The sequence below is a fragment of the Callospermophilus lateralis genome, chromosome 6, assembly GCF_048772815.1.
Source record: "Callospermophilus lateralis isolate mCalLat2 chromosome 6, mCalLat2.hap1, whole genome shotgun sequence".
Lineage (NCBI taxonomy): Eukaryota > Metazoa > Chordata > Mammalia > Rodentia > Sciuridae > Callospermophilus > Callospermophilus lateralis.
In genome coordinates, this window is record NC_135310.1 from 120,434,145 (window position 1) to 120,576,117 (window position 141,973).

Below are 141,973 nucleotides of genomic sequence, written 5' to 3' on the forward strand. Positions count from 1 at the left end.
AGACAGAGGACTAAGGCTGGTTTGGGTCCCTTATCCTCCCTTTTCTACCTTCAGTGATATGAACAGAATTTCATTGTTTGCCATCCTCATCTGTTCATCGGCCACAACTAGGGTGCCAGATCTGTAGGTCGCTGAGGACAGAAGTCTTCACATGCGCTGGTAAGCAAAGGGGAGGTCAAGGGAAGCCCATCCTACTGCAACTCCTTCCACATAAAATGAGGAGTTCGAGGCAAAAGACAGGTTTAAATGGCCCTTGTTTCTCTCTTGGCCTGTAAGATACCAGCTAGAAATATGAAACCTCCACTAAACCTCTAAAGGGGGTAGATTCCCCTCCTCTGAGGTAGCCATCTGCTCAGATGAGGCCAGTGGCCTGCACTGGTGGCCTCCACCTGGTCTGTCTGCCTGTGATGGAGCAGCTGGGACCTCAGCATCCACAGCTGTTCCTTTAACTCTTTTTGGTTGCCTTGCCCCTTTGCTTCTGGGGTTTGTCCTTGTTCCCTCCCACTCACTCTCCTTCTCGTATTAGCAGCACACTCAATCTGCTGGCCCTTGGCAGTGGCCATTCCTGGTGCCATCCCTACTCTACTGTTAAGGTGCCACACAGCACCTTCCGCTTGTTTTTCTTGATTATTTTGTTCTTTTTTTAATTTATATATAATAGCAAAATGCATTACAATTCTTATTACACACATAGAGCACCGTTTTTCATCTCTCTGATTGTATACACAGTATATTCACACCAATTCGTGTCTTCATACCTGTACTTGGGATAATAATGATCATCACATTCCACCATCATTAATTACCCCCTGCCCCCTCCCTTCCCTCCCACCCCTCCCACCCCTCTGCCCTATCTAGAGTTCGTCTATTCCTCCTATGCTCCCACTCCCTATCCCACTATGAATAAGCCTCCTTATATCAAAGAAAACATTTGGCATTTGGTTTTTCTTTTCAAGTTGGTCTTGGCTGTGACTGGGGATCGGGTCCTGTGGCGTTTTGGCTGCCAGATGGCAAGAGCAGAACTGAGACGGTGCTGAAGCAGGGCCTGGCTGCCCACACCAGGGGCCATGGGAAAGCACAGGAGACCTCCAGACACCCAAGTCTGTCAATCTTTTGTGGATAAACACTAATCACTGCCTAGGAAAGCTTGTGGTGAGATAAGGACTCTATAAAGAGTGTGATAATGAAGGAAATGGTTGGGGCGGGGGAGCTGGCCATATCCTTCACCTCCAATCTTTAGGTGGGAATCAAAGCAGAGTAAAAATAAAAAGAAAGTACATACAGAACATCTGAAGAAATCCATCTGCCCAATCTAGGAACTGCACGCTCTCCATTGTGTCCCAGCCTGCGACTGCTGAGGACTGTGTGAGTAATAAAATGTCCAGAACTCTCCACTGAGTCCTCCAGGTTTCTTTGGAGTTGGCAAACAGTCCACCAGTGCATTTGCAGACATGGAACTGAACACTCCCGAATCCCAAGAAACCATCAGAGGTCTGAGAAGAAAGGGATTCCTCATTCCTCAAGCACAGTGAGTGCAGGAGGATCCACTAGGAAGGCACACCTCACTGCTCTGAGAAAGTCCACACTGGAGAGAGGCGTTCCTGCTCACTCTCCCCTGCAGCCTGGGGAACTTGCACTGGAGAGGAGTCTTGCGGTGTGAGAAAGCGCTGAGAAAGACAGCTCCTGCACATGGGGGTCTCACACCAGGAAGAAGCCCCACCCCTGTAGTGAGCATGGGAGGGGCCATCACAGCAGAGAAGGCCTCAGAGCGTGAGCAAGGTGGCACAGCCTCCAGCTCTGCCTCCTGGCTGGCAGCACTAGGGATCAGCACTCCTCTGCATTCAGGAGCACCGCTGGTGTGGAAGAACCTTCAGAACTGAGAGCACACAGGAGTGCAGGGAGGTCTTCTCTCTGAAGGCTACTTTCATTGGTGATCAGTGGTCCATGCTGAAGAAGAGTCACATGGGATGTAAAGAATGCATGAACAGGGCTGGGGTTATGGCTCAGTTGGTAGAATACTTGCCTCTCATGCACAAGGCCCTGGGTTCAATCCCCAGCACCACAAGAAAAAGAACAGTTGGGCACAGTGGCACATACCCATAATCTCAGTGGTTTGGGAGGCTAAAGCAGAAGGACGGCAAGTTCAAGGCCTTGCACTCAGCAATTTAGTGAGACTCTGTCTTAAATAAAATGGGCTGGGAATGTGGCTCAGTCTTTAAGTGCCCCCTGGGTTCAATCCCTGGTACCTTCCTCCTTTAAAAAAAAAAAAAAAAAAAAAACACATGAACAAGGGACTGGGAGCTGGGAGGTAGCTCAGTGGTAGAGCACTTGCCAAGCATGCAAGGCCCTGGGTTCAATCCCAGCACACACAGAAAAAGAATGCAGAAAGGGTTTCAGACAAATCATACCCCATGACATAAGGTGCACAGCTCTCATTCCACAACATCCAGACCTCAATAAGCTGCATACGCCTGGCAAGTGTTGAAGAGGTTTTTTGGGTTTGTTTTTTTTTTTTTTTTTTTTTACTATACTACCTCACTCTCATCCACTGCAGACACACTGGAGAGAAGCCACGAGAGTACTGAACATGGCAGTCTTTGGGGCAAGCTCCCAACTCTTGCTTTACCACCACACTCACTGGGGGAAAACCTTCTTAGGTGGTAAGTGTGGGAAGCCAGGGCTCAGTGTCTTTTCATGCCCATCAGTATTCATCCTGGGAAGAGGTCTTCAGGAGACCAGAGGAGTGGAAACCTTCAGCCATATCTGGAATCTCAGGGCCCATCAAAGAATTGGCTCAGCAGAGAAACCCTAGACCATCACCCAGATAGGAAAGTTGCTAGGAAAAATAGCGCCCTTAGTAATCATCAATGCTGTTCTCTGGGAGAAGCCCTGGGAGGAGGGAAGACAGGTTAAGGACACGAAGACCTTCCTTAACATGGTAGAATTGGGCTGGGGATGTGGCTCAAGTGGTAGTGCGCTCACCTGGCATGCATGCGGCCCGGGTTCGATTCTCAGCACCACATACCAACAAAGATGTTGTGTCCGCCGAGAACTAAAAAAAAGAAATAAATATTAAAAAAAAATTCTCTCTTTCTCTCTCTCCTCTCTCACTCTCTCTTTAAAAAAAAAAAACAAAAAAAAAAACATGGTAGAATTCACACAATTTCAAACCCCATGAGGGTAATGAATGGGAAAGCAGAAAAAGTTCAGCCTTCCTCAGAACTCATGTAGAAAAGAGATTGTACAAGCACACCAAGGAGCCAGGCAGATGGCACATGCCTGTAATTCCAGCAACTCTGAAGGCCAAGGCAGGAGGATCCCAAATTCAAGGCCAGCCTGGGAAACTGAGGGAGACCCTGTCTCGAGATTCTTAGTGACAAATAAAAAATGAAAAAGGCCGGGAATAGTGGCGCAGACCTATAATCCCAGCGACTCGGAAGGCTGAGGTAGGATGATACCAAATTCAAAATCAGCCTTGGCAATTTAGTGAGACCCTGCCTCAAAAATAAAGAATAAAAATAAAAAGGGCTGGGATTTAGCTCAGAGTGCCTGAGTTTAACCCAATACCCCCCAAAAAGTAAATAATAAATCCAACCAAGATGAGAAAAGCATCCCTTGTATTCCGTTTACTCCAAGCAGTGACTGCAAACTCTTTAGGCACAAGGCCAGGGAAGAAACACGTTAGGCTGTGTAGGCCATACAGCTGGTTGCAGCTGCTCAACTCTGCCTATGAGATACAAAAGCAGCCACAGGCAACGTGGACAGGAAGGAGCATGGCTGGGTTCCAGTAGTGCCTTCCTTACTAAAGCAGGTGGCCGGCCAGATTTGGCCCATGGGTCTTCCTTTGCCAACCCGTGTGCTAGTGGTTTGAGGCAGGGAGTCAGACTAGGGTGGACTTGCACGCAGAAGTCAGGGTCAGCAGAGCAGCACCTTCCAGGCTCCCCAGCCTCAAGAGGGGGTCCAGTAGAAGATGTGGGGAAGGTTCAGAGGCCTAAGTTCTGCCTTCAAGTAGCCTGAGGACTAATTCAGTTACTCAAAGGCCATAAGCTTCTATGAAAAGAGCAAGCAAATGTACTGGCTTGCGCTTGGTAAGCATATTTCAAATGGTGATTTATGTGAAAAGATTCACTTTCTTCCAATAGCTGCTGCTGAACTCTGGGCCCACCTCCTGCCAGAGGTGAGCTCATGAGTGTCGGCCTGTGACTGCTGGTTAGAGTCATGAGACTACATGGTTTCACCAAAGGGATTCATGAAAGTTGAATGAGGTCTCCCTTTATTTATTTCAAATCCTTGAAATATTTAATTTTATTAACAAAATATTTATATTTGTGAAGACATTATTTAACCATAGTGAATATTCCAAGTTTAAAAAGCATTAGGCAAGGCCAGGTGTGGTGATGTGCACCTGTAATCCCAGCAGCTGGGGCTGAAGCAGGAGGATCATAAATTCAAAGCCAGCCTCAGCAGTTTAGCAAGGCCCTAAGCAAATTATCAAGACCCTGTCTCAAAAATAAAAAATAAAATGGGCTGGGGATGTGGCTCACTGGTTAAGTACCCCTGGGTTCAATCTTTGGTACCAAAAAAAAAAAAAAAAAGAGCTTTTAAAGCTGGACATGGTGTCACAGACCTGTAATCCCAGTAGCTCTGGAGGCTGAGACAGGAGGATGGAGAGTTCAAAGCCAGCTTCAGTAATGGCAAGGTGCTTAGCAACTCAGTAAGACCCTGCCTCTGAATAAAATACAAAATAGGGCTGGGGATATGGCTCAGTGGTTGAATGCCCCTGCATTCAATCCCTAGGTACAAAAAAAAAAAAAAAAAGAATCAGCTTTTAAAATTTGCTAATATTTTATAAGTAGGGAGAATGAGGATTCTAGCATGGAAGATTGTGAAGATGCCTGTGAGACAGGAAAACAATAGCTCTGGAGTCCAGAAGTTCAAAATCAGGGTGCCGGCAGGCCACGCTCTCAGGGCTCAAGGAGAGCCCTTAGAGGTTTTTCCAGCTTCGGCAGCTCCGGTGTTCCTGGTCTGTGGCTATGGAAGTCTGTGCTCTGCTTCCATCTTCACGTGGCCTTCTGGGTTTTTCTTCCGTGTGTCTGACACTGTTGGATTTGGGGCTCATTCAGATAATCCAGAATGATCTCATCTTGAGATTCTTAGTGACATCTGCAAACACCCTTTCTCCAGGTCAGTTCATGTTCATAGGTTGCAGAGGTTAGGATGTGGACATGCCTTGGCAGGGCACTAGTCATCCCACTCCAGTTGGTCACTCATGGAGGCAGCATGTGGAGGGGCTTCTGGAGAGAATGGGGACAGAGGACGTGCAGACAGCACACATGTCTAGAGCTAGAGGGAAAGACTGAGCATGTGAGGAAAGCCAGGATCCTGTCTGCCCACCTCAGCACCCCTCACACCTGCATACTCAGGGGCAGAGGTGGAGGAAGTGGGGACTTGTATTACAAGACTCCTCTTATATAGCTTTTGTAATGATCTTTCTGGAATCCACAATTGCAGTTGCTCCAGGGTCTTTAGGTATTTAAAGGCTACAGGAACTTGATTGTCAGTAGCGTGGGGATGGCATGGCCAAGGCCAGTGGGCGGGAGGTAGAAGGGAACAAACTTGCCATGCCAAGCTGCTCTCTGCTTGGCCCCCTCCCATGCCTAGGAGGCCTCTGGCTGCTCTGCACTGCCGGCTTCCTGTTCCTGAGGCCTTGACAGAAGCAGGGCTACTTCCCCTGCTAAGGCAGCCCTCCATAAAACATTAGTTACAGCCCTCCCTCTAGCACCCTCACGTTTTCCACATGAAGCTTGTCCAAAGGCAGCGGAACCCAAACCATCCCCAGGCTTCCAGGAGAAAGCAGAGGCTCTTCCTTTTGAATGCAGGGCAACCACATTAGGCTTGGCATCAAGCCCAGATCCCTGATGGCAAAAGCCCACTCCAGCTCTTGTCTGCAAAGAATTTCTTAAACAGGGACACAGATAGGTTGTGTGCTTTGGGGAACAGTGTTGAGTTCATCTCATCCCTTGAACAAATAGTAATGGAAGGAAGATCTTAGGAAGGAGGCCTTGGCCAGAGTAGGCCGGGTTTCCATATGCCCTTTCTGTATGTAGCCCGAGTCTGTGATGCCAGAAGAAGGACAGCACCCGAGGGGAGACGTTCAAGGGAATGTCTTTTAAGGCTTAATTTAGGCCTGGTGCCATGGTGCTTGCTTGGAATCCCAGCAACTCAGGAAGATGAAGCAGGAGGATCGCAAGTGCAAAGCTAGCCTCAGCCAATTAGTGAGGCGCTAAGCAACTCAGTGAGACCTTGTCTCTAAAAAGACTGGGGTTGTAGCTCAGTGGTTAAGTGCTCCTGGCTTCAATCCCCTCCGCACCAAAAATAAATAAATAAATAAAATTAATTTACACCTGGCTTTTTCAAAAAGGCTCTCCTTGATATACACACTCCCAAATGACTTGGGCCCCCTACTTTTCCATCACACTGTGACTATCACCACCCTCCGAGGGCAGCTCCATGATAGGGTCACAGGAAGCAGACAGCTGAAACTCCAGACCTTATTTCTTGTGTTCTGACGAAAGATTCAAAGTCAGACACCAAAATTCATGCAGAGGACTTTATTATAAGTGAAAGTGAGGTGACACTAAAATAAAAGTGAGGCTTAAACAAATAGCACTCTCAAGGGAGAAAGTGGGCCGTCTCCAGGCAGAGAATGACAAAAGGAGACAGTGCTGTCCCCAGTTGATGTTTACCAGGAGAATTGGGGACCACCTTCAGTACTCTTTGCCAGTCAGGCATTCAACCCCTCCTTCACGTCGGGCTGTTGAGGTTTTGACCTTAGTTGGTCTTCTCTAGAACTGTCATGGTGGCCGTCCTGTTTAGGGGGGCTTCATCTACAAGTCAATCCCATGTTTGTGTGGGCCCTGGGGTCAGTAGCTGGTCAGAAGTTACCTTAGTGTGCCTGTGCCATAAAGGAACCTTCCTCCCAGCCATAGTTCCTAGCTTCACACCAACGTCAAAGGACCCTGTCAAAAGTTAGTGCCCACCTCGAGTCCCAGGAGGAGGCAGTAAATGCCACATTTCCTCCCTATGATTATTTCTCCATTGGTTTGCCTCCTGGGCCTCTTTTGTCACACAGCAGTCACTGGCCACTTCCCAGTTCCTCCCCTTCCCTTTTCCTTCCCTCTTTTGGCCAAACCCTAGCTGAAAAGCTACAGGGGCTGGCAGGGAGCCCAACGCCAGCATAAGCCGGTCCCTCCCACTCTGTCCTCCCACCAGTAGGAGAACTTGAAACCATCTGATGGAAGCAGACATTTCCACTCACCCTGTAACCAGCTGTTCCTTGGGAAGTGCTTGTGCACATGCATTGTTCTGTGGATAAGATGGACCAGGCTGTTTCTCAGGTTTTGTTGGAGATAGGATTACTATCCATCTCCAAATAGGAGATGGCCCCCTTTCTATGTTATTACCTCTCCAGTTTGACATTTCTTTTTTTCTTTTTTTCTTTTTTTTGTTGGGGGGGGCGTAGCGGGGATTGAACTCAGGGGCACTTGACCACAGAGCCAGATCCCCAGCCCTATTTTGTATTTTATTAGAGACAGGGTCTCACTGAGTTGCTTAGCGCCTCAAGGTTGCTGAGGCTGGCTTTGAACTCTCAATCCTCGAGCCTCAGGGATTACAGGTGTGTGCCACAGTGCCCAGTGACCCTTCTAAATAAACATTTTGTAATTGGAAAAAAAAAATATTGAAAAATACATGAGGGGCTGGGGTTGTGGCTCAGTGGTAAAGTGCTTGCCTAGCATGTGTGAGCACTGGGTTCAATTCTCAGCACTGCATATAAATAAATAAAATAAAGGTCCAATGACAACTAAAAAATACAAAAAAATCATGAGCTTTGTTTGCTAATCATTAATTAGCAGTGTTTTTTGTAAGTAGAGTTTTCAGGATAAGGGCTTTGCTCAGCTGATCTTTCCATGGTCTATTTCCTTTGAAATTTGAGTTTGACACATTAAAAACAAAAGTCCACCTGGGCCAGACATGGTGGCACATGTCTGTAATCCTAGCCACTCTGGAGGTTGAGGCAGGAAGATCACAAATTCAAGGCTAGCTTGGGCAATTCAGTGAAACCCTGTCTCAAAACAAAAAATTAAAAGGACTGGGAATGTTACTGAAAACTTGGTCCTTGTCCCTTGTTATTGCTAATCCAATAACAAGGACACGGTTTTGAGAAAAAGGAAAAACAAGTTTTATTGCTTTGCTAGCAAAGTAGAAATATAGGGGATTTCTGTCCCAGAGGCTGTGATTCTGCCCATCAAGGGGAGCAAGGGCTTTTTATTTTATTTACTTATTTATGGTACCAGGGATTGAATCGAGGGGTGCTTAACCACCAAGCCACATCCCCAGCCCTATTTTATATTTTATTTAGAGACAAGGTCTCACTGAATTGCTTAGGGCCTTGCTAAATTGCCGAGGATGATTTTCAACTGGTGATCTGCCTGTCTCAGCCAGTTTAGCAGTGTTTTTTTAAAAGAGGTGATTCAAATGCTGCATTCCACATGTTGTGTTTGGAGTTGCAATTAGCTCATTAATTTGGGAGGTAGTCATTTCTGAGATTTTCTGGTGCCACCTCCAAAATCTGAATTACTTTGTTCCAGTGGTGGGTGTGTGCTCAAGGACAGATAACTCTGCTCAGGATGAGGAAGAAAGTTAATCCTGCTTCCCCAGAGATTAGGGAACAGGAGAGATTAGGGAGAAGGAGGGAGAGAGGAAGAGAAAGAAACATGTCTTTTTTAAAAATAAGTTGTAGTGGCAGAGCAGCCAGGGCTATATTCAAGGCCTAATGTGGACCACTGTTATAGGGATGCAGTTCAATGGAAAACACTTCTGAGTTCAATCCCCAATATGGGGGTTGGGGTGGGGGTGGGGGTGGGAGTGGAGGGTAGAGGGATGTCCATATTGTTTTGTAAAGCACAGATTTAAGGGCTGGGGATGTGGCTCAAGTGGTAGCGCTCACCTGGCATACGTGCGGCCCGGGTTCGATTCTCAGTTATTGTGTCTGCCAATAACTAAAAAATAAATATTAAAAAAAAAAAAGCACAGATTTAAAACATTTTTTCTTTCTTTTTTTCTTTTCCTTGCCAGGCACAATGTGCACATCTGTAATCCTGGGGACTGGGGAGGCTGAGGCAGGAGGATGGCAAATTTGAAGCCAGCCTCAACAATTTTTTTTTAATATTTATTTTTTAGTTGTAGTTGGACACAATACCTTTATTTTATTTATTTATTTTTATGTGGTGCTGAGGATCGAAACCAGGGCCTCGCACATGCTAGGTGAGTGCTCTAGCTGCACCACAACCCCAGCCCCAGCCTCAGCAATTTAGCAAGGCCTAAATAACTTAATGAGACCCTGTCTCAAAATAAAAAATAATAAGTGCTGGGAATGTGTCTTGGTGGTTAAGCGTCCCTGGGTTCAATTCCTAGTACCAAGAAAAAAGAAAAGTAATTTCTTTCTAATCAGCTTTTTTTTTTTTCTTTTATATGATACTAGGGATTGAACCCAGGGCCTCACTCATGCTAAACAATCACTGAGCTACACACCGGCTCTCAGGTAGGCTTTTAAAAATTAAAGCCTAGTTGGGATGGAAATGCTGAAAGGGTATGTATCCTTAGAGTATTTGAGAAGTATCCACCTTATTTTCTTTTCTTCCTTTTTTTTTTTTTTTAATATTTTGTTTTAGTTGGACACAATACCTTTTTTTTATTTTTATGCGGTGCTGAGGATGGAACCCAGTGCCCCGTGCATGCTAGGCGAGCGCTCTATCGCTGAGGCCCAGCCCCAGCCCCTCCACCTTATTTTCAAGGGTGTAGCAATTGCAAATGTTGCTGAAAACTTGGTCCTTGTGTCTGATGCCAATCCATAAGCAAAGACAAGGTTTTGAGGAAAAAGACAGTTTATTGCTTTGTTAGCAAAGGAGAAACATGGGGGACTCGCGTCCTAAAAGCTGTGATTCTGTTCATCCGCAGGAAGGGGGGGAGGGGGGCTTTTAAAGAGGTGATTCAGAGAAAATGAGATTAGGGAACAGAGATGCAGAAGAAGCTTAGGGAAAAGAAGATCAGGGGGAAGTTTAGAAAGAAAAAGATCAGGAAGGAGAAGTTTAGGGAAAAGAAGATTTGGGGAAAAGAAAAAGTGTAAGTTTCAGCGCCTCCAGGGACGTACTCAAAGCCATCAAGTGACCCCTGTTACACAATGGTTTTTCCCCTCAGGGATGTGTATTTGCTATTTCCGACGGGAGGGTGTGTCCCACAGCCAGTCACTTGGGGACTTGTTTCCAGAAGTGGAGTTTGGAGATGACCGGGTCTGTAAAGAGACCAACCTCTTCGATGTGATGCGACCTTTTGGGGACCTGGCAGTTTAATGCTTCAGTACCCTGTCACCCTCCACACAGAACACTAAGTATGTACCAGAAAATAAAAAGGAACGGTACCCTGTATTTGTAGGCATTTTAAAAGAAGGGAAATTCTTGAAATGAGAACAGACTTTCTGTAAGAAAACTTTGTTTCATCTTTTTTTTTTTTTTTTTTTTTTTTTTGGAGCTGGAGGTTGAACCCAGGGCCTTGTGCACGCAAAGCAAGCACTCTACCAACTGAGCTCTATCCCCATATCCCCACCCCTCCTTCAAATTCTTTGATCCTGTTTTTAATCCCCCACTTTTTAAACTCTTTTACATATTTGAATTTCAATTGTATTGTTAAGGTAGATAACTTCCGCTGTTTGTTGCCTGAGGCTTGAGAGGGACATTTTGGGATTCAGGACATCTTTGGACCTGGAGTAGTCTGGTTGGAGACTGCGCTGGCTGTGAATGAATGATTGGCTGAGGACGACTGGCCGACGTCTGCTGTCTGCACGTGGCCATAACGCAGCCCCTTCGGGTCGGCCCTGGTGCAGGGAGTGATCCCGAGGGCTCATTCAGCCCGGGGACCCGAAACACCGGAGAACTCACGGTCTGAGCGCCCCCTGCGGGACATCGTGGGGGCGACATGCGGGCACCCCAGTACCCTTCCGCCGATGAGCTACTGTCAAGGAGCAGCGCAGGGAGGAAGCGAAGGAGAGGCCGGGCTGGGGCGAGGGAAAGCAAGTAAGAAGTTTGTCACGTTGGAGGACAGGCCGGAAGGTCTTAAGAAATAGAAGGGAAGCCTCCGATTTGTACTGGAAATCGAACCCAGGGGCGCTTTACCACCGAGCCACAGCCCCAGTCCTTTTTATGTTCTGAGACAGGGTCTCACTAAATTGCTCAGGGCTTCGCTAATTTTGCTGAGGCTGGCTTTGAACTTTCAACCCTCCTGTCAGCCTCCCGCATCGCGGGGATTACAGGTGCGTGTTACCGCGCCTGGCTGGGAAGCCCGATTTAAAAAACAAAACCCTCCCCGCATCCTCCAATAACCAGAGGACCCGGGGGACTAGGGGTGGGGGGTCGGGGAGCGATCCCCGAAGGCGGAGGGCGGGCTGGGCGGCGCAGAGCGGTTCCTCCACCCGCAAACTACAGGAAAGAGGCTTTAAGACTCAGGTGAAGCAGGTTGATGTGCTTTGAAACCCGCTGGGTTGTGAGAGATAATATCCATAAAATCCAGAATTGCTAGAAAGCCATAGACAGACGTGCTTCTCCAAATTGCTGAAAATAGAAAATAGGGAGTGAAATTAATAGTGCTGGGGATGAGAGAAATAGGGCCCTGTGAGCATGTCTTCAAAACTAGAAAATAAGAACCACATCTGAACACCTCACACTGCAGGTGCTGAACTAAGCGATTTGTACTTATTATTTCATTTCATGCTCATAAAAACCTACAGAGGTGGGTATTATAGTATTACAGAGTATTACAATCTTGCCTTATTAGTGAGGAATCGTTTTTTTCTGGTGCTGGAAATTGAACCGAGGGGCTGACAAGGTGCTCTATCTACCACTGAGACACATCCTCAGCCCTTTATCTTTGATTTTGAGACAGGGGCTCACTAAATTGCTGAGACTGGCCTGGAACTTGTGATCCTCATGCTTCAGAGCTGCTGGGATTCGGGATGGGCACCACTGTCCTCTGTTAGCTGAGGAAATCCCCTTAATGGCTTTGTAACAGTGTCCACTTTATGCTTTGATTTTATTTTATTTATGCTTCAATTTATTTTTTTTAATCTTTTTTTTTTTTTGGTGGTTTTTTTTTTTTTTTTTTTTTGGTTTTTTTGGAACTGGGGGTCGAACCTAGGGCTTTGCGAATGCAAGGCAGACACTTTGCCACTGAGCTACATCCCAGCCCATCCAATTTATTTTTAAAAGGACATGTTTTCTTTCTCTTCCTCTCTCCTTCCTTCTCCCTAATCTCTCCCCCTCCCTAATCTCAGGGAGGGCAGAGTTATCTGTCCTTGAACACACACCCACCACAAAAAAAGAAGCAATTCAGACTTTGGTGCTGGCACCAAATATCTAAGATCTAAGAAGGATATAAGAAATGACTATTTCCCAAATTAAATGAAGTACAATTCTGACAGAGAACATGTAGAATGTAGCCTTTGAATCACCTCTTTAAAAGCCCCCTGTTCAGCTGGGTGAAGGGAAAGCGAGGAACGCAGAGATACACTTGAGAGTTGATTGTCAGAGCTGACAAACAAAAACCATGTCTCTATAGGAGAGAGGCAAAACAGGCTTGGGTTCCGGGCCTTTTGTGGAGCAGGCTCAGGAATCAGAGGGGTCTGGTCCTAAAGCAGGCGTTGGCGGTTGGGTTGCTGTGAGGGAGTGGTGAGTCTTTCTCAGAAACAGACTTTTCCTTAAAATGGTGGTTATCACTTAAGATGGCCGTCCAGATGCTAAGCAAGGACCTTATACTGGGCACGGTGGCACACGCCTACAATCGCTTGGGTGACTGAGGCAGGAGGATGGGGGGTTCAAAGCCAGCCTCAGCAAAAAGCGGGACCCTAAATAAAATAGGGCTGAGGATGTGGCTCAGAGGTTGAGTGCCCCTGAGTAATAAAAAAAAAAAAAAAAACAACCCTCTCTCCCTGATGGGCAGTATCACAATTTCTGGAACAGGAGTCCCCTGTGCTTCTCCTTTGCTAGCAAAGCAATAAACCTTTTTCCTTTTTCTCAAAACCGAGTCCTCTTTATTGGATTGGCACTGGGGACATGGACTGAGCTTTCGGTAACAGCTTGTCCAGTCACCTGGCTGAACCCAGCTGTAACTGTTAAGGAATGAATCACTAAGCCAGTGCCCGTCAAACTTGGAGGGTGGGGAGACTGGGAATTTAACACAGAGGCATTCTACCCTTGGGCTACATCCCCAGCCCTTTTTATTTTTTATTTTGAGACAAGGTCTCCCTAAGTTGCTGAGTAGCTGAGACTGGCCTGAAATTTGTGATCCTCTAGCCTTTGCATCCCAAGTCACTGGGATTACACCACACTTGACAACTTCAAACTTTTTTGACTAAGATCCACAGTAAGATATACATTTAGATAATCCATTTTGTGTGTGCGTGCGCATGTGTATAAAATTTGCAACTGAAAGGAAAATTTCATGAGACAACATTTACCCTTACTACCTCACTGATTGTGTGTGTGTGTGTGTGTGCGCGCGCGTGCTCGCACGCATATGCCCTGGGGATTAAGCCCAGGGCCTGGCATAACTAGGCATGAGGTTTATCACTTCACTCAGCCATACCCAGCCTTCTTTTATTTAAAAAGAAGTGCTGGTCACGACCCACTAAGTTCTTTTCAGAGTGCAGTTCTGGGACAGGACCTCACAGGTGCAGAAACACTATACTCTGCTTACCACTTCTGGCTGTGGAGACCAAGGGTGTGGACTCATAGAGCTTTACCCAACTCCTCTGAATTGCTGAGCTTGAAGGGCAAACAGTCACTTCCTATAACAGTAAGGGCTCTCAGAGCACCCTGAATCTCCTGGTCCTGATGAACAGTATTCAGCATGATGAGAATTTGTCTTGGAGATCTTCAGGGAAGTGCCACAAGTGAAACTAGCAATAACTTGTGAACAAACTGTTAATAAGCACCCATAAAAGGGAACTGCATGCGTTCACAAGGAACAATTAGCACCAGAATGACTTCTTTCCTGTTTGAAATACTTCTACTAGCACATGACATGCACCTCTGAAATTCAACAAAGTGCTGAACTAATTTCCTGATTACAAATCCTAAGGACAACTTGGGAATGTGCGAGGCTGGTGGTTAAGGGCTCTCATCCCTGGTTGGCTGCCTATTTCAAACAGGTCTCAAGAGAGACAATCCATGAGGGTGTGCTTTGTAAACAAATGCCCTCACAAGTGGGATTTATAATTTATATCGTGCAGTCCCTGTATCTGTCTCCTCCGTTAGACTGTGACCCCTCTGAGGATAGAGAACTTATTTTGTTTGCCACCTTTGTATTCCCAGCACTTATCCCAGAGTTGGTCATTTAGATGCTCCAAAAGAAATGTTGGAGGAATGTTATCATTAATTGATGAACATTTGCCTGGTAGAGGACTTCCAGAACAATCTACAGCTCTGCCTTCATGCTCTCGTGTTTAGCATTCTTACCAGTTACTTGGACATGGAAATGGATGACATATTTATCAAAGTTTCAGGTGGCAGAAAACTGGGACAGCCAAAGTACTGGATGACAGAATCAGGGTCCAAAAATAACTTTGCAGCCTGGAATGGTGGGCTGAACCAAGATGAAAAATGATAGAGATCCTTTCTGCCTTTCAATCTAAAACAAATCCCTGTGCACAGGGTGAGGGGTATGTGACTTAATGGCGATACGTGTGAGGGCCTTGTGGTTTTCATTGGAAACCAGTGACTGAGGCAGAAGTGTGGTAGGCTCAGCAGCACTGCAGACAGACTGAAAATACATACTCAGTGAACAAAAGACGGAAGTCAGAGTCCCTCTACTTTAGTGCAGGTCAAAGGACCCTGGAAGAACCAACTGGCTTTGAACCACCATGTCAACAACTTGCAAACTTTCTGGAGGACAGAGGTGTGTAGAATTTGCCTGCATCAATATTAAGGATTGCTTGAACTGGGGTTGTGGCTCAGCAGTAGAGCGCTTGCCTAGCATGTGTGAGGCCCTGGATTCAATCCTCAGCATCACATAAAAATAAATTTTAAAAGATAAAGGTATTGTGCCCATCTACAACTAAATTATTTTTAAATCACGGATTTCTGTTCAGTAAAGGACACTCTAAAAGTATTCCTAGACAATAAACTAGGAAGAGATATTACATAAAACCAATGCAATTTATATCTGGAGTATTTAAGGAACACTGGAAAAATGAACAAGAGAAAGGCAGGAAACCAGGAGAGGAAGGGCAAGGAGGATGAGCAGGCATTACACAGAAGATGAGCTTGAATGGCTACCAACAGAGGAGGAGATGCTGGGACTCACAACTAATCAAAGAAATGCAAATTAAAACAACAGGACTTCCTTTCTCTGGTAATAACTGTCTCAATCAACACTCCTGCTGAATACAACTAAATAAGCTGAATAGAATGTTGAAGACATCCTCTGTACAGAATTGACAAGGTAGAAGAGCAACTGGAATCAAGGGAGGGAGGAGCCCAGAGATGCTCACAAACAAGGCCCTTTGCCCACTAAGGGAGAGCTGCACCTCCTTCTGATGGCCTCTGGAGGTGAGTGGTCTGCATGGCACACAGCTGGGAAGTCTGATAGGACATCCCCATTCCCCCTGTAAACTCAATTTAAGCAGAAACAAGTGGACCACCTGCCTGATTTATGGCCAGGTTCTAGGCCTGGGTAACCCAGGGAACCCTAAGCTTTGACTTTGGATAGTGCTCCCCAGCTCCTGGTCAATGTAAATACAAATTCTCTCTGAAGGAAATTATTCATCCTGGCCCTCAAATTATTTCAACAGATATATATATATATATATATATATATATATATATATTTTTTTTTTTTTTTTTTTTTTTTTCCCCCAAACATAATGACCAGCATACCATCAAAGATGACTAGAGGCACAAGGGAATTAGGCCCTGGCCACTGTCCTGTAATCCCAGTTTCTGTAACTGCTAGACTTCCAATCTGACACCTGGGGCAGGGGAGGGCAGAAGACTGTGTGGCCACTAGGAGCTTTGTGCCCCAGAATCCAGGGATTGCATGAGTGGGTGAGAATGTGGGTACACCTGTGTGCTCCAAGAGTGCTTGAAAGTCCTCCCTGCCAGAGCTAATCGGAATTTGGAATAAGATTTTAAGTTTCAAAAGGTATTTTTAAAGTGGGGCCAAGTTTTCTTTCTTTCTTTTCTTTTTTTTTTTTTTTTTTTTAAGAGAGAGAGAATTTTTTAAAAATATTTATTTTTCAGTTTTCTGTGGACACAACATCTTTATTTTATTTTATGTGGTGCTGAGGATCAAACTCAGAGAGTTACTGCTTGAGCCACATCCCCAGCCCCCCAGTTTTCTTTTCTTTCTTTTGGTGCTGTTCTTTTCTTTCTTTCTTATGGTGCTGGGGATTGAACCCAGGGCCTTGTGCATGCAAGGGAAGCACTCCACCAACTGAGCTATATCTCCAGCCCTCTTTTCTTTTTTTAAAGTTGCCTAAACTGGCCTCAAACTTGTGACACCTTTCTTCAGTCTCCTGTGTCTCTGGGATTATAGGTGTGCACCATGCACGGCAAAAGGGCCACTTTTTCTAATTTGCACAAAGGCATCCTATGGCTTAGTGACAGTCCTATAAATATTTTATGTATTTGGAACTATCTGATATGGACTATAAAATAACTAGGTCCATTGTTTTAAAGAAATAAGTTGAGAGCTGGGCACAGTGCCACAGCACAGGGCACATGCCACATGCTTATGATCCCAGTAACTCGGGAGGCTAAGCAGCAGAATCACAAGTTCAAGGCCAGTCTCAGTAATTTAGTAAGACACTCTCTCAAAATAAAACATAAAAATGGGCTGTGAATGTAGCTCAGTGTTGCAGTGCTTCTGGCTTCAATCTCACCCCCCTAAAAAAAAAAGTATTTTACTTATATTTTTTTAGTAGCATCAAAATAATTTAATATATTTGTTCAAGTCCATATATATTTGTTATAGAAGAAATTATTCATATTATATGACATGGCTGTTTTAGAAAAATAAAAAGCTTTTATAATTTTTTTTTTTTTTTTTTTTTTTTTTTTTGGCAATGGTGTAGGTCTCCTCAGAGTCTGGTAAAAGTAAATGCACAACCAAAATATAAAACTGACCAATTAGTTGGAGTGAGTTCATTTCCCAGTGACTCTGATTATTTGTATCATCTGTTTTTGCTAAATACATTAATTATAATTTTTCCATGTTTGGATACGTTTGCAAAGTTAATGTTTATCTTTAATTATTTAGTTACTTACTTAATGGCATTAAAATGTTTGTAAGGGCCACCCGATGTAATCCCAGATTACTAAGTAGAGGCAGGAGGGTGGCAAGTTCCAGGCCAGCTGTAGCAATGTATTTTTTTTCCCCTGAGACACAGAGTCTGGCTAAATTGCCAAGACTAGGCTTGAATTTGCAATCCTCCTGCCTCAGCCTCCTGAGTCACTAGGATTACAGGTGTGAGCCACCACAGCAAGGCCAGTCTTGGCAATTTCGTGAAACCCCGAGTCAAAATTTAAAAAATAAAAAAGGGTTAGGGATGTAATTCATTACTAACATCCCCTTGGGTTCAATCATTAGTTTAAAAAAAATTTTTGAGGCCTTACAATAAAATGAACCTATTGCCAAATCTGAGACGCAAAGATCACATGTTAAATTTATATCAAATAACAAGCACTCCCTTTTTAATTTATTTTATTTTTTTGTGGTACTGGGGATTGAACCCAGGGCCTTTTGCATGCAAGCAAAGCTATATCCCCAGCCCCAATGAGCACTCACTTTTTAATGCAAAATTGATTAAATCAATAGATCCATACCACTACTATACTTTACATTCATACCTACACTTTATGTAGTGAATTGAATCTATCTTATTAAAATCAGATCCCTTTGCTCCAAATATTAGGTGCAATTTATACCGATAATATGTAAAACAGTTTGCAATTCCTGAACATCTCTGCCTTGTCTCTGGAAAATGATCATTGGAAGAAGATCTCCATAGGTGAGTGGGGCCCTCCCAGAACCTCACACCCCAAGTGGGCCCACCCAGAAGCCTGTCTGGAACTGCGAAACAAAAGAGATTGCCTGCTGAAGTGCATTGTCACAAATCAGTTGGCTTTAATGTTTTCTGATTTGTTGGTGTAAAACTGTTTATATTGGGGGCACATTAACAAACTCCTTACTTATTAAGGGATTAAAATTACACTGGCTTGCCTTGCTGCATTTGGAATACTCAGCTCAGATACATTTTTATTAGATTCTGGAAGCTCTAGGGGTTTCTCCTAAGTATACTGCTTGCTAATTGCCTTTTTTGTACATAAACAAAATCCCAAATTGGAAAAATGAAGGAAAATAGAGAACTAAAATTTCTCTACTTAAAATGAAATTCTTCTCTAGTTTTATGTATCCTTTTTTCCCTTTCCATTAACTATTTAACACATTTTTATGATGCATGGGGATAATTGGCTGATTTAAAATTAAAACTGGGAAAAAATATGTATGTGGTTCAAACAATGGCTTCCTCCTCCCTGCCCAATAGTTCTGAGGGCTAGTGGGATGCATTTGAAAGAGTGTGGACTTTACAGTCATTCAGACCTGGGTTTTAAATGGGGTATCCCAATTAGTCATAAATTAATGAACTTCTTGCAGTTTCTGCTATGTAAAAAGGGAATATCACTTCCTTGTGGCTGTCAGGATCGTTAAAGATAACTTGAGCAGCTGGGTGTGGTGGCACACACCTGTGTAATCCCAGTGATTTGGGAGGCCAAGGCAGGACAATTATAAGTTCAAAGCCAGCCTCGGCAATTTGGCGAGACCTTGTCTTAAAATTTAAAAAAATTTTGGACTTGGGATGTAGCTCAGTATTAGAGCACCCCTGAGTTCAGTCCCCAGTACAAAAGAAAGGAAGAAAAGTAATTCAAGGTCAGCCTGGACTATTTGGTGAGGACCCCCCTTATTAAAATAAAACATAAAAAGTTGCTGGGGGTGAATGTAGCTCAGTGACAGAGTGCCTCTGGGTTCAATTCCCAGTACCCAAGGGGGAAAAAAGAAGATGACATGAGTAAAGAACATGGCATTAATATTATACCGTATGGGTTTGTTGTTGTTGTTGTTGTTGTTTTGAATTGAACCCAGGGGTGCTCTACCACTGAGCCACATCCCCAACCCTATTTTGTATTTTATTTAGAAACAGGGTCTCACTGAGTTGCTTAGCACCTGGATTCAATCCCCAGTACGAAGAGGGAGAAGGAGATGGGGAAGGAGAAGGAGAAGGAAGGGAGGGGAGAGAAGGGGGAACTTTTCCTTTGCCAATGCCAAATTAACACTAATGCCTCTGACAAAATGACCATTTTTTTTCTTTTTGATACCAGAGATTGAATCCAGGTGTACTTAACCTCTGAACCACATCCCCAGCCCTTTTTGTATTTTATTTTGAGACAGGGTCTTGCCAAGTTGCTCAGGACTTTGTTAAATTGCTGAGGCTGGCTTTGAACTTGAGATCCTCCTGCCTCAGCCTCCTGAGCCTCTGGGATTACAGGCTTGAGCCACTGCACCAGGCATTTATGTTTGAGAGAGTGTCCCACTAAATTACTGAGGTTGGCCTGGAATTTGCAATCCTCCTACCTTAGACTCCTAAGTAGCTAAAATAAGAGGCGTTTGCCACCACATCCTACTTCCCTGGGTGGTTCTTGCCAGAGTTTATCAGATTAAACGTGACACTCAAAAAAAAAAAAGAAAAGTGACACTCGTGTGGGCATTTATGTTTCTTTTTACACATGGAATAACCTGTTGGGCTGTTCTTACCCTTCTGTAAATTCTTTTCAATATGATTCTTTTCAATATGATTTCATTTCCCTGTGGACTTCAGATATAAATTCATAAGAATTAATTTATTGGGTCCTCACAACAACCCATGAAAGTCTGTCTCAAGGTCATTTACATGAGCTCACAATCCAAAATTAGAAAGTATGTCTGGATTCAGTGAAACACTCTGGCAATTCCAGGAGGCTGAGGTAGGAGGGTAATAAGTTCAAGGCCAGTCTCAGCAACTTAGTGAGACCTGTCTCAAAAAGACAAAAAAAAAAAAAAAGTAAAGGGCTGGTGAGCCCTACAGGGTGGCGGATGCCTGTAATCCTAGTGGCTGGGGAGGCTGAGACAGTAGGACTGCAAATTCAAAGTCAGCCTCAGCCAAAAGCAAGGCGCTAAGCAACTCAGTGAGACCCTGTCTCTAAGTAAAAACACAAAAAAATAGGGCTGGGGATGTGGTTCAGTGGTCAAGTGCCCCTGAGTTCAACCCCCAGTACTGACCACCTCCCGCCCCCCCAAAAAAAGGGGGTCTGGTGATGTATGTAGCTCAGTGGCAGGGGCCGGGGTTGTGGCTCAGTGCTTGTCTAGAATGTGTGAGGCAGAGTTCAATTCTCAGCATCACATACAAATAAATAAAAATAAAGGTCCATTGACAACTTAAAATATGTATATATAGAGATTTTATATATAATTATATATATAAATATGTATATTTTTTTCCAGAGGGAAATAACCCACCATTTTGCAACCAACAGCAAAATAAGACCCTAAAGTCCTTCAGGCAATGGAATAAGATTCAGACTATAGGTATGGCAAAAATTACTGAAGTCCTAAAACAAGGAATCTTCATGAGATATAAGCAGATTGCTATGAGAAAAGTAAACAGGTATCATTTTATAAATGATTATTGTAAACTCAGTGGATGGGTTGAAGATCAGAAGTAGTTGAGGGCAAAATTTGGAAGAGGAAGATAAATCTGACAAAATTATCTGAAATGTAGCACAGAAAGATACAGGGTGGAAAAATGTGTAAAAGAGATGAAGAAGGATGGTGGATAGAATGAGATGTTCCAACAAATGTCTGAAAAAAACAGTCTGAGCAGGAGATTATAGAGAGAATGAGGAGTGGAAAAAATGCTCATTTACAAATTCATTCAACAACTATTTATAAGCACCTAATGTGTGCCAGGCACTATTCTAGGCTCTTAAAACAGATAATGAGATAATAAGAAGAGATTATGGCTGATCATCCTCCAGAACTGATTTGGGACAAGAATTTTCAGACTCAGGAAATGAGTCCCAAGATAGACTAAATCCTCACCCTGACACATCAGAGAGAAACTGGAGAACTCAAAGATGGGAGGGGGGGGGTTAGAAAAAACCAGAAAGAAAACACATGTTTCCTACAGAGCAACAATGCTTGGACAGATGGCAAATTTCTCAACAGTAACTATAGAAACTAGAAGACAAGGGTTTGTTTGTTTTTGCAGTGGGGATCCAGGGCTTGGAATGTGCTAGTCAAGTGCTCTACCACTGAGCTACACCCCCAGTCCTTCCCAGTTCTTAGAGGAAGTATCTGGCAACCTAGACTAGTACACCCAGCTAATTCATCATTCAGGACTGGAGATGATAAACACATCACCAGAATACAGTCAACTCCACTTTAGATTTATCTGAATGCCTATTAATTGGGGAAATATGAATATAACCTGTGTATTACATGGTATAAGGATTTATTGTTATTTTTTAGTAACATAATATTGTGGTTAAGTAGATGTCCTTAATTTTATAAAAGGAAGACTCAAGAATAGTGGGGAAGAGCCAGGTGTGATGGCACACAACTAAAGTCCCAGCTACTTGGGAGGCAAAGGCTTGAACTGAACAGTTTGAGGACAACCTGAACAATAGAACAAGAATCCAGCTTTAAAAAGAAAAAAAAAGAAAGAGAGAGAGAAAGAAGGAAGGAAGGAAGGAAGGAAGGAAGGAAGGAAGAGAAATATTGGTAAAATGCCATAATGTTGAAATAATTGTTTTAAAAGCCACAGAAAGGGGGCTGGGGCTGTAGCTCAGTGGCAGAGTACTTGCCTAGCATGCATGAAACCCTCCTGCAATCCCGCACTGGGTTTGATCCTCAGCACCACATAAAAGATAAACAAATAAAATAAAGGTACTTAGTCCATCTACAACTACAAAAAAATAAATAAATAAATAAAAAATAAACAAAAACACCAGCACCCAACAAAAACCAATTACAATTAAAAAAAAGTGGGGGATGTTGGGGTTGTGGCTTAGTGGTAGAACACTTGCCTACCATGTGCAAGGTGCTGGGTTCGATCCTTGGCACCACATAAAAATACATAAATAAAAATAAAGATATCATGTCCAACTACAACTGAAAAAAAAAAAAAAAGAACTGGGGGGCTGGGATTGTGGCTCAGTGATAGAGTACTTGCCTAGCACATGTGAGGCACTGGGTTTCATCTTCAGCACTACATAAAAAAAAAAAAAAACTAAATAAATAAAGGTATCGTGCCCATCTATAACTAAAAATCAATCAATCAATCAATAAAATAAAGATCTGGGGGCTAAGAATATGCCTCAGTAGTAGAGCACTTACCTAGCATATATAAAACCCCAGGTTCAATCCCCAGTACCTCCAAAAAACAAAAAAGAAAAAAATATATGTATATTTATATGTATTCAAGAATATATATATGGGCTGGAGTTGTAGCTCAGTGGTAGAGTGCTTGCCTTGCATGCTTGAGGCCCTGGGTTCGGTCCTGAGCACCAAATAAAAAAAATAAACAAATAAAAATAAAGAAGTTGTGTCCATCTACAACTAAAAAATATTTAAAAGAAAAAGAATATATATATTTGTGTGTATATATATATATGCATATACATATACACAAAAATATTCTATTTATATTAGCAAAACTAGAATATACGAAAAAATTAGCTGTAATCCTAGCAGTTCAGGAGGCTGAGGCAGGAGAATCACAAGTTCAAGGCCAGCCTCAGCAATTTAGTGAGACTCTATCTCAATATAAAAAATTTAAAAGTGGTAGAGTGCCTGTCTATCATGTGTGAGGTCCTGAGTTCAATCTCTAAATACTGAAAAAAAAAATCATGATGAGATATTATTTCATGTAATCATTGGCTAAAGTAAAGAAGTCTGAAAATAACAAGTGCTGGGGCAAAGAAACGCCTCAGTGCTGCTGGTGGAGGTGCAAATTGACTAACTGCTCCTGGCAGTAAGTAGTAAAGGTGAAAAGGCACTATCCTCCTACTCAGCAATTCTGCTTTTTAAATGTGTAGCCAAGAAAAACTCTCCCACATGTGCAGGTTCCAATTGGTCCCGATGCCTGCTAATTAGAGGTGGGGTCTCTCTGACCCGCTATTCCCAGAGTCCTTTCCCACCACTTTTTCATCTTTTGTTTATTGTACTATCCAGTGTACATCACGAAGAAGCCCGACCTAGGAGAAACCTGGAATAAACCATTTACAAAGGACACCATCTTACCATAGAACTTTGTGTAAGAAAGCTTATGTAACAAGTGGATCAATAAGACATTACAGTATTGTCTTATTTATTTAATTAATTATTATTATTTTTTTAAACCAGGGATTGAACCCAGGGGCACTCAACTACTGCACCACATCCCCAGTCCTATTTTGTATTTTATTTAGAGACAGGGTCTCAATGAGATGCTTAGGGTCTCACTGAGTTGCTCAGCGCCTCACTAAATTGCTGAAGCTGGCTGTGAACTTGCAATCCTCCTGTCTCAGCCTCCCAAGCCACTGGGATTACAGGCGTGTGCCACCACGCCCGGCTATTTGTTTATTTTTGCTGTTGGGAATTGGTATAGTATTGTCTTCTGATGTGAATATTGCATCGACCATGATGATCTACCCAATAGTGTTTGATTTGACTCCAATCAAACTTTGAATCTAATTTACATTTTATAGGAAATGCACAGGGAGCAAAGAGACCTAGATGGTGGAATATTTTGTGTGTGTGTGTGGAGGGGGGGGTGGGGGGTGCTGGGGATTGAATCCAGGGCAAGGCATGCACTCTACCAACTGGGCTATATGCCCAGCCCCACAATGGTGGAATTTTTTACAGGACATCAGGTCTTCTCTTTAGTTATTCTTCACTGCAATGAAAAAAGGGACTGTTGCAGGTTAAAAGTAATATAAGGGCCCTGCATGGTGGTGCACAATGGTAATCCCAGCAGCTCAGGAGGCTGAGGCAGGAGAATCTCAAGTTCAAAGCCAGCCTCAGCAACTTATCAAGGTCCTGAGCAACTTGGCAAGACCTTGTCTCAAAATAAAATATAAGAAGGGCTGGGGATGTACCTCAGTGGTAAAGCGCTGGCCTTGCATGTGTGAGGTCCTGGGTTTGGTCCCCACCACCACATAAAAATGAACAAATAACAATAAAGATGTTGTGTCCATCTACAACTTAAAAAATATTTTAAAGGAGCGGGGGCTGGGGTTGTGGTTCAGTGGTTAAGTACTCCTAGATTCAATCCCTGGTATCAAAAAGAAAAAAATGTTCATTTTGCCAGGGGTGTTAGTGTTAATTTGGCAAAGGAAAAGTTTCTCTCTGCTCCCTCTAAGTACTGAGCTTGAATCCAGGGGCATTTCACCATTAGCTATACCCCCAGTCCACTTTATTTTTTATTTTGAGACAGGGTCTTGCTAATTTGCTAAGAATCTCACTAAATCGAAGAGGCTGGAACTCATGATCTTCCTGCCTCAGTCTCCTAAATTGTTGAGATTACAGGTGTTGAACAATCATGCCCTGTAGAAAAATTCTCTTTTAATGTAAATACAAAATTTATATTTAAAATTGGAGTATCAAGACACCTAAAATTCTGAGACTGGAATGTGGTGGCATATGACCATAATCCCAGCTACTCAGAGACTGAGGCAGGAGTATCACAAGTACAAGGCAAATAGGGAGAATTTAGCAAGACACTGTCTCAAAATACAACAAAAATTTTTTTTAAATGGGCTAGGAATATACTTCAGTGGTAGAGTTCTTGCCTAACATTCATGAGGCCCTGAGTTCAATCCCCAATACCACTGGGAGAGAGGGAAAAAAAAAAAAAAAAAAAACGGAAACAGGAGGATTGCAAGTTCAAGGCCAGCCTCAGTAATTTAGTGAGGCCCTAAGCAACTTAGTGAGACCTTGTCTCATAACAAAAAAACCACAAAGGGCTGGGGAGGGCTGGGGTTGGGGTTGTGCTCAATGGTAGAATGCTTGCCTAGCACGTGTGAGGCCCTGGGTTCAGTTCCCAGCACCACATACACGATGTGTCCATCTAACATCATGGGGCTGTATTGTGTCCATCTACAACTAAAAAGAAAAATTTTTTTAAAAAGGGCTGGGGATGTAGCTCAGCGGCAAGTGCCCCTGGGTTAAAAAAAAATAGACATCGAAATTCTGGATTTTTATGGGACTGAGGATGTAGTTCAATTGTAGAGCACTGGCCTAACACACATGAGACCCTGGGTTCAATCCCTAGCACTATAAAAAGAAAAAAAAAAAAATCTGGCTTTTTTAAAGTATAAAGTAAATCATAAAATGTGTTAAATAAGGGGAAAATAAAGTCTTTTTTTCTTCTTCTTCTTTTTAACCCAAAGAAAAACTTGGAGTTTATCACCTACCCAACCTCAGTGACGATTCCTAAGGGCTATATTTCAGGGTGAAGGAAACTTAAAACACTGCTATTCAAGAGTAAAAAGTAATCAGATAAATTGGTAAGGACTTGAGGCCATTTAAACAGCTGTTGACTATATAAAGTAATAATAACAACATCAATTTGGGGCATATAAAATAAGATAAGATGGAATGCCAGACATAGTAACACACCAGATGGGAGGGGGGTGGTCAGTCTGGTAGCAATCAGAGGCTCCTTGCTCTGAAAGAAGGTAAAAAGTCAGCTAACTTTAGCTCAGCCTGGTGGCCGCGCAAGCCTATAATCCCATTAGCCCAGGAGGCCGAGGCAGGAGGATCACGAGTTCAAAGCCAGCCTCAGCAACTCAGCGAGACTTGTCTCTAACTAAAATATATAAAAGGACTGGGAATTTGCTCAGTGGCTTCAATCCCTAAACAACAACAAAAAAAGTCAACCAACTTTAGACTTAGTCAAGTGTGTGTGTTAAAATATTAAAGACACTTAACAGAATAATAGAAATACAAATTATATTCAAACCACAAAAACTGAATAAGAGGAAAAAGAAAACAAAATCATTCCAATTAATTTGTGTGTGTGTGCACATCACTAGGAACTGAACCCAGGGGTGTTCTACCACGGAGCTACATCCTCATCTGGCCCCACTCCCACCATTTAAAAAATTCTGAGGCAGGGTTTTACTAAGTTGCCCAGGTTGATCCTGGACTTCTGGGCTCTAGTGATCCTCCTGCCTCAGCCTCCTGAGCAGAAGAGGTTACAGACTTGGGTTGCTATGCCTGCCTGGATGATGATGATGATGATGATTTTAATATTTATTTAGTTGTAGATGAACACACAGTATCTTTATTTATTTTTATGTGGTGCTGAGGATTGAACCCAGTGTCTCACACATGTGAGGCAAGTGCTTTACCGCTGAGCTACTGGATTATTTTTAAATAGCAAGCTATAGGCTATTTAGTTGACTACATTGAAAACAAAGAGGTTATTTTCAGGAAAGTTGAAAATAAATGTTTGGAAAAAGATACACCAGACAAATGCTAACCAAAAGAAAGCATTAATAGAATGAAGAGGAATTTTACATAATCATAGGAGATATAATTCACAAAGAGGATTTAACTAAAATGTCTGTTTCTTTTTAAATTTTTTATTCTAATTAGTTATAGAAAGTCTAAGTTTTTATGCACAAAGTAACATACCCTATTAATATAAGAGGCAAAACTGACAAAAGTATAAGAAATTATGTAATTCCCAATGATAGTGGGATATTTTAACATATATCTCAAAAAATTTCTTTCTTTTTTCTTTTCTTTTTTTTTTTTTTTTTTTTTTTGTACTGAGGACAAACCCAGGGACACTTTACCACTGAGCCACATCCCCAGTCCTTTTCATTTTTATTTTGAGACCACGTCTTGCTAAATTGCTCAGGCTGGCCTCAAACTTGCTCTCCTCCTGTCTTAGCCTTCCAAGTCACTGGGATTACAGGTGTGCACCCCTGCACCCAGTCTCTGAAAAGTTATATCTTGTCCCCAGCCCCTTCCTGGCCTTCACTCTTTCTCAGCTGCCATGAGATTAGCAGCTCTGCTCTACCTCACCCTCTCTGCCTTGCTACTGGTCACTGACCTAAAAGCAATGAATTCAGTTAACTGTGGACTGAAACCTCTGAAGCTGTGAGCCAGAATAAACCTTTCCTCCTTTAAATTGTTTTTCTGGGTTATTTGTTGCTGTAATGGAAAGCTGACTAGCATACTTGAATCACAGTGCAATTGTTAGAAATCGATTTTAAAATAAAAAAAGCTTCATATATCTGTAAACTTAAAAAACACACAGATCTGGGCATAATGCACACTACCTATAATTCTAGCTACTCAGGAAACTGAGGTAGGAGGATCACAAGTTCAAGACCAGCCTGGGTAACTGAGCAAGATCCTGTATTCCTAAAATATGAAAAGGGCTGGGGTTGTAGTTTAATGGTAGAGCACTTAGCATGTTTGGGCTCCTGGATGGTCAGACCCTAGTAAAGAAGAAGCATGCACAGGGCTGACGGTATGGCTCAGTGGTAGAACGCTGGCCTAGAATGTGCAAGACCTTGGGTTTGATCCCCAGCACTGCAATAAAACAAACAAAACCACATGCAGTTTTTAGATGATTCATAAGTCTAGTAAAATACTGTAGTAAAAAGAGATTACATCTGGAACAGCAGCAGCAGTCTGAGTCACCACCAGATTAAGTTTATGATAACCACAGTCATGTCCTAAAATCCACATGGCTTTCACACAAACCAAACTGGTGAATTAGATGGAAAGAAGAAACATCACCACCTCGGGTTCTTTCAAGTCTTTGATGGAAGCACTGATCCCTGTATTTTCTTTTTTTTTTTTTTAAGACAATTTTTAATATTTATTTTTCAATTTTCGGCGGACACAACATCTTTGTTTGTATGTGGTGCTGAGGATCGAACCCGGGCCGCACGCATGCTAGGCGAGCGCGCTACCGCTTGAGCCACATCCCCAGCCCGTGATCCCTGTATTTTCCCCAGGATGCAGTACTGTTCTGTTTTATTATCTTGGTGGGGGTGAAAGTGACACAGGCTTCTACTTACCCTGCCCACCACCATGACCCCATAATAATGCGATGGATCAGAGCCAATATGTGAATTCTTCCAGTTGTCAAATATTTCTGTTCAATCATACTTTCTGGAACCAGAGAAATGTGGACCTACTGGACCCTCTGTGAGTCAAGCTTTAGTTAAACTTCATCTGTCACCTGGCTTCCATATATGCCTACTTTGAATGGCAAACCACAGTGCCATTGGAATCCTGAGGAATTGGCATCAACCCAGTGTTTGGGATTGGGGTCTCTGACAAACTTCGTGATTGTGACATGCTTGATAACTAAGAAGTTTCTGTGCAAAGACACAGAATGTCCAGCTGTTAGGATATATCTGGCTACTGGGAAATTCCTGTGCAAAAGCACAGGATGCCCAGCTGCCATAGCAATGTTCTTCATAAGTTTACCCTGTTTCCCAGGCTTGGAATGCCCAGCAATCTCCCCTCCTTGAAGCTACTAGAATAACTATGCAGGTGCACTATCTGGTTTCCTTAGCAATGTCCTTGGTGAGAAGGGGCTCGTGTTTGTACTAACCTGGACCTTATCTCCATTAGCTAGAACTCGGGGTTAAAGAAATACTAATTAGAATGTAGTCATGGTAACGGTGGTAGGTAACTTTTTTGAGTTAATAAACTCAGCAGGAGGGAGGAGTGAACACTTCTCACTTCACTTCTCTGCCTGCTGCTGCCCGGTCTGTGTCTGTCCTTCTGTTCATCTCTTCACAGGTTTTCTCCACAGGTATTCCTTACAATCCAGAGCCAGTGTCTAATAATCCCTGAAAAGACCTGGGCATTTCCTTTTCCTTTGCAAACTCTAGTAACTTGCTGCAGGTTCCTTTAGGGAACACCTGGAAGAAGATGGGTGTGTTTTCTTGCTGCAGTGGTTCAACATTCTTTTTCGGGGGATCTGACCTTCTTCTCTATCAAAGGGCTCTGGGTCTGTGAACTGACTTATACTTGGAACCGGTGGGAGGCCATCATTCTCTACTGGGGTGACTTAAGTCAAGATTTTGGTATGTTTGTTGTAGGAGTGCTGGGGATCAAACCCCAGGCAAGCACTCTACCATTAGCTACATCCCCAGCCCAACTCAGGTTTCTGACAACCAGACCTATAACATATGTAGATCAAGCAATATTCTAGTAGGCTGATTATCTATTTAGTTCCTAGAAATACCACCATCAATTAGTTCCCACTAAAGATCTCTGCTCTAATTCTTGCAGTAAAAATAAATAAATAAAATAATGAATGGGAAAAAAAAAAAGATCTCTGCAGGTCAAGGTATTCTGATTATTCAAGAAACATCTCTGATGCCCTTTATGGTTGCTGTGTCCCCTGGTCTTCAATGGTTAAGTGCTTCACTTGGCCTCTTTACAATGCAATGCCATCCTTCCCATTGAAGTCAGGGCTCCCTCTTAAAGGTTGGATTCCCTACCTGGCTTCCAAAAGAGAACAGTCCAGAACTTTTCAAGGATGCAGACTTTCCCTCCCTTCACAAATGCTTTTTTCCCCCCTTTTTGGTGGTGCTGGAGATTAAACCTGAGCACAACATATGCATGCTCTTTGAGTGACACTCCTAGCCTAAAATGCATTTTCCAATGCCTTAGTAAAGGGAGTATGGTCTTGGGCCTGCACATAGAATCTGATTAGGAAATAAGTTGAACATCATCAGAATCCAATCCAGCCTTGCTCGCTCGCTCTCCCCCTCTCTCTCTCTCTCTCTCTCTCTCTCTCTCTCTGCACTTTGGATTTCCTCCTCTACATGCCAGGGAAGCTCTGGTGTTCTAATCTTATTAAGTTAGACCTCATTAAATTCTAATTTTGAGCTTGAGTTTCATTCAACAAATCAAATTAGCAGTTAGACCCACCTTCAGGTAAAAAGCAAACACATTACATTCAGAATTTAGTGAGCACACTTATATAAAAGAATGTCGGGCCAGATGTGATGGTGCACACTGGTATTCGCAGCTATGCAGGAGGCTGAGATAGGAGGATCATGAGTTTGAAGACAGTCTGGGCAACTGAGCAAGACCCTGTCTCATAATTAAAAAGGAAAGAGGGCTGGTGATGTAACTCAGTGGTGGTGCACTTGTCTTGTGTACACAAGGCCCTGGGTTTCATCCTAGCACAGCAAGAAAAAAAAAAGAATTTCACCTCACAAAGTATTATATTTTGACCTCCTTGATTTATCAGCCTGCTCTATGGTTTAGATAGTGTCCCACAGATCCATGTGTTAAATAGAGACTTGGTCCCTAGCCCACAGCACTATCAGGAGGTGGTAAAATCTTTAAGAAGTGGGTCCTATTGGGAGGAAGTTAGGTCATTGGGCATATGACCTGGAAGGGAATTGTGGGATACCAGTGTATTGCTCTTTCTCTCTTTTCTTTCCAGCAGCCATGAGGTGAGAAGCAGGCTCCCCACTAAGATGTGCTGCCTGACCCCAGGCCCAAAAGCAACAGGGCCAGGTGACAAGGGACTGAAACCTCCAAATTTGTGAACCAAATTGAACCTTTCCTTTTCATATGTTGTTTATCCCAGGCATTTGTTACAGTGACAGTCGGCTAACCCAGAACTTCAGAATCCATTCCCACATGTATTCCCCTTGTTGCTACTGGTAAATATCAGCTAAATCCTGCAATTCTTTTGGTGTCCAAGCTATGTCCTCCTGAATCATGATGTACCCCTATTCCTGTGTAGCATTTTAAGATTTGACAGTACTAATAGGCCTAAAGGCAGTGGGGTATGGCTATGATGGGTCTTGAAGAGAATGAACATCCCTTTTCAAATCATCTGCCCCAGGTGAGGTTGTCACAAATTCTAAAGCAGAGGAACGCTAGTATCCTTAGACACCATAGGACAAGCTACTTCTGCTGAATGACCTAAAGAGTTCAAGATTGTTTCATTCAAATATTGGGGGTTTTGTTTGTTTGTTTTTTGTTTTTGGTATCAGGGATTTTACCCAAGGGTGCTTAACCACTAAGCAACATCCCAAGCCATTTTTTATATTTTATTTAGAGACAGGGTCTCACGGAGTTGCTAAGTGCCTCACTAATCTGGTGAGGCTGGCTTTGAACTCACAATCCTCCTGCCTCAGCCTCCAGAGTTGCTGGGATTACAGGCATGTGCCACTACACACTGCTCAAATGTCTCAATTTCAAAGTTCAGCGTCCCTTTCTTTCTTGATCAATGTCTTACCTCTCACGAGACACTTGACAAGACTATGAATTCACTGTCACTATAATTCAGCAACCTGCATAATTAAAATTTATTTTTTATTTTCAGCAATATCATCACTGGAGCAACAAGAAACAGGAGATTATTTCAGGGTTATCATGGAAGCTCTCTGGTTCATTCCATGACTTGAACTGAGAGTTAACAGACCTGAGCTTGTTATTTTTTCTTTAATAAGCCCTCAAGTGTATTCAAATGAACCTTCCCACACCCAGTCCTTAGAGTCATTATTACTTCCATAACCGTGAAGTGCAGCAGCCATAGGGGCTCCCAAGGCACGTGCTTCAGTTGCACTTCACCAAAATCAACCACAGACCCTAGCCTGATTATATAATGCCACTATGTGCTATGGGGAACTAGTAGCCCATGTCTCGTTGACACGGAGGTCAACACAGTGCTTAGCTGAAGAACAACCAAACAAATGCCCCACTGTGATCAACAACTTTATCAGTTTGTTTTCTGGGACCACTCTTGGCGCCATTTTTTTTTAATAGTCTGTGTACAATTAAGAAAGAGAGAGAAAAAGAAAGAGAAGAGAGAGAGACTGACCCTGTAGTAATTTAATCAGGTAGTTTAATATAAGGAATTGTTAAATATTGAGAGCGTAGTAAGGATAGTTTTTTTAATTATTTTTTAGTTGTAGATGGACACAAAGCTTTATTTTATTTATTTATTTTTATGTGGTACTGAGAATCGAACCCAGTACCTCACACGTGCTCTACAACGAAGCCACTACCCTAGCCCCATAGAATTTTTTATTTTTATTATATTTTTTTTGTGGTACTGAGGATTGAACCTAGGGGTGCTAAACCACTGAACCCTATTTTCAGTTTTTTTAATTTCTTATTTTGATTCAGTGTCTAAGTTTCCATGGCTGGCCTCAAACTCCAATCCTCCTGTCTCAGCCTCTCCAGTCACTAGGACAACAGGTGTGTGCCACCATAACCAGCTGATGGGCTAGTAAATGTAGATATTTGAGGAAACTCTAGAGGGCATCCTAGAGCAGAGGGAGAATACTCCCAAGACCACGATTCAGATTTTATTGGAGAAGGTGTGGTTGCAGGCGCTGGAAAGCAGAAGTTTGCTGGGTTGTCTGTAAGCCAAGGACAGAGACTTCAGAAGAAACCAAACCTGCTGGGACTTTTGTCTTGGGCTTCCAGCCTCTTGAGCTGTGAGAAAATAAATATCTGCTGTTTAAGGCATTCAGTCCGTGGTATTTTGTTATGGGTAGCCCTAGCCACTAATACTTGACAATAAGTCCTAAGGAGAATTTCAGATCACAGAGACTGAAAGATCACTGTTTGCTTGTAAGAGATCACATTTATGATTTAAGCAGAAAAGTCATATTCAAAAAATGCATTCTTAGGGCTAGATGGCACACATCTGTGACCTCAGCAACTCGGGAGGCTGAGGCAGGAGGATTGCAAGTTCAAGACTAGCCTCAGCAACTAAGTGAGACCCTGTCTCAAAATAAAAAATAAAAAAAGATGTGGCTCAGTGGTAGAGTGCCCCTGGCTTCAATCCCCAGTACAAAAAAAAAAAAAAAAAAAAAATCTCCTCCTTGGTCTACCATCTTGTCTTCTTTCTCCCTGTTTCAGTTTCCCCTCCTCTGCCTTCCCACCTCATTCCCCAAGGTTTACCCCTCTCCCACTATATTCCAATTTATTTTAATTTTTCTCAGTACTGGGGATCGTACTCAGATGTGCTCCTACTCCTCCTCCTTTTTTTTTTTTTTTTTTTTTTTTTGGTACTGGGGATTGATCTCAGGGGCTCTGGACCACTGAGCCACATCCCCAGCCCTATTTTGTATTTTTTTTAGCGACAGAGTCTCACCGAGTTGCTTAGTCCCTCACTTTTGCTGAGACTGGCTTTGAACTCCCGATTCTCCTGTCTCAGCCTCCTGAGCCTCTGGGATTACAGGCTTGCGCCACCTCCCGGCTCCATCTTTTTTTTTTTTTTTTGAGACAGGACTCACGAAATTGCTGAGGCTGGCCTTAAACTTTAGATCCTTCTGCCTCAGCCTCCTGAGTAGCTGGGATTACAGGCGTCTACCACTGCATCCAGCTATATCATTATTCTTTCCATTTAAAATAATGACACATGCTGGCACAGTAGCCCACTCCTGTAATCCCAGCAGCTCAGGAGGCTGAGACGGAGGATTCCGAGTTCAAAGCCAGCCTCAGCAACCACAAGGTGCTAAGCAACTCAGTGAGACCCTGTCTCTAAATAAAATACAAAATAGGGCTAGGGATGTGGCTCAGTGGTGGAGTGCCCCTGAGTTCAATCCCTAGTACCAAATAATAATAATAACAACAACAACAACACATGAACTCCCATTATCTAAAAATTCACTGTTCAACATGTTTTTAGGAGTGGATTAAACTCTCTGAGGGATGCCTGAACTAGGGTACAAAGCACTGAGAAGGATGGAGTCACGTGGTATCGAATGGAAGGGCAATTAATGTGGCCCTCCCTTAGAACACACAGGATCAACCATTAGTGATGCTGAGATTGTCACCTAGACTTGGATGGTGATAGCTTGATTACTTCACTTCCAGTTAATGCCTTCCTTCTTGAGACTAGAAAGTACTCTATGTTGCTTTGGCCAAGTATGATCATTACAACAACCAATCAACTATTGATTTTTGTTGATTATTTGGTGCTAGGGATTGAGCCCAAGGACTTTTGAATTCTAGGCATATGCCCTACCACTGAGCTACACAGTCAACTATTGGTTAGCACCAAATAATAATCCTTTCCTAAATCAATCTTTTCATTGAAGTTTCTGAAATTGTTTTCCTAATTCTATTTCATTCACATTTATGAACTAGAATTCTGTGAAGGTTTTGCCCATCCACTAGGACTATTTGCTTATCCAAAAATAATATATAATATATAATAATAATAAAAATATTATTATGGTTGTTATTTTTAGTTGTAGGTGGACACAATGCCTTTATTTTTATTTATTTATTTTTATGTGGTGCTGAGGATCAAACCCAGTGTTTCACCCGTGGGCGCAGCCTCTTCAAATATTATTATTATTATTATTACCAGGATTGACCCAGAGGCACTTATGCACTGAGCCACACCCCAACTCTTTTTCATTTTTTATTTTGAGGATAAGTTGCTTAGGGCCTCACTAAGTTGCTGAGGCTGGCTTTGACCTTCCGATCCGCCTGCCTCAGCCTCTCAAGCTGCTGGGATGACAGGAGTGCGCCACCACAACCAGCTAACTTTTTTCTTGAAAGGGCAAAGTAAATACTTATTAATTTCTCTTTATAATTTTCTTTTTTCTCTTCCTTCTTTTCTTCCTTTTTCTTTGAACTCCCTCCCTCCCTTCCTTGCTCTTTCATGCTAGAGATTGAACTCAGATCCCGGAGTCAGCTAAGCACATGCTCCATCACTGAGCTACTTAATTACTAATTTTCAAAGTAAGGAGTTATTTTAGAAGTTGCCTCAAGTGGTAATAAATGAGACTTCTTGACTCTCTCATTTTGAGTATCACTATAAAGAATTTCCTTCATTCTATGTGTTAATTCAATACAATAATTATTTATTTATCTATTTATTTTGGGATTGAAGTCAGAGGCACTTAACCACCGAGCCACATCCCCGGCCCTTTTTATTTTTTTAATTTTGATACTAGATTGCTTACAGCCTCACTACATTGCTGAGGCTGTGATCCTCCTGCCTCAGCCTTCCAAACCACGGGGAATACAGGCGTGCACCACCATGCCCAGCTTATTCTTCTTTTAATTGCTCAGATTGTCACAACTTTTGCTAAATGTGGACATTTTTGTATGGGCTCCTGGGTCCTGCTGACATGACATTATCTTCTAAAGCTTTCAATTTTAACATGAAAAGAAGTCCTAGATTTACCTGGAAAAGGGCCTGCTCTGGATATCCAGCTAACACTCTCTCCAAGCAGCCACATTTCGCTGTAATGACGATGGCAGTGGAGGTCACAACATGCACACCAGGAGTTCACAGAGCTGCTGGTCCACTTCAGTGGCAGGACAGAAAATACATATGTGAAGGCAACGAGCTGATGTTTATTGTCAATTTAATTTAATTCAGTTTTACTTTCTTGCAGTGCTGGGGGTGAAACCCAGGGCCTCAGGCATGTTAGGCAAGGTCCCTCCACTGGCTGCATCCCACTCTTTCAATTCCATTTCTAACATATCATGTTTTTACTTAGTGTCTTTTGAAATAATAATTGCATATTGTTTTTCTTATGCTAAACATGTCAATTCTTTATAGTAATATAATTACTTTAAAAGAAATCCTTTATTTATGAGGAAGTAATATATTTCAAAATTTGATAATATGTTTTTTTGCATACCTTTATTTATTTTTTCTTTAATTTTTTTTTATTGTATTTTGTTTTTTTATGTGGTGCCAGGAATTGAAATCAGTGCCTCACTCATGCTAGGCAAGTGCTCCACTACTGAGCCACAACCCCAGCCTCACAATTTGATAATACTAAAAACAATATTACTTCTGAGAAAAGCTTAAGATTCAAGAGTTTAATATGAGTTTAATGTATGATCTTTTTTTTTTTTATATTTTTTGTGGTACTAAGGATTGAACCCATTGGGTGCTCCTACCACTGGGCTACCTTTCCAGACCTTTTAATTTTATTTATTTTATTTAAATTTTTATTTTATTTAAATTTTGAGGGGCTGGGGATGTGGCTCAAGCGGTGGCGCGCTCGCCTGGCATGCATGCGGCCCGGGTTCGATCCTCAGCACCACATACAGACAAAGATGTTGTGTCTGCCAAATACTAAAAAATAATAAATATTAAAAATTCTCTCTCTCCCTCTTTCTCTCTCTCACTCTTAAAAATAAATAAATAAATAAATAAATAAATAAATTTTGAGACAGAGTCTCACTAAACTGCTGACACTAACCTCTAATTTGGGATCCTCCTGTCTCAGCCTCCTGAGCTGCTGAGATTAAAGGCATGTGCTACAGAATCCAGCTAGGAATTTTAAAGTTTTACTTTTGGATTAGGTAATGAAATTTACATGACTCAAATTATACATGATAATTTATAAACAGAGGAATTTCTTTTTTTTTTTTTTTTTGTATTGAGGATTGAATCCAGGGTCTCTTTACCACTCTGCTACATCCCTAGTACTTTTTTTTTTTTAACATCATTTTTTTTTTTCATTTGTTTTAATTAGCACACATGACAGTATAATGATCTTGACATATCATATATTTGAATCAGATGGGGTATAATTTCTCATTTTTCTGAGTATACAGGTTTCAGAATCACATTGAAGTACTTTGTTTTTTAGCTGCAGAACAGTATCTTTTTTTTTTTTTTTTTTTGAGAGAGAGAGAGAGAGAGAGAGACAGAGAGAGAGAGAATTTTTTGATATTTATTTTTTAGTTTTCAGCAGACACAACATCCCCGTTTGTATGTGGTCCTGAGGATCGAACCCGGGCCGCACGCATGCCAGGCGAGCGCGCTACCGCTTGAGCCATATCCCCAGCCCAACCCAGTATCTTACTATTTATTTATTTGGTGCTGAGGATTGATCCCAGGGCCTCCCTGTGGGAGGCAAGTGCTCTACCACTGAGCCACAACCCCAACCCCCCAGTACTTTTTTATTTTATTTTATTTTTTGTTTAAATATTTATTTTTTAGGTGTAGATGGACACAACACAATGCCTTTATTTTTTATGTGGTGCTGAGGATGGAACCCGGGTTCCTCCCGTGCTAGGGGAGCGCTCTACAGCTGAGCCAAAATCCCAGCGCTCCTCCACCCCCCACCCCCAGTACTTTTTTATGTTTTATTTAGAGACAGGCCTTGCTAAATTGCTGAGCCTGACTTTGAACTCTGGAGCCTCCTGCCTTAGCGTCCTGAGCTGCTGAGATTACGGGTGCATGTCACTGTGCCCTGCTTTACAACCAAAAATGTTAACGATAATTTCTTAATATCATCAAACGTTTAGTCAGTGGTTGAGCTTCCAGTTGTCTCATAAATGCTATGCCTTGGGCTGGGGATGTGGCTCCAGCGGTGGCGCGCTCACCTGGCATGCGTGTGGCCCGGGTTCGATCCTCAGCGCCACATACAAACGGGGATGTTGTGTCTGCTGAAAACTAAAAAATAAATATTAAAAAAAAATTCTCTCTCTCTCTCTCTTAAAAAAAAAATGCTATGGCTTTAAAAACTTTTTTTAAATAAAAACTATGATCTAAATAAGTCTAGACGTTATGATTGATTATTATATGTTTTAAATTCTCTAAATCCATCTCTTTTCTTCCCCTGGAAATCTTTTTTTTTTTTTTTTTGGTGAAGATGAGTTGTTTGTCCTTTAGAGTTCCTGACATTTCCAATTTTGCTGATTGCATCACTGTGTGGTTTAATATGTTTTCCTGCCCTCTGCATTTTCTGTAAATTGGTAGTTAAATCTTGAGACTTCATCAAATTCAAGTTTGATATTTTTGGTAAGACTAATTTACGGGTGGTGGCGGTATTTTCCATAAGAGGAAAATAACGTCTGGTTATCTTTTTCTATGATGTGAGCAGCCACTGATGTTCAAGGCCTAGACCGATTTCTTCATTAATGGTTGATTTTTTAATTGTAGTTAAATGTACTTTGCCATTTTAACTATTTTAAGTGTGCAGTTCTCTGGTGTTAAGAACATCCACATTGTTGAACAACCATCATCACATTCCCTCTCCAGAACTTTTTCCTCTTCCCAAACTGAAGCTCCACACGTTAAACAGTAATTCCCCACTCTCCCCTCCCCAATTCCTGACACCCACCATTCTAACTATCTTCATGAATATGACTACGGTGACTCCCTCACACAAGTGAAATCATACACACGTAATCAAACACATTTGTGATTAAACCAATCACAAGAGTGGACTCATTCATCCTTGTATAATTATTTCACTCGCATAACATGTTCAAAGTTCATGTGACTTCCATGAGGTCACAGCATGTGTCAAAATCTCCTTCTCATCTGAAGCTGCATAACATCCCATTGTGTGTTTGTCACAGTCACGTGCCACATAATGTTTCAGCCCACAACAGACTGCAGATACAAGGGCATATACCATCTAGCTGAGGTGTGTCGTGGTTTGCACTTGTGTCAGTGTGGCAAAATTGCCAGAGGACCCGTTTCCCAGAACACGTCCCCAGTGCTAAATGATGCATGATGGTACACAGAGTGTAGATAAAACACATCTTGCTACTGTGAATAATGATGCTATGAACACAGGTATATGAATATCTACAGGAGACCCGGTTTCAATTCTCTGGAGTATACACCCAAACGTGGAATTGCTGGATATAGGGTAATCTGGTTCAGCTGGGGGGACCCTCTGTGCAGCACCATTTTACATTCCCACCTAGCAAGTGTAGGGTCCTGGGTTCAGTCCCCAGGATTGCAAAAACAAAACAAAGTACAAAAAGAAGTAATCCTTTTTAGGTCTCTCTTTCTCTCTCTTTTTTCTTTTCTTCTTGGTGCTAGGAATGGAATCTACACCCTTGAACATGGTAGGCATGCACTCTATCCCAGCCCTCAAGTAAAATTTTCAAACATGTATTCAACGTGATTTTAATGCATGGATTAGAAATAACTAATGCAATTAAGCTATTATTTGAGAACTGAGTATCACTCTTAAAATTACCTATTTTAATTTTTATTATTATCTTCTTATTTATCATGCAATTTTTAATTAGATACTTTTAAAAATATTTTTTAGTTGTAGTTGGACACAGTACCTTTATTTTTTTGTTTTTATTTTTATGTGGTGCTGAGGATCGAATCCAGGGCCTCACAAGTGATAGGTGAATGCTCTACCGCTGAGCCACAACCCCAGTCCCAATTAGATAAAAATTTAACACATATATTCTCAAAGTTTTTTTATGTTTTGGTATGAGGTCTCGCTCTGATTCCCAGCTGGTCCTGACCTCTGAGCTCAAGCTGTCCCTCCTACCCTTCCATTTCCCAGGTAGCTGGGATGGTTCACTGTACTGGCTCTCAATTTCTTTCTTTCTTTCTTTCTTCCTTCCTTCCTTCCTTCCTTCCTTCCTTCCTTCCTTTTCTTCCCTCCCTCCCTCCTTCCCTTCCTTCCTTTCTTTCTTCCAGCATAAAGAAGTAGGATTTATTTAAGTGGGAAGAAAAGAGGGCAAGAGAAGACCCCAGAGGGGTTGCCCTTCAAATGTGTATATTGACACCTAATCCCCAGTGTAGTGGTATTTGGAGGTGGGGTCTTTGGCAGGTAATTAGGACATGAGGTTGGAGCTCTCAGGAATGAGATTAGTATTCTGGGTGTGGCAGGGCACACTTGTAATTTCAGCTACTCAGGAGGCTGAGGCAGGAGGATGACAAGTTCTAAACCTGCCTCAGCAATTTAGCAAGACCCTGTGTCAAAACAAGAAATAGGCTGGAGGGCTGGGGCTGGGGCTCAGTGGTAGAGCGCTTGCCTAGCATGTATGAGGCACTGGGTTCGATTTTTAGCATCGCATATAAATAAATGAATAAAGGTCCATCAACAACTAAAAAAATATACAAAAAGGTGTGGGGGGATGCTGGGGATATAGCTTGAGGATAGAGTGTCACTGGGTTCAATCCCCAGTACTGGTGGGTGGGGAGAATGAGATTATTGTCCTTAGAAGAGACATGAGAAATCTTGCTTCTCCCTGCTCTCCACCATGTAAAGTGAGATAGTAGATTTGCCTGCACCTTGATCTCGGACTTCCTGGCCTCTGGAACTGTGAGAAAGAAATATTTGTTGTTTAAACCACTCTGACTATGGCAACTCGTTATAGCAACCTGAAGGAAAACAATTAGTTTTTGACAGAAATAGAAGCAGAACATCCTGACTTGTCCTACCAATGTTCGATGGCTCAGTGGTAGTAAGTTTATTGAGATTTTCTTGAGCTCAGAATGGAAACTAAGATTTTTCTGAACATGCCCTCATTCCCTTGAGAACTTGTTTGGAGATTCTAGTGGAGAGTGCAGCTACCTGTGTAACCTTGACCCAAGAATGCTCTTCCTCTATCAGGGAAGGTTGACCTCTTCAACCTCGTGGGCAGCTTCAGGAGTGGTCAAAGAGGAAGGGGACACCCATTCAGTCAGCCAGCAGCTGAATAAACCCCGACAATCAATGGGCCCTCACCCGCCCCCCATCCACTTGTAATGGTTGAACTTCTCATGTCGACTTGAATGGGCTGTCATACCCAGTTGTTTGGTCAAACACCAGTCTAGATATTTCTTTAAAGGACTCTCATAGATGTGGTTAATATCCACAATTAGTTGACTTTAAGATTACTCTCAGTGATGTGGGTTAACCTCATCCAATAAGTTAAAGTTCTTTTTTTTAATATTTAATTTTTTAGTTGTAGATGGACACAATATCTTTATTTTATTTTTATGTGGTGCTGAGGATTGAACCCAGGCCCTCGAACGTGCTAGGTAAGCAATCTACCGCTGAGCCACAACCCCAGCCCAAGTCAAAGTTCTTAAGAGCAGAGACTGAGATTTCCTGGAAATGAAGGAATTCTGCCTTAAAACAGAGAACTCTTGCTTGGGTTTCCAGCCTGCTGGCCCTACCCTATAAATTTTAGACTTGCCAACCTTCGAGAGTCAGTTCCTCAAAATAAATCTCTTAATATTTGTGCACATATATATAGCCTATGGGTTCTGTTTCTCTGGAGAACCTTGATACAACCGCTATTATCAAACACTGAATGACTTTAAAATTAACTTTTGCTGCAGATGTGGTAATATTTCTTGATGAATTTAACCTAAAATTACAAGGCAAGAGAGTGCTTATATGGGAAACAAACTGTGATAAAGTTGTTTAAGTTATTTATATACTTCCTGGTCTATCAAAAGCTAAAACAAGGCTGGGCACAACAGCAAATGCTTATAATCTCAGCTACTCCGGAGGCTAAGGCAGGAGGATACCAAGCTGGAGGCCAGTCTCATCAACTTAATGAGACCCTATCCCAAGAAGGTGGGGGTGTGGCTGGAGATGTAGCTTAGTGGTAGACCACCTCTGGGTTCCATCTTCAGTAATGGAGGCAGGGAGATAAAAGAGACAAGAACTCCATTTCCTTACAAATTTGGAGCAGATACATTTTTGAAGCCTGAAGTACAGTCTCAGCAAGTTTTTGTGACCTCCTTGCAAGTGCAAAGAAAATTTCCATATTTCTCTGGGCATGGTGGTGTTTAACTGTAATCACTGAGATTTGAGAGGCTGAGGCAGGAGGATCAGAAGTTCAAGGCCAGCCTTAGCAATTTAGTGAAAACATCTCAAAATAAAAAATAAAAAGGACTGGGGGCTGGGGCTGTAGCTTGGTGGCAGAGCACTTGCCTAGCATGCGTGAGGCACTGGCTATGATCCTCATCACCACATAAAAATAAACCAATAAAATAAAGGCACTCTGTCCATCTACAGCTACAAAAAAATTTTTAAAAATAAATAAATAAAGGCTGGGAATGTGCTCAGTGGTAAAATACCCCTAAATTCAATCCACAGAACAAGAAAAAAAAAAAAAGAAGAAAGAATGAAAGAGAAAATTTCCATATTTCATTTAACAGTGCAATTGAGGAGCTTCCTTCTACCACCTAACCTTCAAATGGAGGTGATTAATCTACAATGTAATGACATACTAAAAGGTAAGTTTGGGGAAGAACATAATAAGATTATGTAAGTTCTCTATAAGCGATAAATATGCTCAATTAAAATGCTACATTCTTGGGTCCAGCACCACACTACAGTCATGAATGTTGGGAAGACACATTGGACAGGAAGTGTGGTATCAGTGTTTCTTCAATCACTGGTTTTCCAAGAAATTCTTCAAAGAACGCAATTCTGGGAACATAGGCACTGAGCTCTTCAAGCAATGTCAGCAGTGTGTTCAGAAATCAATCAAGGAGTGTGAGGTCCTGAGTTCAACTCCCAGTGGGGGGCGGGAGTGGGGGGCGGGGGAAGAAAGTGACAAAGGAAAAAGAGATTTTTTTTTTTAATAAAAATTTCTTTTAGTTGTCAATGAACCTTTATTTTATTTATTTATATGTGGTGCTGAGAATTGAACCCACACATGCTAGGGAAGTGCTCTACCACTGAGCCACAACCCCAGCCCCAGAAAAGGAGATTCTTATTAATGAGTTCATGGACCATGGTAAAGAAAACCCTGAAAGCTCTTCTAAATCTTGACTGTCATCTTGAAAATTGATTCCTCAAATCAGGAAACTGGGGACTCTGAGATTTTGTCAGCTAAGGTTATAAGTAGCCGTTGGGTATGATGAGAATTTTTGGAGGGAACAATTCTAGATATTTTCCTCTCACTTGTAAATGATGAGGCAACGCTGTTTGGAGATGATTACTCACTTGCTCTGGTATCTTGCAGGAACTAAAGGTGTTAAAAGTGAACATTTCTTGGGATATGGTTGCAATAGTTGTTCTGAGATCAGTTTTAAGTATATCTTGTATGTTAATAATGATAAACTAGTCAGGATGATCAGGGTTGTCTGACCTTTTGATTTTTCCTGCAAAAGACCTGAGGTACACTGTCAGGGGTCACTGTTCATGAAAGCAGTTGGTTAGGACTTATTTTTTTCCCTCAGGGAGCTAATGCTCTGAAAAGACCTCTGGGCACAACAGTTTCAGTCCATACTTTCAGAAGCACAGTTTTATTTTTATATAATAACTAACAGTTAAGATTGCTGGTGGTCTGGTCTGGGTAGCTAAGAGCAAGACAGCTGTTCCTGAACTAAACAAGAAGTGTCAGATTAATACATGAAATCTTCAAGAACGTTGCAGCGCACCCTTTCAGGGTTTTTGTTGTTGGTGGTGTTGTATGGTGCTGAGGTTTGAACCCAGGGCCTTGGGCATGCAAGGCAAGCACACTACCAACTGAGTTACATCCCCAGCCCTCTTAGTGTAGTTTAGGAACTGAGACACTTGGAGTAACTATGGAGGAAGAACTAAATTACAAAGATTTGTTGTTGCCAGCTTTCAACTCAAGTAAATGAATTCAACCTGCATACCATAAAATGTCAAAATGCTATATCTGTTTAAATGGGAGGGGTGTGATATGTGCTTTACTTGTCTTGTTTATACACCATGCCTGTAATGAAGATTGAATAAGTTGTAATATTAAAAAAAAAATAGCTGGGCATGGTGTCACATGCTTGTATTTCCAGTGGTGCAGGAGGATTGAAATTTTTAAGCCAGCCTCACCAATATAGCAAGGCCCTAAGCAACTTATTGAGACCATCTCAAAAAAACAAAAAACAGGTGGGGTATGCTGGGGGCTAGGGATGTGGCTCAGAGGCAAAGTACTTCTGGGTTTAATCCCCAGTACCAATCAATCAATTAATCAATCAATAAACTCTTGGATTGTTATTAGTATTTGGTAGTACCTATCTGTGCAGACATTTTCAAAAATGAAAGATGTAAAATCTCATTATAGATGAGCATTAACAAATGAACATTTGTGATTAATTTTGATGACACACCACACTAAGTTTGAATCCCTGATAAGGAGCAGAATTATAAAAAATTGTACTCAATGATTGTATTTTTTATTTTTATTTTTTGGAACTAGGGATTGAACTCAGGGGCATTCAGCCACTGAGCCACATCCACAGCCTTATTTTTGTATTTTATTTAGAGACAGGGTCTCACTGAGTTGCTCAGGCCCTCACTAAATTGCTGAGGCTGCCTTTAAACTCACTATCCTCCTGCCTCAGCCTCCCGAACTGCTAAGATTACAAGCGTGTGCCACCATGCCTGGCTTCAATTATTGGATTTTAAAATATTTATGGAAATTTTGTTATTTAAGTGCATGTATAATATCTTTGTTTTTTTAAAATTAGGGATTAACCCAGGGGCATTTTCCCACTGAGCCACATCCCCAGTTTTTCTTATTTTTTATTTTGAGACAGGGTCTCACTAAATTGCTCAGGCACTAAGTTGCTGAGGCTGACTTTGAATTTGCAATCTTCCTGTCTCAGCCTCCTGAGCTGCTGGATTATGGGTATGGACCATCATGCCCAGCTTGGTTTTGCTTCTTGGCAGGCAAAACCCCAAATATGTACTTTCTAGAAAAAAATTGTCAATTCTGCTCTAAAACAACCCTGGACAACTTGGAATAGTCTAAGGTGAGTGAAACAAAACTATTTATTTATTTATTTAACATATGAGGGATTGAACTGTGGGCATGCTAGGCAAGTGCTGTACCACTGAGCTACATCCCCAGCTCTTTGTTTTTAGTCTTGCTAAACCGTTGAGGTTGGCCTTAAACTTGGAATTCCCCTGACTTGGCCTCTGTAATCACTGGGCCTATAGCCATGTGCCACCAGACCTAGCTAAGGAAAGCTTATGATCCAATTCCAAGTCCTTGTTTTCCAATCTTCCCCTCATCAAATGACCTCTTATCCAGGGCTCAAGCCAGAACTCTAGAGATCTTCCTTGTTTCTTTGACTTTCCCACCATCTATTAATTCATTAGAAGGTCCTGTCAGAATTTCCTCCATATGTAATAACTTTAATTCATCTACTTTTCTGCATATCTGCTACCTCTACCCAACTCATCTGCACTAATGAAATTGTCTACTTGGTCTCCCTGCTTCTTTCTACTGTAGCTCCCTATTCACTCTGTAGAGGAATATTTTTAAATGGTTAAGTGATCATTTCTGGGGTTGGACCTGTAGCTCAGTGATGGAGCACATGCCTAGCACCTTTGAGGCACTGGGTTTGATCCTCAGCACCACATAGAAATAAATTTAAAAAGTGTTCACCTACAACTAAAAAATATTGAGAGAGAGAGAGAGAGAGAGAGAGAGAGAGATCATTACCCCCTAGTTAAAACTCTTTACAGCATTCCCACTATACTTCCAAATCCAAATTTTGTGGGAGGCCGTCACGTCATGTGACCAGCGTTTTCCCCCCTCCTGATCGGTTGAGGTACTGTTGGTCATCCCCCCATGATCGGGCTTTTCTGAAGTTGCTGAAGACAATAGCCCCAATCTTGAGGGTAGAAATAATGCAACCAATGTGTCTTCATGCTGGGCGTGCCTTCCTGCAGCCCCATGGGTGGAGCTATGCTCACCTGTTCCTTTGTAATATTACCTCTTGCCCTGTTGGGGATAGAATGTTCCATGGAAACACCCTTTGTGTGTCCCCTTCCCTTACTCTGCCCTTGGGTGTGGCCTTCCTAGATGTCAGTCAACCTGCTGACAGTGGACATCATGAAGCTGGACTCAGCCCCCTGAAACCTGACCCCTTGCCTAATTTGAATGGCTTCTCCTCAATAAAAGAGGTCAGCAGATGCAGCACCCCCAACGAAAAAGGTATTTCTGTCTCTTGTGTGATTATTTCCCACAGCCCAGTTCCCCTGGAGTGACCCTGAGTGTTTTAGTCGCAAGTAATGCGGCAAAATTTCTCTTCATGATCTGAAAGGTTCTGTATGACCCAATGACCCAGCCCCAGCCTACCTGTCCCATCATATCTCATTCCTTTCCCCCTGTAGCTCCAGTTCCACTGGTTTCCTTGTAGAATAAGCCAACACATTCTTTCCAGGCCTTTGCATCTGCTAACATTTTGCCAGAACCATCTTCCCCCTCCTTTGTCTATTAGGTCAATGCTTATGGAATGGTCTCCTTTTCCTTAGGTTACTCTCCACCTAACCTGTTTTATTTCCTTTATTGCACTGAAAGATAAGCTTGTGAGATAAGCTGTCCACTGCACCAGACCCTGGGAAACTGGCAAATAATTATTGAATAAAGGAAATTGCAAGATATAGGTTAGTAAGAGCTACGAGAGCCACACAGCAGAGGCCCTACCCTGGTCAGGGAGATTTCTAGATGAAATAATGTTTAAACTGATATCCAATAAGTTGGGATTATTTTCGTGAGAGATGTGCACAAGAAGCAGAAGCAGAGGCCTAGGAGAGACATAATGAGCAATGAGATGGCAGTAATGGGACCAGATCCCTTGGGCTTCGTGAAAGGGTTAACATAGAGAGTGGTGCAATTCCACCTGCGTCTTGCAGGCAGTGGAATGGGGTTCCCCTCGGTGGAATGAGCTGGTGGAGAAATAAAAGCTAAGAAAAATAGAACAGTGAAAAACATCACAGGAAGCAGACAGTAGTTTCAAAAGTGGGGGAAGGACCGACAAGCCGATCAGAGGGATTGAGCTTTAGACTCTGGCAAAATGAAGCCCGTGACTGCTTTATTTCTTTCAGGAAACATCAAAGGCCTTCCATAGAATGTTCTTCTCCAAAAAAGGTCAAACTTGTGCTGTCCACTTTCCAAAGGGTTACGCCCATCTCTGGAGCTACTATGAGGGATCTTCCTAGCAGAGTGGAGATAAAGGTCACATGCATTGGGCAATTTATTACTGTGGGAGAGCCACGGATAGTGGGTGGCAGTGACTTAGGACAAAGCAGCCCGTTCAGGAAAGAAACATCAATCAGGCACCAACAGAAATGCCTGTCAGTCAGTGGGATCTCCTGACTAACGCCTGTCAATCATCAGGACCCCCTGGCCAATCCTGGAGTTCAGCCAGCTCCTCCGACCAACTCCAATGGGACAAGGGACTCTAAAAAAACACCTTTTCCTGTCCCAAGCCCTTCCCTTCCTGCCTAAGCCCCATAAAAGTCCAGTCTGGTCAAGCTTTCATGCGGTTTCTCCTCAGACCCTTCTCTAGTCCACTCTGTCAGTCTGATGAGTTCCGCCCGGGAGTGATATCCCAAATAAAGCCTCATTGGGCGGCCCTTTTAAATCTGCCTCCTTTGGTCGCTGCTGGCCTCGCCTGATCTTACAGAGAAGACCCTCATGTAATTCACAGATGGCTTCCCACAGCACAACAGTGTCTTTTGCTTTAGAAAGTTCACTCTGGGTGGGAGCAGTGGACCACGCCTGTAATCCCACAGCTCTGGAGGCTGAGACAGGAGGATGGGGAGTTGTTCAAAGCCAGCCTTAGCAACGGCAAGGTGCTAAGCAACTCAATGATATCCTGTCTCTAAATTAAAAAAAAAAAAATACAAAATAGGGCTGGGGATGTGGCTCAGTGTGAAAGGAAAGTGACCGCAACACTTGGAGTGACCAAGAGATCTTTATTGCGGTGGTGTCTGATTAACAGGGAAGGAAGAGAAAAAGCGAGAGAGGGAGAGAGCAGGGAAAGAGAGATTGCGAAGGGAGTGGAAGAGAAGATTGGGGAGCGAGCCGGCAGGAGAGAGTTTTTATAGCCAAAATCTAATGCGGGTCTCTGGGTCTGCAGGCTACCTTGATGGTGTACAGTGACTGGATCATACTGTAGTTGCAAGGGTGTCATCTTCTGCCCTCACGCAGATCAGGCAAGGGCCAGGTGTGGGTTTCTGTTCCACCAGACAGGTGGGGGCTGAGTGTTCAGCCTTGAGTGGGGTTGAGTGCTCAGACTTGAGGCAAACAAGTGATAAGGAACCAGACAGAGGTGGGTTGAGTATTCAGCCCACCCTACAGCTAACATTTGTTCAGCCTGCTCCACAACTAACACAGTGGCCGAGTGCCCCTGAGTACAATTCCCAGAACCAAAAAAGAAAGAACGAAAGTTCACACTATTTGCATACAGTGAAATATGAAGGGAAGCAAGACAAATGACAATCAGCAAAGGCTGCAATGGTAGTAGTGAAGATGAAGAAATGCATCCAGGAATTGGAATATTTAGAAGAAGGATTTAGTAGGACAAATATGGAAGTAAAAGAGAGAGGGGTTAAGGGAGCTTCCCAGGTGTTAATCTTGGGCATTTGTGTGGATGGTGGAACCATTGCCAAAGCTGGACACAGTGGAGGAGCAGTTGATTATGGGTAGCAGAACATTCTAGACACATTCAGCTTGAGATGTCTACAAAGTAGCTACGTAGCTGGTTTAAACATCCAGGGTCGGAGTCCCCATAGTACCTTCTGCTCTTCACAGCAGTACCTGGTACACAGCTTGCACTTATTGTTAAGGGAAGAAGGAAAAAATCCAAGTGGGTTTGGGGATCAGGAAAACTGGAGACATACAGATATCACTATTTAAAAAGAGTGGATAAAACCACTCAGGAATATTAAGTTAGAAGAGAGCATAAAAAGTCCTGGAATCCAGCATTGATGAGCCAGGTAATAACAACCACAACAAATCCTTACTGAGTACTGCATGCCAATTTCCAACTTAGTTGAAAATATACTTCCTTCCATATATATAATCCCTCCCTGGGAGAACTGATTTAAGTTGTGGGGAACTGGTGACTACTGCTCTTATTCATATTAGTAACAGATACTGAGAGGTGTGTAAAGGACTGTTCTAAGTGTTTTCATTAATTCTCACAAACCCATGAGCATGGTTAAATACTAATAAGCAATTACAGAGACACAGAGGGTGCAGACACAGAAAGAGTAGATAATTAAAAGAATAGGGGAAGGGGAATGATGCTAGCCTTGGACAGCAAGAGGGCATCTCTTTCACTATCAGGAGAAAAGAACAGAGGCAGAGAGAACATGGGTATATTAAAGCAAAATATATTATGGAATTTGTTTTCTGAATATCTAAAAACTTAAAATATGCTAGCAAGGTATTTTAATTGGTTTGATGAAAGTTAATAACAGGGCTGGGGTTGTAGCTCAGTGGCAGAGCACTTGCCTGGGATGTGTGAGGTCCTGGGGTAAATTCTCAGCACCACTTATAAATAAATAAATAAATAAATAAATAAATAAATAAATAAATAAAAAATAATCCATTGACAACTAAAAATGATTTTTTAAAAAGTTAATAACAAAGTGTTATAGGAATTAAAGAGAGGAAGGGAATAGTTCTGGTCTTAAGTTCAGCATGCAGAGGTAGGAGGAAGTTGGGTAGGTTTAACATATTTTTTTCCTTTTAGTACCAGGAGGTGCTTAGCCATGGAGCACATCCCCAGCTGCCCTCACTTTTAAATGTTTATTTCCTTACCTTTATTTTATTTATTTTTATGTGGTACAAGGATTGAACCCAGGGCTCCGCGCATACTAGGTGAGCGCTCCACCGCTGAGCCACAACCCCAGCTCTTTTCAAACATTTTTTTTTTCAAGTTCTCCCTAAGTTGCTTGAGGCCTCAATAAATTGCTGAGGCTGGCTTTGAACATGGGAGCCTCTTGCCTTAGCCTGAACCCCCAGCTGCTGGGATTACAGGAATGTGCCTCTGTGTCTGTCTTCAGTTTAACATTTTTTTTCCAACTTTTTAAATTTGTTTAAATTAGTTACACATAAAAGTAGAATGTACTTTGATACATCATATATAATGGAGTATAATTTCTCATTCTTCTGGTTATACATGATGTAGAATCCCACCAGTGGTATAGTTATATAAGTACAAAGGGTAAGCTTAACATTTCTTGAACACACACAAAGTACCAGGTTTATCTGAGGCTTTCAGGATCTCCATATGGGAAATAAATGGAGATTGCTATACCCATTCTTCATTCTTCTGTCCCAGGAATTTCATTTCCCTTTGAAGATTCCATGCCTTCTTGTTGTCATATTGATGAGACATATGATCAGGGTGCTCTGGCTTAAAGTTCTCTACTAGGAAGTTATATCTTTAGACGAGTAACACAAGAAACAAGAATCCGGGTTGTGGGTATAACTCAGTGGTGGAGCACATGCTTAATATGTACAAGGCCTTGGGTTCAATCTTCAGCACCAAAAACAAACAAAAAAAAGGAAAGAATAGAGTTGGATGCAGTGGCACATACCACTGAGGATCCTGAGTTCAAAGCCAGCCTCAGCAAAAATGAGGTGCTAAGCAACTCAATGAGACCCTGTTTCTAAATAAAATACAAAATAGGGCTGGGGGTGTAGCTCAGTGGTTGAGTGCCCCTGAGTTCAATCCCCAATCCAAAACAAAACAAAACAAAAAACAGGAATGGGTCACCACCTCAAAATATATGCCCAGGAATTCCTGCTCCATGGATCTCTGGGACTGACCCAGTTCTTTTCAGGTCTTGTCCTTCTGAAAGCTGGTGCTTAGGTCCTTCCTTCCATTCCAGGAGCCACCCCACATTTTCCACAAATTCCCAATTTGATAAGGTTAGTCAGAGCCTGTGTCCATGCCTACAACCAAAGGACCCTGATGGCCACATATAGCCACTTAGAGAATATGTGCCAAGAATGGCAGGCAGGTGGGACTGTAGTTGACCCAAATCTTTCCCTGCCCCCTTTCCCTGTTTGTTCAGTCCTTACCATAGGAATGGGACAATGGCCTGGCTCTTTTTAGTTTGACAAATTTGGGAAAATTCACTGTCTCCGTCACCAAGTCTCATTTTTCATTCCCTGCTTTCTTTCTTGTGAGACTGGGAATTGAACCCAGCTCTGTTCTCCTAACTCAACCTGCCAACTTGTTGGGATTACAGGTGTGTGCTACCTTGCCCAGCGAGCCTTGCATTTCCTTCAGTGCCATACCTCATACCTGATAATTTTACTTATTTATGTTTTTTGGTACTGGAGATAAAATCAGGGGTTCTTTACCACTGAGCTACCTCTACAGCCCTTTTTTATTATTTGAGATAGGGTCTCACAAATTTGCTTAGGGCCTTGCTAAATTGCTGAGGCTGGTCTTGAACTTGTGATCCTCCTGTCTCAGCCCCCTGAGCTGCTGGGATCATAGGCATGTACCACCACACTCAGTCCACTATCATGGACTTACACTACACAGTAATTGCCACGACACAAGTGTAAATCAGTCAGGGTCACTCCAGGTGAATTGGGCTAGAACTAAATAACCACGCAGACAGAGACAGTACCTTTTTCTTGTGGTTCCATGTCGGCTCCTCTGCCCCAGCTCCAACAAGTGTGGCAAGAGAGGCAGGCAAAGGAGAGAGCCTGAAGCCCTATTTATTGGGAGGACACTCAAGCAGCTTCCACCCAAATGAGGCTGTAATTGCTTGCTGAGCGAAGGTGAGGTCCACTTGCTTCTGTGCTGCTAACAAGCCAGTTCCACACCTTGATTGTTCAAGGCTAAGAGTACTTGCTCAGCTCCTACATGTTCAGCTCCTGTTCATGGCGGCCCGCAACAAGCAATTACTTATCTAGCTTAGTAGTTGTAAACTCTTTGAGGGCACAGTATTAATCACAGTCTAGCACAGTGCTTTGCACTGTTTGTAGAATAAACCAAATGTTATACATAATATAGAAAGTTTAGGGATCTCATAGGTAAAAATCACGTTAAGTCAGGCTTAGTGGCAGACACTTGTAATCCTAGTGACTAGGGAAGCTGAGGCACGAGGACCACAAGTTAAAGTAAAAAATACAAAGGGGTGGGGATGGAGCTTACTGATAAAATGCCCCTGGATTCAATTCCCAGTATTGTAATAAATAAATAAATAAATAAATAAATAATGAAAGTGGGTCCACCCCTTCAAAAAAAAAAAAAAAAGACACAATACTAAGTAACACCTGGGATATAAAGTCTGAAACGTAAGGTTACTCAGGGTTAAGTCCAGGACAGTGTTCTCTACGAATTACCTGTGAAAACATCCCGTTCTCCCACCACTGCTGAGCTGCAAAAGAAACACTTGTCTCTGCAGCTGTTCTCATCTCTTCCACACAAAGGAATCAATACAGTCCACTGTCACTTTAGATTTCAGGGCAAAGTTTATTAGAAGAAATTAAGTAACTGTAAAATTTCCCTCCACCCCGATTCCAATATTTATGCCTCCACCTCTCAACAGAGGAGCTGTCTCAAATGTGGGTGGAATGAAAAGGTGGCGTGCTCCCCTTGCACAGTTACTCCTTAGCTTTCAGCATGTGCAGTCTTCGCCCTGAGTCCCTCTGACCATGGCAATTGTTCAGAGCAGTGCTACTCTGACAGCATTTTAGGTCAATTGTCATCTCCTGAGTTCACTGATCACCTGTGATCAATATACAAATCATCAGTGGTCAAAGGTAAACGAGAGGCACAGGCTGCTGGGGGATTATCCTCTAATAAAGAAGGTTCTAGAAACGACACCTGGAATGCTCAACTTGATAAAGTGCTCACCTACATTAAAAACAAGATGTTGGGAAGGTGTCCACTGGTGAGAAAGGAACATTCACTCTGAAGGGATTCTGGAAGGGTTCAATAAAAAAGTACATAGGAGCTGGGAGTGTAGCTCAGTGGTAGAGCACTGCTCTAGTGTGAAAGGACCTAGGTTTCATCCCCTGTACTGGGAGATAGGGGGTGGGGGAGGGGAGAACTTTTTTTTTTTTTTAAAACATAAAAAGAACTCTGCTCACATCATTCCAGCAATGACAAGGGAAAGGAAAACTTAGAGCTTAGTCACTGAATTACTAGCATTCCAAATTAAACATATCCTAGTTGGAGACCAGCTCCTTTGACTTCTTGTGGAAACTAAAAAAAAAACATTTGTCATTGTTTCATTTTGCTCTAACTCTTCTTTCACTAAATAACCTTCTAATCTGAAATCTAGTTTCCTCAACACTACAAAAAGAAAGTCCAAGATGGGCAAGTAATCAATTTAAGTATGGCCTATAAAACACTTTTCTATAGAGTGATTAGTAAAAATCTGAGATGAGAAATCTGAGCTTCCAACCTGCCAGTTTGAGGTCTATACTCCAAGAATAAGGGGTCCATAATATATCTAATCTCTTGACATGATTACAAGATCCAAGACTAGGGTAGGGAAGGGTAAGTAAGCATCAGCAGCAGTGGCTATCTTGTTCTACAATTTAGTGTATGGCCTCAGCAATCACTTGTAAGTCCAGTGGGCAGTGGCCCAGCCCTGACCCTTGCACAAGTCTCGGTGGCGAAGAAAACAGGCATGGACACGGAACCGACGGCCACAATGAGGACAGGCATGCAGGGCTCCAGCATGGGTCTTCATGTGCTCGGTCAGATGGTGCTTCAACTTGAAGCGCTTGTTGCAGATGCCACAGCCAAAAGGCCGAAGGCTGAAGGTCAGCATGATGTGCCTGTCACGCTTTGGCTTTACTGCAAAGCGCTTCCCACACAAGCAACCAAAGCGTTTTCCATCTGCAGGGGGTGCTCCCCCTAGCTTCACAGGCCCATGTACAGCCTGCCCTGCTCCCCCAGGTCCTCCACCCCCTGACAAGATTTCATTTCCATGAAGATCCACTGGCTTCCAGGATGGACTCCCTCCCCCAGATGTTGCCCCTGCTCCTGAGGGCAATAAGAATCTCAGCTCCCCATTCCCTTCAGTGTCTCCCCCAGGAAACACTTTGGTTTCCTCCTTTGCTCCTCCAGACTGAGTTCCAATTCCTGATATCTCCTCCTTAGGCTCAAAGGGTTCCTGCTTGATATAGAAAATTTTGGGGGGTAGTGCGGTAGGTGGGGCAGGAGGTTCAAGTGATGCACTCTCACTCTCTGGAAGCCTGCGGGGAGTAGCAGATATGGGTACTGGGTGGGATCCACGAGCCCGGGGAAAACCTCCTGACACTCTTTGTGGTTGAGGAGTTTGAGATAGTGTAGCTGCTGATCCCTGGTCTTCCTCTTCCTCCTCCTCCTCTTCTTCCTCCTCCTCCTCCTCCTCCTCCTCCACCTGAATTTGTAACACCTCTCCTAGTTCACTCTCCTCCCCTCCCACCGGGCTTTCAGTGGATGCAGGACTCTCAGTAGAAGCAGAGGACTGCACTGGGGTCTGAAAAGGGGAAGAGCGAATACACCAGCCTCCAGATGAAGACGTGGTGGAAAGAAGTGCATGGTAGGAGGTTGCTCCACGAGCTGAAATTCCACCACCTGAACTTTCTAGTTCTCTAAGAATCTCTGAACACTGATCTACTACTTGCCACATCTGAAGGCCACTGGCTACAAGGAGATGGGCAGGGAGAGCATCCAAGGGAAGGCGAAGGCGCCCTGAATAAATGAGCTGAAGTAGCCCTTCAAAGGCATCAGCTTCAATGACACTTGGCAAGGTGAGACGAGGTGCATCCCCAAGAAGCAGCTTGTCATGGAAGTAGGGAGAAGCAGCAGCCAACACTGCTTTATGAGCTCTAAGTTCCCGGCCCTGCACCAGAAGCGACACATCACAGAACTTTCCCTCTAGCCTATGGCGGTTCAGGGATTCCAGCAAAGACGAGCTATGTTGAGGGAACTCGATCTGGATTGTCCGAGGGGCTGGATTGCAGATCGGGGAGGTGGGTGCAGGAGGTAAAGGTGTCGAGGTATCCATGGGCTCCTCGGAAAAATCCCAGAGGATCGGGAAGAAATGGGAATTTGGGGGTAGACAAAAGCTGTGGAAAAAAGAAACAGGAGTCACAGAAACCCTGGACAAAGTTCCCCTTGTCTTCTCAAACAACTGCCCCCAACTAACAATTGGATATTTCAGTATGTGACACTTTCTGCAGATCAGTCCCGCTCACCCTGGGAAAAAAAAACAAAACAACAAAACACCAACCGGGGTTTAACTTCCAGGCCCCGAGGGAGATGAGGAGGTAATCCTTCAGCAAAGCCTGACCTCGCCAGCCGCGGGCGGCTCTTGCCCCGTCTCTCCGATCCGTTTCAGGGTGCACACAGAAGCAGGCTCGTGGCAAGCCTCCGACACCACGAATCTGGATCCGGTAGCCTTCCCCTCCGACACGCCCCCACCGTTACACAACCGGATCAGACTTCTCCAGACCCTTTCAGCTACCGCGTCGTTCCGGGCCGGAAGCCACGGCCTCTCTGTCGGTCACCGCCGCCGCGTGCGCAGGGCGGAGCTAGGACCGAAGCCAATAGGAGAGCGGCGTCCTACAAACCTCGTGATGATTGGTTATGCTGGCGAGAAAGGCGGGGCTGGTAGGAGGCCGCTGATCCCCAGACGTCAGCGGTTGGCCTTGTCAGGTGCTGCAGAGTCCCGGCAGCCGCGGAGGCTCCGGAGCTGGTTCTCAGTAGAGCGCAGCCCTTCGGTCGCCCGGGAAAGCTACGTTTCCTGGTAATTAAGAGTAGCGCCCGCCCCCCAGCAGGTGCGGAGAGGGGCAAAATTAATTGGGTACCTATTGTGTGGGATGGGCACTTACCCCCATTATTTCGTGTTCTACCACCAACCATGAGAGGTAGGTGTTCCCGTCCTGTTTCCATGCGGGGAATCGGAGGCCGGCAAGAATCATTGGGCTGGCAAGTAGAGGGCGTGGATCCCGGATTTACTAAGGAACCAGTTTGGTTTTATTTTTCACTACTCGCACGTAAGAATTTTAACCAACAATTTAAATAAGCCTTATCTATAGGTAATTTCTTTTAAAGAATAAACGTAGATTTATACTGGAACTCTCATCAAATACCATCCCTGCTCCTTAGAGCTATGTGAAGCAGTGGGTGAGAGGAGAGCTGAATCCCTGCTCTAAACCAGAATAAATCTCGCTGATGGGAGGGTGATCGTAGACAATGAGATCATAGCATCAAGGCAGAGATATACGGCTTGGTTCTGGGGCATGTGGAAGGTTCCAGGTTTAATACACAGCATTGCAATTAAAAAGTAGTTCTCATCACCTGCTGGTCAATCTGGAGATCCCAGGCTAATAAAGTCAGTGCAGCGATAAAAGAACAATCTCCGTTTATTAAACATGATTTTTCTGTTTCACCACACACTCCAGAAAAAAAGGAAATGGGGCTGGGAGTGGAGAAAAGGGGACAGTGGTGGGGGATAGAGAAGGCTGGGACTGGGGCGGGGAGAACGAGAAAAGAAAATAAAACGGGTAGGAAGAGCATCTCCCTACCCTGAAGGGGGTGGGGGGGGGAAGGGGAGGGTCGGGGGGGAGGGGGCCAGGAAGCTCTGTACAGAGGGGGGTCGCCCCCAGCCCACACACACACACCCCGATATGTACAGTACAAACCCCAGATAATTACAACAGCCAAAGAAGAGAGGAAAGGGTCCAGGGGTAGGGCCTGAAGTGGGGAAAGCAGAGGAAAGGGCACAGGGATAAAATTTCACATATTTACAACTTTTATATAAGTATAAATTTGGCCCCGGCTGGGTGTATGTGTGTAGAGGGATGGGACTGAAGGGGAACTGTCCATACAAAAGAAAGAAGGGTGGAATCTGGGAAGAATCTCAATACCAAACGCAAGAAGGGATGAGGGGGCAAGGCTGAGTAGGGGACAGCAGTCAGGGAGGAGGGGGTGCCAGGGAGGGACTTCTCCCCTCCCACGGCCTACCCACCCCAAACCCCATCCATCCTTCCTCCCCTATCCCGCCAGAGAGCTATGTACAGAGAAACACCGAAAAATTGTGGAGCTGGCGGGAGGGAGGGAGGTGAAAGGAGATTGGGGGGGGAAGGATGAGAGGGAAGCCCAGCCCTGTCCTACCTCCCCAGGGGGACAGAGTCATGGAAGGGGGCCCCCAACACCCCTCCTCCAACACAGGTCCCCCCACCCTGGGGGAGAGAGACATGGCTTTTCCTAGAGTAAGTTCCCCCCTCCCCCTGGGAGTAGAGACCAAGAGAGAGGGGAGGGGCAGGGGACTGTGTGTGTCAGGGTAGGGCAGATAATCAGTCTGTCCTCCCTGACACACACACCCTCCTAACCCTAACCCCTCACCCTAACCTCAATTCCACCCCACCCCAACACACTGGGGGAGGGGGGGGCATAAGCCCCCTCACCCCGCTCTGGGACCAGCCGAGAGCAGATCAGGTGTGGGAAGAAGGGGAGACAGCTCCCATTCCCCCCTTGCCGCCCCCTCCCTGCCCCGGCGGCCCCCTCCACCCCATCTGGGTTCTGGGTGGGGAGGGAATAAATTTAAGAGTGGTAGGAGGAGTAGGAGTTTGTGCGTGCTGAGCCCCCCCAGACGCTCCTGAGAAATCAAGGGGTAATAGGGCCCCCTCACCCGGGGTCCCCTCCCCATTACAAGGGGGGCAGGGGAGGCCAAAAATGGGGCGGTGGAGAGGAGTTAGATTGTCAGCTCTGGTTACTGCTAAAAAAATCACCCTGAAGTTGAAAGTTTGGAGGTGCCACACCCCCAGGGTGGGGGGTGAGGGTCTGTCCCCCAGTGCTCAGGGGAACGATGAGGCAGAGGATGGGGATAGCACCCCGGAGTGAAGGGGGTCTGTGTGGGTTAGGAGGTGTCCTGGGGCAAGGGTCCCTGGGGGTCAGAGAGGGGGCAGCACCCCGACAGGAAGGAAGAGAGGGTGGCTGAGGGTTCCCGCTCTCCCTCCTAGAAATGGTGCAATGGGGGTGGGGGATTGGTGACCCCCAAGGAGGCATTCAGGGAGGCAATCCCACTGTCCCTCGGTGACGTCCAGTCCTGGTGGTTGGTGCTGTTCCGGGGTGGAGTGCACGGGGAAGGAGAAGAAGGTCTGTGATGCTGGGTGGGCTAGTGGTCTGCGGTGTTTCGGAACTCGCCGTTCTCCGTGATCTGCAGCCGGGGTGGGGGGGGCGGGGCTGGGGGGGCCAGGCCGTTCCAAGGTGGGGCCAGCGTCACACGCGGGTTTGTTGGACCCAAGGGGGGAAGCTGCCTCTCCTGCAAGATACCAAAGAGGAGAGCGCGGACTTATTGAGACGCTTCGCAGGGGCCTGGATGCCAGACCCCTATCAGTGACCTCCCCACTAGCCAACCCACTCCATAAGCCATGTCCACCCGCTCCTCCCAGGACAATCCCCACCAGCCTCCTGTTTTGTTTCTCACCTGTAGGATCCTCTGGGATCAGGTAGAGACTCATTTCCCAGACTCCTAACAGGGGCCTTCAAACCTTCAACCCAGAGTGTCACACCAGGAAACCAGCTCAAAAGCAGTAAGCTCCCACCTCACCCCCAACCTAACCCCACTAGCTTCACCTATATTTCCCCTCCTAGCCCACCCTCCGCCTCTTGGAACACCCTCCCAGCCCACCCCCCAATCTCAGGTAGGAACTTTGTATTGAGGAACCAAGGGAGGCAGTACAGCAAAACCTCATTAATCCAAACCCCCGTGGATTTGGAATTTTTTTCATAATTTGAACAAAAACTGGGCTTGAGTTTTCCTTTTATCTGTGCAGAAAGGGTGGGCTAAGCAAATTAGTGGTGGAAAGTGTCTGTGGGTGGGGGTATTTAACCTATACCAGCAAACAGACTTTTCATTCCTATCTATTCATTAAGGCATGCTCCCTGAGGGCCTTATTCACCGAGTTCTACTTACTGTATATATTTTGAAGACATGCATTTCATTAAATAGACACTGTCATTCAGATTTGTCACTTATTCAGAGTGGCCATCTTCTCAAATATAACATCCCAAATTAGAGAGGTTTAACTGTACTGGGGGGAAAGGAAGGGGATTCAGGGAAGTGATGTGGGAAGGGAAAATCTTGTGGGAGGGCTGCCTCTCTCACACACTTGGCGGAAATGACTAGGAGCTTCTGCTGAAACACAGCGTGCCCCAATCTCTGCATCCCCAGGAAGCAGTAACTGGCTCCATTCCTTTCCACCCCCACTTTCCCTACAGTTCTTCTCCCTGGGATCCCAGTTAGAGGGTGAGGGGTGCCTGACCCTACTCCCACCCAGGACCTGTTCTCATCACCTACTATTGCTCCTGGACCAACTCCTGGTTCCTGCCCTCAGCCCGACCTTCTGTTCCTCTGCTGGGAGAGAAGGGAAAAGCCACCTGAATTCCCCCACACCTCTGGGTCATTCACTTGGCTTTTAAAAATTTGTGCTCAAAACTGGCTTTTAAATTAATGGCTGATTTGTAAAGGGACCAATACCTAAAATGGTTTAGAAAAATTATCCATATTACTTTCTGAGCCATAGGGCATTTAGGCCTGGCAACATAGCTATGTCTGACCAAATCTCCAAAGGATACAAGTATAGTTCCAGATCAGCTTTCCCTTCCATCCCAGGATCCAGGACTCACTTCTCAGGTCACCCAAACCCCAATCTTAGGCAAAGCTTCCCTCTTAGTTCACTGGTATCTCACATTGCCAGTCAGAGGGGGAGGAAAATGCATGTGGTAGGGTAGCCTGAGTATGGCGGGAGAGCAGGGAAAGGAATTCTCAAATTTCCTTCCCTCCACTTGTCTGCTGGTGACAGCACATGGGCAAGCCCCCTACACCCCCATGGACCCAAATTTAGAAAGAAGATAAATTAGGGTGCCATTATTCATTTTACAAAAGAATTCACTGCAGGAGTCTTTTAAATGGCAAGGTCCCCTGGTGCCTTTTAGCATCTGTTTACAGATCACTAACTACTTTGACAGAGAGGCTGGGCAGGCAGAGAGTTAAAATTACAGTGTGAGGAGCCACTGCCCACTGCAGATCAATCCCACATAAATAAAGGCATCTCAGAAATGATGTCTGTGGCTGACAGGTTCCCATTTACTGGCTTTTTAGGTAGGATTGTGTGTCCAGTAAGACCACTGGGTGGCAGGAGGGGTGGGGGTAGTGAGTGGCATTAGCAACCCAGGATGTGAGCTCTTACAGGAATAGAGGTTATTTGATATGCTTTTCCTATCAGTTCTGCTTGGGAAAGAACATGGCCACTGAGCCCATGATGTAACTCCCAGGCCACAAGGACAGTTCATGTCCTAACACTGTCCAAGGTTCCTTGCTCCTTCTTGTTCCACCCACCCTGCCTACTATCAGGATACCTCAACAGACTTTTCCAGGGCCCCTCAAAGTCCCCTTGAATTAACTGCCCACTCCCAATTCCCACCCAGTTGGGGACTAACATGAACCCCAAATGCCTTCTACCTCACAGGTATAAGGGAGAAAGAGTGAGAGGAGAGGAATGGGAAGGAGGAGAGGGTAGAGAACCAGGATTAGGGAAGGAGGAGGAAACCCCAACCTACCTGCTGCAATCGGCACAGCCCCTATAGCCAAGGTCCCCCAACCCAGCATCACCTCCACCCCATTAATAAAGCCCAACCCCCAAGGACGCTCTGGTGAAATGGGGGGTGACAGACATACACTGGAGAGGTAGAGGAAGAGGAGGGTGCAGAGTTAGGAGGAGGATGGGAGAGGTGTGCCTGGAGGGAAGGGGTGTGACTTGTGAATGTGCTGGGTCTATTTAGGGTCAAATTATTGCTAAGGCTTCCAGAGGCAGTTGCAGGGAGGTATCAGCTTGTGGTCTCTGAGTAGTATACCTCGGGAGATGGGTCTGTGCTGGAGGTGTCAGGAGGTGGAGACTGTGGAGGTTCTCTGGGGGCAGAGGGCAGCAGTGATGGGGGAGAGGCACTGGAGAGTGGAGGGGGTAGGCTTCACGACCAACCTGCAGTGGTCCGGAGTCACCTCCCCCTGTGTCCTCCGCCAGTGGTCAAAGCGGAACCAGGAGAATTACCTGATGAGGAGCTGCAGGGGGAGAGAGTGGGGTGATGGGGTCAGGAGCCTTGGTGGTGGGGGTGGAGAGGCCTGGTGGTCAGAGAGAGGAAGGAGGAATATGGGTAGGAAAGACCAAAATTTTGGGAAAGCAAAGGGTAAGATGTGGAACCTCAGGCTCACCATGACTGAGGTGAGCAGAGGGTGGTGGCAGGGAGCTGGAGGGTCAGTCAGGTGTGAGGCCTGAGTGGGAGGAAGGCCAAAGGGAAGCTAGACTTGAAACACTGAGGGATTGGGATGGGGTGGGAAGTTCCAGGGAGGCCTTCAGGGTCTGAAGAGCCAGGAAGAGGCGGCTCTACAGAAGCTGCCAAGGAGTCAGAATGGGGAGCCAGGAGAACAAAGGTATAGGGATCCCAGATCCCAAGTCTCCAGGGCTTGGGGAAACTACCACTCAGACTGCCCTGGGCTCCATTCCAGCAAAGAGCAACTTCTAGCCCTCCTCACCCAAGAAGAGCTCAGAGGAAAGTGAACTCCTGCCTTCAACAGGGCAAACAGGCAGGGCTTCTAGGAACTGGGAGGGGTCTAGGAACAGAAAGGGTGAGGATCTGGGAGAAGGTCCTAAGCCGCAGAAAGGAGTGGGAGGATGGGGCAGGAAGTCACGGGGTGGGGCTGACACTGCCAGGAGTGACAAAGGCACAGACGATGGAATGAAGATGGGTCACTGGGGGACTGAGTGGAGTGGCAAGTAGACAAACAGAGGACAATAAGAGACAGATGGCGATGGGGCTGGGGTGGCTGGTGCAGTGAGAGCACAAAGGACAGTGGGATGGATGGGGATGGGACACGGAGAAGATAAATGACATTGTAATTTCCACCTGAGCGTCGAGCAGCCTCTTCTTGGGTTCAGGCAGCGGCTCAGCCATGGCGGGGTGGTCCCGGCGCAGCTCCTCCTCCACCAGCATCAGCCTGAAGGGACGGGCTTCAGTGGGGTTAGTGGCGGGCACGGGCTTGGAGCCTGTTCATGGAACTCCTGATCCTGGAAACCCCTGCAGCTCTCTGGAAAAGCCTCAGGAATCCTTCTCCCCTTTTTAAAATCCCTCTACTGTCATGACTCAAAAGACTCCCTGTCACTCAGGGTGCTACTCTCTGCCTTCCTCTCAGGGTCCAGACCCTCAGGTATCTCTCTGGTTAGGGTAGCTTTCTATGCCTCAAAGACTTCTACCACCCAGATACCCTCAGCCCCCTTCCCAACAGAGACAGCAGTACCCCTCCTTTAGAACTTTTGAGGCTAAAGATCAGGCTTTTATGCCACCTCAGTGAACTTAGGCCCCTCCAGTGGCAGAACTTGGGGTACCTCCCAGCCCAGGAGGAGTCCCTGTTACAAGCCTTATCATTCCCAGCATCTCCCTGACTTTGGTGAAGACTCTCAAGGTTCTCTCTCATAAATGGTATCAATTACAACAGTGGTTTCAAAAAAATGTTTCAGGTCAAGAAGCCCTTTTATTCCAATGTATTCTAAGTCTTATGCAGAAATACATTTTTAATGGATCAAAATGGAACTGGTTCTGGTTGGAACAGGGTTGTGTGTTCTCACCCCGTTTTTAAGATAACTGATCCCCTTGCTAAGATACCTCCTTTGGAATCCAGGGCTTGGTGAAACATGTGCAGGGTAAATGGCCCATTCTGATGGCATCCCTTACCAAGGCTAGAAAGGGAGGCTGTGCCCAAGATGGGGATGCTCAGGGGCTCCTCTGGCTAGGGATCCCTCCTCAGCTTTGGGGTGAACTTCACAGACTGCATTGAGAATAATCAACCAAAGTTTTCTGACCCAGGCTCTGTGCAGATACAGTGATGGTTGGACAGTACCTGCCATATTTTCCAAGGGCTTCAAAAGTTACTCTACCAGAAAAAATGTCAGGGTTTAGCAAAGAAACATTTAATGCCCTAAGCAGGAAATGAGTGGGTTGTCTCCCTGGGAGAGTGGCAGGCTCTCCTGGTGGTCTCCTGAGATGGGCACAGGGGTCTGAGAAGTAGCTCACTCTCTCACTCCCTTCAGCTTCAGGCTCTCCCTTGCTACCCCTCCCCAGGCCGCCCCTCACCTGCCAATGATGCTCTTGATCTGAGAATCCTTCTCCACCTGCTGCTGCCTCAGCCTCTTCTCACTCTGTTCTAGTCGGGCCTGATACTGCATCAAGATTTTGCTGGTCTGTTCTTCCTGGGACAGCAGCCTCCGCTCATACTCTTCCAGCTTCCGGTTGGACATGTGCAGCCGCTCCTTCAGTGAATGGATCTCTTCCTCGTACTCCTTTACCTGCCCGCCGGGCACAAGACCCCGCACTGTGAGAGGTGCCCTGCCCCATTCAGCCACCCAGCCCCCATCCCTATCTGCCCAGCACAGCCATCACATGGGGAAGGATATCAACCCTTTCTCTGCCTGTGGATTACACTCACTCAGGCCTGCTTTTGAGAATGCCCTGCCATGATGCTAAGGCTCCTTCAAGATGGAGCAAGGTCATAGACCTATGCCCTGAGAAGTGTGTCCACTGGAACACACGAGGACCCACAGAGCAACCTACCCACAGGCACACCTTAAATAAACATACCCAGAAATTAAAAAAGTGACTTCCCAGCCCCAAGCTAGGAAGGAGCACATAAAAGAAAGAGGGCAAGACACTGGATGCGGGAGGGTGAGTACTATCTTACACTCCTTCCTTAGCTCTGTCCTGGGGATAGGTGATCTTAAGGGAATCTCAGGCTGAGAATTTAGGAATGCCTTTCTGCTAATCTGACCCTGGAATTCTGGGAACAAGAGAGCTCAGAAGAATCATTTCATCTGCCCTACTGGCTCTAGAGCTTAGAGCTATGCTAATATGATAGACCTAATCCACGTGTAGCTGTTTATTTTACTTTTATTTTTGTAGTGCTGGGGATCAAACCTAGGGCCTCACACAGACAAAGCACAAACTATTACCCAGTTACCTCATTAGCCCATATGTAGCTATTTAAAACTAACACTAAAAATTTAGTTCTGAAATCACAAAAAAACAATGTCTAATAGAGTAGCCACTAGCCACATGTAGCTACCATACCAAATAGTGCATATTACAGAACATTTTCATCACTTCAGAATGTTCTAGAAAGTGCTAGTCTGGAGCCTTTCTCAAGGATTCTGCATCTGAAGCCCAGAACAGGGGCAATTTGAAAGACCCCTGCCCATCAAGCCTTTGCCACCTATTCCTAAGGGACAGTAAGTGGATAACCCAGACATCATCTGTAGTACAACCACAATCCCCTCTGCCTCAGCCCTACTAAGTAGCTCCCACTGCTAGGGAAGTCACTTCCTTTCCTGAGCAGTAACAGGAGTAGAGCTTTGGCTTCCCTGGGGAAGAACATCGTGGCAAGCCTAGAATAGAACGTGTTTCTCCCTGGATAGTCTACAGTGTAGCTGAATTGGCTTTTAAGCAGACTGATTATGTCGGGTTCTCCTAATGGACTGAAGGCTTCTCAAGAGGGGATCAGTTTTTGTCTTTTCTTTCTATTATAACTGCCTAAGCCTAGATGTTTCCCTTGGAATGACCTACAGGTCTCCCCTATGGGTGAAAGGAAAAACTAAGACTTGGGTGGCAGGTACCAGCATACCCTATCTAGCCGGCTCTCATCCATCGATTTTGAGTACTCCTTGAGCTTGTACTCTTCCCGCTCAATGTGGGCACTCTCGATGTCAGCCGACAGGTGAGGCATATTGGAGACCCAGGCCACAGTCCGCTCAGAGGCTGGCATTGTGGGGTTCAGCGTGGATGGTGTCTGAGAATGCTGGGACAAGGCAAGGTGGGAAAAGGCAGGGCACATTCAGAGGGAGAGAATACAGCCAAAAGACAGGACAGTCCCAGGCCTGTTCCCCTGCTTTAAGGGGTATCCCGGGTCCCTACCCTAACCCCAGGGGCTAGAGAAGCGATTGATCACATCTCCTCTCTGGAATGAGTGCTATCAGAGCAAGCATTTATGTCTGTTCACCATCATCTCCATGGTGCCCCAACAGCATGTCACACTGCGGCCCCTGAACACACATTGTTTTAATTTATGAAAGGTGATGAGAAAATCAAAACCTTAGGGCACAGACTGCTCCACCTCCACTGTTGCCTTCACCCACCCTGCTTCCTCTTCCCTCCACCTACCTGCTTGGTGATGGAGGGCTTCAGCCCCCCACCCCCTCCGCCACCACTGCCACCGCTGCCCCCAATGCTGCCCTCCTTGCTGAGGCTCTGTTGTCGTGGACGGGCAGGGCCATAACTCGGCTCTGGAGACTGTAAAAGGTTCCCGCTGGATGGCCGGGGTTTCTGGGCAGCACTGACTGTCAACTGCTGAGACTTTCCCCTCTGCAACGGAGGTGGCTGCCCCCCACCACCCCCACCACTGCCCCCACCACTCCCACCTCCGGGCCCTGAGGGGGCTGGCCTCTGAGGACCAATGGTGATCTGGGGAGGGGACAGCATGTGCTGAAGGTTGTCCTGGAGTGAGAGCTGCCGTCGGGTGAAGTCAGTGCCAGAGGGTCCAAACTCATCACTGTAGCTGTGGCTATGAAGGATGGAGGCTGCAGGGGGCTTGGGGACCCCTGAGGAGAGGTCCTCGCTCTTGCTATAGCCATGGAATGGGGCAAAGGTGTCCCCTGGGGGCTCTCCACCTCGGTGGTGGTGATGGTGGTGGTGGTGGTGATGGGAAGAGGGTGGGCCATGGCCACCACTCCCTCCATGGCCCGCTGGGGGCCCTGGCCCATCAGCAGCCATGTGGAAGAGAGGGTTCTGGAAGGAGAGGGGGATGCGCAGTTGCTGGGCAGGGACACCGTCCGTGGTGACACCCATCTGGCTGAGGCGCATGCCCGCCGCTGTGATGGACGACCCACTCCCCTGGGAGAGGCGTCCAGCAGGAGCAGGCCGCAGCCCTAAGGCCGCTGTGAGTGAGGCCTGGCTTGAATGCAGCAGGTCCCCGACAGCTGCCAGGTTGGAAACACTACTGCTGTTGAGGCGACCACCGGGCCCATCGCCCTGCAGGTCCAGCATGGACACACTCTTGTTGACACTCAGCATCTTCTGCTCTGGCTCTGTGATGTCCGAGCTGCTTGTGCAGTATGCTGGGGAGGACCGGGCCAGTGGTGGTCGGCTCACATAGAACAGATCTTTACCCCCACCAGGGGGTGGTGGGGGTGGCTTTTCCTTGGTTGGGGAGGGGAGACGAGCCATGTCCATAGAGCTGTCAAAGGAAAGGGGACAGACACACAAGCAGGGTAAAGCTAGGCTACAGGCAACTGAGCCTCCTGGGGCTGGTATGGACCTTAGGTGAAAATTGGGACCCACAGGGAAGGGCTGAGAGCCAATGGTGACAGCCCTAAAGAGGTAGGCAGGGAGGATGGGACGGAAAAGGTGGGAAAAGGGAAAGGACAAGGCCCCTCTGGGAAAGGGTGAGGCCTAGAGGAAGGGAAATGGGGGCAGCAAGAGGAAGGATGAGGGCAGTCTGGGAAAAATATGAAGGAGATGAGGTGCACTGAGGAGAGGAGAGGAGGAGGGTGAAGGTCAGGAGAGGGAGAGGGATCTGACAGGAGAGGAGAGGAGGGCTGGGGAGGGGAGAGCCCCTCACCTGTTGAGGCCTCGAGCCATGAAGGACTGAAGGTCGATGGAGCTGGAGAGAGATGGAAAGAGGGGCGAGCACAGACAGAGAGAAGGAGCAAGGCATGGATGGATGGCAGGAGCAGTGGGAATGGTGAATGGGTATGGCATCACGGAGGGAAAGACACGGGCAGAGAACAGCAGGGTGATCATCAAATAAGGCCGGGGGCCTGCCCCATCAGAACAAATGCTGAAGTTTTCAGAACAAATGCTGAGGTTCCAGAACAGGATCTGGGGGCTGCTAGGCTTCCAGCTGCTGCTTCTCTAAGTGCTGGATCTTGGGGAGGTCTGCGGGGTTCTGGTGGTAGGCCGGAGGGGGGGATCCTTATTTTCTGAGTCATACAGAGATGTTTGATTATTTTGACACCCCATGGCTGAGCCAATGTACACTGGCTCAACCTCAGCCTGGAGACAAGCACGGGTGGGCAGAGGAACAAAGCAAATAAGAGCCTGTAATGGGGATCCCCTTGGCTTACAACTAAGCTGGGAGCTGGAGGAGCCTTGGCACTTCTGGGGCTGTGTTCCTTGTTCCCTCTGGCTTTGAAGGGCTCCCACTGCCTGTACCTATCTCCTTAACATTTTCCCCTGAGAACTTGCTGCTTTATCCCTTCCTTTCAAGCCCTAGAGATGCACACGGGGCCCAGTGAGAGTATCCAGAATAGAAGAGATGGGGTTCCTAGGACATAAGGGCAGGGACCTCCAGAGGGCTCACCTGTTGAGGTCCCGCATCATGTAGCCCTGCATCTCAGCTGACGGCCCCCGCAGCACCACGGGCTGCGGCCGGGGCCGCTCACTCTGGCGGCTTGGCTGCCTTTGGATGTTGGGGTTTCTTAGGGCTGTGCTGATGTCGTTGAGGAGCCGGGGTAGTGGGCCCAGCTTCAGAAGGGCTTCCTGGAAGGGCAAGGCTATTACTGGTGGGCTCTAAGAGGGCCTTGGAGGGTGCAGGTGGAGGATGTCTGGGTAGGAGTAGTGGTATGACATCTCAGGGAACAGGCAGGGGAGAAAAATCTGTGCAGGGGAGTAGTTTCTCAGGCCCCAAGTGCCTCTGGCAACATCTAGCAATGGGGCACAGGGAGCACTTGCTGACCTTGCTGAGCTGGGGCAGCACCTCCCAGAGTAGGGCATGCAATGTGGAGAGCTCTCGGCCCAAGTCGATGTAGCCCTCAAAGCTACTGCTGTTGGTCAGCGTGTCCAGGTTGGAGATCTCGTACAGGAACTGCTGCATGGAACCCCACTCCAGCTCCAAAAACTCATTCATGAAACCCAGAAAGTCCTCCTTTGAGGTAAACCTGGCCAAGGGGTCCAGAAGGGAGAGGTCACACTTGTACAGAAGGCCTTACATCTACCCATCTCGGGGTCTCTGGGGACTCAGGAGACCCTTCCTGCCCACCCATGCTCCACCCATGCCTGAAGCTTCCCTCACTTGGAAAAGTTGGCCAGGTTCTGGATGACCTTGGCGATGAGGGTGAGGGTTCGTGAGGTCTGCTCATCTGGGTACTCCTGCATGAGCCCAAAAAGACTGGGCGACATAATGGCTGGGCAGAGGAAGCGCAGGAAGAGCGAGGCGCTGATCAGCCTGTCGGCGATGTCCTCCCTGCCCCGCTCTGCACAGCGCAGCCGCCAAGATGCAAACACCTCCTTCAGCTCCCTCGGGAACACGCTGGGGGGAAGGGGTGGGGAGACAGAGAGAGAGAGAAAGAAAGAGAGAGACCGGGACTGAGCCCCAGAGACCCTCAGCTTCCAGGGAACATGCTGAGGGGGGTGGTAGGAGGTGAGGGTGTGGAAACAGAGGTAAGAGAGACAGGGAAGGAGGGACTGCAGGAGGAAGACAGGAGGCTGCTGGAAGAAGAGGGCCACGGTAGAGGGAACAGACAGATTTGGGAGAGAGAAATGGAAGGGGAGAGAAGGCGAGGGGAAAGAGACACATGGGAGAGAGATGGAGGGATGTGTGAGAGAGACAAGGAGAGGAGGAGAAGAAAAACAGACACCAGGGAGAGACAGAGATGGGAGAGAGATGGAGGGTCACTTGAGGTACAGGGAGCTCGGACCCCCCAACTCTTCTGGATTCCAGGGAAATGGGGATGGACGTGCCCCAGGCATGATCCCCAGTCCCTGGAATGGCTCAGAGCTCACTCTCCCCACCTCCCAGTTCCATTTCAATGTCCTACTGACACCTTAAACTTGACTAGTGTAAAACGGAGCTCACCATCGCCCCCACACCTCAACTGACTCCTCCTCCTGACTTTCCTGGTTCTGTCAATGAGGCCACCAGTCTCCCAGCTACAGCCTCATGGCCTCTTGAGTCATCCTTGACTCCCCACAGACAGGCCCCCTCCTTTGCCACCAGTTAACAACTCTTGCTGATCTTTCCCTCAGAGGGCCCTTAACAGTGGCCTCTTGCTAAGTTTCCTATCACTGTCCTGATTTAAGATCTGATTTTCATTCCTAACCCATTAACAGCGGTCCCCAATAGCTTGAACTTCATTCTCCCTACTCTGGTCAACCCCCACACTCCACTCTACTTATGGATTCATCTTCTCAATCATGAAAATTCCTGGTGCCTACACCTTTAATGGCATCCTATGATCTACTGATGAACTCAAACTCCTTAACTTGAGGCCTTCTAGATTCTAACTCTAATCCAACATCCACATATTTTTCCTACTATTTCCATCATTAAACCTGTTCTAGTTACTGTCCCTCGAAAGCTCCTGGGCCTTCTCACCTTCCCACACATGCCTGTCCCACAGCCTTCTGAAATGTCTCTTTCCCACCATGTGCAAACATCAGCACCTAACCCAATCTTCAAAGCCCAGCACCAGGCAGTTCTTTTTGCTTATCTCAATCAAAGCTCTACCTTCTCTGTCCTGATGTTACATGGGGGTGGGGGTGGAGCTCTTACTCAGCACTTCACATGTATTACAATGGTTCTGTGGTTTTCTGTGCATCTCATTTGATTTCTACTCATTCTGGTAGAGGCCCTCTGAGGGCAGGGACCAGGCACATTCACCTCTGTTCTACAGCACCCAGAATGCTTTGCCCATAACTGGTGCTCAGTCCTCTTTGAAGATGGACAGATGGATGAACAGATGAACACACAACTGCCCCAACCCTGGCCCCCCAGCCCAGCGTTCCCAGTCTCACCAATGGGAGTTGACCACCTTGCACAGGGCCAACTCACAGCACATCCGCAGGTTGGCCTGGTGCTCTGCCAGACTGGATGCCGTGCACTTGATGGGGTCTACCTCACAGTTCTCCTCAGATTCATACAGAGCACGAATGAACTCCCCTGAGGAATAGGGGCACAAGAGAAAGTCGTCATTCTTTCCAAGGGCGGGGGCAGTGAGCTGCCTGGGTTGGAGGAATCTCAGAACCAGGTGGTTGGAGGCTGGGGTCCTGGGCTCTGGACTTGAGATCTGGGGTAGCCAGGTTTAGGGCTGGGGTAGGCATCTGGCAGATTTGGGAAGAGGGCCTGAAGGTGAACCATACCAATGGCATCCTTGAGGTATTTCTGACCAATCAATCTCATATATTCTTCTATGGCTTTAGTGGCGAGCGTGTTCTCGCGGAATATGAGGTGCTCCCGTTCCATGAACCGGTCTACCTCTGACATGGCCATGTCTGAAAGGAAGTCCTGGGACCCAAGAAAATTCAAGGATCAGCCTCTGCACAACCCAATTTTTGCAAGTGTGCCCTGTCCTCTCTGCCCTCCACGTCAGTGCCCATTCCCAAGCCACTTTTCCCTGAGGGCACGGCACTTACCTTGGCCTTTCCTGTACTCTGCAAGATGTGAACCAGTGCGCTGGCAACCTCTTCCTTGCCCTTGACATTCAAGGCAGGTTCCAATACTGCACACAGCATCCGATAATGGTTGGTGACATATTCTGCAAACTCTTTGTACAGCTCCATGGGCAAGATACTCATTGTCTGATAACGTGCCTTCAGCCGCACAGCCGGGCAACCTCCTTTGCCCTTGCCCCCTGAGCCACCCCCCGAGCCTCCTCCCCCTCCCGAACCCATGCCCCCAGACCCTCCACTGCCTGTTGGCAGGGTCACAGGGTACCACTGCTCTGTGAAGTGGCGCCCAGCCAGGGTGGCCACGGGCACAGTCACCAGGCCTACATAGCCTGCCTTGTCCTTCTTGCGCTTTTTGTCTGAGTCACGGTACAGATGCAGCCGCAGGGCGCGGACAGCCGGCAGGTTGTTAAACTCGAAGTGCTCGCCCCAGAAGACGGTGTCCCCAGAGGCTGAGCGGGGCTTGGACGTGGTGCGTGCATACAGCATGTCATCTAGGCAGAGCTCGCAGTAGTACCGCTTCTTAGGGGGCAGTTCCCGTGCCTCTATGATCCACAGCTTCAGCACATTATCCACCCGGCGGCTGTTGTCCTGGTGTGGGGGTGGTGGGTAGGGTAGATAAAAGGGAGGGGACAGTGAGATGGAGACACCAAAAGAGGAGACAATGAGAAAGTGGGATCCAGACAACAATTGTACAGCTGAGAAGCTATACTGGATTGAAGAGAGTCTCTCCCACATTCATCGTCTATCTAGATCTTGTGAATATGATCCTATTTGGAAATATGGTCCTTACAGATATAGTCAAATTAAGGATATACTGGATAGGGTGGACCCTTAAAACAATAATTGGTGTTTCTATTATAAGGAGAGATTTGGAGACATGAGACATGCAGAAGGAGCTCGCCATGTGAAGGTGAAGGCAAAAGCTAGATGGATGCAGCTAGAAACCGTGGCCTGCCAGCAACCTTCAAGGAGCTATGAGGAAGCATGAAAGGACTGTTCTTTGTGCTTCAGAGGAAATGTGGCCCTGCTAATTTTTATTTTGGACTTCTGACCTCCTGAATTGTCAAAGACATTTCTGTTGCTCTAAGTGACCCAGTTTGTGATAATCCCCCTCTGTCCCCGTACATCCTACCACTGAACTATATCCCCAGTTCTTCCATATTTTTTATTTTGAGATAAGGTCTCACTAAGTTCCCCACTGGCCTTGAACTTGCAGTCCTCCTGCTTCAGCCTCCAGAGTTACTAGGATTACAGGCATATGCTACCACACCAGGCTTAGTTTGTGGTAATTTTTTACAGCAGCTTAAGAAACTAACATAGAAGGGTAGTTCTTTAGACGCTAATCAGTACTGGGTTAAAAAGGTAGAATAATAAAACAAAAATATTAAGACAGATTCTGAAGAGGAAAATGGAAAAGTTCTATAGAGATCATCAGAAACTGAAAAAAATAAGTTAATGCATAAATATAGGATGAGTGAGGCTTGATAGCTGGTGTGAGAATGTTCTGGGGATATAACTGAGCACAAGCCCACAGTGAGGTTTAGGTGATATTTTTCAACACTAATCAACACTAATGTGCTGAAAAAAAGCAAAGTGTTTGGACTCTGCATGGGTCAGAATTTTTTTTTACTATTTTTTAGTTTTTGATGGACCTTTATTTTATTTATTTATATATGGTGCTGAGAATTGAACCCAGTGTGTCATACATGCGCACCACTGAGCCACAACCTCAGCTCCGGGTCAGAATTCTTAAGAAGGACACTGAGAAACAAGTTTCCCCAGATGAGAGTGACCAGAACTGTGACCTTGCTAGAAAGTGGGAAATACAGCCTAGATGACAGAACTGGGAGCACTTCTCCTGGGAAGTAAAAGTTTTGGGAAAAACACAGACTTGTAGAACCTCTGCTCCAGAAGAACCCTAGAGATTATCTAGTCCACTCCATTCTCACTCATTTCATAGAGGCACAGAGATCTGGCTAATTGAATTTTGTGTGTTCTGCAAAAATGCTGTAAGTAGGGGCTAAGTGGCCACCTGTTGGAATGTCAGTGAGGCATTCCTGCCTGACAGGAAGCTGCACTAGAGGACTTCTAGAGTCCCATCAACTCTCTTTTAAGTCTATGATTTCTATAGTAGGGATATAGATCACAAAGTAGGGTAACAGTACGAAAAAAAAGGGAAAAGAAACCGGGGGTTAGGAATAATGGGGGTGGACACCCCCACTCATTCAGGACCCCTACAAGGCTGTCTCCTCCTCCCCCAAGCCTCCCACTCCTTTACTCACTAGGCCCCTTGTGGCTCATTCTTTGCCCCAGACATGCCATGCATGTCCCCTTTACTCCCCAATACCTTGTTGGGTTTTACTGCCCGCTGGAGATTCTCGATCCATTTGTCCCGTTCGGCTGCAGACCGACAGGCAAAACATTTTGTTCCTGATGACGTTGTTACCTAGAAAGGGTGTGGAGTTGAGAATTGGACTCCAGAGGGAGCTTACTCCTAAGAACTGAAGATTCCCCACCACTTCTTCCTCCCTGGCCTATCCTAGCCCCAAGATGTTTCTGACATCCTCTTGACATCAACCCCTGTGCCAATTCCTCTAGGACTTTTTGTCCCTACCCTCCAGCATCCCTGCCCTTTGGTCCTAAGCCCACTAGACCCAATACCTCAAAACAGAACTCCTGGCCCAGGATGGAGCTGTGCACTGGCTTGATAATGGAATCTTCATCCAAGTTGAGCTCCAAGGCCTCAGCTGCACTGCTAGGACTCAGCAAGGACTCATGGGAGTGAGACTCCTTAAAGCTTTGCATCAGCCGGGCCCTGGCAGGCAAAAGGTTCAGGAGAGAGGGTCAGGATCCCAAACTCTTCTTATAGACTCAGGGGTCCTGACTCATCAATGTGATTTTAGAATGGAGACTTGGTGAAAAAGCCTCCTGAACCACTCTGCACATAGACACAAATTCACAGAATGAAACCCAGCCTCCCCTCAGGAAGGACATGAGGGATGTGAGAGAAACCAGCCATTCTATTCATATCTAAGGGGCTGTGAGGAAGGGAACACCTAGAAATACCTAAATGCAGGAATGGACCTGGCAGAAGAAAGAGAAAAAAACCAAGGTGGGCCCAGGGCCCCTTGGAGAAATGACCTCTAGGTGACCCTAGAAACCAAAGTCTCAACATAAGGGCAAAGTGGGGAGTCACACAGAAGATCACAACATAAGAACTGGAGAATCACACAGAAGATCCTTGTCTGGCCTGGACCTGGCACACAGCTAGTTAGTGCCCAATAACATTTCATTATTCAAAGTAGGAATGAATGAATAAGAGACAAAGTTACAGTAGAATCAGGGGAAAGAGTGAGGAAGAGTGTAAGAAACAAGAGAAAGGAGCAGAATGAAGAAGGTTAGACACTGGAGATGGGAGTGAGGGGAAGGAGGCAAGGCAAGAAGTAGAAAGCAGGAGGAAAAGCATGTGCAGAAAGAGGATGCGAGAGGCTGAGAAGGGGCAGCTAGACAGAAAAAGCAGGAAAAGCGATAGGGCTGAAAGGCAAAAATCACTGTGGGGAAGAAAAAGAAAAAGGAGGCTAGGGGCACGGAATGAAGAGGGACAGGATGGCGAGCAGCATGGAGATGGGTAGGGGATAAAGAGTAGAGAGCAGTAGGGAAGCGGGAGGGGGAGCTCGGGTGTGGGAGCCTCCATGAAGTTATTTATAGCAGCCCCGTCATCACAGGCTCTGGCTGCCGTCAGCGCGCCACGCTCCCCCGGCCCCCCGCCCCCGCGGCCAGGAATACCATGCCCTCACCCCCTGCCGGCCCCAAATCCAGCTCTGGTGACATGGGAAGGGGGCAGGGAAAGGTTTGACTCACCTTATCCCAACCTCCCTACCTGCCCAATTCCGGGGGTGGCCAGACAGAGGGGAAAGGGAGGACAGGGTTCTGCAGGGATGACTGGGTAAAAGGGATACCCAGAGAGGGACCCCAAGAAGCAAACAACAGAGACAACCACCAAAAGGTCTCCTTCAGTCCTGCCTCAGGACAGTGCCCTCTGGACTTCTCTGAGGGCTTCTTCTTCATGGTTCAGTCCATGAATTAACCCTGCAGCCCCTGATCCCCATTATGTCACCCTGCACACTGGTGCCAGTCTTACCTTTTTCTGTAATACTCTACACTGTTCCTTCCCTCATGATGAGCTCCACCTTGTACCCATTAACATCAGTCACCCCAAGCACTACTCCAACCTGCTGCTCCTGCCCCTCCTGCCCTTCCCTCAGGCAGTTCCACCTAGCTCTCACTGCTGCCCCTCCACCAACCAGTGAGCCCACTTCCTAGGATTAAGAGTTCCTTATGGGCAGGCTGTGTGGCTCCTCTCTGTCCTTCTGTACAGCTCCTCTGATCCTGGACTGAGCCCACCCTATGTCAGGCTGAAGATGTCCTCCTTGGCATTACCTTCGCCTCCTTGCCTGCCTGTCCTCTCCCTATGTCCCACCCTTCTCCTGCCGCCTGCAGCCATGTCCTAGCTCTTCTCTGTTTTCTCCTTGCACCATAACACCCCTCAATCAACATGAGCCTTTCAACCTTTGCCCTCAGATAACCCCCTCCCTTCCCATACCGCTAGAGGTCCCCTATATTGCACATATCTCAACCCGCATGCTCCCTCCCCTGTACCGGTCATGGTCAGCACTTCGGAAGCGAGGCAGGATCTGGCGAAAGCTGCTGGTCCGGTCAAGTTTGGGCTGTGACTTCGTACGCTTGATGGAGCTTTTAAGCCTCCGGCTCAGGAAGCCTTGCTGGGGGGAGGAAATGGGGATAGGGGTGGGTTGGGGCAGGGTCAGTCCTACCTACTTACCCCTCAGCTGGTATAGAGTCCCTAAAATAAGGTGGGATGGGAGAAAAGTCCCTAGAGGTGGGAAAGGGAACAGGAGCCCTGATACCAGCTTGTCTTCCTTGCTCCCTTGGGCACAGTGAAGGAAATACACACACACACACACACACACACACACACACACACACACTAGCTTGGAATAGGTGGGAGGGCTAGTCCAAGAAGCAGGGGGCAGAGCCAAGAAGAGGGAGACCAAAGAGGTGGGGACGCACATACACACAAAATCTTTCTCCCTCCAGTCCCCTTTCTCAGAATCCTAGGGCTTCAGCTGGGGCTGGAGGGGAGGGACCCAGCTGAGCCACATCTGGCAAGCGCTGGCTTCCATTCACTCACCGAGGGCCGGAAGGGCGCAGCGGGGGCGGCCTCCATGCTGTACTGCTTCCCCCCTGGGACACTCTTCCTCCTCGAGCGACCCAAGTGGTATTCTGGAGGAGAGGAAAGGGCCCCAAGGGAAGTTGGGGAAGGGGCTTGTTAACCCAGGTTTCCACCCCTGACCCCACTGCATTCTCCCACCTCCCTCTGCCCCTCAGCTCCGGCCTCACCTACCCCCCGGAAAACAGCAGGAAGAGCAGCGGCGGCGGAGAGGCTGGCGGTGGGAAGGAGGGGGCAAGGAACCCGAGCCAGAGCCCCCAGAGGGGGACGGAGTGGGAGGCCTTAAGCCCATGACTAGTGTTGGCAGTCAGCAGGGGCGCATGGCCAAGGGGGTCAGTAAAACCCCAGTAATGAAGGACATAGAAGATTCAGGGAGGCTAGGTCCCGGTGCCCACCCCCCCCCCAGAAGGGGCTAGCTGGGGGGGAAAGATGGGTTAAAGGTCATTGCCCATAGGCTGGCTTTCCCCTTCTCTCTGGGGACATCTTCTACCTGCCCTGCACCTCCCAGACCCCTGTTTGTCTGGAGGGCCAGAGCTGCCTCCCATGACCCCCCTCCCTGGACGGAGGGGGAAGTCTTAGAAGGGACCTGTGAGGAGTGGCTGGGGGAGAAGCTGGAGAGAGAAAATCTAAGAGGCAGATGGGGGGGTGGGGAGAAGGAGCCGGTTCCACGTGCACTGCAGTGGCAGGGACTTAGAAGGGAAGGGGGAAGAAGAAAAGAAAAGAATGCAGGGGAGTGGGCAGGGAGTGGGGAGGATTAGGGGGTGCTGGGGACTCCCAACTAAGGTTTAGGAGAGGAGGAGGAGGGGAGGTGAATGCGGATGAAGCTCAGCCTGCCAAGAGCCTAGAGGGATGGCAGATCCAAAGAGGGAAGCTGAGGCTCTGCTGCCAGGGAATTTAGAGGGGCCAAGGGGCTGGAGGAGAATGAAAGTGAGGGGGGATGCCAAGCTCCAGCTTCAGCTCCAGAATGGCTGCCCAGGCCTGGGCTCCCCCCTCAGCCCCACAGTCACCACTGCAGCCAATGGGGGGGCAGGTGCTGCATCAGGGGCGGGGCCACCATCTCCACGGCAACAAGAAGCTACAGGCTGAAGGGGAGGTGGACCGGAAGAGCTGCCTGTTAACCCTCAAGGCTCCCGAACAAAACAAGAGAGGGCCATACTACATTTCCACTGTCTGCTTCCAGAAGTGCAAATTGCCCCCAAGTTGCCCTAGAATCTAGTCCCTAGCTTCCTTTTACCTGTAAAACCCAAGCATTAGAGGTTTGCACACAAAATCTGGATCCCATCATACAAGGACCCTATCAGTCCCTCAGGAACACGTGTAGAACACAGAAACATACACTGAGCTGTAGAGGTATGTGTATATCAGAACCACAATACAAAAATAAATAAGGAACTATGTGCTTATGAGACATACAGACAGCTGTGAGCACAGGTCCATATTCTCAGACTTTGAGGCCCACACACCCTACATGCTTACACATGTGTGAACACTGCAACAGTGGTGTACATACTTGAACCAAAACACCCACATGTGAGCCACTAATGTGGGTTTTGTGGCCTGAGTCTTCTGGGCAATCATGCAAGCGCACATTACAGAAATGGACATGTAACCTGAAGACATACACGTGTCCCCCATATAGAAGAATACCAGTTTAACCCCTGGGACACATACTTGAATACACCATATTCCATCCCTGTACAATACATACACTGTGATCCCAACCACATAAAGGTTTCCCCCATATTCCCAAAAGACAAAATCCTTCATTCACGTGAAAAGCGCAATCACATCCACTCTGTCTCAGGACAACCTCCTTCTCCTTCCCCAGTTCTTCCCTGCCTCCAACACCGGCATCCATGATTGCTACCAAGGAGCAAATGCATTATCTTTCTGTTATACACTACACAGTGCATCCCAGGGCCAAATATCTTCCTCCTAGTCACAATTCTCTGCTTTTCAAGGTAGAGCTGCCCATTTTCATTTCAGGGAACCTAGCTCAGCCATTATTTTTACATACGAGCTCCTCTAATAAAGGCATAAAGTCTAACTTTGAATCCACTAAAATTCTGCTTTGGAACTAAAGCATTACCAGAAGAAAAAAAGAATTTGGTACCTGGTTTGCTTGATTCTTGGAGATAATATAACCTTATACATATCACCAGGAGCTAAAACCTATGAACTCACACTTAAGTCACAGGTACATGAAGGCCACATAGACACATGCTTACAAACACTCTCATTACTGCAAAAAAAAGAATAAGAGAAACACAGAGGAAAGGCAGGCAAAGTGACAGAAACACAGAACATCCTGTTATTAGTGCTGTATGCAGCAACATGTACAGAGAACACAGAACACAAGTCTTACACATTCACAGAGCAAACCTGAAAAGCATACACTGAGTTGCTGGGTCTCCACATCCCATCCCCTGCACGATGTATACACGCATGCACACACATCACAGCCACCTACACAGACCCGTAACACAGGCATTGTGCACACACCCACACATGTACACACCCTGTATACACACAATTGCACACACACAGAACAAGGGCTTAGGTTCCTGCTTCTCCAATGTCTCTAATCTTGCCACCACCCACAGAATTTGTCCCTGCCCTCCAATCCCCCAAAACCCTAACTTTCCCTTTGGCCTTTTTCTCCACACTCAGCTGGCAGCTTTCAAGGGGAGCCTGGGCAGAAACGTTGCCACAGAAGGATGAGGAACAGCGATGGATAGAGAGCAGAGAAATAGAGGACAGAGCTCTGCACTGGGAACATGAACCTCTAAAAACAGTCCCTGCCATGACAGGCCTCTCTGTGAGCCACCCTCTATACTTATGTGGCCTCACCTGATCCAACCAAATCTGATCCTACAGGTCCTGCCTGAATCCAGTGCCCTCTCCAATCTCCCCTCCCTTCTTTCACAGATTACTTTATCAAAAGGCCTCTCTCCTCTCCCTGCTCCCCATCTCTGAGGTCCCTTCTCCCACCATCTCCATCCAGTTCCCCATCTTAAGCCTACCACTCTTCCCTTTTTGAAGTCTGGCGAGTTCTCTTCCATGTTCCCATTCTCCAGCTCTCTCTTCTCCCTGGCATACTCTCCCCTCTCTTGAAACCTTTCTCATTGCTCATCTCCCTTTTTCTCCACACTTTTCTTCTTTATCTCACTCCTTCCCTTTGAGCCTTTCTATTCCCACTCCGGACCAGGCAGGGGCTCACACCTGCCTCGTCCAAAGGTGTTTCATACACAGTAGGATTCCAAGGAGCGCACACACACTTTCTCCCCTCACCACTCACACATCACCCACATCCAGACACGCCCTGGACACCAGTGCTGGAATTGACACAGATACTCAGGCCAAAGCTAGAACACACATGCAAAGACATACACCTGCCACCAGGGACACAGAAAATTCTGTTCATGCATCCAGTCACACATTCCTACACACAGGAGACTGATGAGAAGTGAGCCCCAACCATAGACATGCAAGCTCAGGGTCAGGGGTGACATGAATCAGTATGGCCATGGATTGCCCCACTAAGACAGTGGCTGGCCCAACAGACCCCTAAGGCAGGAAGAGGCAGCATAAGAGAGGACACGCTTTGCACATGGCTGGCTGCACATGTGTGCACGAGGAACTGGGCCCCTTGTGCACATGGCACCGACACACAGGGGACATGAGCAAAGACATGAACACACACGCAAACCCACAGGCTGCCCCTCTAGCAGGGGCTTCAAGACCCCCCTGACCAGCCGCCCCCGCGAGCTTGTAACCCTGTCCCCAAGAGGCCGTCCCGACCACCCGACCTCCACTGCACCCCCCCCTCCAGTTACCATAACTCCCCCCACTCGGAAGATGCAGCGAGAACATGCGGAGGGAGCAGCTGCCGCCGCCGCCGCCGCCGCCGCCGCGGCTTCCCCACCCCCCTCCCTGCGCCCACGCACACGCGCGCCCCCGCCCCACGCGCGCGCGGCCCCCCCACGCGCGTTCCTCGTCCGCCCGGCCCCGCCCTTACCTCGCACCGCCCCCCGGGGGGGCTCGGGGGTGTCCCCGGTGGGGGAAGGGCCCCGCCCCTGCGCGGGGGAGGGGTGGGGTGCGGAGGGGGGAGAGGGGGCGGTGCGGCCCGGCTTGCGCCGCCCGGCGCGGTGGGGGCGGCGGCGGGGCCCGGGACGGCCCGGGCGGCCGCGCGGTGACGGCCGCGGGAACGGCTCCCTCCGCCGCCGCTCCCGCCGCTGCCGCCGTTGCCCGGGCCCCGCCGCCGTTGCTAGGCGACCGCTGCTGCCGTGGCCGCCTCTGTCACGAGCCCCGTCGCCCGGAGACAGCGCGAGAGAGACGGGGGAGGGGGGTAAGGGGACCCCCCAAACCAACCGGGTCTTCCACCATCCCCTCTTGAGCAGGACCCCCTCCCCCAAAAAAAATCACAGAGGAAAGGAGGGCTCGCGGCTCCACCCAGCAGAGGAGGAGCCCTAGATTCCAATGCCCCTCAAAGGTCCGGCGACCTCTCTCGGGCTGAAGAGTCCACAACCTCAGCAAACACCTTCGCAGATCTAAGCCCCCAAGACTTCAACGACCCTGATGTCTCCTACACATTCTCCATGTTCTCTACACATTCCATGTCCCTCTGAAGACCCCAGTCACCAGCTATCAAACTTTGACTAAACCCTCTCCCCAAATATATTTATAGCCCTGGAGCCCCTCCCAGTCCCATACAGCAACCTCCACATACTACCCCAACTTCAAACACACATGCCTCCACCCAAGACCCATGCCAGAGACCCCCAGATTCTGAGAACTCAGGGTAAGGAGAAAGATGGAGAATATGTGGGCAGAGCAGCCAACCACAGGACATTTGATAAACATGCTCTGTGAGCATGTGACCATTCTGGCCTGGCACAAAGGTATACACACACATGCAGAGAAACACATGCACCAGATATGGACATTACATACACATAGACACAGATATGAAAAACATCACACATATTCTCTGTACACATTTCACAACCACCACCTGGAAGTGCCTCAGAGATGAGCTACCTACACAGACCCCTGGTCGGAGGTTTCCATAACAATGACACACATCCCTGACCATCCACTCAGGGTCCCAGAACAGGCCCCCAAGGGTAGAGAGGTCTGGACCTATCGAAAGGTGGCTGGAGGGAGCCAAAGGATGTGGAAAGGCCACTGGCTCTCTAAAGAAGAAACTGAAACTCTGGATGTCTGAGGGGTGGGGGATTTGGTAGGAGAAATAGATCATCTGAAGGTTGGAGGGATGGGGGATCTGGATCCCAAGTCCTGGGAGGGAAATACAGAGGAAGGGGGCAGTGGCGAGGGGGTTTCCGGGGACTGAGGGCGTCTCTCTGCACCTTGGCTGCAGATCTCTGTTCTCTGCCTTCATATCCCCTCACTGTTCCCATGGAAACCTTTTAAGCGAACTTCTCAGGAAGACAAAAATCTTTTTTTAAATGACTAAAGGGGGGGTGGGGGGCAGAAAGGGGGAGGGAGGGGAAGAGACAGATGGAGAGAGGGAGAGAATTGGAGAGACAGACTGAGCAGATATCTCTACAGACAGAAAGAGATGAGAAAGGAGGGTCTAATGGATTTCCACTGGGAGCAGAGGGGAGAGACTGGGGAGTCAAGAGGAGTACAGAAAATAAAGAGAAATGGGGAGGAAAAAGGGGGCGATACAGTTGCAGAAAATAGAGCAGTTGATGAAAAGAGAAAAAAAGGGGCAAGAAAGAGGAATGGGCCACAGATCTAGAAGAAGAATCCGGAGCAGGGGGTGGGACAGAGGTCTGGGGGTAGGGCGGGAACTAGGTCAATCTCTCCAAGATCCCAGACCAAGGGCTGGGAGGGGCAGGGACAGGAACACTCGGACAGGAAGCTAAAGATCTAAAGAGACTATTTTTAAAAGCACCGGGAAAACAGTCAAACTTCGCTGCTGGAGAGGAAAAAGGGAGCGAAGCAGAGCAAGGACGCGCTGGGGTTTCTCACCCACAGCCTCTGTCCCGCTCCACAGCCCAGACGAGGGCGCCGTCTCCTCTAGAGTTGCGAGACTCGGTCTCCGCCTCCTCCCGCCCCTTGCCAGCGCCCCCTGTGCCCGACGCCCCCGCGCCGCCAGCCCGACCCCCTCCAGCCCTGTCCCCGCGACTGTCCGGGGCACGCGAGCCTGCTCGGCCGCCGTACCATGCTCGCCGTGGGGCCGCCCCTCCACCGGCACGGAGACTGTGCGTCTCAGCAGTTTGTTGCGGCTGGACTCGCTCCTCCGGTCCCGGATCAGGAGGGGGTGTATCTAGGGGATGCGGGGGTGTGTCAGACCTCACTGGCCCGCGCCGTCCCTCCTCTCCCGCCTCCTCCACGGAAGGCTGGGCCCCTTTCCATTCCGCCTGCCACCTTCCGCCCCTGCCCCTGCCCACTCTCGCCAGGTGGCTTGGGGTGAGGGGATTTCTTTCCCATCTCCCCGGTTCCTTTCTCTCCCTCTTATATATATCTTCCCGTTTTCACCCTTTTCTTTGCTCCCTGCATTTATCTCGCAGCACCCCTCAGAGAATTCTCCCAAGCCCTTCTCAGATCTTCCTTCAACTCCTCAGGAGTTAGCTACCTCCTGAACCCAATTTCCCCTTGACCTTCAGTTTGTCCATTCTCCCTTCTTTTTTCCCAACCTCCCACCTCCCTTACCCCTTCTCTCCCTCCGAGCCTGTCACGGGGGTAGCAGAAGCTGCATTTATAATCAGGATCCACAGCTTGTCTCCCTCCCACGGCCAGGCTTGCGGCCAGACTGGGACCCAACCTCCCCTCCCCCCAGAGGGCCTGGTCACCTCCCCCCACCTTTCATCTACTTCCACCCCCAACCCCCCCACCCCCATCGCTTAGTTCCCTTGTTCCCTTAGTCATTACCTTTCCCTAAGCCTCACCTCCAGATCCCCTGGGCAAATATGTCCAACCCTCCAGTCCTACCAGGACTCACAAGATCCAGAGCCCACCCCCACCAACCCCAGCGTCAATCCCACAACCCATCCAGTTCCAAGTCAAACTGTTCACTATCCTAGTTCTATCTACTTCTTCCCAGCTTCTCCTCCCATCACCTTCCTACCCCAAACTCTAGCCATTCCTGTTGCCTCTCAGCTGCCTGGTCACTGGTCCTCTCAGTCCCCATTTCTGTCCTTCCCTCATTGCTCCACCCACTGTCCTCCCTCTTTATCCTTTCACCAGTCCCTATTCCTATTGGTTCTAGTTTTCCTAAAGTCTCCAAATCCCTGGTCAAGGCTGATGACCACTAGTGAACCATTCAAATGCCTTGCAACGTCTAAAACCTAAGACTCCTCCAGAGAGTCACCATGTCCTCTCCTAGACACCTATTCTTTACTCTGTGGTCTGGAAAATCTCTACACAGCTATCTCCACACACTCATCTGCCTCCCAGGACCCTTCACACCCTGATTAGCCCTAACTACAATTCTAGCCTGGCCTCATAACACCATCCCCAGTAGCTTTCAGGTACATCTCTCACCACTTCTTAGCCTTCCAGGCTACCTACCCTATCACTCTAAAGCTTGTCCCCCAAACACCCTCAACTGCTGAAATCACACCTATGGGGCATCCACCCTTCATATTTGTATCCTGCTTCCTCTGAGGGACCCTCTGCTGCTAATGCTGCTTCTCCCAAATCGGAATCCACATGACCCTGGCTCTCAAATCTTACATGGCCACCACCTCCCATAAGATACATCTCCTTCACTCTGGCCAGTCCTTGCCTCTACACCTTTAGGCAACTCCTATGCTCTCAGTTCCCCTCCTCCACAGACATCTCCTCCACTATATTCCTTCTTGATATTCAGTCAGTCCCAACAAACCTCAGTGTTTCTCTAAACTCTAATCTCAGGCACCTGCAGTCCTCACCCCATTCAAGCCAAGAACTAGTAACATCTGTATCTTTCCCAGTACCCTCCTGTTCCTTCCACTGTCCTCTGCCTTTTTTCTGAATCCCTCATTTCCCCTTCCTACACTATGCTCAGGAGAAAGGACTGGTGAGTGATGAGTCTTGATCATTGGAGAAGAGGAAAGGGGTCCTCAGGATTACTTTGAAAGGGAGACTTCCCATTTCTTCACCCCTTCTCCAAGCCCTTCAGTTTTTCCTCCCTATTCAAACCTATCCCACAATATGGACAGGATAAAAACAGAAGGCACCCCCATATCTTTAGAGCTATATTTCCTCTCCAAAACTGCCTATGACTTTCGGAAGACCCCCAGGCCAAGAAGAGAGAATGTCCTTTTTATCATACCCCAACCCAAATCTCAATGCTACCCTCTTGCTACTGCCGGCAAATGTTTCTCATTTCCTTCTTTTTGTCTACCCTTCACTAAAAGGACTCTTCCCATTGTTCTGTCCACATTCTCCCAAGTTACCCAGTGTGGTCTCTTCCCAACCTCCTCACCCTGCTCACCTCGTCCTCATCCAGCATGAGCAGCTGGTTCCCCGAGATGATGCAGAACCGAGGGTTCCAACCAGGACGATCATACGGGGAATGAACGTATTGGGTTCGGTGCATAGGGGGTCCCCGTACATCTGGGGGATGGAGACACACAGAAACAGTAAGGGATGTTCTATGCATTTGGGAGCACAGGCCTAAATGGCAAGAAGCAATTCCACAAAGTGGAAGAAAGGAACCCCACCCGCCTTGAGGAGATCATAGTTGAGGGTAGTACTTAGCAACTTTAAAGGAACAAAAAATAAGCTTTTACATCTAGAGGAAAAAAAGAGGAATCACATCACAGGAGGCTATGAAGACTTGCAGAAAGATTTCAGGGAGGGGAATATATTACGACTGAGAGGAACACAGTTGCGGGCAGGGAAAGGTAAAGGAACTATTCATCCACTTGGGAAAAATATAAAATTGCAGTGCAACTGGTAGAAGAAAAACAGGTTGGTGACAGGAGTCTAAGAAAAGGGAGGGCACTCATCAGATGGACTTAGAAGGTGGAATGAATGTATTGGGAAGCAAGTTTGACTTCAGGGGGTATCTTTCTCCTGGAAGCAGGGACGAACATAGGGAATTTAGGAGCAACTCTGGGAACAGAAGCACTTGTATGTAAGAGAGTAAGGAGAAAACTATACACAGCTGTGGGGAAGAAGGATGGGGTATGTGTATAAGAACATTTGGGTCATGAGCTTTTGAGAGCTAAACATTTGGAAAAGAGGAAGTGGAGGGCTTTCCTATTGATGGAGAGACCCGAGAGGACCTCCTCCCCCATCACTTCTTCCCCTTCACCTAGTCCTACCCTGATCATCCTTTGGGAAGGTTCTGGTTCTTCTGGTGGAAGAGAGAACATGGCTTTTGTCATCATCTGGCTATGGAAGAGCCAGGGTGGGAGAAGGTGGGAAATATGTCCTTTGGATGAATAGACCAAATTGATGTCTTTCCTCAGTCCATGTCCAGGCATTAAAGATTCAATACCAATCTCCTCCTCCCCATCTACTGCCCATGGATGGAATGAAAGCCAACTCCACAAGTTAGGAGCCTTCCTGAGGCATAATGAGGAGTTTAAAGAACAAAAAGAGTATATGGGGGGAAAATGGAATATCCAGTGACATAGAAATCTCCAGGTTAAGAGCTGAAGATGAGAACAAACCTACCAGAAGAGAGTAACAACAAATCAGGGGTGGCCCATGCTCAGACATGCCCCAGGGTCTCTCTTCCCCATTTTTGCTATCCTTGCCATGCCCCCCCCCTTCAAAATTCCTCTTCTTCAAATTCCATTGCCACACACCATCACAGGGGGACAGGGGGACAGGACCTATGGGAACGTAAGAAGTCAAAATTGGTGTCAGCAAAGTAGCAGAAATTAGGCTTAAGGTATCAAGAGTAAGAAAGGGTTTAGAAGCAGAAAAAATAAAATTCTGTCCCATTTATGGGATAATTAACATGGGCATATTGCAGCAGAACTGATCTTTTAGTTTCATTCCAACAGAATGCCCTGAGTGGGAGTTTTGAAAAAGTCCAGCCCCTGTCTATAAACATACCAGTCAAATTTACTCAACCTGCAGATCAGATGAACCCCCCAGAACATAAATGTCTATAAACCGCAATGCTCTGAAACTTTTACTGTCTCAAGGCCAGCTCAGAGACTCAACAGTCTCTAGATACAATGATCACTGATACCCAATCCAAGACCACAGACATTGCAGGTAACATGCCCACTGCACTCAGGCACTTGGTTCACCCAGAGGAAAAATCTGTTGATACATGTAACTCATGGGAAGGGGTGGTTTGAGCTGCAGTTTAGGGAAGCAAGTTTGACTTCAGGGGGTATCTTTGTCCTGGAAGCAGGGAAAAACATAGGGAATTTATCTTAGACGCAATTCTGGAAACAGACAAACATGCATACAGACTCTGGAACTTAAGCAAGAATGAAAATGATCTGGGAGGCAAAGGAACACGGCTGAGAAAGAGGGAAATTTTACCAGAATGAGAAATCCTGTAAGAATTCAGATAAGGATCCTGTATAGTCCCTGTTATAAGCATCAAAACCCTCTCTATCTTTGCACCTCAAATATCCAATACCCAAGAAAGTAGAGAAGACAAGAAAAGAGTAATGCTGATAAAAACTTGGGGTACAAAGGGAAAGTCAGTAGGCACAGACTGTGGTGACAAGATGGGGAGTGGGATTGGAAATAAGAAGATGGGCCAGGGACAAATAACAGGAAGTATCTAAAAGATAAGGAGGAAAAGATGATGATAAATGCCTAGGGACAGGGGAATACACCAAAAAGGCTCAAACACACATGGGGCAGAAGAAACAAGGAAGACCTAATAGGGAGATTAAGACATGGAGGTCAAGAAGGAGTGCAAGAGACATGGTATAGATATAAGGCGGCTACCAGATACAAGTGCAAGAGAGAATGGACATCAGAGTGGGAACTGATATGGGGGAAGGACAGAAGGGGGACTCATATAAGGAACGGACATCATATGGGGGGAAAGATATAAGTGATGGACAGCATAAGAAGGGAGGAGGAATGGAAATAAGGATATGGGGTGGGGGAGGGGGGTAAAAGTGGTGAGATGAAGAGCACAGATAAGACCCCTAGGGTTGCATTTTACTTGTTAAGGAACTTAATGAGGGTCAAAGTGGGAGCAGGAGATCCTAACCTAGTCCCTAACTTGCATCACTCAATCTTCCTTGTATCTGTCCCCCAAAAATATACACATAATTTGGCCCTCCCCCTACCCTGGCCTCCCCTCCCCCAATCCTTTCCCTCTCTCCTCTCTTCCCTCCATCTGGACCCTCCATCCCCCCCCACTGCCTCCCTCTCTCTCCATCTGGCCTCTGCTTTCCTTTCATCCTCTTCATTTTATAACCCCTACCATTCTAAGCCCCCCACGGTATTCTCCCCTCATAATCTTGGCTTCTCTTTTCACCCCTATGTTTTCATTTCTCCTTCTCATCTTCTCTCCTAAGACTCTGTGCCTCTATTTCCTTGATGTTTTCCCCATCCCTCAGCTCCCACCGCCAAATTATTTCTGTAGCTCTTCCCCCAACCCTATCCTCCTACCTTTCCACCCCTTTCTGGCGCTCTCTTTCCCCTTCGTTTTTCTCTAAGCACCCTTCAAGGCCTGTTTCCTAGCCCCTCCGTTCCTTACCTACCCCTATCTCTCTAGCTTCCAGTCTCTCCTTCCCCATGGCTCCCACCCCAGCCTTCCCGGTCCTCCTCTCCCTCCATTTCAGCCGCTCCCTCCCTTCCCTGGCCCCGGCTCTCCCCCGCCCCCTGCCCCTCCCCCTCTTGCCCCCCCATCTGGCCCTCCCCCTCCCCCACCACCGTACCTCTGAAGGGGGCATAGGACATCGCGGGGATGCTCCCCCGATGGATGGAGGCGCGAGACCTGCTCATCAGGCCTGGGGGGAGGGGGCGGGGGACGGGGGAGAAAGAGAAGAGAGAAAGAGGGGGAGAGAGAGGGGGAGAAGGAGGAGGAGGTGGAGGAGGAGGAGGAGGAGAGAGGAGGAGAGAGGAGCAGAGAGGAGCAGAGAGGAGGAGAGAGGAGGAGGAGGAGGAGAATAAGAGCCAACGGCAGCAGCGGCAGCAGAGAGAGAGAGGGAGAGAGAGAGAGGGGGGCGGGGGAAGCGAGCGAGAGAAGAGAGCAGGAGGAGGAGGAGGAGGAGGGAGAGACTGCAGCCCCCATCCCTACCCAGGGAGACCCAGGGAGCGAAAGAGAGTGAAAAAGACCCCTGCCTCAAACACACATGAGAGCAAACAGTCATGAAGATGCAGACCCCAGACCCTGAGATTGACAGACCCCAGACTCAGAGAGATATAATTCATTCCCAACCACAGGCAGGTTAATTTGAGACACAGACCCCAAATCTAAAGGGAAGGAGATCCCTGATATAGAAGGGGGGGAAAAAAAAAAAAGACCCCAGACCCGTCAGAGGGGAGTCAAAGATCAAGATCTTAAGGATCCACTCTCAAAAGGTTCTTCACAGCCACAGAAATCTTAGATTTCAGGCCCTGTGATAGTGATTTTAGAGACTAAAACCTGAGACCTATACTCAAGAAAAAGATGAAACCCAGATTAGAAAGACCCAGACCTAGAATTAGGTCTCAGAACTCAGACCCAGCGAGAGATCTGAGACCCCAAACTCAGATCCCAAGGGCGGGGGGACCAGACTCAGAGGCTGGTTAACTCTGAGAGAAATTCCAGTTTTAGTGGGAGACAGAGAAAGAGACACTTAACTAGCCCAGACCCGGAATTTAGAGACTGAAAACTCATAATAATTTGAAAAACCTCAGGGAGAGTGACCACTGGATCCTGAAACACATAAGCTCCCTAAACAACATAAAAGAAACTCAGTCCTGAGAAATATTCCAACACAAATATTGGAAAACCCCTCAGAGATCTGAGATAAGCCCCAAATCCAGAGATCACAGGAGACCCCCAACTCCAGGGAGGTAAATATGAGAGAACTCTGACCTCAGCTTGGGAAACTCCCAGTCACAGTCACGCCCACCATATCAGTGACCCCAGATCTTCGAGGGAGGGGGACTATTGGGTAGCAGAGTCTTTTTGTCTGTTGTCTCCTCCCACGTCTCTGGCCTCTTATTGGCCCCTCTATTTTTGGGTCACTGAATGTGCTTGGGCCCCAGGGAGGTTATGTAGGGCAGGTCCTGGCTCCTTGGGGGATGGGTTAAGGAAAGGAGACCCAAGGCTCAGAGGTGGACCAATCCTGCAGAGGAGAGGGGACAGAAGGACCATCGCTACTCTCCCTAACCTGCAACCCTCAACTCTGATTCACCAGTCTACCTCAAGCTTTGGGTTTTCAGTTAAGAGTGCCCTTAAGCTCTTCCCATCATCCTGTATCCCACTGACAGGGTCTCACCCCTGTCCAATTAAAATGCATCTCTCCTCACCTAGCCACTGTCATGCCATGCCTTCGCCTGCCTAATTACTGCCCCCTACCCAGGGACAGCTGGCATCTCCTCAGATCATAGTTGTTCATTCCTCAACTAAGGCACAGCTCAATCCTAACTGAACAGGGGGCGCTCTCTTCACCCCTGAGGTTCAGTCTTCTCAGACCCTCCCACTCCTTAAGGCCTCTGAAATAGTGCTGGGGCTGTTACTAGGCACATTCTGGGGTATAAGGACGACTCCCCACTTCACCGCCTGACGCATAGAGTCTGCGGGGTCTCCGACCCCCCTAGTTCTAGCTTTCTCATCACGTGGCCTGTGGGACTGGCTCGCGATTGGCATCTTCGCATCATTCCGGGAGGTAGAACCGCTCGAGCGGACCCGCCCTCTCACGTGACAGTGGAACGCCGCAGAGGCTCTCCTCCGCCAGCCACTGGCGGGTTTGGGTTTCACGGAAACGGGCGTGCCATTTACGCGCACTTCTGCGGATCCAGCTGTCCATTGGCCAAATCCCCTTCGCTCCTCCCTAATCAGGAGGCGGGGCAATCCGCGCCACGTGAGGGCCAGGATTGGCTGATTCTGGAGACTCCCGGCCCCCTAGCTTCTACTGTCACGTGGGGTGCGCTGTTTTCTTATCACGTGGCTGCCACCCAGGTAAGAAGAGGCCCCTCTTCTTGGGTTTGGGGTCCTTTGCCCGTGTAATGTGTGGCCTTTGATATCAATCCTCCTTTACCAGTATAGGCTGCATGCGGGGCGGTCGAGCGTCCGCAGCTCTACTCGGCGGAGGGGTGAGTGCCTGGCCCCGCCTCTCCCCTTCCGGTCTTCGAAGTTTAGACCACCCCCAGCACCCCAACTCCCAGGGGTTGGCCCGCTGAGGTGTGAGTGAAAACTGAATCTTGGGCTTAATTTTCAGGGACGTTTTCCGTCAGTGTGCAGAATAAGAAGGGCAGAGCCTGAGGCTCTATCCCAGCCAAAGCATTCTGGGGTGCCATTTCCGGGGGTATTTGTGGGGAAGAGACCGAATTCGCCCCTGTTCTCAGGCCGCTCTGTTCCTGTCTTGTCTTTGGATGCCTGCGTTGCTGCCTGTGGCCTCCCGCCTTCTGTTGCTACCCCGAGCACTGCTGACCATGGCCTCTGGAAGCCCCCCGTCCCAGCCCACTACGGCATCTGGCTCTAGCTATGTTCCAGGATCGGTTTCTGCAGCCTTTGTCACTTGCCCCAACGAAAAGGTCGCCAAGGAAATTGCCAGGTGGGGACCTTGGTGTAGAACTAGAAAGTATTGTCATGAAGGGAGAATTGGGGGCGGAGGAGAAGGGTGGTTCTTCCTGCTCTCCATCTTTGGAAGCCATCTCTGGGCTGCCAGAACAAAAGTCCTTTTCCCGGGGCACTCTGAATGGGGCTTTCTCTTCACCTTCAGAGCTTTGGTGGAGAAGCGCCTAGCAGCCTGCGTCAACCTCATCCCTCAGATTACATCCATGTGAGTCATAAGAATTGGAAGGTTAATCTAACTTTAGAGGCTGACAGGGAGCCTTTTCCTAGGGGAAAGTCTTTCATTCCCAAGACTTTCTGTCCCTCTCTTTCTCTGACTTCTTCAGCTATGAGTGGAAGGGAGAGATGGAAGAAGACAGTGAAGTGCTGATGGTGAGAAACATCCCCCACCCCAAAATTGCTCCAGTTCCCTTGACCTCTGATTTCTTTCACCTGAGATCACTCTGATGTCTTGATTCAACAGTGTTTTACTTTACCCCTTAGATGATTAAAACCCAAAGTTCCTTGGTCCCAGCTTTGACAGATTTTGTTCGGTAAGAACTTTTAGATAGGGGAGAGGATGTGGTATTGTGGATTGGGAATTGCTGAGCAGTCTGCAGTTGTCTGAGGGGTGGGCTTCTTAAATATTTGAGTAATCTTCTTCCTTCCCTATTATTTTTGCAGTTCTGTGCATCCTTATGAAGTGGCTGAGGTGATTGCCTTGCCTGTGGAACAGGGGAATTCCCCCTACCTTCACTGGGTGCGCCAGGTCACAGAGTCAGTTTCTGACTCCAGCACAGTCCAACCATGATGAGCCCTGTTCCTGCCATGATTCTTTTTTTTTTTTTTTTTTTTAGTTATCTACACATGACATTACAATGATCTTGGCAATTCATACATTTGTATCATTGGGGTCTGCCATGATTCTTTAATTAAAAAAAAAAAAAACACTCTTGACTTCCACATGATGATGATGACTGGGCCCCTAATAAATCCTATCTGGTTCTTATTGCTTTTTGCCTTAATTTCTTGTCACATATGCACATTTGGTTAGGGAAAGTCAGAAGTGTAGGTCTCTGTATTCTGTCCATCTTTCAGACATGACTCATAACCACTAGGTTTGTTTATTTCTCTTTATTTCAATCATACAGAGTCCGGAATCCCTTATCCCTCCCTCTTCAGTCTCTGCACCCAGGGGTTAAATAATTTTAAAAAATATTTAAAAAGCTGTAACAAAATAACATCAAAGGAAATGGGAAGAGGATGAGGGGTCAGGAATCTTGAAGAGGGGTAGAGAAGAGAGAGCCTCTTCCCCACCCATCTCCTGGATTCCAGCCTGGCCAATAGGGAGAACTACCCCCTATCTCTCCAGGTACATCCCAGCTGTAGGTGAGGTCAGAGGTCAGGGTACGAAAGTGCCGTGTATGTGAATGGGGAGATGGGCAGAGGCAGTCTGTTCAGAAGATGCCCCCTCCTCCCCACTCAACCAGGTACTGCACAGAGCCATCAGGCCGTACTCTCCGAGCAAGGACCCGGACAGGGTCCCCTCGAGACAGGTAGCCAACCCCACCTCGGACTCCTCCCCCAGTCCCAGGAGACAAACTACGGCACAGGGGAGAAGGGGGTGCTGAGCGTCTAGGAAGACCTGGGGAGGGGGCTGAGACTGAGGAAGATGAGGCAGTCATTGAGTGGGGAGCACTTTTAGGGATGTCTGTGGGGAAGCCAATATGAAGTTCCAGGGGTGACCTAGGGAGAGAATGTAATTCTAAGTTGAGACAGACAGGTATAGACAAAGACCAGAAATGGGGGCCACTTGTGGATCAGAGGAGCAAAGAAATGGTTTGAGAATAAAAGACCTGTGACCACAGAGGGGAAGGGTAATAAGGGATAGAATCTCACCTGTCTGGGGGTTCACTGTCCCCAGAGGTCCCTGCGGTGCTGGCAGAAGGGTGAAAGGAAGCGAACATCCGGATGGGGCTGCTGGGGTTGGAGAGGAAGAAAGTCAAGACCTGAAGCAAGGAAACAAGATCTTCTCCCCCCCAGGGAAATAGACTTTAAATACTACTCCCAGAATACCAGAATACCCCCATCCCCAGAATAATATTGGGTACCAGACATTGGTTCTAGACATCTCACTAGGACAAGTAGTGAGTAACCAAGGGAGAAGGGAAAGCATTCTAAGTGACAAGTCTGGAGGATGTAAAGAACTGGGAGCATATCTGGTTGGGGGGCAGAGGAGCACTAACCTGGGCAAGCAGCGGGCATCGGTGGGCCGGAAGTTGTAGCCGCTGCTGCCCTGGTAACTCTGGTTAGGGCTGGGGGGTGGTGGAGACACTGAGGCCTACAAGAAGGGGCAGAGGACTGAGAGAGAATCTTTGATTCCTTCCCACACCCCATCGTTTGACCCATGGGGGTTCTCCATGCCCCTGTACCTGCAGTGCCCTCTGCAGACGAGCCCGCTCCCTCTGCTCCTGGGACTCGGGCTGATTGTGCACTGCTGAGGGTGGCCCCAGCTCCTCCACTTTTCCCTTCTGCCTCCTCCTCAGGGGCTCTGGCTCCGGCCTCCGGCGCTTCCCCAGGGGACGTGAGACCCCTCCCCCAGGGCCCTGCCCTGAAGGGAAGCTGTAAGAGGCCTCCTTATCCCCCCAGCCCCCTCCCGGACACCCCAAAGACCTCCCCAACTTTATACATGTACCCCCCTAGACTAATTCCTGAGAATTTCCCCCATCCTCCCTGGACCAGTGACCTGGTGGGGGCTCCATCTCCAGCAGGGGGCTCCACAGGAGGAGGAGTCCGAGCATGGAGACCAAACAAACATTTCCTCTTCTTAATCTCCCTTCCTGAAATGAAACTGGGGCGAGGAGAGAAATGGTATGAGGTTGTGCTGCAAGATTCCTCCATATTATTCTTTAGTCCCTTTCAGAGATGGTCCCCAGGTGCTTGCAGCCTTTCCCCTCCCAGACATCCAGATCTTCATCTCTCTGGGCCTCCCTCTTGCCTCCCTGCTCCTTCCAACTCACCGGTCCTTGTGGCTGTTAAGAGCAGAGAGAAGCTTGGAAGAACGTTCTCCTTTGGGGGTATCTGAAAGCTGGGGGAAGAGAAAGAAAAAGGTTAGGAGCACATGATTCCCCCTTTCTCTTTATTCTCTGTCCCACCCCAATCCCCCAAATTCCACTATTTCCTACCTCCCCCAGGAGCAGACTGTCCCAGTTCTCAGAGGTGAAAGGGAGGATCTCACGGTCAAAATCAAAGTATTTCTTCTTACAGCAAACACTGAGGTGATAGAGAACAAGATGGGCCACATCCACCCTAGAGAAACATCCAGTTGTTAAGGCCATGAAATAACTACACAAGTTAGGGGAGTTCCGAGGTAAGTGGTTGAGGGCATGTAGGGTGAAGAACTGGGGGTGTTGAGGAAGGAGTTACGCTGAGGACATGCCCAGTCCAGCTTACCAGCGAAGCTGTAGCCTCCGGACCTTCTCAGGGCCCCCCCTGCACACACAGCATTCAAACTCATAGAACCTGGATGTCAGCAAGAGGGAGAACACACACCTTATTTGGGTAAATTTCATACAGACAATGCAAAACTCCCAGGCAAGAGAGAGGTAAGCAGGTGAGGAAAGGTTGCAATAGAAAAGCCTGGAATGCAGAGGGTGTGGGGGAACAGGGTGGAGCAGGGCCAGAGGGGGTCCTAGGCTCTTGGAGAGTCTGTGCTGGCCTCACCTGTCCCCATAGAGGAGGGGTTTGCTCAGACACTGGGTGCAGGCCTCATGGAACCATTGCAGGCAGCTCCGGCACTGCAGCATTTTCAGATTCCACCTGTTGGGGAACAGAACTGTGGCCTCCAAATACTTCCTGTACCTGTTTAACTGCCCCCAAACTCCCCTTGTCACCTACTTCCCCTCCCCTGCAGTGTTTCCTTCACCCTGTTCTTTCATTTCTCACAATCTACCAACCATATCAATCATTCCATAACCTATCACCCCTCATTACTCACTCCCCAGGGCCACCACAGTAACAGTAGCTTTGCTGTCGGTTGCTCAGATGTCCAGCATCCCAGTCCAGCCCCTTTAATCCATATGGCAGAGACAGCTTCATACCCAGCATGGCCCGGGCATAGGGACCCTTCTTCAGTGCACCCCCCCGCTGCAGAGAAAGAACAGGTAGGAGGCCTCAGAAGGGTAGGAGATGAATGGCTTAGGAGAGACTGTAGGTGGGAAGCTCCCACAGTAAGGGGCAACAAAGAGATGCCATTACCTTGGTGGCAATTGCAAAGACACACTGGCGGCAGACCCAGGAAGCGCCTTCTCCTTCTCCAGGGGCTGGGGCCCTGGGAATGTGGCAGTCCTGGTGATAAGCTGAAAAACGACAACATTTGTTGTTGTTATTGTATTGAATGCCTGTGTGTGGTTGGTACGGAGACAGAATAATCTGGGGTGGGTATATTATTCTGATTTTATAAATGAGACAACTAATGCTCCTAGATGTTTGGGGTCTTGCCCAAGGTCATATGACTAAAAAAAAAGGATGTGAGCTACCCTCTGCCTACAGAACTTCATAGCATCCTCTCTCTGGCTACCTCTCCCAGTGCTGGAAGGGGATGAGGTTACAGGGTTGAGACTGGCCAGAGTGGTGGCCTGGGAACTTAAACCAGGACAGGGGACATAAGCACCAGTGCTAGAGGAAAGGGCTGGTGGCAATCTAGAACGTGCAGGGCAAATTGGACCATTCAGGTGGTCTGTCCTCTCACCGTGGCGACACTTCTCACAGCTGACCAGCCGGTTCCCAGGGACCACAGTCTCAGAGCGGCAGACACAACAGAGGAGTTCCTCCCCAGGGAGAGCAGCTGTGAGGGAACATAATGTCAGGAGGCCAGCCCTCAAGTCCTGTTGTGCCCACCAAGCCAAGTTTCTATTTTCCATTGGATGCACAATCTCAGGTCTTTAGGGTCTCACCAGGGCTAATGTCTTTCCAAAGAACCAGAAACTGGGAATCATCCTCAAACTGGACCAGACACACCTCTCGAGCACTGTCCACCTGGAATGGGTGAGCACAAAAGATGAAATAGGAAACACATAAAGGGAATAGAGAAAAGGTGAGAGGTCAGAGATTAAAGGTCTTACCTTCTTGATGGTGCCCAAATATAGCAGCCCATCAGTCCATCTAGCCAGCACATCTTGACCCTCCCAAAGTCGAGGCCTGGGGCCTGAGGTGGGAGCAGGGGAAGCTGGGTCCCAGAGAGAGGGGGCACCAGAGCGGCTCAGCCGGGGGGGCTGCGCCATTGCATCCTGGGGTGACCTAAACCGAAACAAGAGATGGAAAAAAGGTTAAAAATGCTGAGAAAGCTTCCCCATTTTCCTTGCCTTTTTCTCCTACCACGGACCAAGCAAGCATCTTCAAGCCAGTCTCCGGATCCCTCACATACTTGAATAGGACACCACTGGGCACCACTCACTAGCTCTTCCAACTCTAGTGGCTGGCTCTCCTCTTCCTAACCCCAACCCCCCAACCCAGTTCTCTAGTTTCCCAGCCTCCAGAGCTCTCCTGGGATATTTAGCTCCTAGCCTTGAGCTCCTAGGAGAAATGACGGCTGCAGAACCAGAGGTTAACACTCAGTTAGTTTCACCTTCCCCAGCTGTTTAGAGGTATCATAATTGGGCTACTCGGTTGCTCAGAGACGCTTTTCAGAGTAGAAACACCACTTTCCCCCTAGGCCTGCATGTCTCATTCAGAACAATCATCCTTGTGCCAGGTTATGTCAGGTCACCCTCAAATTCGGGGCTCCCCGCCCCTGGGTTAGATAACTTCCCTGAGTGCCCCGGGAGGGGGGCGTGTCCCAGTCCCGGTCTCTACTCCCCACGACCGCAAGTCCAAGAAGGGACTTGAGTCGGCCCAGCCCGGACCCGAGGCCAGGGTGGCGGGGCTCTCCCGCCCGCGCCCTGCGCGCCGACCCCCGGTTCCCTGCCCCCCCACTGGCGCCTCATGCCGCCTTCTTACCAGTGACAGCTGGGGCCGCCGGGAGCTGGGCAGGGGCCGACGCAGAAGACCTGGGCGAGCCCCCCGCGCGGGGAGGGCAAGTCCTGGCGTCAGGGGGCGTGCAGGTGGAGGCCGGGGGGTCCCCAGGCCCAGCCCCTTCGTCCCGGCAGCTCTGGGGCGTATGACGCAGCAGCCAAAGCAGCGGCAGCGGCAGGAGGAGGCGGCGGGGGGAGAGAGGGGAGGGACGGACCGACTGGGGGGGAGGGTGATGGGAGGGGAGGACGAGGTGGGGGAAGGAGGAGCCGAAGTGGGGGGCGGGCACCACCTCACCCCACCTCCCTCACCTCCAACAGGCCTGGAGGGCGCCGAGCAAGAGGCTGCCCCTCTGCGGAGGGGGGCGCGGATAGCCGGATCCAGAGGGAGAGGGAATCCCCGCAGCCCCTTCCTCCAATGGGAGACGCGCCCTTGGGGCAAGAGGGAATCCCCCTCCTCGGCCGCCTGCCTCCAGATTGGCCCCCCGCCCCATGCCACATCCGTTAACTGCCCCACCCCCATGGTCATTCCAAGTCCCGCCCCCAGCCCCAGTTCACAATCCCGCCCTCCATTCACCCTTCCCATTGCCCCTGCCACGCCCTCCTCCCTAGCGCCCCGCCCTCCTCCCGCCTTTGCCCCGGCCCCGCCCTCTCCGTGGCAAGTTGTCCCCCCTCCGCCGCGCTCGTGCGCACGCGTGGCTCCTCCCGCGTACGGCACCTGGGAAGACTGAGCCCCTCCCTTATGGGGCGGCGGCCCAACGCGGTTGGTGCGAGGCAGTAGGCGGGTGTGTGCGCCCTCTTCGCATGCTCGGCCCAACCCGCGGTTTCAGGGCGGTGCAAGGACTTAGATATAGTACCCAAGGTGGTGACGCCCACTAGAGCCAGCCAATGGGCAGCGGGTGGGCAGGGCCCGGGACGTTCGAACACGAAGGAAGGAAAAGGGCGGGAGGAAAAAGCCAGCAGTTTGTGGTAGCACACTCCGGCCAAGCCTCTAGCCTCAGATCCCCACCTTTCCACACCCACCCACAGAGCGTTCCTGCTTGGGGGTGGGATGTCCTGCGAGAAGGGGAAACTTAGAAGGTGAGGGTGGTAGCTATGGGCACAGCCTCCAGTTGCGAACGACACGGAGGGGGCATTACAGAGTGGAGAATGTTCCAGACCAGGTAAGAAATGGGAGAAAAGCCAGTCATGGCTCTGCAAAACACAATCACGCTGGGCGTAAGAGCACAAGAGCATATTTGAAAAGCTGAGGCAGGAGATTGCAAGTTTGAGGCCAGCCTGGGCAATTTAGTGAGACACTGTCAAAATAAAAAGGGATGAGGATATAGCTCAGTGGTAGAGCTTGCCTACCATGAAGGAGCCCTATGTACAGTCTCTAGTACTGCACAACAAAACCAACCACACAAACAGCAGAGTGGACAATTCACAGCTCTTATCTTTACAGATGTGAAAAACTGCTTCCTCTGCCAACCGCTAATAAAACGTTTATTTAAAAAGCAAGAACTGGGAACTGGGGTTATGGCACTGCGGTAGAGGGCTTGCCTCGCACGTGCAAGGCCCTGGGTTCGATCCTCAGCACCACATATAAATAAATAATTTAATTAAATTAAAAAAAAAATAAAAATCAAGAACTGTTCTTTATTTGATAAGCTGGGGTACATAGTGCCCTCCACCCAATATGGCATTCCCCACTCCCCAACACATACACACAAAAACATACACAAGTGCGCATACACACACAAATAAGATCTGGATCCATCTTCATTTCTTGTTGGCCTGAGCAGTACCAATCACACACTGGTTCACCTGGAGATGAAAGATTAGACAGGATAAAAACAAATTACAGAGCAACCAGAAGAACAATTTCTTCTACTACCCCTCACCCCATGCTAGGGCTGCCCTTAGGGAATACTGAAATAAAGGGCTCTGAAGACAGGTTCATGCTGGTCCCACTTAAGGTTCCTTCTATTCCCACTGAGGTTTGAAGGTGAAAAGGCCCAAGAAGTGATGGAAGTTTCACATGAAGATATAGGAGCAGAGAGTATTTTCATTTCCAGCAACACCCTGGACTAGAGACATCCAAACCCTTCTACTATAAAACAACCTAGACAAAATATTAAAAACACTTAAGAACTAGTGTTCCTTAGAAAATGGATCATCCTAACACGGGAGGAGGAAATATACAAGATGAATCTGAAACAAAGATAACTGGGCTGGGGTTGTGGCTTAGTGGTAGAGCGCTTGCCTAGCACATGTGAGGCACTGGGTTCAATCCTCAGCACCACATAAAATAAAGGCATTTGTCCATCTACAACTAAAAAAATAAAATAAAAAGATTGCTGCGATTCCTTTTAAAGGACAGGAGGACTAAGGGATACAACTCAGCGGTAGAGCATTTGTCCCACATATGCAAGGCTCTGGGTTCCATCTCCAGCACTGCCCCTAAAATGAAGGACACAGGAGCCAACTTGCAGGGGCTCATATTGCCAAAGATGGGGTAATTTGAGCATCAGAAAGAATAATAACTACAAAGAACAGACTTCAAATACATAAGTACGTAGAAAATTACTGTCTGCCTCCCACCCCGATAAAAACCTTAACAACCATCTTTGGAGTTGCTAGATATCAATCAGAATTAATCAATCAGAATTCAGCATTTTTCTTTTCTATTAAGAACTGATTTCCTGAGCAGCCAAATACAGGAATATCTCATTTGATTACACCAGTTTATTGCACTTTTGCAGATAACAGGTTTGTTTGTTGTTTTTTTTTTCTCAAACAAAATTGAAGTTTTGTGGCAACTCTGCATTAAGCAATTCTATTGGTGCCATTTTTCCTAACAGTTCAGATGATCATTAGTACTGTTTACCATTTTTCAGTTAAGGTACGTACACTTTAAAATATATATATTTTTAGCTGTAGATGGACACAATACCTTTATTTATTTTATGTGGTGTTAAGGATCAAACCCAGTGCCTTACATATGCCAAGCAAGCGCTCTACCACTGAGCCACAACCCCAGCCCCAAGGTATGTACTTTTAAGACCTAATGCTATTACATACTTAATAAACTACAGTATAATGTAAACATACCTTTTATACACACTAGGAAACAAAAAGTTCACGTGACTTACATTATTGCAACATTTGATTTATTTTACTATTTTGTATTTTCAGTATTTTGGAGCCAAACCTACAATATCTGAAGTAATGCCTGTAGATGGCAGGGGAAGCAACCAGCCCAAATCCAGAATATGGCACATTAAGTAGAACAAATTGTTCTACTTCTTTAACAAATGGCATAAAAGGGAGTAGAGGGCTTGATGCAGACTACAATAATATTCCACCAAATGAAATGAGCAACCCTTGCTTGGATCCTGATTTAACAAACTTAATTAAGTGAAACTTAACTAAGGCAACTAGATGAAACTTAACTGGTTATTAGAGGATATTAAGAAATTCAGGGGCTGGGGATGTGGCTCAAGCAGTAGTGTGCTTGCCTGGCATGCATGGGGCGCTGGGTTCGATCCTCAGCACCACATAAAAATAAAAAAAAAGATGATGTGTCCACCGAAAACTAAAAAATAAATACCAAAAAAAAATTCTCTCTCTCAAAAAAAAAAAAAAGAAGAAAGAAGAAAGAAAAAGAAAAAAGAAATTCAGGTTGGCCAGGCATAATGGTGCATGCCTATAATCCCAGAGACTCAGGAGGCTGAGGCAGGAAGATGGCAAGTTCAAAGCCAGCCTCGGGAACTTAGCTAGGTCCTCAGCAACTTGGCAAGACACTATATCTCAAAATAGAAAACAAAAAGGTCTAGGGTTGTGGCTTGATGGTTAAGTGCCCATGGGTTCAATCTCTTATCCAAAAAAAAAAAAAAAGGTTCATATCGCTGCATGTTGATATAATTAAAAGTCTGGGCATATAACTCAGTGGTAGAGCATGTGTTTAGTATGCAGGAGGCCCTAACTTCAATCTCCAATGCCAAAATAAAAATACATACACAAGGGCTGGGGTTGTGGCTCAGCAGTAGAGCGCTTGCTTAGTACATTTGAGGCCCTAGGTTCGATCCTTAGCACCACATAAAAATAAATAAATGTATTGTGTCCATCTACAACTAAAAAATAAATATTTAAAAAAATACATATATAAATAGTTGGAAACAAACGCCAATGCCCTTTTAATTGAACTTGCCAAATATCAGAGGTAAACCTGAGCCCAGCCAATGCAGGTGCTGACACAGCTTCCATGGTAGCAAGCCAGTACTGCATGGGGGAAGCCTAAGCACACCAGAAGGGCAGACACAATCAGACCACAAATAATGGCAGAAACTCACTGAAAGGCTCTAGGTTCAGGGGAAAAATACATATATATATTTTTATTCCCTGAAACAGAAACTCCCTTGTCTTGTGTAACTCTAACAGGAACACTAAGTGTCCTTGAGAGTTCATGGCCACTGGGCTGATTGACCCTTGTGGGATTTGGAGGCTGACTTCACACTATTTGGAATGCTCTGAAAAACCAGCCTATCTCTTTTGTTCTAGCAATTCCATTTCAAACAGTATTTCCCTAGTTAGATGTAACTAAAAGAACACAAAGTGACATGTTTTCAAGGTTAGTCAATGTGGTTTTGTTCATAATAGAAAGTGAGTGGAAACAATCCAAGTGTCCAGTAGAGGGAACTGGTGGATAAATTTTGGTGTTATCCTCACAGTGGAATGCTAGGCAGACCTAAAAATAATTCTATGATCCCTGAGTGCTGATGAGGAATAATATTACAAACAAGGCACAAAACTATATACACACATAAGGCAATAAGAAATGCATATAGCTTCTTTTTGTAACATATAGTTTTGACCATTTAGTCACCTATTTGGTTTTTGTTTTCTGCAGTGACAAGGATTGAACCCAGGCTTCACACATACCAAGCAAGCACTCTACCACTAAGCCACACCCCCAGCCCCTAGTCACCTATTTTTAAAAACTTAATGCAAGCAGGGCATGGTGGCACATGCCTATAATCCCAGCGACTCAGGAGGCTGAGGCAGGAGATCTGCAAGTTCAGATAGCCTCAGCAACTTAGGGAGGCCCTAAACAACTAGTGAGACCCTGGCTCAAAATAAATAAAAAGGGCTGGGATGTGGCTCAATGATTAAGCACCCCTGGGTTCAATCCACAGTACCAAAAAAAAGTAAATCCTTTTTTTGATAAATGCCTCTACCTCTCAAGCAGAGAGAAGAGGAGGTTGGGATGGAGATGCCTTACATCTAGCCAGGGGTTCTGATAAGGACTGGGCTTGGTAGTAATCGCACCTTGGAGGCAAAGCGTAGAGAGTTGAGGGACTCCGAGACATTCTCTTCTAGAGGGGAAATATTCACAAACATGAGCCTGTGGAAAGATAAAAGGTCCAACCAGCATTAGTGGTAAGTAGAGGCTGACAGGCCACCACTGTTCCCCCTTCCTACCCGTCACCTCAATATCTTCATAGTTCCTACCAGACCCTTTCCAGCTGCCCTTTTCACTCACATCTTAGCGCTGCCACCCAGAGAATTCTGTAGCAGATAGGTGAGCTTGCTATTCCGGTAAGGCACATAAGACTCCTAGAGGGTTGGTAGTGGAAAGAAGGGACTGGCTGTTAGGATAAAGCAGTATTCTGCATGAGCCATCCCCAGTGGCTCCCCAAGTCTCACTTGTCCTTATTCCCATTCCCACCTTATTGCTCAGGGCCATGATGACCAGCCCCAGTGTGGACAGGCTACTGTTAATGGCCTGTGTTTCCCGAAGACGATCCCGTTCCCCTGGGCCAAGGGCTAAGCCAGGGTCTAGCCGCTCACTTCCAGCCAAGTCCACAAGATTAAGGGGGGCTATACACTGTAAACCTCGGGCAGCATGCTCTCCAGAGATCTGCAGCTGGAATACACTGTGGCTGCGTGATGATCGCTCATTCTGGGCTGTTCGGGCCACAGCCCGATTCTGGCGGGCCAGATGAAGCAGTGTCTCCACCTAGGAATGGGGAACAGCCAAGAGGCAAAGGCATTCATGAAGTCAGAGATGATACTGTCAGGTGTGGCAATGAATGCCAGCCCCTGATACCCTGAAGCTTTCTTTTTAAATCAATGAAAGGACAAAATAAATAAAATATACCGTATGTCTGAGAATGCTAAGGAGCAAAACTAGAGAACAAGTTTTGTGAAGGTGGGTAGAGTGTGCAGTTTAGAGTGGAGAGTGCAGATGGCCTACTGCCTTGAGATCTCCAGGGGAGGAGTGAGTGTTCAAGAAAAGATTCTGAACCAGGATTATGACGTGGTTTGAAGAACAGCCAAAAGGCCAGCATGGCTACAGTGAACTGAGCAAGACACACAGCAGGAAGAGACCTGTGATGCAACCAGCAGGAGATGAGTGACTCTTGTCCCTTCCTCTCTACTCCCTGATTGCTAAGGCACCTTACAGCTGACTAGTCAAAACTGATGTGATAACCCATCCCCATAACTCATCTTTTATCTTTCAATTATTTCCTGCTCCATCTGTAACTCCCTGCCCTCTCTTCCCCATTCTCCTGTTCCAGTCCCCATAGGTACACACCTCTTTCTCACAGGAGACAGGGACATATCTGGCATTGGTGATAGTAAGCTCTTCACTTCCTGGTCCTGCCCGACGAATCTCACATTCGCCCCCTGGGCCCTTCCGGGTCCCAGTGGCTAGCAAGTCTCGAACAGTCTCATTATAGATCTCTACGTAGCTTGCCACAAAGCTGTAAGTCCAGCCCTGGCCATTCAGCTCCTGGGCCACAGAGAAGAGGTGCCGCAGGGCCCGAGGGATCAGTCCCTCCAACTGGGGATCTCCCCCAGGCCCACCCTCCATTGTGAAGGTCTTGCCACTGCCTGTCTGACCATAGGCAAAGATGCACACTGGGTAGCCATCCAGGGCGGATTGGACAAGCATGGAGATCTCCTCAAACACTTCATCCTGCCTACTTCCTGGTGGGAATACCCGGTCGAAGGAGAAATCGTGGCGGGTAGTGGGGGCTGGTGCCCCACTCAGGGTTGCACGCCGATCATCAGATCGGGCGAAGCTAAGGCGAGTTGGAGGATCAGTGGGCCCACCGGGGCCAGGAGGAAACAAGAGGAAGCCAGGGGAAGGGGTGGACTCCCCTTCAAGGACAGGACGAACCCGGCAGAATACCCGGATATTGCCCTTCAATTCCTGCAGCTGGTTATGCAGTCGCCGGCGCTCCATCTCTAGCCCATGGAGACGGTCTCCTCGCTCAGCCAGTAAGGCTGCCTGGGTTGCAGCCTCCTGCTGCAGAGATGCCACCTTTGCTTGGCTGTTTGACAGAGCTGCTTCTGATGCCTGTAGCCTCCTCTGCCCAAAACAGAACACACACACAGGGTGATATGCAACCAAAAATTTTAAAAAGTCATGTAACAAAAATGAAATGGTGGGGAGAGGGTGTGGAGGTGGGCTCCTTGGCCCCTGAGGTGTAAGTCTGGTAGAGAAAGAGATAAGAAAATAGGGAATCAGGGGTTGGAGATGTAGCTCTGTGATAGAATGATTTTCTACCATGTGAGAAGGATGAGAAGAAAGAAGGATGAAAAGAGAATGGGAAAAGAAAAGAGGGAATTATAGTACAAGGAAAGAAGAGAAAAAGAAGGAATCATAGTACTAGGATAGAAAGTGCTATGGGAATATCCAGGAGGGGCATGAGGAAGATATCTAGGCTGACACCCAAAACTATAGGAGTGAACCAAGGGAAAGATGGAGTACAGAAAGAATTTTCCAGAAAGAGGAAAGTGAAAGTGTTAGGCTGGGGATGTGGCCCAGAAATTAAGTGCCCCTGGGTTCAATCCCCCATATCAAATAAAAAAATAAATAAAAGAGAGAAAAGTGTACATGCAAAGTGCCAGAAGTGAGAATTGAGTCATTTGGGAAACTGCGAGTAATTCAGTCTAGTTGGAGTTCACCAAGGAGTTCAAAGCACATGGGGAAAGATTTGTACAGAGATTTGTATTCAAGCTGGAGAACTGAAGAAAAATAGGAAAGTAGATGACTAGGGTAAGACACATATCCATGTGAGAGATACACAGGAGGCATCGGGAGAAGTTGGGGTAGAAAGCAATAGTCAGAAGTGAACTGGGAGGCTGGGGCTGTAGCTCAGTGATAGAGCACCTGCCTAGCATTTGGATTTGATCCTTAGCACCACATTAAAAATAAATAAGTAAAGGCATACTGTCCATCTACATCTAAAAAATAAATAAAATTTAAAAAATAAAGGACTGGGGTAGAGGACAGAGGCATAGTGCTAAAGACAGGTGGGCTCAGGAGTTCTAGGCCCAAAGAGACTTCAAGGGAGGCTGGAAAGGAAAGAGGGCATGACCTCTGCAAGGAAAGGGGGCTTGCACTTGGAGAATCCTGCCTTTACCTCTTGTTCCTCCAGTCGGGTTGTCAGCCCCCTCCGTTCCTCCTGTAATTCCAACTGTTCTTTCTGGAGGACTTGCACTAAACCTTCCTGTGTGCCCAGCCTTTCTTCCAGCTCTAGGACACGGGCACTCAGATTCCCAAGCTGCTGTTGGCCCTGCTCAGCCTGGGTGCGTACCCTGGCCAACTCCCCTTCTAGGGTACTGCGTTCTGTCCCCAAGTCCTTGGCCTGTTGTTGGGCCTCTTTAAGTTGTTCCCGCAGCTGCTGGTTCTCTTGGTCCAATGTTTGAGTCTTTTCACGGCAGCGTTTCAACTCTGCATTTAGGTCACATAACTGACCCTTTAAATCCCAGGCAGGACGTTTGCTGGGTTTCTTTACTCCCGCTATGGGAGGAACAGCTGTTGCTAACATGGACACAAAAAAGACAAAAGTTAATGGAGTCTTGGCTCTCTATCCTTCCTCCCTTCTGGCCTTCAGGGCCTCCACACCCGATGCCATACCTATCTCTTTCCCCTCTAAATAGGGAAGAGACCAATGGATTTTTCTGGGCACTCACCACCTTCTCTTCCCTATCCCAGCCTTTCACCCAATGATTATGTTTGTCACCTACGGCCAGGTTTCTGGGCAGGAACAGCAGGGACTGGCTTCTGGTTCTTCAACACTAGAGAATTGGAAGTTGACAAAAGAATTGTAGAACCAACATCCTTCTACCTCCACCATTTTCCCTTAACACATACCCCAATTCCCTCTCAGCCCCAGCTCTTAAGCACACTTACCTGCAGTAACAGCTGTGGAACAACGGGGTGCTGTCTTCTTGGGAACTTTTTGAACTATCCAGAGAAGGGAGAGAGGAAATGCGTAACAATCATGTACTGTCTGAGCCAGAAGCACGGAGCACACTTTTTCTAAAGATCAGAGATAATTTCTCTCATCCCTTACATATGACCAGCTCCTGATGACAACCCTCCTAGGACAAAATTACTCACCATGCCAAGAAGCAAGGTGGAGTGAGACAAGTGAAAAAGAATAGAGTGATAAAACCATATGTAAAGTATGCTATTATTCATGTGAAAAAAGTGGGAGATGATGTCCATATTTGCTTATATACCCACAGAATATCCCTAGGACATGGAGTTGCCCCAGGGAAAGTAAACTTGGTACCTAGAGGACAAAGGTGTGAAAGAAGCTTTACTATATAACCTCTTCCTGCCTTTGGAATTCTGAACCAAGTAAAATGTTATTACCTATTCAAAACAGATTGAAATTGAAAAAGAAAAGCATGAGTAGACAAGCACTGCACACCCATGCCCGCGGTTCCTGTCCACCCCTAGAACCCACCTGCAGTATGGCCTTGTGTCTGTGGTACTGTGGTGAGGGGTGGTACTCTGGAGCGGGACGTGCTGATTTTGGTTGCTGCGCCCACACCTCGTGTCCGTTTCTGGAGAAAGGTAAAGACAGGGTCCACAGTCACTTCCCTTTTTGGTTCTCTCTCTCTCTCTCTCTCTCTCTCTCACACACACACACACACACACACACACACACACCCTCACTCACACATATATACATGTACAGCTCTCCACACCCGCTCACCTTTGCAGGCTCCAAAGCATCTTCCATCTGGTTAGGCCCCCTCTTGAGCCTACTTCTTGAGAGAGGCAGTTGGGAAGGACCCTTGACCAGCGGTGTCTTCAACTCTATATTCTTTTTCACTTCCAATAAGGGGCACCTCTGCTGGGAAAAGTGACCTTTAAGATAATATCCAGGCCAGGCATGGTGGCACACGCCTGTAATCCCACCAGGTCAGAAGGCTGAGGCAGGAGGATTGTGAGTTCAAAGCCAGCCTCAGCAAAAGCAGGACACTAAGTAACTCAGTAAGACCCAAAATAGGGCTGGGGGTATGGCTGAGTGATTGCCCCTGAGTTCAATCCCTGGTACTTCCCCCCAAAAGATAATATCCAGGAGCACAAATTCCCTGTGAACTCAAAATTTAACCCCCCAACCTTAATTCCCAGTGTCACCATTAATAAGCACTAACTGAGTACCACCTGTCCCAAATGCTAGACTCAGATTTTGTGCCAGCAAAATAGCAATGGACAGAAGAGGGGCATGACATAAAAGTGGGAGCATCCTAAGAGAAAAGCTGGACAGATGTTGGACAGAAAATGGAAGACAGAGAAGACTGAAGACTGGTTGAAAGAAGCAGGCAGAATTTATTGAGCACTGTTTTAAATGCTTTATCTGCATCAACTCACTTTATCTTCATAGCAGCCCACTGAGGGGATATTATTAGTTAATAACACTAATTAGTTATTAGTGCCAATTATTAGTTTTACAGATGATGGAAGGAAGGCACTGAGAGGTAAAACAGATTTAGAATCCAGCCTGGTTGGACCATGCTGCCCTATAAGACTGTGATACCAGTCTAAGAAGTTTAAACTTTATCTCTGCATACTGTGAAGAGCCAGCTAGTTTTTAAAAGCCAACCTCAGCAACTTAGTGAGACTCTGCCTAAAAATAAAAAGTGTTAGGGTTGTGGCTCATTGGATAAGCACTGCTGGGTTCAATTCCTGGTACCAAATAAATAATTAAATGTTTCAGTTGTAAATATACTGACTTGCATGGGGAAGTCAAGTAAGTAGAAAGAGCAATTTACAGACCATAACGTTGGCAGTGGGAAAAGAGAGATCCTGTCCTTGAAGTAGCTTAATTCAGTACCTGGGGGTTATGCTCACTCCATGGCTGCTCACATCCAGAGTAACCAATCATTTTGGTTTCCTGGGAACTAAGGGGTTCTTGGGACAGAGAAATTTCAGTACTAAAACCAGACTAGAGAAAGGGGTGGGCATCCCATTTGGATAGAGAAGAGTATCTTTAGGTAGTCTTAAGGATAAGGAAGAGTTGGCCTAATGAGTTTAAGTCAAGGACAAACATTCCAGGTAGAGAGTGAGGAGGGTGTATGTAATAAATGACAATCTCTTCTACTCAGTTGAACGCATAGGCCATACATAGAGAGTGAGCAGATAACAACAGAAGGGAATTGTGCAAGGGAATCTGGCATGTAAAGGATCTGGACCCTGAAGGCAGGAGGGAGCCTGATGATTTTTAGTTAGAAGAGAATGACTACATTGGTATTAAAAAAGTGAACTGTGGGGCTGGGGTTGTGGCTCAGTGGTGGAGCGCTTGCCTAGCATGTATGAGCTACTGGGTTCAATCCTCAGCACCACATAAAAATAAATAAAGGTATTCTGTCCCATCTGCAACAATAACAACAAAAGTGAATTGTGAGCAATGTGAAGAAGGGTATAATCATTCATCCGCAGATCTGCTGGACATCTGCATTGCTGATGTCCAGATGTTGCTCTAGGTGCTGGGTTGAGTAATGAACAGCAAGTCTCTGCCTTCCCAGAGCTTACTCTCTCAGGCAGACTTTCCCAACTGGGGCTCAACAAGAATTAAAACTACAGAATACTATTTTCTCAATTCTCCCAAGGACATAGATGATTCTTACCATTCTGGATACATGAGAGAATTTAACATACCAGATGTAAAGTTGGGCAGTGGGGATGAAGAAGAGGGGCCGAAACACGAGAAATGAATTACTGATCTAACTAGGAACTGACTTGGAAAAGAACACAGGCAGGGAGGAAGATGAGGAGTTCAGGCTGACTCCCAGGGGTCTACTACAGTTCCATTATCCATATCACAGGGGAAAGGGCTGGTTATGTTGTTTTTAAATTCTAAAGTCATTGTAAGGTTGGGATATAACTCAGTGGCAAAGCACTTGTCTAGCATGTGTTATATTCCCAACGCTGGAAAAAAAAAGATCATTGTAGATTCATATACTATTGTAATGTACAATTACATTTGGATACAGAGAAATCCAAGAGTACCCGAAGGGCTGGGTTTACTTATTTATTTTTTCCCCTTTCCATTTTTGTGGTACTGGAGATTAAGCCCAAGGGAACTCTACCACTGAGCTACATCCCCAGTCCTTTTCATTTTTTATTTTGAGACAGGGTCTCACTAAGTTGCCAAGGCTGACCTTGAACTTCCAATTCTCTTTCCTTTTGTCTTCTGTATCACTAGGACCACAGGCATGCACACCACCACGTCTGGTGATAGGGTTGTGTTTTAAAAGATGCTACATTCAGTTTTGGGAAAGGGAGCTTGAGCTACATGTGATACAGCGAGGTATATTCAAGAATGTTCAAGCTGGTCATGGTGGTAGCATACCTGTAATTCCAGCTGAGGCAGAGGTAGGAGGATTCCAAACTCAAGGTCAACCTCAGCAACTTTAGTGAGACCCTGTCTAAAATATAAAACTTAAAAGGGCTGGAGATGTAGCTGAGTGGTAGAGCACCCTGGGTTCAATTCCCAGTATCATAAGAGAAAGAGAAAAAAAGTCATTGAGTATCACTATAAAATTTGAAACAACCTGATATCTTGGTTTTGTTTTAGTTGTAGTTTATTTATTGTCTTTCCTGACATTAGATTATGAGCACCATAAGAACTTGTCTATTTTGTTCATAACTAACCACAGGCTCTACTACAATGTCTGCTACATGGTTAAGACTCTATGATTTTTAAAAAATATTTATTTTTTAGTTATAGTTGGACACAATACCTTTATTTTATTCATTTATTTTTATTTGGTGCTGAGGATTTAACCCAGGGTCTCGCATGTGCGAGGCAAGTGCTCTGCGGCTGAGCCACAACCCCAGCCAACACTCTATGATTTTTGAAGGAACTAAATGTCTACCAGTGAAGGAATATTTAAGCGGTGAAACAGCCAAACCATACAAATAAAAAGGAGGTGGATTTTTTTCTCATTCATGCACAAAAAAATGCTTATTTTAAAAAAGTTTTTTTAGTTATAGATGGACACAATATCTTTATTTTGTTTATTTTTATGTGATGCTGAGGATCAAACCCAGTGCTTCACATGTGCAAGACAAGTGCTCTGCCACTGAGCCACAACCCTAGCCCACAAATGCTTATTTTAATTAAGTGTAATCAAATATAGTATGAAAACCAATTTTTAAATATTCCAACATCAAGCACTATGTGTGCCCTTTTTCCTCTATATACTACTATTTTAGATCTCCTGCAGAACTACACCCTTGGATGCAGAAAACGTATTCTGGGGCTGAAGAGTGGTAGAGCACTAGTCTAGCAGGTATGAGGTGCTGGGTTTGATCCCCAGAACCAAAAGGAAGAAAGAAGGGAAGGTGGATGAAGAAAGGAAAGATGTTTAAAGATTTATTTATTCATAATTCAGTTTTTTGTTTTTCTCCCATCTATAAAGCTATGATCCTCTGGGCTGGGATTGTGGCTCAGTGGCAGAGTGCTTGCCTCGCATATGTGAGGCACAGGGTTTAATCCTCAGCACCACATAAAAATAAACAAATAAAAGTATTAAAAAAAAAAAAAAAGCTACGATCCTCAACTTTCCAGAATGAGAAGGATAAGAACAGATATTCATCCAACCCCTCTTAAATCCACTTCACCACAAGATCACAGATGGATGACTGCTCCTAAGGCAACCCCTTTTCCCCATGTAGATCCCACCCTCCTTGCCAGCTCAGGAACTTGGCTCCAGCAACCCTCCCTTCTCCCCTCTACATCATCAGCTTCTCACACTCTAATAGAGCAATCCAGTCAGAATAAAACACAAACATGCTTTCCAACCTAAAAAAGTCTCTTGACTGTACTTTCCTAGCCAGCTACTACCCTTTTCCTTGCTGCTCTTTGCTGCAAAATTCCTCAAAAGTATTGTCTAGGGCTGAGGCTGTAGCTCAGTGGTAGAGCACTTGTCTAGCACATATGTGGCACTGGGTTTGAATCCTAGCACCACATAAAAATAAACAAATAAAGGCATGCTGTCCATCTACAACTACAAAAACTAAAAAGTACTGTTTAAAGTATTCACTATTGAGGCTGAAGTTATAGCTTAGTGGTAGAGCGCTTGTCTGGCATGTGTGAGGCACTGGGTTTGATCCTCAGCACCACATAAAAGTAAATAAATAAAATAAAGGTATTATGTCCATCTACAACTAAAAAAGAAAAAAAAAAAATAGTCACTGTGTCCAAGTTCTGTTCTAAATCCATTTCAATCAGGCTCTCATTCCTACCATTACACCAAAACTGTTGTCCTCAAATACACCAGTAACTTTCTAGGCATTAATAATTATCTATGCTCTGTCTCTAATTATAATCCACTCCCATAGCTTCAAATACCACTGATATGCTGAGAGTTCCCAAATTTATATCTCTAACCCAGACCTCACTTCTGAACTTAACATCAAACTGACTCTTCAACTTCACTTAGATGTCTAAGAACTAGCCAGATGTGGAGGCACACACTTATAATTTCAATGACTCAGGAGGCTAGGGCAGTTTGAGGCCAGCCTTGGCAACTTAGGGAGACCCTGACTCAAAAAACAAAAAGGGCTGGGGATGTAGCTCAGTGGTAAAGTGCCCCCTGATTCAATCCCAAGTACCAAAAAGGAAAAAAAAAAAAAAAGTTAATACCTAACCTTTAGCTATACATCACCCATTCAAACTTGTTCCTCTTGCAATTTTCTCCATAGCAGTTGATATAACTCCATCATTAAGTTGATCAAGCCAAAAAGCCCAGAGTCCTTTCATTGTCTTATATCCTCAAAATATACCTAGGGGCTGGGATTATAGCTCAGGGGTTGTAACTCAGTGGTGGAACACTTTCCCCACATATGTGAGGCACCGAGTTCAATCCTCAGTATCACATAAAAATAAATAAATAAAGGTATCGTGTCCATCCACAATTAAAAAGAAATTTTTTTTAAATACATACATACATACATATATTTCATAAGCCAGGTGTGGTGGTGCATGCCTGTAACCCCAGTGGCTCAGAAGTCTGAAGGATTGCAAGTTTAATGCCAGCATCAACAACTTAGCTAGGCCCTAAGCAACTTAGCGAGACCCTGTCTCAAAATAAAAAATAAGAACTGCTAGGGATATGGCTCAGTGGTTAAGTGCCCCTAGATTCAATCCCTGGTACCCTGCCACACACCCAGAACCCAACCACTTGTTATTACTTTTTCCACGGCTAACACTCTGGATTATCATACTCCAGTGGTTCTCAACTGGGGGTAGTTTTACCTCCCAAATGACATTTAACAATATCTGAAGACATTTAGACTGTTATGACTACACAGGAGTTGCTATTAGCAGCTAGTGGGTAGAGTCCAGGGGTCTAAGCATCAAAAATGTACAGGACAGCCCCCCACACACACACACACAGTAAACTTACAATAAATCAAGGCTGAGAGACTCTGTTACAAGGCGATATCCTAACAAATCTCCTTGTTTCCTTCCTTGTCCCCTTTACAGTATAATCTCCATGCAGCAATGGGATCCTCTTAAATCTAATACCTTATCTCTCTTTGCCTAAAACTTACATCCAATGAATCTCCATCTTACTAAGAGCAAAACCCAAAGTCCTTACATTAGTTCCTGCAGAAACAAAATTGATTAGCAACTCTAATCCTCATTACCTCACAGCCCCACAACTTTCCAACTTGCTCACTTACTGTGCAACTCTTTGGAGACTCTGCTCTGATGGATTCTCTCAATATCAACTTGTTTAACTCCCTTATTTTCTTCAAGCCTTCAATCAACTCTAAACTTTCAGTGGGACTTACTGAGACCACTCTATTTAATACTCTATTACAGTTTCTGTATGTCTTCTCACAGAATGGCAGCTCCATGATGCTGGAATCTATTTTCTGTTTCTGCTGCAGACTGAACTCAGGGCCTCTTGCATGGCAAGAAGACTGATGTGTCCTATTCACTGCTACATCCTAAGTCCCAACAACTATGTCCAGCATATAGTAGGTGAACATATATTTGGAGAACATATTTTTGGAGAGTATATATTTGGAGAACAGAACTGAGGAGTTTTTACTATTTTTCAATCACATTACACTGTACTATTCTTTGGTTGTCAGAGTACAAAGAACCTCATCAGGGTGAATCCTGACTTTGGGTAAATACAAACGTGAAAGTATAGTAAACAAAGGATTCAGGCAGGAGACATTTCCTGGCACCAGAGGTCAGTACACACTGTCATATACATACACATATTGCCACTGAGAGGTTGTAGCAATGATAAGAGAAAGAGTTAAAGTTAACCAGCCCCACTGGGCTGAAATCTCGACAAAATTTAGGTAAAGAGGGAGGATGGAATCCTTCAGTCCATATTACCCCATTCCTTCTCTCTCCTTTCTAAACACCTCGAAGCAGAAAGACAACACAAAAGTTCAACGACAGGGATGTGGACCTCAGACACCATTTCCCCAGAGGCAGAGGTCATCTCAGAACTCTCCCTTCTCACACACTACAATCCTAAGAATCGAGAGGCGGAAACGCGCCAGACCAGACTGAGAATTCGAAATGGGAAATCCTGGAGGTATGAATGGGAGTCCCGGCCGCCAAGACTTGAAACTGGAGACCGCTAGACAGCCGTCGCCTCCGATCTCCTAGAACTGCTCCCTGCGGTCTCCACAGCCCCCTTCGCCCGTTCCACGGTCGCAGGGCCACACGGATCTCCGCCCTCCAGGCCGGGTGCCGCGGACTCGGCAGCATCTGGTGGCCGGCAGTTGTTTTTCATCCCAGCCGGAGAGGCGCGCCACTCTACTAACCTGCGACTCCATGTCCACCTCGGCCTCACGCACTCCACTGAGTACAATGGAAGAGGACAGGGCGCCGGGATTCCCGGGACCCGCGTTCTCGCGCCAGCTCGACACACAGAGCACGCGCGCTACGGACCTCGGCGGCTAGCAGCCCCGCGCCACGCCCGCCACTTTTGAATTTTAACGGCAACCATCCATTCTCACCTAGCTCCACACTCAGGGGCCAATCGTCGCCGTCGCCACAGCCCAGGACCAATCACAGGGCCCTCCGCCTCCAGAGGCCACACCCGTCAGACCGGCGCCTTCTCCTTTGCGTATCGCGGGCGCCTAGGAGTTAAGCGAAATGATTCCACTTCCGGCCCCGGTTTTTCCTCTCACCCCTCCCTCCTCCAACAGTAAGTGCTAGACTTCCTCTCCTCTCCCCACCGCGGCTCCCTACGTCAGAAAATGCGTGGAGAACGCCGCACAAACGTAACTGGTCGAACGTAACTGGCTGGGAGGGAGCGGGAGGGACTAAAGAAAAGGAGTCGCGCGTGCGCGAAACTGGACTCGTGCAGGGCAAGAAGTGGAACAAGCGCCTCCTCGCGACTGCAGCAGGGAACGCACACGTTACCCCCAACTGGGTAGATGAGACTGGAGCTCCGGCACCGATTCTCCCGGTCGGGTTCGGGAGCTGGAGCCCTCAAGAAAACATTAATGGCCAGGTCTTCCCATTCCCAGTCATTTTGCCATTTCTTACCAACTTTAAGGATGTTGGGTGCACCTTGGCGCTCCATGGAAGCCTGACGGTGGGAATTCAGGGATTGTTTCCATGCAGCCCCTTTTCTTACCCACCGTGTGCGAACTTGGGTAGTATGCTGCTTTGGGAACCTCGAAGTCTCGAACCCAGGGGAGATTTACCGCTTCCTTTTACGGAGTAATTAATGCTTTTCAGACCACATCTCTTTTAGTAATGGCAAAATTTTTCTGAGCTCTTAGTGTATGCCAAGTACTTTGTCTGTCTTACGTGAAGATTAAAATAACAAGTACAAGGTGTTGCCGATGGCTGGGAGCGGATCTAAATTCCGTTATCTTCATATTACAAACAATTTCCGTTATCCCACATTGCCTCTACCAATCTTAGTAGCAATAAACAACAACCCCCTTATGTGTGAATAATGCACTGCTTTGCCAAGTGGTTCTACCAGATTTGTTCGTTTGATTTTTCATCCAATCCTGAGGGTAGGCAGGACAGGGGTTTTATTTATGAGACTGAAAGCCAGGGGACTTGAGCTGGGAGTATAGCTCAGTGATGAATCTTGCATAGGGTCAGTCATAGTGGCCCAGGCCTGTAATCCCAGCGACCCACAAAGCTGAGGCAGAAGGATTGCAAGTTCAAAGCCAGCCTCAACAATTTAGCAAGGCCCTAAGCAACTTAGCAAGACCCAATCTCAAAATTTAAACAATAAAAAGGAGCTAGGGGTGTAGCTCAGTGGTTAAGTGCCCCTGGGTTCAATCCCTGATACACACACACACACACACACACACACAAACACACAAAGAGCCTTGCATAACATGTGTGAGACCCTAGGTTTGATTCTCAGCAGCGATGACAAAAAAAAAAAAAAAAAATTCCTACAGCATACATCCCAATAATGGTAAATGTTTGAAAGCATATCTCTTAAAATGAGGAACAAGGATAGAGTGTTCTATTCTTGAGTCTTGTGTGTGTGTGTGTGTGTGTGTGTGTGTGTGTGTATAGCAACTTAGTGAGACCCTGTCTCAAAAATAAAAAGAGAGGGCTAGGGATGTAGTTCAGTGGTAAGTGTCCCTGGGCTCAATCCCAAGTATGTATCTCTCTCTCTGTCTCTCTGTCTCTCTGTCTCTCTCTCTCTCTCTCACACACACACACACACACACACACACACACACACACACATACACACACACACACACACACATGAAAGTTGCAAAATAGTATTCCGTGTTATGACAGCAGCAGCCTCATACATCTTGTATTTAACTGCATCTCTTGATTGCGTCAAAAGGCCATGTGTGTCCACCACCCAGTTGTACCAGGGCGGTGGATAGATTGTGGAGAGGCCAAAGAAAATACTCAGAAATGGTATATGGCATTAGGCTTTATGCTTTGTAGAGAAATGCTTACAGAAAAGGTTCAGTGGCAACAGGCTGAACCGATAGCATCTCTGTCACTATTCTCGGCTAAGCAGTGCCTTCTCTTCCTTTCGTCCAGTGGTAGCCTGCTGCATAAATAACATGTATCCTTTTCAGTTCCATTCCAGTCGACACTGAGAGAGGGGTTTTATATGTTAAGCTGCAGAAGTAGTGCCATCATCAGCATTAACTTGCTTGGTTTGTTTATAAGACCAGCATCCCGGGGAGTAACTGTCCTGATGTAGGTGCACCTTTCTACAGATAACACTAGCTTGTCCTAGTTCCCAGCATACATGAGACAAAGTCAGTGTCCTTCTAGTTTATCTAGGCATTCCTGGCTCAGGCTTTTTCTCTTTGTTCCCTAACTTGGCTAGGTTTTGGGGAACTAGAGTGGCATTCCAGGAACGTGATGTCTATTATCCTTCTTTTTGGATGATACACCATGTCAAATGATGGACCTCATCTACCACCTAGGTTTGTGTGAGTGTGATTTATGATGTTCTCACAATGATGGCATCATCTAACAATACATTTCTTAAAACATCCCCATTGTTAAATGACACAATTGTAATCATCTGAATATTATCTTGCCAAGTTAGATTCCAAATCTAGAGTTTCCTTCATTGTGGGTTGTGTTAGTCAGCTTTTCATCACTGGGACCAAAATACCTGATATGAACAACTTAGAAGAGAAAAGATTAATTTTAGCCCACAGTTTCAGAGGTTTTAGTCCTTGTTTAGCAAGCTCCATTGCTTTGGGCCTGACGTAAAGCAGAATATCAAGGCAGAAAGGCATGGTAAAGGAAAGCATCTTAGCTCGTATCAGCCAGGAAGCAGAGAGCCGGTGAAAAGGGGGCCAGGGACAAGAAGTAGTCCCCATGTGCCTGGCTGCAATGACCTACAGTTTTCTGCCACCTCCCAGTAGTTCATTTAGCTATCCATGGATTAATCCACTGATGAGGTGAGAGCCCTCTTGATCTAATCATTTCCTAAAAGCCCCATCTTGGGACATTGCTGCTTTGGGGACAGGCCTTCAACACATGAGCTTTTGGAGGATATTCTAGATCCAAACCATGACAGGGGTCATATAAGTAAAATAAAATGGTGTTTACCTTATTCTGTTTATGCTGCTATAACAAAAGACCAGATGCTGGGTAATTTATAACAATAGAAACTTGTTTCTCATAGATTGTGAGACTGAGAAGTCCAAGATCAAGACACTAACAGGTACAGTGTCTGTTGAGGGATCTGACATTTCCTTTCTAGATGGTGCCTTGTTGCTGCATCCTCCAGAAAGCATGCAAGCTTTAGGTCCTTACGTGGCAGAAGACAGCAGGGCAAAACAGAATTTTTTTTTTTCTTTTTTTGGGGGGTGGGGTGAGTTTTGCTTGGTTTTGTTCTTTTTGCTTATTTGTTTGTATGGAAGTGCTGGGGATTAAGCCCAGGGCCTCACACATGCTAGACAAGCACTCTGCCACTGAGTCATACCCCCACTGGCTCCCTTCCCCAGATATGTTTGAAAAGAAAAGATGCATTTGGAGTGCTGGGGATACGGATCAGTGGTAAAGAGCTTACCTAGCATACACAAGGCCCTCGGTTTGATTCTTAGCACTGAAAACATAAAAATAAAAAGAGTGGGAAAACATAATCAAAATGCAATGTTTTTTCACTGTTTTCAAATTTTATTAAGTATAGTTATAACACTAGGTATGATGTGTGTGTGTGTGTGTGTGTGTGTGTGTGTGTGTTGCTGGGGGTTGAAACCAGGGTCTTGTTCAAGCTAGGCAAGCACTCTATCACTGAGCTACATCCCCAACCCTAAGAAATATTTTTGAAAGGTTTCCCTGAAACCAAGGAATAAATCTTCCTCCAGACCAGTGAGGGGACATTGGAAAATTCCACTTTTTATTTTCTTACCAAAAAAGACCAATAGAGATTCCTTAGTCCATGTATTACTTATTTCCCTCATGATTTTCCAGTTCTCGGAAAGATAAGAGAGCTCCTAACATTAACTCCAAACAGATGGCTTCAGGCTTTTGCCATCTCACCCTTCCTCCCCAGGTTCTCCCAGATAACTCAAATGCAGCTAAAGGCGCCGACTGGAATAGGAGGCAGAAGCAAGTTGGGCTGAGAAAGTTTGTGTGACATCAGGTTTGAAGGCACTTTCAGAGGCCAGGTGTCATCTGTGTTTCATTTCAAATTGTTGCAGGAATGTTATTTCTAACTATGTGCAGATAATCACAAATTCCGTGCTTCAACAGGACTGGTCATTTGAAGGTCCTGGAGAGTCTCTCATGATGGAAAAATTTAAATCTAGACTTGGAAATAGCTGGTCATTTAAATGGGCCAGGAATCAAATTAGGAAAAAAAAATGTCATTTCTTTGATGGAAAATGGAAGATTTTGAATAAAAAAAGAAAAAGAAAGAAAGAAAGAAAGAAAAAGGTCTGTGGCTGGAGATATAGTTTGCTTGGTAGAGTGCTTGCCCCCCATGCACAAGACTTTGGGTTCAATCCCCAGCACCACAAAAAAAAAAAAAAAAAAAAAGAGGGTCTATGCACACACTCCCTTATTAGTCAGCTTTGCATTGCTGATGAGAACAACTTGGAAGAGGAAAAGTCTATTTTGGCTCATAGTTTCAGAGGTCTCAGTTCATGGTCAGCCAGCTGCCCTGCTCTGGGCCTGAAGTGGGATAGAACATAATGGGTGAAGGGTGTGGTAGAGAAAGTTGCTCAGCTCAAGGCAGCCAGGAAGCAGAGGGTGGAGGAGAAGGAGAGGAAGGGACCAGGGAGAAGATAAACTATTCCAGAGCATGCCCCCAATGACCTCCTTCTTCCAACTATTTCCCACCTCCTAGTAGTCCATTCAGCTATCAAGGGGTTAATTCAAGTAGATTAATCCACTGATGAGGTCAGAACTCTCATGATCCAATCATTGCCTAAAAGCCCCACTTCTGAACCTTGGTGCTTTGGGGACTGTGCTTTCAACACATGCACTTTTGGAGGACATTCAGATCCAAACCATAATAAACCCCTTCTCCCAGATCCCTGCCTTTAGACACAAAGATCTTCCTCTACAGTCCCCAATCCCAGTTGTCAGGGAGACATTATTCAGCACCACCACACCCTCCATCTGTGTGGACAGGGCTCTCAGAAGATGGCTTTGTGTAAGGTTCATTATAACTCTAAAATCTCAAAGATCCAGGAAAGAGATGTCCTTCAGAGGGAGTCTAATGAACCTTTTCCTTTCTGTGGTCATTGCTGCTCAGGAAAAATTAGTCATGAAATGGGGTCAGGGGTGACTATGCTTAATAACATCTTGCTTCATTTTTATGCAAGATGCAAATTCAATGTAAGAACCACTTATCTCATGCCAGCTGGCTGGAGCAGGGCTCTGTGAAAGCACCACACTGTGCTGGATGCTGGGAATACAGCATTGAACAGGAGAGACATGAGGCCTCCCTTTCTCAAAGTTCCTGCCCCATGAGGAGTACAGTCAGAAGACAGGCAATGATAGAAATGGATTGTCAGTTAGCTCCCCATCACTGTGACAAATACCTAAGAGAAACAACTTAAAAAAGGCTGGGTCCCAATATCCCCTTCAAAGGCACACCCCCAGTGACCTAAGTTGCTTCCACTAGGTCCCACATCCAGAGGCTGGCAACCAAGCCTTTAGCATATAGACCTTTGGGGGATATTTAAGATTCCCCCCAAACTGTAAAAGAGATCATGTGTCAGAAGTTATTAGCACAGTTAGTTCAATCATGTGTATCCCTAAATTACAGCAGAGTGGGATAGACCAGAACCAGGCTCATCCAGCATGCAGAACTGGAGGGGCTAAAGCACAGGACAATTTGGGGAGGTGAGGATGGAGGGTTAAGTGGGAGTGGGCAGACCATGAAGGCTTTACCTGGGAATAGGAGCAAGAGGTGGTAGAGGACTGGATGTAGTGGCACCTTCTTACTCTCACAACTACTTGGGAAGTTGAGGTAGGATTGCTTGAGGTGAAGAGTTCTAGGCTAAAAAATGTTAGTAGAGGAAGTCATCTATAAAGCTTCCAGTAGGCGTGGGCCCCTACTTCCAGGTTGGGGAAGAATGAAACTTTATAGGGACAAAGACTGTGCAAAAGTAAATGCTCCTCTTCATATGCACTGAGCAGTTACTCTACTTGGAAGCAATCTGCCACCATCTGCCAGTGGAAAGGCCCATTGGGCAAAGTTTCCTGATGGGACACTTCAGATGTGGTTGGGCTGCCTGGTGTCCAGGGTTACTTCTGGCCCAATCACTCAACCTTCGGCCCATGTTTTATACTGGGCTAATACTAATGAAAACCACAGCAGTATTGCCTTGGAGAGAAGCTTCTGGGCCTGCTCCCCACCCCCACATTATTTCTTTAATTTAATTAAAGAAATTAAATTAATTTAATTTAATCCATTGATGAGCTACATCCCCAGATATGTAATTTTTATTTGTTCTTTTTAGTTTCACATGACAGTAGGATGTATTTAAAAAAAAAAATTTTGTACTTATAAATGGACAGCATAACTTTTTTTTTTTTTAATTTTATGTGGTGCTAAGGATCAAACCCAGTGCCTCACACATGCTAGGCAAGTGCTCTGCCACTGAGCTATAGCCCCAGCCCACTAAAATGTATTTTGACATATTATACATACATTGGAGTACAACTTCCCATTCTTGTGGTTGTACATGATGTGGAGTTATACTGGTCATGTATTCATATATGAACATTCCTCTTTTTTTTTTTTTTTTTTTTTTAATCCCAGGGACTCCTACATGGTAGGTAAGTACTCTATCACTGAGCTACATCCCCAAACACTCTTTATTTTGAGACAGGGTCTTACAAAGTTGCCCAGACTACCCTTGAACTTTCAATCCTCCTGCCTCAACCTCTTGAGTAGCTGGGATTACAGTTGTGCATCAACCTTGTCTGCTTCACTTTTTTTTTTTTCCATTTAATAAATCCTGAATCTTTAACAAGACACCTATTTTTTAAAAAGAACCTTACTGGGTGCTGTGGCGCACGTCTGTAATCCCAGCAACTTGGGAAGCTGAGGCCAGAGGATAGTGAGTTCAAAGCCAGCCTCAGCAACAGCAAGGCCCTAAGCAACTCAGTGAGATCCTGTCTCTAAATAAAATACAAAAAAGTTCTGGGGATATGGCTCAGTGGTTGGGTGTCCCTGAATTCAATTCCAGGTACCTCCACCCCCAAGAAAAGACCCCCAATTTCCAGTCTTCCATGACACTAGGTATAGGAGTGATTTGGGTTCTGGCCCACAGAATACAAATACAAATCATTTACTTACATTTCAGGGAGGGCTCTTGAAGGCAGGATGTGCCCTCCTCCGGTGTTCTGTGCACATACAGTTGACAAACAGGAGGTATGAGCCATTTTTTGAGGATGGAAGAATAACAACCTAGAAACATCTTGCCTCCCTATTGATCTTGGAGGTGCCACACCAGATGGAGGCTAATCACCTCAGATTTCCTGAACTTTCCTGAAATTCATTTCTCTCTTGTATAAGCCTTTGTTATTTGAGGTTCTCTGTCACATGCTGCTGAACCAGTCCTATCTGATGTAGGCGTAATTAGCACTTATTCAGGGTGCACAAGATTCCAGTCACTGCATGGGTTTGTAGCTGATGCTGCCAGTGACCTCTGGTACCTCCCAGAACTTCAGTCCAGGACATGTTGACAAAGGAACTCCCAACTCACCACCTAAGCCCCTGGGGATCAGCTTTCAGCCAGTGAGTGAGTCAATAAAATCAACCCTGCTTCAACTCCTCATTCTCTCCACTTACTACTTCTATGTCCCTTTATGTCCATACTTATACAGCAAGGTGTCTGCATTCACTGTCTCTGCTTGCCCGTTCCCTCCTCACTCTCATGGGCTTCTATTCCCAGCTCTCATCTAAAACTGGGATTTCAAAGGTTGCCCCCGCCACCTGCTTGTCAATGAAGCCAGTAGCAGTTGGAATCTTCCTCCTACTAGACTACTCAGCAAGAAGGAAGTTGCTGACCACACCTTTGTTCTTGAAGTCTTCAATAATTTACCTCTATGATGCCCCCGAGTCTATTTTCAGGCTGTTATCCTCCCCATGTCCTTCTAGCAGCTCTGATTTCTTAGTTCTTCTGGTCCTTCTCTCTAGATAATCACGTCCAATCCTCTGCTTTGATGGTCTCTGTATGTTTATGATTCCGAATCTCCATCCAGCACAGACTTCTGAGTTCTAACATCTATGTCCAGATTTCTTTTAGATACCCATTCTTATATATATATATATATATATATATATATATATATATATATATATATATATATATAGTTATAGATGGACACAATACCTTTATTTTATTTATTTATTTTTATGTGGTGCTAAGGATCGAACTCAGGTGCCTTGTACGTGCTAGGCAAGTGCTCTAGCACTAACCCACAACCCCAGGCCTAGACATCCATTCTTGCTGTGCCTCAGCACAATACCACCCTCAGACCTAAGCAGTGTTGGCCACTGCCCCTAACCAGGTGCTTCAGGGAGCCCTGCACTTTGGATTGTCTTCCTTGACATTTCCTAAGTAAACCTACAGAGCTTGGAATCAGCCTAGGCCAGCATAGGATTCACTCCCAAGGGGTAATTATGGGGTTCTGTAACCCCACAGAACCACTCTGGTCCTGCGGTCCGGAGTGGTATTTTGTTCATAGATCATACATTATCAGGCTAATGTCATGGTTTAGATATTTGGTGTCCTCCAAAAGCTCCTATGTGAGACAATGCAAAAACATTCAGAGGTAAATGTGGATGTGTAACCGATGTGATTCTGCAATCTGTATACGGGATAAAAATAGGAGTTCATAACCCACTTGAATCTAAAGTATGAAATATGATATGCTAAGAGCTTTGTAATGTTTTGAACAACCAATAAAAAAAAACATTCAGAGGTGAAATGATTGGGTTATGACAGCCTTAACCCAATCCTGATGGGGATTAACTGAGAGATAACTAAAGGCTGGTAGGGTGTGGCTGGAGACTGGGTCCATGAGGCGTGTCTTTAAGGTATATATTTGGTGAGCTGAACCAGGGATCTCTCTGCACTCTGATCATCCTGAGCTGCTTCCCTCCACCACACTCTTGCACCATGATTTGCTGCCTTATCTCAAGCCAGGAGGAATGGAGTCAGCTGTCTGTGGACTGAGGCCTCTAAAAGTGAGCTCCCCAATAAACTTTTACTTCTCTAAAGTTGTTCTTGTCAGTCTTTTAGTCACAGCAGCAAAAAGGATGACTAAAATAGCTACTAAATGGTATACCTTGACCTTGGGCTTGAGCTCTGTGTGTCAGCCCTTGCATTGGCTCCCGATCCCAGCTCTCTGCATCTCTGCCACCCTAGGGCAGCAGGTGGTTGGCATACCCTGTGTGCCCCCCACTATTGGCATCACTCCATAGGCTCTGCTGGCATCCAGGGAAGTCACCACAAGTACCCCCCAAGTCTCTGTGCTACATGGTAGGCTGTCTTCTGCCAGTCTCCTCTCAGAACTTTCAGGATAATTGTTCCACAACCCAACATGCTCTTCCCAATAATGTCCTTTGTTCCCTTCAATTGATGTGGTGAGTCCAAGCTCTAAGAGCTGGGTTAGTCTTTAGCTATGTAGGCCAAGGGCTGGGCATTCCTTGTGTAAATGGGGCTATTCTTACTCCACTTACCAGCCCAGCCGTCTCCTATCCACCCTGCTGGCAGTGTGGGAAAGGCAGGAATGCCACCATCAGTGAAACTGGTCATATTCTAGGAATGCAGTGATTACGGTCTATAACCTCAAGAGAATAAATGGGAGAAAAGGGTCATTCTATGCCTACATTATCAAATTCCACATAACAAACTTAACATGACCAAAAAAAAAAACAATTATCCCTTACATTTTCCTGTATACCCTGCATAAGACTTGCAATTGTGGTCAATATCAGTGAAGCTCTGTGATAACTGTTGAGAGTGTTTAGAAGCAAGAATCATAATATGATGCAGGGTCATGAGTAATGACATATTAACATTAAGTAAATGGTATGAGAGGACTGCAAAGGTAAGAAATTTATATGATTTCATACAAAGAGCCATGACATTGTGCATGATAATGTCATTACTGTCTGTTTCCTTTGGTAGAAGGTATGAAATTATCCAAGAGTAGCATATTTGACAATAAAGAAAATGAAGCAATGGTCCTTGAACCAGAATGGGAAGAGATGCTATCTACAAAGAATCTTCATGTGCATTAATTAGACAATTAGAAATGCATAAGTACATCTTCTTACCCATGAATCTAAATTTTCTTCAATACATCACTATACTTCACATAGGCCTTGACCTTCTATAAAACTTATAGAAGGTGCTTGACTTTCAGTGATGAACTTTGCCACCCAGTTTCTCAATCCAGAAACTTAACATTCCCCCTCCAACTATGCTTTCTCCTCTAACACCTGCCTCAAATTTCATCCATCTCCAAGTTCTGCAGGTTCTACCTACTAAGCCTCCTTCCCCATCTCTGACCTCTCTGAATCTCCAAGCTTGCACCTTTATCTAGGTTTCTTTTTCCTCTCATCTGCATGACTACAGTAGCATCCTGATTCCCCTCATCCTTTCCTAATTCTTGCCAACCTATACTGACATCTGACCCTGGATTAAGAGCATTGCCTCTCATGGCTAAAGTGTAAAGTCCAAACTTCTTAACAGGGCTTAAAAGAGAGGACTAAAGAGCATTGTTCCAAGGGCATGGGAGTATATCTCAGTGGTAGAATGCTTCCCTAGCAGGTGTGAAGCACTGAGTTTGATCCTCAGCACTCCATTAAAATAAGTAAATACATAAAATAAAGGTATTGTGTCCATTTGCAACTTAAAAAAAAAAAAAAAGCGTTGTTCCACATTTGGGATTCAGGGGGTTAAACATTTACTGCATGGAGCTCTGTCCTCCATCTTTCCATGTCACTATAGGGTGTCAAGAATATCCTAGCTGTTGTCAAGAGAATCAGCAATGCTGGAAAAAAAAAAAAAAGAGGCAAACACCAAGTTATTATTAGGTCATGTCTAAATTTATTGTCTGATTTCTAATTGTGATGATAAAACATGATTATATTGGCAAGTTTGAAATTATTGATTATCACAAAGCTGGGGAAATTCTGAACTTCACTGGTAGTGTGGAGTGATCAGCTCCAGATCTAATGTGCAACTCAAAGACCTAGAAAAATGGCAGAATAATCTACTCCCATCCTGTCAGTTTGATTTCATTGTACTGAAAACCTCAAGGTATCCTGGACCACAAAGAAACAAGACAAAGACCCACAGAAAGGAAAATCTTAGGATTTTCTTTCTAGGGAGTTGATACATTACACACAATGAAATGCACTGATGGACAAAAAATAAATTTAAAAAAGTAGTCTTTAACTACTTTTATCACCAGTTCTTATTTTGTCTTTAAAAAAAAAATAGCACAATTTTGGGGAAAACCTAGTAAATTTACTTATGCCTCATTAATTAAGTAACACAAATTTTTAAACCACCATTAAATTTCACAGACATCCTTATAATTTCTCTAAACAATGTGCTGGAAGCATTTGAAACAACTGATTCATATAATAACAGGTCTTCACAAATTACCAGCCCTAGGAGAATTCTTTTTTATTATTATTATTATTTTTTTTGTAGTTGTAGATGGACAGTATGCTTTTATTTTATTTGTTTCATTTTTTATGTGGTGCTAAGGATCTAACCCAGTGCCTCACACAGGCTACACTACTGAGCTACAGCCTCAGACCCAAACAATGTAATTTTTTTTTTTTTTTGGTGCTGAGAATCAAACCCAGGGCCTTGTGCATGCAAGGTAAGCACTCTACCAACTGAACTATATTCCCAGCCCTGAGAATTCTTATTTTTTTCCCCTTGGATACTAGAATCTTGAGAGCAGTGAGTGCAATCCAAGAAAAAAAATGCATTCACTTTGAAAACTTTTTTAGCTTTTTCAGGTTTTCTAAATCTAGCTAGTGATCCTTTTGCTAATTAAAAACATACTTCTACTCTTCTTTTTTTTTTTTTTAAAGAGAGAGTGAGAGAGGAGAGAGAGAGAGAGAGAGAGAGAGAGAGAGAGAGAGAGAATTTTTTAATATTTATTCTTTAGTTATCGGCGGACACAACATCTTTGTACGTGGTGCTGAGAATCGAACCCGGGCTGTACGCATGCCAGGCAAGCGCACTACCACTTGAGCCACATCCCCAGCCCATACTTCTACTCTTCAAAGGAAAATTCATATATCTGATCTTATATTTTCTTTTAAAAGAAGGCCTTAGCCAGGCCTATAATTCCAATGACTTTGGAGGCTGAGGCAGGAGAATTACAAGTTTAAGTCCAGCCTGGACAATTTAGCAAGGCCCTGTTTCAAAATAAAAAGGGCTAGGATGTAATTCAGTGGTAGAGTGCCTTTGGGTTGAATCCTCAGTACCAGATGATTTGTACCCCCATAGCCAGACTTCTGCCAGGCAAGTCCTCTCATAGCAAAATCCAGTCATAGAAGCTTTTTTTTTTTTTTTTTTAATTCCTCCAAAATGCCACATTCTGTCTCACATCCAGGCCTTCATGCTTAAACTAAAAAAAAAAAAAAAAAAAAAAAAAAAAAGTTCTCCCATCTCTTTCGCTTTGGGAATTATAAAATACTTATGTAGAAAACTATAGAATAGCTATAAGGAATGTCTGAGCCTCTACCCTCTTATCCAACTGTAAAAGGAAAAAACAAACTGTTTTTCTCTTACTATGCTCCCACAAGACACAGAATACTGTGACCAGATGTTGGGGAGGAGGTTCCTGAGCTGTTCTCCAGTGGACACCAGCTGGGTGCCCTCTAATTCAATTCAGTTGATCTCCAGGTAGACAGTGTCAGCTTCCACAGGGCAAGAGCTCAGTCCCACAAGACTGCCTGCCCCCTTCAGAAGTCAATCAAAAGTTCTTGTTGGGCTGGGGTTGTGGCTCAGTGGTAGAGCGCTGGCCTCGCATGTGCAAGACCTTGGATTCCATCCTCAGCACCACATAAAAAAATAAATAAGTGAAATAAAGGTATGTCCAACTACAACTAAAAAATAATATTATTCTGACCAACTGGCTATAAATCAGCATTCCCACAATCCTCTTCCTTGAGTTCAAAAATTTGCCAAGATGGCTCACAGAACTAAAGGCACGTTTTTTTTGTTGTTGTTGTTGTTGCTGTTTTTTGAGAGAGAGAGAGAAAATTTTTTTAAATATTTATTTTTTAGTTTTCGGCGGACACAACATCTTTGTTTGTATGTGGTGCTGAGGATAGAACCTGGGCCACACGCATGCCAGGCAAGCGCGCTATCGCTTGACCAACATCCCCAGCCCCTACCATTTTAAAAAAATAAATATTATTTTTTAGTTGTAGTTGGACACATACACTTATTTTATTTATTTATTTTTATGTGGTGCTGAGGATCCAACCCAAGGCCTCCCACACGGGAGGTGAATGCTCTACCACTGAGCCCCAACCCCAGCCCAGGGCACCATTTTAATTGGTTTAGTATAAAGGATATTTTACAAGATACAGATGAACCATCAGATAGGAGAGGTGTGTAGGGGGAGGTAAGAGGCAGTAGAGGTTCCTAGTCTTCATGCCCTCTCTAGTCATGCTACCTTCCCAGTATATCCACATGTTCACAACCAGGAAGCTTGTCAATTCTTCCCCAAAGGAGACAGGGTCTCACTATGTTACCCAGGCTGGCCTTGAACTCCTTGACTCAAGTGATCCTCCTGCCTCAGCCTCCTGAGTAGTGGGACTACAGGTACACACTCAACCATTGCATTTTTAAATGGACTTATTTATGAGCTAACACATTGAAGTTTAATTTTGTATTCAAATGATATTTGTCTGTTCCTTCTTCCTTTACAAGCACTTTCAAGACTTTTGGCTATACCCAAAGGTTTTCATTTCCATATGAAACAAATGCAGAGAACTGAGCAAGAGTTTGCTATAGAAGTTTGGGTGCAAATATTCAAATATCACATTCTGGGGGCTGGAGTTGTGGCTCAGTGGTAGAGTGAGGCACTGAGTTTGATCTTCAGCACCACATAAAAATAAAATAAAGATATTGTGTCCACCTAAAACTAAAAAAATAAATATTTTTTAAAAATTCATATTCTGTTGACAGCATAAAATCATCACTGAGAAGAAAAACAAGATTTCTTTTACCTGGTGAATGGGGTTTCAATAAATACCAATAAAAATGTTTTTGATAAAATCCAAAAAACTGTGCAAGCATTGGCTCTTTTTCTTGGACTTGGTTGAGGTTAGGAGAATTTATTTGATTATTTTTGAATAGATGATACAGTTGCATGGTTCAAAATTTAAAAGATACAGCCTATAGTCCAGCAATTTGGGAGGCTGAGGCAGAAGGATCACTTGAGTCCACAAGTTCAAGGGGCCAGCCTGGGCACCATACAAGACCCAGTCTCAAAAGAAAAAAAAATAAAATTAAAAGATGCAAAATGGTGTATGTAAAAAGTTTCTCTGCCACTTTGTCCCTCATCCACATACTTCCTTCCCCTGAAGGCAACTAATGTTATCAGTTCCTTCCAAACTTTATTTAAATGTGAAGATATTCCAAGTATACTTCTGAAACCTGCTTACTTTTTTCAACCAGCTTTATATTTCTGAGACCTATATTTTGAAATATGTAGATCCAGATGGCTCATTTTATTCCCTAGCAGTGCCGTCCAATAGAATTTTATGCACTGATGGAAATGTTCTATATCTGCATTGTCTACTATGGGACACACTAACCACACGTGGCTACTGAGCACGTGAAATGTGGCTAATGTGATTCAGCAACTGAATTTAAAATTTAAAACATAGAATTAATTTTAATGAATTTAAATTTAATTAGATTTAAGTTTAAATAGCCACATGTAGCTTGTGGAACCATATTGGACAGTGCAGTTCTATAATATCCAATTATATAAATATACCACAAATAAAGTATCTATTTTTGTGTTTATGGGTATTAAAAGTAGTTTCTAGGCAGGAAGATCTCAAGTTCAAGGCCAGCCTCAGCAAAATAGGAAGACCCTCTCTCAAAATTTTAAAAAGGGCTGGGGCTGGGCACAGTGGCCCATGCCTCTAATCCCCGTGGCTCAGAAGGCTGAAGCAGGAGGGTAGCAAGTTCAAAGCCAGCCTCAGCAAAAGCAAGGCACTAAGAAACTTAGTGAGACTCTGTCTCTAAATTAATCAATAAATAATACACTGATGAGGTCAGAGCCCTCATGATCTAATTGGTTCCTGAAATCCATAGCTCTGAACATTGCTACTGCGGAACAGGCTTTCACCACATGAAATTTCGGGGTCATTCCAGATCCAACCCATAACAATGCCATATATGGTGTTTACTACGCTGTGCCTTTCATTTTAATTTTTAATTTTTGCATTATCAGTATATTCACCTGGGTCTGGTCATGATGCTCCATGGTAAAGCCCTTTAGCATGTGAGAGGCCCTGGGTTTGATCCTCAGCACTGAAAAAAAAAAAAAAAAAATGCACACACATATACACACGTATTTCAAAAGGTGCCAAAAGATAATCAGGATCTTCAAAAAAGTTCAACAAAAGAGCATATGACTGACAAAGAATCTCTTCTGATCAAACTCTAGCCAGGAAGATAAAGACAAACTAAATTTCTAACATAGAAACTGTGTTTTTGTTTTTTGGGGGTGGTGGTGGTGGTGTTGGGATTGAACCCAGGGCCTCACAAATGCTAGGCAAGTGCTCTATCACTGAGCCATATCCCCAGCCCTCTCTCTCCTCTTTCTCTCTATTCCCTCACACCTTTTTTTTTTTTTTGGGTGGGAGAAACTGTGTTATAAAATAGCTTGAAAGTATACTTCCTTTAAGCTTTTGTGGAAAGGTGTATTTTTTGGTCTTTTTTTTTTTTTTTTGCTTGTTTATTAAAAATTTTTTTTTAACATTGATTATAACTCTGGGTGAGGGGATAATGGTCTCATGAAGTGTTTCTATGTTATTGAAAGCAATTTGTATAAATCAGTGAGCCTCCCTTCCCCGGCTCCATCTCTGGGCTAATTTCTTTTTTTTTTTTTTAATATTTATTTAGTTTTTTTGTTATCGGCAGACACAACATCTTTGTTTGTATGTGGTGCTGAGGATCGAACCTGGGCCGCACGCATGCCAGGCGAGCGCGCTACCGCTTGAGCCACATCCCCAGCCCTGGGCTAATTTCTATTCATCCCCCAGTTCTCATTTAAACCTCACATCCTCAGAAAGATCTTGCTGTCTCTTGCCCTGGCATCAGTGTTCCTGTTCCTCACGCTCATGGCACACTGTATTTCCTGGGTCCTGGCTCTGCATTTCATCGATGCGCATCACTAAACATTAGTAATCTTAGCCAGACCAAAGGCTGCAGGAAGGCAGGGACCTAAAGTTTGTTCACCACTAGCCCAGTGTTCACCATGTTGATGTCACAAGTTGGCCATCGATAAAAATGTGTTGACTGAGTGAATGAGTGAAAGGAACAGCCTCAAAAGAGGACATAAATCAAGTTGTCCCTCCATATGGGCAAACCTAGCTCCCTGTGAAGGCCTCCTGCTTCAGAATAAGGGAGAAGACAAGAATCAGGCAGGTTGCAGCCCCTCTGCAGAGCAGAGGCCTGTGGAAGGAATGAGTGGTCCCGACCCCTCTGTACAGGAGTCTGGTATGAAAACAGAGATGTACCACGCAAGGGACCCCATCATCACTGGAGGCCAGGGACATCAAGAGATTTCAGCAGATGCAGCACAGCTGAACACTTAAGAGAGTCTGGGACACTCTTTAGGCCACCTGGGAGGGACAACAATGCAGAGTCATGGGGCCCACAGCAGAGCTTCCTAGGGATTTCCTTCACAGAGAGAAGGGCTGGAATGGGGCTAGATTTCTCTTAATAGTGCTGGTGCCCAAATATCAACTTCAGTGTTTTTTATGTGTTTGTTTTGTACTTTATGGTCAAATTGTATCCAAGCCTGTGAATTAGATTACATTTTTAAAACTCTCAAATGCAGGGCTGAGGAGATAGCTCAGTTGGTAGAGTGCTTTCCTGGCATGCACAAGGCCCTAGGTTCAATCCCCAGCAACACACACACACACACACACACACACACACACACAAACAAAATAAACACTCTCCCAAATCCAGGCTAGGGGTTATAGGTCAGTGGTAGGGTGCTTAGCATGGAAGAGGCCCTGCGTTCCATCTCCAGCACCACAAATGAAACCCAAAGCCAGGATGAGTCAATGGCTTCTGCAGGTCACCATGACCTTGCCTCTCTAACTCATGCTCAACAACCACCTCATTTCGAATGTAAACTCAATACTAGGCAGTGCCTTGGACAGAGGCCCTCAGTGGGCAAACAGGATATTCTGGACTCCAGATTTTGTCAGTCTCTGTCACTTTGGCTAACATGCCTCTGCCACGAGGTCACAGTCCTCCTGCCACACCACTCTCCGCGGTAGACTCACCATTATTAGGGAAGGGCTGGAAAAGGAAACTAGACCCTTTTTCTCAGCCAGTTCATCCTGATGTGCCCACTTACCTGTACTAGGCAAAATGTTTTACTAGCTTCAATAATTTCTTGAATTTTCTAGATATTTCTGAAGGCACTTCCGAAGTTAGGGCCCACTGATGCCTATCTATCTTACTCAAACCTCCCAGTCAATCCTAGAGAAGAAGAAGGGGTTGGCTTCTCTTACACACACACACACACACACACACACACACACACACACACACATGAGCTGGGGATTGAACTCAGAGCCTCACACATAGTAGGCAGCAGCTCTACCTCTGAGTCACACCCCGAACCTTCTTTTACTGCTTTCACGTCATATCTTCAGCTTCCTGGCTATAGTGGCCCCTTCAGCAGACAAAGGTTCCTTTTAGAAACAATCCTTTGAGGTAAGTGTTACTATCCTCATCATGGACAGATTGGAAATCAGAAATGAGAGAGTCAATTACCTCCTCCTTTGGGAGAAACTTGATTCTAGATCTGGATCTTGATTATATTAAAAGGGAGCTTAATGAATGCAGAAAATTGTTTCTTTCTCACAGAGTTTGGTTTTCCATCTATTGTCTTTCTACAAACCCCTATTTTGAATTTCAATAGATGCATATATCTCTTTTTGCTTCTAAAACAAACTGAATATTCTCAGAAACAAATGGATGCTACAACCAAATAAGGGGGAATTTATTATTTGCTGAGGGCAAATGAAAAAATAGTCCCTTCATACATTTTCCATCCCAACTACCAGCTTCCATCAGACTTCCCCCACTCCAAAGTCTGGAGAATTTTTATCTAGTTTTTCAATGTATACAGGTACATGTGTGAGAGTGTGTACATAAGTGTATATGTGAAAAATGAACTCGATTATTCTTCCAAAGCGGTATGTATTCATAATGAGTCCTTGGCTTTTAAAACTCCAAAGTTAATAATTTGACTCATTTATAATTGATGTCTGCTGCCATTTCTTTAGACAATAAAGCCAGAATTCTTGTGTGTGAGTGTGTGTGTGTGTGTGTGTGTGTATGTGTGTTTGTGTGTATATGTGTATGTGTATGTTTTGTTATGGGAGGTAAGGAGAAGAGTTACAGGAAACAGAGAATAACAGATAAATATTTTTAAAATGTTTTGTAGTTGTTGATGAACCTTTAGTTTTTATTTATTTGTATGTGGTGCTGAGAATCAAACCCAGTGCCTCACACATGCTAAGCAAGTGCTCCACCACTGAGCCACAACTCCAGCCCCACAGATAAATATTTTAAAAATATTCTCTTTTGAGCTGGGCATGGTGGCACGTGCCTATAATTTAGAGATTCCAGAGGAAATCCTAGCAACTCAGTAGACTGAGGCAGGAGGATCACATGTTTAATCCCAGCCTGAATAACTTAGTGAGACCCTGTCTTTTTATATATATATTTGTAGTTGGACACGAGACCTTTAGTTTATTTATTTATTTTCATGTGGTGCTGAGGATCAAACCCAGTGCCTCACACATGCTAGGTGGGTACTCTACCGCTGATCCACAACCCCAGCCCTGAGACTCTGTCTTAAAATAGTAAAAAGTGTGGGCTGGGGATATAGCTCAGTTGGTAGAGTGCCTGCCTCAAATGCACAAGGCCCTCAGTTCAATCCCCAGCACCATGAAAATAATAAGAAGAAGTGCTAGGGAACCCAGCTCAGAGGTAAAGCATTTATGGGCTCAATTTCCAGTATCAAAACAAAATTTCTCTCTCTAGGCTCAACCCCAGAAGGGACGGAAAGAGAGAACAATGGTAACCCAAACAAACGGCCATTGACTGAATCATAACGATGGTTGGAACAGCCTGCCAATGCAGGAAAATAAAACCAAGCTATTTTTGAGTGTCAGTGATATACTAGGCAATATATGATGCACTTTTATATCCATCACCTCATTTTCCTCAAGGTAATCCTGCAAGGTAGGCATCGCTGAACTCACTTTTTAGGAATGAGGGAACACAGGCTGAGAAAGGTTGAGTAACTTCTCCAGGGCCACACAGAATGAAAGAGGTAGGATTCCAACTCTCATCCAAGACTGCTAACCTCACCATCCTTTCCCTACAATAGTATTCTTTAGAGAAAATATGACAGCACTCTATGTTGAAGGCTCTATAAAGATTTTTCTACCTTATAGGAACTAATTTTAGAGACAAAAATAAAATGAGTTTATCCAACCTGGCTTTAAACTAGAGGAATCAGACTTGAACCCCTGCCAAAGAAAGAGAGTCAGTGAACTCTGGTCCCAGCTTCTGTGGTCAATATGCTGGATCAGAATCCACCTGATCTGGAGGTGATCTCTTTCCTTCAGCTTTTAATTTTGACCAGAAGAAAAAATGCCTACAGTTGATATTTTTTAGAGATTTTTAAAAATTATAAAATGCATATTTTCTTCCTGACCACATAAACTCTTTAAATTTTTAAAAATTTAATATTTAAATTAAATAGTAGTTGGACACAATACCTTTATTTTATTTATTTATTTTTATGAGGGGTGCCAGGGATCGAACCCAGGGCCCTGCCCATGCTAGGTGAGTGCTCTACTGCTGAGCCACAACCTCAGCCCAGACCACATATACTTTTATTTGCCCTCTCGATTTGGTTTATTTAGCCCAGTCTAAATGTCACCAGAGCTTCCTGGTCTGTAGAGGAAGACCCTCAAACATCAGTTTTGATTATCTATTGCTGTGTAACAAATGGCTCCAAAACTTTGCATATAAAAGTGACAACCATTTTAGGATTTCTCCCAATTCAGTAGGTCAGGAATTCCAGCAGGGCCTGGCTAGCCTCTGAACCATGTGGTGTCTGATGTAAGAAACACCATGAGGGCTTTTCCTTTCTTTCCTTTTTTTTAATTGGTGCATAATAATTATACAGAATAGGGGTTTCATTCTGGAATATTTGTACATGCTCACAGTTGATCAATTCAGTTCTCCAGTACTTTCCCTTGTCCTCCCCTCTTCCCTCCCCCTGACCCCCTTTGTCTACCCTACTGGTCTTCCTTTTATTTTCATAAGATGCCCCTTTTTCCTTTTTTCTCTCTAGCTTCCATATATGAAAGAAAACATATGACCCTTAACCAGGTATGGTGGCACAGGCCTATAATGCCAGCGACTTGAGAGCCTGAGGCAGGAGGATCACAAATTCAAGGACAATCTCAGCAATTTAGTAAGACCCTGTCTCAAAATAAAAAGGATTGGGGACATAGTTCAGTGATCAAGCACCTGGGTTCAATTCCCAGTACCATAAACAACAACAAAACCTTGATTTTTTTGAGTCACTTATTTTGCTTAACATGTTGCTCTCCAGTTCCATCCATTTTCCTGCAAAAGGCGTGATTTTGTTCTTCTTTATGGCTCAATAAGATTTCATTGGGTGCCAGGAGCAGTGGCGCAGGCATGCCTGTAATCCCAGCTACTTAGGAGGCAGAGGCAGAGGCAGGAGGATCACAAGTTCCAACCCAGCCTCAGCAATTTAGCAAGGCCCTGAGCAACTCAGTGAGACCCTGTCTCTAATAAAATATAAAAAAATGGGCTGAGGGGCTGGGGATGTGGCTCAAGCGGTAGCACGCTCACCTGGCATGCGTGCGGGCCCGGGTTCGATCCTCAGCACCACATAGAAAGATGTTGTGTCTGCCGAAAACTAAAATAAATAAATAAATATTAAAATTCTCTCTCTCTCTCTCTCTCTCTCTCTCTCTCCCTCCTCTCTTTAAAAAAAAAAAAAAATAGGCTGAGAATGTGACTTGGTGGTTAAGTACCCCTGGGTTTAATCCCTGGTACCAAAAGGAAAATAAAATTTCATTGTGTATACATACCACATTTTCTTTATCTGTACCTAGGTTGGCTTTTATGAATTGTGCTGCTATAAACATGGGTATGCATGCATCTCTATAATGTGCTGACTTTAATTCTGTAGGATAAATTACCAAGGAGCGGAATAGCTGGGTCATATGGTGGTTCCATTTCTAGTCTTTTGATGAAACCCCATATTAATTTCCATAGTGGTTGTACTAATTTACAATTTTTACAATCCCAACAACAGTGTATAAGAGTCAGTTTCCTGCCTCCACCGCCCCCCACACATTCTTGCCAGCATTTCTATTGTTGGTGTCCTTTTTTCTTATTTTTTTTTCATTTTATTTTTTTTTAATTTTTTTATTGGTTGTTCAAAACATCACAAAGCTCTAGACATATCATATTTCATACATTAGATTCAAGTGGGTTATGAACTCCCATTTTTACCCCAAATACAGATTGCAGAATCACATCGGTTACACATCCACATTTTTACATAATGCCCTATTAGTAACTTGTATTCTGCTACCTTTCCTATCCTCTACTATCCCTCCTCCCCTCCCCTCCCATCTTCTCTCTCTACCCCATCTACTGTAATTCATTTCTCTCCTTGTTTATTTTCCCATTTCCATCACAACCTCTTATATGTAATTATTTTCCCATTTCCATCACAACCTCTTATATGTAATTTTGTATAGCAATCCATTTCCTTGCAATTTCCCTTTTCTCTCCCTTTCCCTCCCACCTCATGTCTCTGTTTAATGTTAATCTTTTCTTCCTGCTCTTCCTCCCTGCTCTGTTCTTAGTTGCTCTCATTATATCAAAGAAGACATTTGGTATTTGTTTTTTAGGGATTGGCTAGCTTCATTAAGCATAATCTGCTCTAGTGCCATCCATTTCCCTGCAAATTCCATGATTTTGTCATTTTTTAGAGCTGCATAATACTCCATGGTGTATAAATGCCACATTTTTTTTTATCCATTCATCTATTGAAGGGCATCTGGGTTGGTTCCACAGTCTAGCTATTGTGAATTGTACTGCTACGAACATCGATGTGGCAGTATCCCTATAGTACACTCTTTTAAGGTCTTCAGGGAATAGTCCGAGAAGGGCAATAGCTGGGTCAAATGGTGGTTCCATTCCCAGCTTTCCCAGGAATCTCCATACTGCTTTCCAAACTGGCCGCACCAATTTGCAGTCTCACCAGCAATGTACAAGAGTACCCTTTTCCCCACATCCTCGCCAGCACTTGTTGTTGTTTGACTTCCTAATGGCTGCCAATCTTACTGGAGTGAGATGGTATCTTAGGGTGGTTTTGATTTGCATTTCTCTGACTGCTAGAGATGGTGAGCATTTTTTCATGTACTTGTTGATTGATTGTATGTCCTCCTCTGAGAAGGGTCTGTTCAGGTCCTTGGTCCATTTGGTGATTGGGTTATTTGTTATATTATTGTCTTGTTGGTGTCCTTGATGACAGCTTTTCTAACTGGACGTTAGAATTTCAGTGTTTTGTTTTGTTTTCTTTTCTTTTGTACCAAGGAATTGAACCCAGAGATACTTAAACACCAAGCCACATCCCAACACTTTTTACATTTTATTTAGAGACAGGGTCTCACTTGCTTAGGGCCTCACTGAATTGCCCAGGTTGGCTTTGAATTTTTTTTTTTTTTTTTTAACTTGCTAGTGCTCTACCACTGAGCCATAACCCAGCCCCCCCACCCCCACCCCCACCCCCCCACCCCCACTGCTTTGAATTTTTAATCCTACTGCCTCAACCCCCCAGACAGTGGGATTATAGGCATTGGCCATCTGGCCTGGTTTCAGTGTGTTTTTGATTTGCATTTCCCAGATGACTAAAGATGTTGAACATTTTTTTCATATATTTGTTAGCCTTTATAATTCTTTTGAGAAGTGTCTGTTGAGTTTATTTGCTCATTTACTGAATGGTTTATTATTATTTTTTTAACATGAAGACTTTTTAACTCAAATGTCTAGAGGCTCACTTTGGAGGGCTTGACTGGCTGGGGGGTGACTGGCACTACTCATCTGGGTCACACAGGAGCCTCAGACAGGAATGGAGATAAAAGTAGGAATCAATACCTGTTGTTTTTGTAAAATGTCCTATAAAATGATATGACTTTTTGTTCTTTGGTTTCTTCATTGATTTTTTTTTTTAAAGAGAGAATATTTATTTATTTTTTTTAGTTTTCGGCGGACACAACATCGTTATTTGTATGTGGTGCTGAGGATCGAACCCGGTCCGCACGCATGCCAGGCGAGTGCGCTACTGCTTGAGCCACATCCCCAGCCCCTCTTCATTGATTTTTTTTTATTAAAATATAACATGCATACTCAAAGCATACATAAGTATACAACTTGATTTTTTTTTTTTCCAGAAAGTGAACCCAGCCTTGTAATTACCACATAGATGAAGAAACAGATCTGGGCCAGGCACAGTGGCGCATGCCTGTAATCCCAGTGATTTGGGAAGCTGAGACAGGAGGATTGCAAGTTCAAAGCCAGCCTCAGCAAAAGTGAGGGGCTAAGCACCTCAGTGAGATCTTGTCTCTAAATAAAATACAAAATAGGGCTGGGGATGTGGCTCAGTGGTTGAGTGCCCCTGAGTTCAATTCCTGTTACCAAAAAAGAAAGAAACAGAGCTTGGTACAGTGGCATTCACCTGTGATCCCAGTAATTTGGGAGGATGAGGCTGGAGGATCATAAATTTGAGGCCAGCCTCAGCAACTGAGTAAGGCCTTGTCTCAAAAAATAAAAAGGGCTGGGGATGTAGTCCTGTCTTAGCAATCAATAAGTAGACAGAAAATCAGCTGAAGATATGGAAGACCTGAAAACACTATCTAATTGACATTTATAGAGAATTTCATGCGACAAAAGAACACACATTCTTTTCAAGGGTACATGGAGCATTTGTCAAGATAAATTGTATTCTGGTTCATAAAGCCAACCTCAACCAACTTAAAATAATTATAATAATAAAAAGGATATTCTCTGACCACAACTGAATTAAATTAGAAATTAATATCAGAAATGTCTGGAAAATCTGCCAAATATTTGCAAGTTAAGCAACACATGTATGAATAAGCAATGGGTCAAAAAAGTCACAAGGGAAATTAGAAAATACTTTGAATTGAATAAAAATGAAAACATAACACACAAAAATCTGTGGAGCATAGCCAAGATGGTACTTAAATGGTTTTTTGGGTTTTTGTTTGTTTGTTTGTTCGTTTTTTGTTTTTTCAGTGCTGGGAAATGAACACAGGGCATTCCACATGCTAATCAAGTGCTTTACTGCTGAGTCACATCCCCAGGCTTTAAATGGGAATTTAAACATTACATTAGAAAATAAGAAAAGTTTCAGATCAATGACTAAACCTTCTACTTTAATAAATCAGAAAAAAAGAACAAGTTAAATCCAATAAGAAAGAAGATTAAAGCAGAAATCAATGAAATTGAGAACAGAAAAAAAGAGAAATATCAATGATAAACAAGAGCTTGTTCTTTATAAAATGATCATTAAATCGATTAACATCTAAAAAAAGCAAAGAAAAAAATCAATACATTTCTAAACAGACACATAAATAGTAAAAACTATTTTGAAAAATCTATAAAGAGAGAAATCAGGTCAGAGTGCATCAAGATCAGCAGGTTGCAAGTTGGGGCAGGGGACTGAGTGTAAAGAGACAGAAGGGAACTTTCAGGAGCTAGACAGGCTCTACATCCTGATTCGGATGATGTATATGATTGGGTACATTTGTCAAAGCACAGAGAACTATTTATCTAAACAGAATGAATTTTATAGTATTAAATTATCTCTCAGTAACCTGATGATAAAGAAAATATAAAGGCCAGATGGGGTGGCACATGCCTGCAATCTCAGTCACTTGAAGGCTGAGGCAGGAGGATCCCAAGTTAGAGGTCAGCCTCAGCCACCTCGCAAAGCCCTAAGCAACTTAGTTGGACCCTGTCTCAGAATAAAAAAAATAAAAAAGCCTGTGGATGTAGCTCAGTGTAAAACACCCTTGGATTCAATCCCCAGTTCCTCCCCACTCACAAAAAAAAAAAAAAAAAAAAAAAAAGGAGAGGGGAAGATAAAAAGAAAAAACAAGAAGGCATTTTAGTATTTTATGTAGAAGGAGTTTTATTTTTCAGTGCAGGGGATTGAAACCAGAACCTCGGTATTGCTAGGAAAATGCTCCTCCGTTAAGCTACATCCTCCATCCTACAGTGTATTTTTTACTCCATGAATTGTGGTTTAAAGAAGAAAGAAAACCAGTGCTTTAGAACATGTCAAGGTCTTTCCTGTCTCTGGACTTTGCACTAACTGCTTCTTCCTCTTCCTGCAATGCTGGGACATTGTCCTGCTTTAAGCTGCCTCCTTAGGGAGCCCTTCCCAAACTATTCTGAAATCTATCTTTGTTTTCCATCAATAGCAGGACTTTGAACCTCTGGACTTGGAGATTGCTATCATCTAGGAGTTCTTAGCACCCCGCCCCCTGCCATCTCTCACCCAACAGTAAATCAGCCCTGGGGCTGGTGGCCTAGCTCAGGGTAGAGCACTTGCCTAGTTTACTGGAAGCCCTAGGTTCAATCCCAGGCATTACCACCACCACCAAAACCCAAAAACCTCCTAACTTAGAATGAAGTGTCTTTTCTTATCCAGCAAAGACTGGCTTGACACGGGCAAGTTGCAGGCTATCTCTTACCTCCACTCCCAGGGTTTCAATTTGTCTAGGTGTTAGACAATAAACCTGGGTGCAGATTTATTAATTTTCAGTGGGCCAACCACCACCAGGCCTGGGAACAGGACTGCTCAGATCTGAAACAGATACTCCCTTCCTGGTGGTAAGTGGTTTCCCTCAGGAGACCAGACTATTTATCAGAGGGTGTGTAGGAGAAATTCCAGCTAGCTATTCTAGAAGATCACCACTTCAAACCCTAATTCTTTTGATCAAGTCAGAAAGATTTCAGATAAGTCATTCTGAGTAACAGGAATGGGTTTATCAAAGGGATAGGAAAAGCCAGCAAACAAGTTCAAGCAAGTCTTGTGGCTGATAAGAAATGTGGTTCAGGCAGGCCTTGCAATCCCAGCAACCTCTAGAAGCAGAGCTGTCTAGCTGACCAGCAGCTAGCTGACAACTAAAAGGGAGAGAGTGGGTCCTCTCAGAGAGGAGAGGGCTAATGTGCCTCTCCAGTTGTATTGGGATCCCAGAGAAGTTTTCAGAGAGTCCTACCCAAACCCACCTCTTAACTTTTGACTAACAGCAAGATGACATCAGATTTTCAAGTACTCACTGCCATGGCAACTCTAGGTCACTTTGGCCCATACTGGCCTGTTCTGATTGGATTCTTAACCACATAGTCTTAGATTTTATGGTTAGGAGAAATTATCCTTATTTCCCTGAGTTTCAGGATGTGGTCACAAAAGTCTCTGCCTTCAAGGTCATTTGAGTCCCTCTTATACACATCATCTTGGGCCTGCATTTCTCCTAAAGATAACAAATAGTTCTCAGAGGAATGTGACTCAGCCTGTCCACGTAGGCTCGGCAGAGCTACAGGTAAGTTGCCTCTTGGAAAAGAAAGGATGTAGGGGTCAGCACAGTGGGTCGATTTTATAGAATCATTCCCTTAGCCTCCTGTTCCCACCATTTACACCCGTCTGTCTCCTAAAACTCCCATTAAAAGGTAGTTTGTTCTTCCATCCCTTCACCTTTATTCTTTTTTTCCTTTGAGATAGAGTTTTGCCCAGGCTGGCCTTGAACTCCTGGGTTCTCATGATCCTCTTGCCTCAGCCTCCCAAGCAGCTGGGGTGAGAATGTGTGCCACTGTTACCGCTGTTGACCGGTGACGAGTCCTTGCTTCTCCGATGTTGAAGAATAACACCAAAGAAGCATGCGGAGGCAAGGTCAGAGTAGAAATTAGAAGTTTATTAAAGGACAGCAGAAAAGACTTCTCCTGGAGGAAGAAGGGGACCCAAAAGGTGGAATCCGTGGAAGTGTGGTTGTCTCTCCATTTTATAGTTTCTTTCAGTGATGGAATGTAGGTGGGAAGGACACAGGTGGGCCAAAGAAGTAGTCTGAGCAGGAAGGACTTCATTAACACTTCTTTGGGATGGACTTTGGCCTAGGGCCATTTCAGGACTTCATTAACATTCCATGAGTTGTCCTGCGTTTCCTGGAATCATTCTCAGCATGGCCTCCATTTTAGATTTCACTGGGTATTAGACCCGATTTACCTAACTACACTGACTACCTAACTTTAAATCTGGCTTCACCACCATGCCCAGCTTGCTCTGCATTTCTTGAATCTGGATTGGCCTTGTGACTTGGATTGTGCCATTGAGCGCGGTAGAGCGGCACTGTGCTGGCTCTGAGCCTGAGCCTAGGGAAACCTTGCTCACTTCGCTCTCAATCCTGCATCATGGCCAGCAAACAAGTTCAAGCTAGTCTTGTGGAGAATAAGATATGTGGTTCAGGCGCGCCTTGTCGTCCCAGAACCTCTAGAACGGAGCTGTCTAGCTGACCAGCAGCTGACCACTAAAACCTTGTTGAGATGAAAAGAATTGCCTGTGGGAGCCCAGCCCATACTGCTGACCCATAGAAGCCTGAGCTAACCGGGCACGATGGCACATGCCTGTAATCCCAGCGGCTCAGGAGACTGAGGCAGGAGGATCATGAGTTCAAAGCCAGTCTTAGGAACTCAGAGAGGTGCCAGGTAACTCAGCGAAACCCTCTCTCTAAAAAAAAAAAAAAAGGGGGCGGCTGGGGGTGTGGGTACTTAACCACTGGTACCAAAAAAACAAAAACAAACAAACAAAAAACAACTCTTTCAGATCAACAAGAAAAAGATAACCAATAGAAAATGGACAAAGCATGTAAGCTCTTCATGGGAAAGGAAGTTTGAATGGTGAAAAACCAAGAAAAAAAATAAAAGGCTTAAGTTTTCATTTCCCATCTATGTTGATCTTACAGCTCCTCCTTTTTGGTTTCTCATAATACCCTGTTTTTCTGTCACTCTCACTCTGAGGAAGTTTGTTATAGTTGATGTGAAGTGTTTGTCTTCTGACTGTCTCTCTTTCCTCTCTCTTGATTTTTACATGTAATTCTGTTTTTTTGTTCATGTCTTCCTCAACTATCTGGTGGTCCTTAACGGAAGACTCACACTTAAGAGAGAGCCACCAACAGATTGATGGACTGCTCTAGCACCTGGGCAGAAACCTAGTGGCCCTCACTATAATGGGATTAAGAAAGAACCTGGTTATTTTTTCTAAGAATTACACCCAAAT

At 45.7% G+C, this 141,973-nt stretch overlaps 5 protein-coding genes across 14 annotated transcripts; 1 reads left to right on the forward strand and 4 right to left on the reverse strand.

Moving 5' to 3' along the window:
- Positions 1-53,100: 53,100 nt before the first annotated feature.
- Zbtb9 (zinc finger and BTB domain containing 9) lies at positions 53,101-55,127 on the reverse strand. The gene is made up of 2 exons (XM_077109571.1): positions 54,855-55,127; positions 53,101-54,690 (listed from the first exon to the last, which is right to left on the reverse strand). Exon 2 carries the CDS (start codon positions 54,627-54,629, stop codon positions 53,190-53,192), a length of 1,440 nt encoding a protein of 479 aa, XP_076965686.1. The 5' UTR covers positions 54,630-54,690; positions 54,855-55,127; the 3' UTR covers positions 53,101-53,189.
- A 2,019-nt stretch (positions 55,128-57,146) lies between these two features.
- Syngap1 (synaptic Ras GTPase activating protein 1) lies at positions 57,147-87,254 on the reverse strand. 5 transcript variants are annotated; one of them, XM_077109573.1, is made up of 19 exons: positions 87,188-87,254; positions 83,809-83,930; positions 81,552-81,657; positions 75,324-75,415; positions 74,774-74,895; positions 72,776-72,929; positions 72,462-72,560; positions 70,079-70,702; positions 69,806-69,950; positions 69,461-69,605; positions 67,740-67,976; positions 67,404-67,605; positions 67,029-67,207; positions 66,288-66,329; positions 64,832-65,903; positions 64,296-64,469; positions 62,756-62,961; positions 61,532-61,622; positions 57,147-57,890 (listed from the first exon to the last, which is right to left on the reverse strand). In XM_077109573.1, the coding sequence occupies exons 1-19, from the start codon at positions 87,252-87,254 to the stop codon at positions 57,744-57,746; spliced, it is 4,026 nt and encodes a 1,341-aa protein (XP_076965688.1). In that variant the 3' UTR covers positions 57,147-57,743. The 5 variants fall into 5 exon arrangements, with proteins under 5 accessions (XP_076965688.1, XP_076965687.1, XP_076965689.1 ...); XM_077109572.1 differs by having other exon boundaries at positions 62,756-62,967; XM_077109574.1 differs by lacking the exon at positions 66,288-66,329 and having other exon boundaries at positions 57,774-57,890; positions 61,518-61,622.
- Positions 87,255-89,341: 2,087 nt separating this feature from the next.
- Cuta (cutA divalent cation tolerance homolog) lies at positions 89,342-91,024 on the forward strand. 4 transcript variants are annotated; one of them, XM_077109579.1, is made up of 7 exons: positions 89,342-89,421; positions 89,509-89,555; positions 89,808-90,016; positions 90,185-90,244; positions 90,363-90,408; positions 90,520-90,569; positions 90,700-91,024. In XM_077109579.1, the coding sequence occupies exons 2-7, from the start codon at positions 89,514-89,516 to the stop codon at positions 90,824-90,826; spliced, it is 534 nt and encodes a 177-aa protein (XP_076965694.1). In that variant the 5' UTR covers positions 89,342-89,421; positions 89,509-89,513; the 3' UTR covers positions 90,827-91,024. The 4 variants fall into 4 exon arrangements, with proteins under 4 accessions (XP_076965694.1, XP_076965695.1, XP_076965692.1 ...); XM_077109577.1 differs by having other exon boundaries at positions 89,370-89,421; positions 89,504-89,555; XM_077109580.1 differs by lacking the exon at positions 89,509-89,555 and having other exon boundaries at positions 89,358-89,421.
- A 110-nt stretch (positions 91,025-91,134) lies between these two features.
- Phf1 (PHD finger protein 1) lies at positions 91,135-96,494 on the reverse strand. Of its 2 annotated transcripts, none has more exons than XM_077109583.1 (15): positions 96,013-96,494; positions 95,139-95,313; positions 94,971-95,052; positions 94,766-94,861; positions 94,273-94,373; positions 94,013-94,161; positions 93,739-93,834; positions 93,469-93,537; positions 93,201-93,324; positions 93,036-93,103; positions 92,762-92,866; positions 92,448-92,637; positions 92,262-92,356; positions 91,915-91,992; positions 91,135-91,761 (listed from the first exon to the last, which is right to left on the reverse strand). In XM_077109583.1, exons 2-15 carry the CDS (start codon positions 95,295-95,297, stop codon positions 91,473-91,475), a joined length of 1,701 nt encoding a protein of 566 aa, XP_076965698.1. In that variant the 5' UTR covers positions 95,298-95,313; positions 96,013-96,494; the 3' UTR covers positions 91,135-91,472. The 2 variants fall into 2 exon arrangements, with proteins under 2 accessions (XP_076965698.1, XP_076965697.1); XM_077109582.1 differs by having other exon boundaries at positions 91,915-91,995.
- A 1,208-nt stretch (positions 96,495-97,702) lies between these two features.
- On the reverse strand, positions 97,703-113,397 carry Kifc1 (kinesin family member C1). Of its 2 annotated transcripts, none has more exons than XM_077109585.1 (11): positions 113,317-113,397; positions 106,028-106,165; positions 105,776-105,875; positions 105,214-105,267; positions 105,048-105,098; positions 104,441-104,841; positions 102,604-103,383; positions 101,734-102,024; positions 101,548-101,621; positions 101,334-101,409; positions 97,703-97,829 (listed from the first exon to the last, which is right to left on the reverse strand). In XM_077109585.1, the coding sequence occupies exons 2-11, from the start codon at positions 106,052-106,054 to the stop codon at positions 97,785-97,787; spliced, it is 1,899 nt and encodes a 632-aa protein (XP_076965700.1). In that variant the 5' UTR covers positions 106,055-106,165; positions 113,317-113,397; the 3' UTR covers positions 97,703-97,784. The 2 variants fall into 2 exon arrangements, with proteins under 2 accessions (XP_076965700.1, XP_076965699.1); XM_077109584.1 differs by lacking the exon at positions 113,317-113,397 and adding an exon at positions 113,122-113,191.
- Positions 113,398-141,973: the final 28,576 nt, after the last annotated feature.

Coding starts and splice junctions, on each gene's coding strand:
- Zbtb9 (XM_077109571.1), bottom strand. CDS start 54,629: ATGGATACCTCGACACCTTTACCTCCTGCACCCACCTCCCCGATCTGC.
- Syngap1 (XM_077109572.1), bottom strand. CDS start 87,254: ATGAGCAGGTCTCGCGCCTCCATCCATCGGGGGAGCATCCCCGCGATG. Junction 72,930..74,773: donor CGAAGTGCTGACCATGACCG/GTACAGGGGAGG, acceptor TTTGCCTGCCAG/GGCCCGGCTGATGCAAAGCT. Junction 64,470..64,831: donor AGCCCTCCATCACCAAGCAG/GTAGGTGGAGGG, acceptor GCCTTGTCCCAG/CATTCTCAGACACCATCCAC.
- Cuta (XM_077109579.1), top strand. CDS start 89,514: ATGCGGGGCGGTCGAGCGTCCGCAGCTCTACTCGGCGGAGGG. Junction 89,556..89,807: donor CAGCTCTACTCGGCGGAGGG/GTGAGTGCCTGG, acceptor CCCTGTTCTCAG/GCCGCTCTGTTCCTGTCTTG. Junction 90,017..90,184: donor GTCGCCAAGGAAATTGCCAG/GTGGGGACCTTG, acceptor CTTCACCTTCAG/AGCTTTGGTGGAGAAGCGCC.
- Phf1 (XM_077109582.1), bottom strand. CDS start 95,297: ATGGCGCAGCCCCCCCGGCTGAGCCGCTCTGGTGCCCCCTCTCTCTGG. Junction 94,374..94,765: donor CTGTGAGAAGTGTCGCCACG/GTGAGAGGACAG, acceptor GTCGTTTTTCAG/CTTATCACCAGGACTGCCAC. Junction 93,538..93,738: donor CCCCTCCTCTATGGGGACAG/GTGAGGCCAGCA, acceptor GCTGACATCCAG/GTTCTATGAGTTTGAATGCT.
- Kifc1 (XM_077109584.1), bottom strand. Junction 101,410..101,547: donor CTGGGTGGCAGCGCTAAGAT/GTGAGTGAAAAG, acceptor ATCTTTCCACAG/GCTCATGTTTGTGAATATTT. Junction 97,830..101,333: donor CTCTACGCTTTGCCTCCAAG/GTGCGATTACTA, acceptor TTTCATCTCCAG/GTGAACCAGTGTGTGATTGG.